General features: G+C 39.7%; 2 protein-coding genes and 1 non-coding gene across 4 annotated transcripts; 1 reads left to right on the plus strand and 2 right to left on the minus strand.

Annotated features, from left to right (window-relative positions):
• Nucleotides 1–13,161: 13,161 nt before the first annotated feature.
• On the minus strand, nucleotides 13,162–13,295 carry LOC114211467 (small nucleolar RNA SNORA52). Its single transcript, XR_003609775.1, has one exon. It is a non-coding gene; the product is annotated as a small nucleolar RNA SNORA52 (small nucleolar RNA).
• An 8,167-nt stretch (nucleotides 13,296–21,462) lies between these two features.
• Nucleotides 21,463–96,291, plus strand: RDX (radixin). Of its 2 annotated transcripts, XM_028105802.2 has the most exons (16): nucleotides 21,463–21,531; nucleotides 24,113–24,225; nucleotides 39,488–39,556; nucleotides 40,595–40,665; nucleotides 48,270–48,353; nucleotides 51,960–52,055; nucleotides 52,573–52,847; nucleotides 58,652–58,735; nucleotides 58,936–59,082; nucleotides 61,412–61,508; nucleotides 61,999–62,162; nucleotides 66,526–66,656; nucleotides 84,061–84,221; nucleotides 85,081–85,173; nucleotides 91,333–91,575; nucleotides 93,679–96,291. In XM_028105802.2, exons 4-16 carry the CDS (start codon nucleotides 40,654–40,656, stop codon nucleotides 93,841–93,843), a joined length of 1,752 nt encoding a protein of 583 aa, XP_027961603.1. In that variant the 5' UTR covers nucleotides 21,463–21,531; nucleotides 24,113–24,225; nucleotides 39,488–39,556; nucleotides 40,595–40,653; the 3' UTR covers nucleotides 93,844–96,291. The 2 variants fall into 2 exon arrangements, with proteins under 2 accessions (XP_027961603.1, XP_027961604.1); XM_028105803.2 differs by lacking the exons at nucleotides 21,463–21,531; nucleotides 24,113–24,225 and adding an exon at nucleotides 22,568–22,801.
• A 40,541-nt stretch (nucleotides 96,292–136,832) lies between these two features.
• LOC114203962 (ras-related C3 botulinum toxin substrate 1) lies at nucleotides 136,833–137,599 on the minus strand. The gene has a single exon (XM_028097217.2). The coding sequence runs from the start codon at nucleotides 137,543–137,545 to the stop codon at nucleotides 136,967–136,969; it is 579 nt and encodes a 192-aa protein (XP_027953018.1). The 5' UTR covers nucleotides 137,546–137,599; the 3' UTR covers nucleotides 136,833–136,966.
• Between the last annotated feature and the right edge of the window lie 6,580 nt (nucleotides 137,600–144,179).

The raw sequence follows: 144,179 nt of genomic DNA on the forward strand, positions 1-144,179 counted from the left end.
AGGAGCAGAATCCTTGCAGGTCAGGGAGGTAAATGCTTTTTCTGCTTAGAAAGAGAAGCAAAGCTGGGCCAACTGAATCTTGCGGGGGGGTGGTGAAGGAAAATCAGTTGAGTCTCAAGCTGGAGCTGACAATCCTGGGGCTGATCCCCGAGAACAGACACAAAAGCAAGTTCCAGAAGGAACCAAAAATCCTTCCTCAGATTCCACCAGAGATCATTTGTTCCAAAGTAACATTGGGCCAAAAACAAAATGAAACAAAAATACAAAAACCCACCAAAACAACAAAGCAACATTGGGCCAGAAATCTGAGGAGCTCAGTCCAGCTCCTACGCTATCTGGCCAGACAGCGTGGAGGCCAGGAAACAGCAGTGAAGCTCAGCAAACTCCACAAACAGAGCCAAGGCCACCAGCCTGGACCTCAGTGAGACTGGATAAAAAAACATCTGTGTAAACCTATCCCTTTCTTTGCTCTTCTATTTGCTTTCTTTTCCTTCAGCCTTTTGTTTTCATTTTTAATTCCAACCAAGTCCCAGCTGAACCAAGAGGAAAACTGACTTCCCACTAGTCAATCAAGCTAAATGGTAGAAATGCGCTGGAGGCGCATGCGGAGGCTGCCCCGGCCGTGGCCGTGGCCGTGGCCATGGCCGTAGAGCCAGGGAGCCTGTGGCCGAGAGCAAAGCGAGGAAGGGGGACGGGGAGGGGTCCTGGGCTGCAGGGCACACTCCTACCTTCTTCCTTCGTAGGGATTTCTACCTTCCCTTTGCGCTTTCCCTGGAAGTTTTTGCCTGCACCGTGGCCTTGGGCGTGAGGCCTGTGACTTCCCATTGTCCGGGCAGGAGAAACAAAGGATGGCCTCTATGGAATTGTGGAATGTTTATTATTCTAAAGAAAAGCATCTGTCTTCTCTCACAGGAAATCCTGTCGTCATATCTGAGAACGGCCCCCGAAATAAATAGTCTTCGGTGCCTTTATTTATTTTGTTCCGACTTTATTGGGACACGATTGCCATATCACATCTGTGTAAGGTTAAAGTGTACAACATGACAATTTGATACATGTATATATTGTGAAATGATCACCACAATAAGGTTCATCCCTCACGTTCAACCGCAGCTATCTGGAGGCACGGGAAGGTAGGTGACCCGTCTGTGGGCACCCATCCGGGGGCAGTGGCTAAGTTCAAAAGCAGCGCCCACAGTTGCTCAGGCTGTTAACGTGGCCTCGTACCCAGACCCTCTCACGTGATCCCAGTCCCGGTTCTGGCCCTGCGCTTTCCTTCTCCTCCTCCCCAGAGAGCCAGGTCTTGGACGCGACAGCCTTGAGCAGAACGTCAGGACTCAGCTCCAGAGATGAGCCGTGGACTCACGGACGAATATTGCTCCTGACATGTTTTAAGAGCTAGGAGGAAGCCAGAGAAAGTTCTCACGGACGGAGAGTGCCCGGATACTCTAAGGGGACACACGGCCGCTTGCACAACTCTCAAATTGCCAGAGTTGAAGGGACATTTTAGAAGTCTATTCCTAGCTTTAGAAAAAAATACATTTTCTTCCTTTGCATTAAGATTTTATGCATTGTCTTCCCTTAACCTCTTCTGCAGAATCTAAGCAAGTATAACATTAACAAAAATTTATTATTGTTTTCTGTGACTAATATGTAAATATTTACATTCCCACTTCCTGTCTTTCCCTTCGTTACTTTTCATTTCTGTGCTCACTTTTCAGAATAGCTTTCCAAAGTGAATTCAGAAACTGAATGCAAGCTTTATTTGTCTTCCCATTTTCACTGTTCTCCTTTGCTTGTAATGTAGATTTATGCATCCGAATCTAAAGGAAACACACTTCAAGTATATATGGGGATAATCTCTGAGCTGATGTTACCATTGTTTCATAAATCCACATTTAGAGATTGTAAAGATGCAGTTTTGGAGAAAATCGTTCCTATTCCTAAAAAGGGCAGAATTGGAGGGTTTTGTGATTAAAATGCAAAAAGAAATTTTGGCAAAAGAACTTTCTTGAGCCTGGTAGTACAGAAGTTAAACAGTCCAAAGACCACAGGACACAGTGCCATCTTTACCTCTAGAAGACAGGCATAGGACTCTTGCAAGAACTTATTCCTATGTGAAATCGGGTCCCCTTTTGCTTTAAGGTTCTATAATTTTGTAACACTGTCACCAACTCTGTGTGCTGGACTGTTAACGTCTTACTAAACACGACTTCCTTTAAATAATAGAAGATTCGTATTTTAGTGAAATCTAAAATGATTCATTGCCAAATTAAAGAAGGGAGGAGATGTCTCTCCTAAAGATAAATGTAGCTGATCTTAACTATTTTACTATTGTGTAGTACCATACTGCCTGAAGGAAAATTGTGACATTTTCCTCTATTTACAAATAGCGGAGGCTTACCAGTTACAGGTGAACCTTGCAGATTTTATCAAATGTATGTTTACCAAACAAATGAATTGTTGTTTTGGACAAGTAGAGAGGGCCTTTTAAGCGTCAGACTTGATAAATGGCAGAAGCCCACGTAACTGCCAAAGACCAGTCTGACAGGAATTGGCAATGATAACAAACAGAACAATGAAGGTCCACTATCTTAGAGTTCACAGAAGAATGGCTTGGCTCCTAGCCAGGTGTATAATCAGTCTATTTTAGGGTTTATCACACAAACCAATGGAGTTTTTCAAATAATAGTAAAATAGGTGTGGCTCTTTTCTTTCTTTCTTTCTTTTTTTTTAAGAGGATTTCCTGACAATCTGCCTAGAAGTTATGATCCTATCATGGTACATTATGCACTTATGATAAGAAACAATGGGCCTTTGGTATCAGCTTTTTATTCTGGGTGTTTGGGGAATTTTATTCTCAATGGTTCTTTGACTTCATTAGTCTACATCAAGGCTGAATTTACCTTACTTAGTACAAGTCCCTCAAAATATGTGCCTTGTGATGCCCCAACACAATCATCACAATAAATGAGAGAGCCACGATGCCTATATGGCAGGTTGGCCTCCACTCAAGGAGGAGTGTGGAGCCGAGCTAGCACTGCCACCCACACAACCACATATAACCTGAGGGTCACACGCATATGTCTTTGAAACCAAATATCTGTATTTATTAGCACATTGCAATAATTGCTGCCTAATTAACTTCCCTTGTTGTCACAATATATCCAAGCTAAAATTCTAATTGTTTGTTGTGGGAACAAAATAGTCCTCAATCTCAAATCACTTAAGGCTCTATTTATTATTGAAGCTGCCACAAATTTGAGAACTTGTGCCACAAAGCTGAGAATTTGTTTTTTAATATTAGTGAGAAAATTCATTTTTACTAGTTGAAGATACTATAAATCCATTGAAAAATTTACAAAAAATGGAGGCCCGGGTGGCTCAGTCAGTTAAGCGTCTGCCTTGGGCTCAGGTCACGATCCCAGAGTTCTGGGATCCAGTCCCGTATTGGGCTCCTTGCTCAGCAGGGAGTCTGCTTCTCCCTCTGCTACTCCCCCTGCTTGCTCAGTCTCTCTCTCTCACAAATAAATCAATAAAATCTTTAAAAACAAATTTCCAAAAACGTTAAGACATGACTTACTCTTATATGTATTTGGTACAAAATTTGCAGTTATATTAAAGTAGTTGCCCAAACTTTGTTTATTTAGTTGTTAGTTTGTTTATTTAAGTAGGCTCTATGCCCAATGCAGGGCTTGAACTCAGGACCCTGAGATCAAAAGCCACATGCTCCCCTGACTGAGCCAGCCAGATGCCCCTTTAATTGCTCAAACTTTAAATAATGCTCAAAATGTTTAAAAATCCAACATCCCTAACAAAACTCTCAGCAAAATACAAATAGAAAGGAACTCCCTCAATCTCATGAAGGACAGCCTACAGCTAACATCATACTTAATTGTGAAGACTGAATGCTTTTTCCCCAACACTGGGAATGAAGCAAGGATATGTGTTGACTACTTCTATTTAAGATGGTACTGGAGATCTTAGGCTGTGCAATAAAGCAGAAAAAAAAATAAAATGCACATAGATCAAAAAAGAAGAAGCAAGGCTATTTTTATTTGCAGGCAACATATGATCACCTATAGAAAATACTATGGGATCACAAGAAAAAGTGCTAAAATTAATAATTGAGTGTAACAATGTTACAGGATACAAGATTAACATATGAAAGTCAAGTATATTTCTATATGCTAGTGAAGAACAATCTCAACTTGAAATTTAAAAAATCAGTGCCTTTTATAAAGCACCAAAAATATTAAACATTTAGGGATAAATCTGACCAAACATGTTAAAACCTATACATCAAAAACTATAACACATTGCTGAGATTAGGGGGGACTTGAATTGTTGGAGACATGAAGTGTTTTCATAAAGTAGAAGAATCAGTATTGTTAAAATATCAATTCTTCTGAAATTGATCTTTAAATTCGGTGAAATCCCAATCAAAATCAGGATTCTTTTCTTCTGCAGTAATTCATAAACTGATTCTAAAGTTCATATAATAATGCAAAGTACCTGGAATAATCAAGACAAGGGATAAAGTTGATGGATGTACACCATTGGTTTCCAAATTACTATAAATCTTCAGTAATCAAAGTTGTGTGGAATTGGCATAAAATAGACATTTAGGACGAGAGTGTCCAGAAATAGGTTCAGTTGGTTTTCCACAAAAGTACCAAGGTAACTCAATGAAGAAAGGAAACTTTTTAATAAATAGTACTGGAAAAGTTGGATAACCAGACCCCTCAAAAATGAACCTCAAACCTACTTCATATCATATGCAAAAATTAACTTGAACTGTATTATAGACCTAAGTGTAAAATTAAAGTTATTATAGTTCTAGAAGAAACTAGAAGAGAAAATCTTAATGACCTTTGGTTTGTTGAAGAGCTCTTAAAAACAACACAAAGAGCACAAAGTGAAAAAGAAAGCAAATTAGTAAGTTGTACTTCGTCAAAATAAAAGCTTTTGTTCTTTAAAAGATTGCCACGAAAATGAAACAGCAAGCCACAAACTGGAAGAAAATCTTCATAAAACCTTTATCATACAAAGTACATTACCTGGAATATAAAAATGTCCCTTATAAACTAATCAGAAGATAACCCTTATTTAAAATGGGCAAAATAATTGAACGCTGTATTTTTTTTTCAAGATTTTATTTATTTATTTGACAGAGACACCGAAAGAGCACAAGCAGGGGGAGCAGCCGGAGAGGGAGAAGCAGGCTGCCCCCTGAGCAGGGAGCCCGATGCGGGACTCGACCCCAGGACCCTGGGACCATGACCTGAGCCGAAGGCAGATGCTTAACCATCTGAGCCACCCAGGCGCCCCTGAACAGACACTTTAGCAAAGAAGATATATGACCATACATGAAGGGGTCATCATGAGCCATTAAAGAAATACAAATTAAGGTTGTAATGAGATAACACTACACAACCACTAGAGTGGCAACACTTAAAAAGACTGATGGGGCCCCTGAGTGGCTCAGCTGTTAAGCATCTGCCTTCAGCTTAGGTCATGATCCCAGGGTCCAGGGATCGAGCCCCACGTTGGGCTCTCTGCTTGGTGGGGAGCCTGCTTCTCCCTCTCCCTCTGCCTGCCGCTCTGCCTACTTGCGCTCTCTCTCTCTGTCGAACAAATAAAATCTTTAAAAAAAAACAAAAAGACTGGGAGCCTGAGTGGCTCAGTTGGTTGGGCGGCTGCCTTCGGCTCAGGTCATGATCCTGGAGTCCCTGGATCGAGTCCCGCATCGGGCTCCCCGCTCAGCGGGGAGTCTGCTTCTCCCTCTGACCCTCCCCCCTCTCATGTGCTCTCTCTCTCTCTCTCATTCTCTCTGTCTCAAATAAATAGGTGAAATCTTAAAAAAAAAAAAAAAAAGACTGACAATATCAAGTGTTGGTGAGAATGGAAAGCAACTGGAATTCTCACATGCTGCTGATGGAAGTGTGAAGGGGTTCAACCACTGTGAAAACCTGTTTGGCAGTTTCTTCATTAGCTATACCTATAATTTGACCCAGCCATTCCATTCCTGGGCATTTACTCAGAAATGAAAGTACATTCTACACAAAGATTTATGTGTAAATGTTCATGGCAGCTTTATCTGTAATAGCCAAAAACTGGAAACAACTCGAATATCCATCAACAATTGAATGGATAAACAAATTGTGATATGTTCATACAGGAAATACTATTCAATCTTCAAAAGGAAACTATTCATACACGTAACGGCATGAATGAATCTCAAAGTAATTATTCTAAGGTGAAGAAAGCATGGCCAAAAAAAAAAAGTATATGCTGAATGAGTTCATTTATATAAAATTCTAGGAAATGCAAACTAATATATAGCAACAAAATCTTCAGTGGTTGCCTGAACCTCAGTTGGGGGAAGGGAAGAATAGATTATAAAAAGGCACAGAGAAACATTTTGGGATGATAGTATTAACATTCCTTATCCACATTGTGGTGATGGTTTCATGGGAGTGTAAATATGTCAAAACTCATCACATTTTATACCTTAAATATATGCAATTTATCATATGGAAATTATAGCTCAACAAAGCAAAAGAAAATGCTTTGTTGAACTCTGTTCTTTTTATTCTTCCCAGTTTGCTTATGAATTATGTAATGTTAGCATAGCTTCACCCAACATTTCAAAATTTTATGTTTACAGTATTTAAATGATAGTTGTATTGTTAAGTTAAAAATATATTTAAGGGGTCAAAATGTGGTTTAATGATATTTTATCATTAAAAGTTACTTCAGAAAATGTGGAAAATATTTTTTAACTATTATTTCTTACCACTTAGGAGTAGCAGCTGCTATTGTTGTTTTCAGACTTTTTATGCCTATATATAAACAATAATTTTTTTTAATTGGGATTAAATTGCATGTCATGTTCTGTATCCCGGTTGTAGCATTACATTACAAGCATTTTTACTTGTAATTGTCAAAAATGAAATTTTTTCTATTGCATAATAACCATAACATTGTAATGGATATGCATGCCATAATTTCTTTAACTTTCCTTGTTTGGGGACATTTAGGTTGTCCCCAGGTTTGCAGTAGTGTATATTATGCTGTGTTAAAGATCTCTATATGTGTGTGTCTTAAACCGTTTCCTTATTTTTTGGTATAAGCTCTAAGAAATGGATTCATGACCAAAGAGTAAGAATATATCGAGGAGGGCGCCTGGGTGGCTCAGTTGGTTAAGCGACTGCCTTCGGCTCAGGTCATGATCCTGGAGTCCCGGGATTGAGTCCCGCATCAGGCTCCCTGCTCGGCAGGGAGTCTGCTTCTTCCTCTGACACTCCCCCTTCTCATGTTCTCTCTCTCTCTCTCATTCTCTCTCTCTCAAATAAATAAATAAAATCTTTAAAAAAAAAAAAAAGAATATATTGAGGACTCCTGACATGGTGTCAAACTGTTTTTCAGCAACATTGTACCAACTTACATCTCCATTGGAAATATATAAAAGTATATGAGAGAGCTATCTTACGATATCCTCCAAAGTGTTGAACCTTACAAAGCTTTTACATTTTAACACCATTTCCCCCCCTCATTGTTAAGGAAACAAGGAAATTCCTTGAAGGAAATTATTATTTTGATATGACATCCTTCTTAAAAGATATGAGTCAGCTTTTCAAAAAAATAAAAACCAACGCATTACTTTTATGAGATGAGTAGTGTCATTAACATTCATTAACACTGCATTACAATTCTTGTCAATCTCACAATTTTTCTTATGCTAATATACAAATTACCTGCTATAAATAGTCTTTGATTCTGATACATGAACACATAAAAATTTTGTAAGATTTTTTTTTTTTTTAAGTAGTCTCCACACCCAGCGTGGAGCCCAGCGTGGGGCTCGAACTCACGACCCTAAGATCAAGACCTGAGCTGACATCCAGAGTCAAAAGCTCAATTGATGAGCCACCCACACTGTAAGATTTTTAAGGCACAGTGTGTGAAATGGTGAATTCTTTCTTTTTCATGTAATGTGTTTGGTTTATTTCTTTTTCACTTAGTTATAGGTCTCTAGTAGAAATCGTCACCTGGTAAGAAGTGACAATTACTTAGCTACAAATATCAAGTATAGGGGTGCCTGGGTGGCTCAGTTGTTAAGCGTCTGCCTTCGGCTCAGGTCATGATCTCAGGGTCTGGGATTGAGCCCCACGTCAGGCTCCCTGCTCTGCAGGAAGACTGCTTCTCCCTCTCCCACTCCCCCTGCTTGTGTTCCCTCTCTGGCTGTCTCTCTCTCTGTGTCAAATAAATAAAAAGAAAAAATCTTTAAAAAAAATATCAAGGGGCGCCTGGGTGACTCAGTCGTTAAGCGTCTGCCTTCGGCTCAGGTCATGATCCCGGGGTCCTGGGATCAAGCCCCACAATGGGCTCCCTGCTCAGCCTCTCCCACTCCCCCTGCTTGTGTTCCCTCTCTCACTGTGTCTCTCTCTGTCAAATAAATAAATAAAATCTTAAAAAAATATATCAAGTATAATTTTATATACTATGAATGATTAAAACATTGAAGAGTCATTCTAGGATCTACAGCCTGTTTAGATCCCTGTTGTAAATAGATTTGTATTTTTTTAAAATATTTTATTTATTTATTAGAGAGAGAGAGCACAAGCAGGGGGAGTGGCAGAGGGAGAAGGACAAGCAGGGTCCCCACTGAGCAGGGAGCCCGATGTGGGACTCGATCCCAGGACTCCAGGATCACGACTGGAGCCGAAGGCAGATGCTTCACCGACTGAACCACCAGGTGCCCTGTAAATAGATTTTTAGATAAATCTAAAAAATAGATGCCCTGTTTTTTAATTGTGCTGTATCAGGGACAAAACTAAGACACAGGTCAAGTGCTAGGGTCTTTTCATTTTCATGAATTCTACAAGATGCTGAGTCTTATGGTCTTTAATGATGCTGACCTTTACCTAAATGATTGATGTGCTCCTGCTGGTCTAGCACCAATGAACGGTCTAGCCTCAGATAGTCTGTGATGCATTAGGGCCCTTGGCCCTCAAGATAATTCAGGCAGGGCCAACATCCAGAGGTCAATGTTAGATCAGCTTTCGGTGGGGGTCTTCAAGAAGAAAAATGGTAAAGAAGCAGACAAAAACTTGTACTATTTGAAGCCAAAGAGTGGATAAATATGCTATGAATGAGCTCTACAGGAGCTTCCTCAGAGGAATGATCTAAACTGTGATTTAAAGGTAAATAATGCATATTCGTTAGATATTGCCGGATGCTATAAAAATGTGTTGAGATGATGAGAAGTGGTATGGAAAGGCTACGTGCAAGTGTCTTATGCCCGGTGCCTGGCTGTTTGCTAAATGTTACCTTGGAGTCAAAACAGGTGAAGAGTAAAACGCCACCAAAGAAAGACACCTTGGATGGGGATGTTACTGTCAGAACAGCCTGACATGACTTCCGGTGCAAAGAATGACGTGACCACTCTAAAGATGAGCAGTCTTGAGTTTTCTTTGAAATTTAAAACACACTTGAGCCTTTGTCAAGCCTCTTCGTCAGGATCTGTACTTCTCCCCCCGCAGACTTCCCAAGGAGATCGGGGGAAGTGGGAAGGATGATGCCTTCTCCATCAAAGGAAGCAGATCTCAGAGGCTCCAGCCCTGCGAGTAAATGAGAGATAAAGGAACTGGATTGTCTGGATCCAGTTTTTACCAAAATGATGGGCCAGAGAAAGAAGGAACCTTAGACAGTCTGACCTAGTTATATTTGCATTCCCAGGAAAAATGAGTAAGTGGTTTACGATCAAGCTCTTTAGGCTGCTTCTAAGTTTGAAATTTCTCTATGATGTTATTTCAACCCCTTATATGCTTTTCTTCTTTTGAAAGCTGTAAAATTCCTCAGAAACACTCAGAGTCATTTTCTGGCACAGAGAGGAAGAAGGCAGAGAGAAACAATGACACTGTTTTCAGGGCCAAAGAGAGAAGAAAGCTCAGCTGGGAATATGGGGCAATGCTAGAAGAAAGCTAGGGTCACACTTGGATCCTCTGGGAGGAAAGGATGGAATAAAGGAGCCAGCCTGGCAAGGAGACATGTCCCCAGGCCTCTGCCCTTTCAGGAGAACCTGGCCACCAAAGGCACCGCGCATTTCCGGGCAGGAATGATTGGATGGAATTCTACAGTGGAGAAGAAAAAATCATTAGGTTTTTCCATCAGATACTGACATGTTCTTTAAGATCATGAAGTTTACTTTCCCAAAAGTATCTTTTTTAAAATCCCACCCTGATTTTACAACTTTCTCATTATTCATGCCCTGCAGCAGAGCGGAGTGTAAGCCCTGGGTGATTTCCCGAGTGGAAATCCTGACCTCCCGGATTACCAGTCCTGTTCACATTTCCGTTTGTCTCCTCACACATAAAACAAAAACAAAAAGAAGAAATACTCCCTTCCAGCCACGTTTGTTGGAAGGATTCAGTGACAGTGACGCTCTTCGCAGCTCACCTGGCCTGGAGCAGGTGGTGCTGCTACCGAGTTGTGCAAGTGTCTCGGTATCAGGCACTGAGTACCCCCGGGCACACTGGCTTTGTTGGCGAGAGGCCCACCCAAACTCGGAGGGGTGCGGTGGAGACTGCGAGCTGTGTATTGCATCAGACATCTCTTAGGTGACACTTGAGATCATTCAGCCTCCTCTGTCTCAGATTTTGGCCTCTTGTTTGGGCCCCACTGCTGCTGCAGTACCAGCTCTGCACATCTTCTGACTTCATGCAGACGCCACGGGATGGCGACACCCCTCGTGCCTGTGCCATTTGCCCGCTGACTCCCTTGCTGAGGTTTCCCTGTTATGGGAAACCTCCTTAAAAGAATGGAGATGCCCTTCTCTTTCTCTCTCTTTTTTTTTCCCCTAAGATTTTTTTTGAGAGAGCATGAGCAGGAGGAGGGGCAGAGGGAGAGGGAGAAGCAGACTCCCCGCTGAGCAGGGAGCCCAGGGCAGAGCTCGATCCAAGGACCCCGAGATCATGACCTGAGCAGAAGTCAGACACCTAACCGACGAGCCACCCAGGTGCCCCTAAAAATGGATATGCTCTTGTCTTTTCTTTACCCATCTTTCCTCTGATGGGACCATGATGGCTGGAGCTGGGGCAGCCTTTTTGGCCATGAAGTGGAAGCCATATGTTGAAGATGGCAGAGCGCAAAGACAACAGGAGCTGGGGTCCCTGGTGAATGGGCAGGCACAACACCAGCTCTAGACTGCCTATCTGGATATCATTTTGAGAAAGAAAAGTTTCTATCTTTTTAAAGGACTATTATGTGGGGTTTTCTGTCACTGTCTGCTAAACTGAATCCTAACTATTCAAGTAGAAAATTGGCATTCCATATGAATGAAATGAAGGGAAAGGAAGAAAAAACAGCATCAGATGTTATTTCAGATGCATTACATGGCAGGACTGGATCCAGACATCAGTGTTTTTACCATTACATTGTATCATCTCTTCTAAATTTTGGGTTTGTAAGCCAGATGTCCAGTGACCTGGTCACCTTTGTGACATTCCAGACTAGCATAAAACAAACAAAACATTCTCCATTCAGAAAGCTGACCTGTCTGTGCTTCTCATCTACATTAACGCTTTGTGTTAATTACAGTAGTATTTACTGTGGGTCAGGCTCTGTGCTAGGCTCTCCAGTTAGAAAACCCAGGCAATCACACTCTGTGAAGGATATGTTTGAGAGGGTCAGAACACTGGCCTGGGATTCCAGGTGGGAAGCATCCTGGATTAAGACAGTAGCAGAGTCAGGGAGGAGGGGGTGGGCTGTAGGACCCTTTTTTTTTTTTAAGATTTTATTTATTTGAGAGAGAGAGAGAGAGAGCACAAGCAGAGGGAGCAGGAGAGGGAGAGGGAGAAGCAGGCTCCCCGATGAGCAGGGAACCTCATGAGGGACTTGATCCCAGGACCCTGGGATCATGACCCAGGCCAAAGGCAGACGCTCAACCGACTGAGCCACCCAGGCGCTCCTCTTTAAGAGATAATATTTGCAGGACTTGATGACTGATGGAAAGTGGGGGCTGAATGGGTTCAGAATTATTTTCAGTATTCTAGGATGGAGGTCTGGCTAGGAGATGGTTTCACAATGAGATGGAACACACACGAAGGAGAAGGGGAAGGAAGGAAGAAGGAGGTTTAGTAGAGAAGGTAGAGAAGATGATGAGTTCGGTCCTGGGCATGTTAAATTTGAGGTATCCCTGGGCACCAAGTAGAGATGCTAAGTAAGAAATGAATAGATGAGCCTGGAGCTCAGGGGAGAAGGCTTAGTTAGAGCACCTGTCAAATGATTTTGTAATTTTTTGTTTGTGACATTGTGCTTCCCAGTAGACTGAGTTTCTTGGGGGAGGAATAGTCTTGCTAATCTTATATTCCCAGAACTTAGAACTGAGCCTACAAGATAGTCAATGCTCAATGAGTGTTGGGTCAGTGACTGACAGTTAAATGAATGAATTTCAATCGGTCAAAAAGGGTACACGTTTTTGTCATCTCAAGTTGAAACCCCTGTATATGTTCCAATGGAAACATGTTTACAAACCTCGGTTGGCTGCAGAGTACCATCAGTGGAGTCCATTATGTTTTCATGAGCTTCTGCTGGCTAGCCTCAGCATCAAGCCACCCTTCAAAGTCATTGCCAGAGGAAAAAGAGAAAAACACCTTTCAAATTCCAAAGTAGTTTATAGCATTCTTTTATTTTTTTTTCCCCTGAAGAACGTACCCTAGCATCCGGGACATGCGCCTGGAAGCACCATGTCTCACAGAGAGCTGAGAGTAGGTCAGAGCGGTGGCTGGTCACCACCTCAATGCGTCAGCGCCGCCCTGGTCACCCTCTTTTCGAATCAGATCGCAATGCCCAAAGAAGGAATTCTGAGGACGGGAACAGAGGCACAGCCCAGTGCTTTGGAAAGTACTCCCAAGATTAATAATTGGACAAAATCCAGGACCCAAGTGGATTTGCAGAGGGCCTGCAGCTTTCCCCCTCCCCCCTTTCTTCACACATAGTTACCAGTAACAGCTAGGGATTTCCCCGTAACAGCCAGTTCGGATTCAGACCGTCTCTCCAACTTTTCTGTAATCATTACACAGGACATATTATCTTCTTAAGTAGAAAAGCATTCGTACATCCAATTACTACTTTTTTTTTTCTTTTCTTTTCCTGGAGTGTCTAGAAGCTCCTGTCCACAAGCCCCCTGAGGCCTTGCTTACGCCCCTGGGTGAGGCTTCTAGAGAGCTCCGATCCACGAGGGAGACCTGCTGGACCACGGGCTGCCCAGCACGGGTGAGGATGGACTTCAGTGACGAACTTATTACCTCTCAATGTTGTGTAAAAGGGACTTACAGTGAAAGTGGCTTTTGGATTGTTTTGAGTAATGGCGGTTGTACCCAGTTGGGGCTCTCCAGAGAAAACAGAACCAGCAGATAAATATTTGAGAAGATTTAGTATTGGAATTGGCTCATGTGGTTACGGAGGCCAAGAAGTCCCATGATCAGCTGTCTGCCGGCTGGAGAGCCAGGAAAGCCAGCAGTATAATTCAGTCTGAGTCTGAAGGCCTGAGACCCAGGGTGCAGTGGCCTATCTCCCAGCCTAAGGTCAGAGGCCTGAACAAAGGGGCTGCTGGCCTAAGTCCTGGAGTCTGAAGGCCTAGGAAGCAGGAGCTCGGAAGGTCAAGAATGGGAGAAGATGGACGTTCCAACTCAAAAAGAAAGAGAAGGAGCCCTTCCTTCACCGTTTTGTTCCATTTGGACCCCCGGAGATTGTTTTATACCCACCCACACTGGTGAAGGCAGATCTCTTCACTCAGTACACTGCACCAAATGTTAACCTCTCCAGAAACACCTTCACAGACATAACCCCCAAAATATTTTTTTTAACCGGTTATCTGGGTATCCTTTAAACCAATCAAACTGACACATAAAATTAACCATCACAGATGTATTTCAGGAAATAAGCGGCAAAGTCACAAAGTAAACAAGGCTGCATGAGGACTTTGTCATTTTAATACAGTAACCATGCCTAGATATTATATACCATTAGTGTTGCCAAAAACAATATTCGAAAAGTATCAGCGATTTTCTTTGCACTTAATAAATGCATTGTGCTGGGACTCAGACTTGAGTGCACCAAATTGAGAGCAGCACGTTGTAATTAACATGAAATTTGGAGTCAGGAAACCTAGATTTTAGTCTCACACTAACTTCTTGGGTCATTTCATTCATTCACTCAGCAAATATTTATTGAACACCATATAATTCTCTGGACACCTTGGTAAGTACTAAGGCACAAGAATGAAAAGAAGTTGACATTGTATCTACATTTATAGACTTGTAGTGTAATAGAGAGGACAGACATCAATTAAAAAAAATCTATGAATTAATAAAAAATACAACTGCTCTGAAGTCCCACCAGGACAAGTGACATGGAGTTGTGCCCAGTAGCAGGGTGGCCCAGGCAGGCTTGACTGTGATTGAGATCTGAAGGATGATCAGGTGTCAGCTAGATCAATGGGGCACAGGGAACTGTATATGCAAAGTCCTAGTGACCTGGAGGGGACTGGCATATTCTAGGAATTACACATGGTCAGAATGGCTTTAGCTTGGAGAATAAATGCAAACCATGACCAATAATAATAAGAGGTCAACAAATGGGTCTGGGGCGGGGAGGAGATGGGAAGGAGATGTGAGATAATCATAATTACATTTCAACAAATTAACTCTGGATTCAATATTGAGAAATAATTGTAGGCGGCGCGTGAGCTGACACAAGAAGACCAGTTAGAAGGCTATTGCTGGTCCAGAAGAGATAACCATTGTGTGATCTGGTTGGGAGTGGTAGAGATAGGAAAAATTAGACCGAGGCAAGAGGAGGTAAGAGCCATAGGATTAAGCAATAGGTTGGGTATGAAGGAGGTGAAGGAGAGCAAGTGTTAAGGATGGCTCCTGCATTTCTGGTTGAGATCGGGAATAATGGAAGCACATCAGATTTGAGCAAGACGAACTCAGCAGATCCTCATTTCTGCTTTTGCAAAGTAAGAGGCAGACTCTTGTTTGAAGTCCTATCCAAGTTTAAAATTGTATGATTGTATTCTAGAATTCAATCATTTTTTGAAAAGAAAGAGTGCCTCAGCTCAAGTGGAAATCCTTACAGGTCAATGCTTTGGTTATCGTTACATAAAAAAATGACCCAAACCTTAGTGACTCAAAACAACATTTATCATCTCATAATTTCTGTGGGTCAAGGAGTCAGGGGAAGCTGAGCTGGGTGGTTCTGGCATGGGAGGGCGGTCTAAAGGGGTGGCATTCAGGTTCTTGGCAGGGGCTGCAGTCACCTGACCCCTTGCCTGGGTCTGGAAGATTCACTGGCTTCCGCATTGGCTTACTCACACAGCTGTTAGAGGAAGGCCTCAGGTCCTCACTGGCTCTTGGCGGGAGGCCTCCGGTTCCTACCACGTGGGCATCTCCGGGGACTGCTTGAGTGTCCTGGGGACAGGGCCCCTGCCTTGCCCCAAAGCAAGTGATCCCAGAGAGAGCCAATGAGGAGGAAGCTGGTGCCTTTTAGGATCTTGTCTCAGAAGCCACATACCATCAATTCCATTTTTCTGTTTGTTAGAAGCAAGTTGCTACATCCAGCCCAAACTCATAGAGGAGGGGAACTAGGTCCCACTTCTTCAGGGAGGAGTATGAGATACTACGCGGATGTATGTTAGCACCACCACGGAAAAGATTAAGTCTTCTTCGCTAGACCCTTCACAGAGGGCTGGGCACCTTTCCTCCACAGTAAATAACGACTGTGGTATACATTCAACTAAATTAAAATACAACATAAAGTGTTATAAACTAGAAAACAGCTATCTAGAATACTCAGTGCTGGAGTTCTAAAGGGTGAATATTTATTTGTTCATTTATTTATTTATATCTCTGTCATGACAAGGACAGTCTAATAATGTACAAAGCTTATTGAGTCATAAACTAAAAATTATGAAACACTATGAAGTGGTTCTCTGTACACAAGTACTTTCTGCATAGGTCATAAGATACATAATAAATTCTAGAAATTACATGTTATGTATAGGAATTGAATATTTTACGGGTGAATCAGTCAGAGTTGGAGAATTTTAGAGCTTGAAGAAAGTGTACAGAAGGTCAGTCTAATCCAGCTCCCTATTTAATAGATGAGAAAACTGGGAGTCGATACAAATTTTTTTAAAAAATGGTTTTTTTCCTGGAGCTCTCACACAGTTAGGGGGAGGAAGCCATTTTTGATGGGGTAGCCGTTTCCCAATAATACTGGAGAGGGGAGTCCACGCTCTTTGAGATGATCTTCCAGTCCTGAAAATCCCTGGCGTCTTCGGACAAGCTCTTGGAAAGGCACAATGGGTGTCACATTCTTCTTGGTTTAACACTCTTTGCAAGTAAGTTACTGAATAGTCTATCGGATCTTACAAGGTCACTTAGCAACTTGTTTGTAGGAATTGGGAATAAAGCCAAGGTTATGGACTCTCTCCTTTAGACTCTTTCCACTCTGTTGCTTACCTCTGAAATTCTCTTGCCTTTTATCACAAACTAAACTGGCTTTTTATTATATAAGCAGAGAGGATTAAGTAATAACTTTTACCTTGTCTTTGTTGAAGATTAATATGCTCATATCTGCAAACACATTATGAATTATGTACTTATGTAATTTGATCTTTGATAGGGAGAGAATAAAGGCTGGGGCAGGCCTGCGGTTTCTTGAGTCTTCCTTTAGGTACGTTACCCATCAAACCTCTGTTGACTGTACTGAAATTTTATAGCTTATATCAGCAATTAAATTTGTATGGCCTACTAGGCATACAAAGCAGATGATAAGATAGTTTTATTTACTTTGTCTGTTTTTACCGAGGGCCATTATATTGGTGAGCACACTGTGAATATGTACTTAAATAGGCAAGATAGTGGGAGTCGGGAATGAAATATCACTGTTCTCTTTTGCATTTCTGTGTATAGGTCTTTAAAATAGTTGTGACTTTACATCTTTATAGCTTTTGAAAAACTGAATAAAATTTTTTCATGGAAAAACACTTTAGTATATAATGATGCTTTAGGTTAATTTAATATATAATCTTTAATATTCAAATCCTTGAGTTGAGCAGAACTATATTTTCCAAAGACACAGTTGGAAATAAAAGGCCTGTTTTAAGCATGTTACTGATGTTCGTTTATTCAATGAGAATTTATTGGATGTCTCATTCACCATAGTTCTTATGTCCAGTTACTGAACTTGTTCCTAGATTACTGAACTTGTTCCTAGATTACCCAGAGACACTTCAAATCAGCATCTTTATAACTTGCCCAGTTATCTTGACCTCTCCCTTTTACTTCTTTTATACTCCCTATTTATCGTAATGGTACCCATTAGAAACCTGGAATCATTTTCACTTCTCCTTTTCTCTTACTCCTCGAAGCCGACCTCCAAAAATTTTAGAAGATTCTATTTCCTCCTCTTCTTCTTCAAAACCTCCCAGGGTCAGTCCTTCATCCTCTCTGGCCTGGACTTTTACAGCAAAACTGTCTTGAGTTGTCCCTGGTGATCTTGCCTATCACTGTGTCACGGAACCACTCTCTTAAGTAATCCACGTGGCTGCCAGTTACTTTACTAACACAAGGGAATCACATTATTCCCCTTCTTACTACCTTATATGGATTCCTACTTCCTTAAAGCTGAAGGGCAAATTCTGATCTTCCCAAACAGATCCCAACTTACCTTTCTGGTTATAAACATCCTTATCTCAACATCAACCCTATCTTGCTACTCAGTCTTCAAAGTTGATTACCTTTACCCCTTTCCCCTCTTAGGGAACCCTCTACTAACCCTTCAACACCCCCCTCTGCCCCCCCCCAGGGACTTTCTCTTCTCTAGGCAAAGTTAATAGCCCTTCTTTTCTGTCTCACTTGACACTATGTGTCTATCTTTATTACAGCTCAAATTGCACAACTGTTTGTTTGCGTTTCTCATTACTGAATCCAGAGGGCAGGAGCCTAGTCTTACTCAAACTAGCGAGGGGCCTGGAGCTCAATGTTTATTCTAGATGGAAAACCTTCCATTTTCAAAGCACACTAGCAAAAAGGAGTTTTATTCAAGAAGGAATTTTATATGTGCTAGTGAGACAAATGCTTTGTAACTATCATAGGAATTCCAGAATCCAGAATTAGTCAATATGTTATCGCGGAGTACCATCGGATTGTAGCATAGAAGAGTTAGTAATAGATTGTAATAGATTGATTTTGGTCTTTTTTTTTTTAAGATTTATTTCTTTGAGAGAGAGAGAGAGAGAGAGAGAGAGAGAGAGAGGCTCTCCCGACCCTGAGATCATGATCTGAGCTGAAACCAAGAGTTGGACGCACCACCCAGGCGCCCCTGATGTTTCTTTTTTATGCATATTAGGTAGGTGCTATATAAGTTTTTTTGTAACTACTGTTAATATCATCAGATTGGTTTTCTGAAAAAATGTAGTTTCAGCAAATGTGTGAACTTTTCCCCTTGAAATCTGAAATGTTGGAATAAAATAGAGAAGAAAATTTTCAATTAAATCACTCATTACAGTAAAGATGCATATATTTGACCTAAGGAACAAAACCAAACAATGCTGTGTCTAGATGACATTTACAGTGAAGATACCTGACCCCTAACTATAAAGTTCTGCCAGCTCAGTTCATCATAATTTTTCACAGAATAGCCTCACACTTAGGAAACAGTGGCTTTGGGTTTTTGTGTAATTGATGATCCACATCGTAGTAAAACTAAACTTAACTCATTTTTTTTACACTGTAAAAGTAAGACAGAAAAAACTGAAGAATAGAATAAAGAAAAAAAAAAAGTCATAGAAGACCACCCAGCCAACCCTGGGTTTCAATCTTTCTCGGTTTTTCTAACACCTCATACTTTTTTTTTTTTTTTGAGAGAGAGAGTGTGTGTGTGGGCACGGGGTAGGGGCGGGGGGGGACAGAGGGAGAGACAGAGTCTCAAGCAGACTCCCCACTGAGCGCAGAGCCTAACAACCTAGAGATCACGACCTGAGCAGAAAACAAGAGTTGGACACCCAACTGAGTTAGCCACCCAGGCACCTCTTTGTTGTTAGTTTCTTTTAAACATACATGTGATCATACTGCATGGATAGTTTCATAACTTGTTCCCTCCCTCTAATACTACAAAAAAATATGCCATGATGTTATACACATTCCATAAACATTTAAAGTTGTTAACCCAAAATGTTACAGAGCATATATGGCTACTTTTAAAATATTTCGTTTCCATGTTTAATTTTTGCATCTTATAAATAATATTGTGATCTACAGTTTATGAATAAAGCTTTTGCTCTATTTCAGATGATTTCACTCAGAAAGAATCTCAGATATGGGATTATGGGTTACAAGAGGATGAACATTTTTATAGGTTGAATCACTGTGCCAAATTGCTTTCTAAACAGGTTGTTTCAGTTTACACTCCCACTCACAATGTCTGAGAGTACCCTTTTTATCTCACCAGCCTTGAATGTTATCTTTTACTTAAATATTTACTAATATGATAGCCAACTGAAACGTTACATTTTCTGGTCTGTTTGCTGTTGCAGAGTATAGGATAAAATCTAGGCTCTGGAGTCAAATATAACTAGGTTTGGTCATTGCTCTGGCTGTGTTACAAATTACTTAACTCCTTTGAGGCTCTTTATTCACTGATTAAAAAAAGGGGGGGCAATGTTAATATTGACCCCAAACACAGGGTTGTTGTAATTATCAAAAGAGATGCTCATGTAAAAAGCCTAGTACCCTAGTGCCCCGGCACATAGTGAATCCTTTGTGTTCATTGCAAAAGTATGTAAAAGTGTAGCAACTTTTGCTAAGTATGTACATACTTTTGCTTGCTTAGTGTACTATCCAGGAATTTACGTAATACTTTGACTATCTTATGCATGCAACTTGATGTGGAAGGCTGAACAATTACCTGGATAATCCTTGCACCCGGGGGGATAAAGTCAGGGAGTAATCTTTTAGTTAAGAAAAAGGACACACCTGGTTCCCATCCTTGAGGAATTTGCCATCTAAAGACCTTTGAGTTTAACTCTTGGGGCTTTTAATTGTTCAGAGAGGTCGCAGAGGGCAATGGAAACTCACTGAAGCTCAGAGCTTGGTGAAAGTGATCTGGGGAGACAGTTCCTGGAAAAGCTACTGTCTCAGGGAAGACAAATGCTAAGGCAGGAAGGATATGAATTATTTGTTCTCTAGAAGTTAAGTACACTCCTGAGATTTTGTTATTTGAATCTCAAGTTTGTTCATAAAAGGTAAACTACATAAAGACTGCAAATGGGGCAAGCTGGACTGATCTGGTTTTGTGCGCTACGGTTCCTAAATACTCATAGCACGTGTTGCTCTTTGAATCCCAGCAGAAGACACTGAGGAGAGAGGATGGGAGCGTGGCGTGGATGCCAGAACACGGACTGGGAAGAAGTCTGTCTAGTCCCAGCCGCCGACTAAAGAGAGCGGCCTGGAGTTAAGCTAGGACCATAACCTTCTCTAATTCTAGGATAATTTAGGTTTGCCTGCTCTGTGGGGGCCCCACTTCCAACTTTTTCTTCTTGATCAATTCCTTCCAACTGCCCCCAAAATGTCGGTGGTAATAAAAAATTATCAACTGTCTTTGCCTAAAGGACAAAAATCTGCACTTGTGATTGGGGACATAACCATCGAGGTTTTGGTGGAGCTCTCCGAAAAAGCAAAGTCTTCCTAGTTGGGTAAAAACTGCCACAATCATTTAAACGTCCTCTGTGGCAAATCTAAATTCCTCTAAGATAGGCCGGTCTCTGTCTCCTGGTCCAGGATTCTCCCGCTGAGCAGCCAAGTAACACCGCCCGATTCGGTTCTGGATCTCCTCCGGGAAGAGGAGTCCCTTCTCGGGGGCGATGGAAACGCCCTGGGCGAGTTTTCTGGCACCAGCGGGAGTTTCAAGTTTCCACTCGTGGGGGGGGGGGGCGGCGCGCGCACTGCGAGCTTCGGGCGGGGCTGCCCCGCCGCCCTAACAGCCCGCGTCCCTCCAGCCCAGTCCCGCCAGGACGGGCTTCCCGCGGGGCTCCCGGGCGGACACCGACCCTCGAGCGGACACCGACCCTCGCGCGGCCCCACCCCGCGCCGCGAGCCCCGGCCACGCCGCGGGCGGGGGGCGGCCGCGAGCGCGGGGGGCGGGGCGCGGGCGGCCCTCGCGGCGGCGGCGGCGGCGGCGGCGGCGGCGGCGGCGGCGGCGTTGGCGCTCAGGCCGCGGCGCGAGGCCGGCCGGCCGGCAGGGGGAGGCGGGGGGCGCGGGGCAGCCCCGCCTTTCCCCCGAGGAGCCGCCGGGCGGCCATATTGCGGAGCTGTCTGCGGTGGTGGCGGCGCTTCTCGTCTCCGGCGGCCCAGCGCTTCCCACCGCCGCCTCTCCCTCCCTGCTGCAGCCGCGACGCCCGGCGCCGACGCGCAGCGCCCCGGCCGCGCTTGGGGCGGGAAGGAGCCGCTCGCTCTCGGGGTAAGCCGCCGGCGCCCTCCCTTCCCCCAGCCCCTGCTCCCAGGCGTAGCCGGAGACGCTGAGGTGGCGGCGAGAAGTTGCGGGGGCCTGCGCGGCCCGGCGGCCGCGCAGCGAGGGCCTCGCGCGCCTCCCTGCTCGCGCCCCGTGGGCCGCGGCGCCACCGCTCTACCGGCCCGGCGGGCCAGGCCGTCCCGGGGGCCGGCGAGAGCGTCGGGGCGCGGCCCGCAGCAGCCGCCGCTGGTCCGCCCTCGGGGTGGGCCCCGGGCCCCCCAGCTCCGGGGGAGCGACGGCTTCCCGCCGCCTGGGCGCGGCCCGGGCGCGGCCTGGCCGGTCCCTTCAGGGTGCTCCGAAAATCCGGTCAGCGCGGGTAGAATTACAATTTGCAGTGTGTGTGTGGGGGGGATTTATTAGAACTCCCCCCCCCCGGGGGCCTCCAGTTTGAAAGTAAGGGTGTCGGATTACTGGAGAGCGTGCGTTCACCCTGCTGCCAAGAGGATGTTGCGCTACGGGGCTCGGGGCGCGGAGCCGCTCCCGGCCGGGCGGCTCGACCTGCCGCCGCTGCCGCCGCTGCGGGCCCCGAACTTTGTCCGGCCCTGCGGGCGGCCCGGCTGGGTGTCTCAGAGCCCCCCGCACAGGTGGGGGACCTTTCCGTCCCCCCTTCGCGGGCGCGCTTCCCAGCCTCATTTCCGGGCCAACTCCGAAAGAGGGGCGCTCGGTTATTTCGGTTTCAATAAAGCGCCTCACTTCCTCTGCAGGTGAGGCAGGGTCCTTTAACCGTCCCCCGTGTTGGGTTATCCCCCGGCCCCCCCAGGAGTGGTGGTGATCAGTGAGATGCGAAAAGCGAAGTCAGTTTCACCAGAGATGAATTTAAAAATAGAGTTGAGACTGTGTAGAGGACGTTTTAATCAGTCCCGAGGCACTGAGGCTGGCGTGATGCAAGTGTAAAAGTCTAGGGTGAGGAGGGTCTGTTTGAAGAAGGGGTACTTGGGCATCCACACTGCAGTCTGTTGTTTGCGGGGCGTACAGTTTTTACAACACTAAATACTCTTTTATATTTCAGACGGAGCTCTGAATGAACAATTGCCCCGTTCATTTGGCTGGGTAAATAAGTGATGGCCTAATGCATTTGCCAAAACAGCATTATTAGATTTGAGAAGAGATTAATATTCAGGATGGCGCTTTTTTTTCTAGTTTTCAGAACTCCATTGCTTTCACCAGTGTGTTTATCTTGCAGAGACTAACGTGACAAAAATGTGACAAGTGATGAAAGGTAGAACACTCCTTTTGAAGTTAATAGTAATGCTGTGAAAAGGATTGTATGACTTTGACCACTTTTTTATGTAGGATGGAATTTAATAAGCAGTTGATATATTATTATTAAAGAACTAATGGATAGGCGTTGGAGTTCTTTACAGTTTTATTTAAATGAGGCAAAATTTGATTATGGCATTTAGAAATGTTAAATTCTTGCTCTTGTGGATTATACATTGTTTTGTTCACTCCTGTATCCCTACACATGGAAAAGTGTGTAGGAGAGACTCAGAAATATTTGTAGAAAAAATATCATTAATTTTGGTGTGGGTAAAGTATGTTGAATCTGTCCTTTGTTTTAGGCATTGTCATTCCTTAACTGGAACTTAAATTGATTATTCTTTTTCCTCTGGTGGTAAGAAATGACAGACTTTTCTCTCACTGTCAGTAGTCTGAGGGAGGGGAGCAAGGGTTGTTTCTTGTTGATTGCTTTACCATTGCCAAGAGCAGAATTGGATTTTATTATTCATTTTTATCTTTGGCAGGTTGTTGAAGTCTTTATATATTTTTATTTTAATTTAAGTTCTCAATTTTTTTTTTAAGATTTTATTTATTTATTTATAGACACAGCGGGAGAGGGAACACAAGCAGGGGGAGTGGGAGAGGGAGAGAAGCAGGCTTCCCGCCGAGCAGGGACCCTGATGTAGGGCTCCATCCCAGGACCCTGAGATCATGACCTGAGCTGAAGGCAGACGTTTACTACTGAACCACCCAGGGTCCCCATTCTCAATCTTTTATGTAATTTATTTATTTTCTTTCTTTTTTTAATCTTTAAATTTTTTATTGTTATGTTAATCACCATACATTGCATCATTAGTTTTGGATGTAGTGTTCCATGATTCATTGTTTGTGCATAACACCCAGTGCTCCACGCAGAACATGCCCTCCTTAACACCCATCACCAGGCTAACCCATCCCCCCCACCTCCCCTCTAGAACCTTGTTTGTTTTTTAGAGTCCATCGTCTCTCATGGTTCGTCTCCCCCCTCCGATTTCCCCTCCTTCATTCTTCCCCTCCTGCTATCTTCCTTTTTTTTTCTTAACATATATTGCATTGTTTGTTTCAGAAGTACAGATCTGTGATTCAACAGTCTTGCACAATTCACAGCGCTCACCGTAGCACATACCCTCCCCAATGTCTATTACCCAGCCACCCCATCCCTCCCTCTTTTAATGTAATTTATGTATAGTCTAATTAGAGTCTACAGTGTGGAACGATGGTGGGAGTCTTGTTTTTTCATCCATTTTTAACTTAATGAATTTTACCTTAGGTGATTTAAAAATGGCAAATTTTAACCAATATTTCCCAAAGACCAAAGCCTAAAAAATGTGTCATATGAAGATTGTGAAGACTGAGCTGTGCCAGTGGAGCATACCTGACAGGGTAAAGCTAATATAATTTTATGCTACTTATGTGAATCTGGGAACTCAAGGAAGTCGGCCCTCCAGCGGACCAAAAGCTAATGGACACTTTGTAACTACCCTGATACTACCTTGGGGTACTGGATTCAGCAGAACTGGGTTGAGTTGCTGTTGACTCCCCTCTTACAAGGTTATTTTAAGCCTCATAGTGTTGTTACTGATAGCTAAAGATCTTGGATCTTCCCTTTTGGCCGCCAGTGAAGCTTACCTCTTCCGTGATAGAAGTGGCCAGTCTGACTCCAGAGAGTTCCTTAGCTTCTAGCCTCTTTCACAGGATCCTACCTTTCTTACTCATTTTAGTTCTTGGTATATTTCTTAATACTAATTTATATTGAACATAAATTTTAAACCATTTTTAAAGACTATGAAAGTAATACATTTTACGACAAACTTTAAAAACCTAGAAAGATGTAAAGGAAAAATAAAGTCCTCTTCACTCCCCAGAACTCCCCTCCCCCACCCTTTCTCACATGTCTTTCATAGGTAATTAATTAATATTAGCACTTCTTTCCTTCTGTACGGAAAATTCCAATACTTACACAAGGATAAACATACACCTTTTATCTCATTTATGATTTTAAAGTCTATAAAAATAAGGTTATTTTGTAACAAACATTGAAAGGGTGTTTATTACTGTTAAACATTAATGTTTCTCAGATTTTTATCAGTTGAATGCAATCACACAATGTGATTTCCTGTAATCTCAAAGTGTGTTTTATGTGTTTGTGCAGATTTTCTTAATGATTGAAGGTGAAGTTCACTTTTTATTTTCTCCCTAGAGTATGGCATATGATTGATAGTGAAAAGTGGTGTCTTTTAAAAATATGTGTCTTTGTATTGGGAACTGTTTGGAAAGGAAATATAGTCCATATGATGTACTTCTTTCCTCATTCCATTTAATACTGAACTCTAGCTTCGGCTTCCTGGAAAAGAAGGGTTTAGTCAGGTTATGAGTTGTATAGAATTATTTTCTTTGAATAACCAGTATGTATAGAAATCCTTGCAGATTTACTAGTTTAAAACACTTAGTTTTATTTAATAGGTAAATGTTACAAATTTGCATATACATGTTTTGTATCGTTTTTTTATATATCAGTTACCCTATAACAATCTAAGTTGCATCTTGAAGAGGTTATATATACAATAAGGTAATGACTTTTTTTTTTTTTTTTTTACATCAAGCTGTCTAATGTGGATGAGAATGCTCAAGACATGCTGGGTTACTTTTCTACCTAATTTATATACATTTGAAATAAACTGTTTTTGAGTTTTAGTCAAGTTGATTTGTTTGAGAAAGATACTCTCTTTGCTGTTAACCATTTAGAGGAGAGGTCAACAAATTAGTTGGCAGGCCTGATGTGGCCTGCTTTCCTGATTTTGTAAATGCAAGTTTTATTGGAACACAGAAATCCCATTTGGTTACATATTGTATATGACTGCTTTTGTGAGCTGTAATGTCAGAGGCCATATATTTTGCAAAACCTAAAGTATTCACTCTCTGGCCCTTTACAGAAAAAGTTTGCCAACCACTGATTTAGAGAAAAAAAAATCTTGTCAAAAGAATGTCTTAGGTACAGTATCAAAGAAGGAGGTAGCACATTGTTTTGTTTTTTTCCCCACGATTATAGAATTTATAAAGTTACCAATTTCAGTATCAGTAATTGGAATAGTTTTCTGAGTTGTAGGTAGTCTCTGTGAGCTTTCAGGGCCTTAAATGTTTCTTTTATTTGTGGAAAGTTGAAGTTAAATAAAACTGGCTGCAGTCAAACTGAAGTGAGCGATCTTTTTTCAAGGACTTCTGCCACATAAGATACTTTGGCCTCAATAATAGAAAATTCTCAACCTGGCTTAAATAAAGAGGAAATTTATGATCTTACATAATAAAGTCCAGAGGCTCAAGAATAGCTCAGTAATGACATCAAGGACTCCCCTTTACAATTCTCTGCCCTGCGGTCTTCCACATTGGCTGCATAGTAAGACTTTTCCTCTTGTTACACTCTGGCTGCAGCAAGACTAGCATGCCATCCATTCAGCCGTACCCAGAGAAAGGGGAAGGACTCTCCTTTCCAGAAGCCCCCCAGCAGATGTCTTCGTCTCATAGGCTGGGATTGGGATATATTCCATACCTAACTAGTCACTGGTAAGGGTAATGAAATTGCCTTATCTTAACGACTCTCCTTCCACTAGATTGTTTTCCTTATTCATATACCAAGTGTCTTGGATTCTTTCTTACCCCCACCCAAAGTTACATCCAATATTGATCTGTCGTACATAATCTAGCATGAATATGTGAGTTCTATCTTCTTGGGTACTAAATTTATTTGAATTACGAAATGAAAAGTGTTGATTCCTGCTAAAATACTTCGAAGGCAGGGGTTGACAAACAGGCCCAGGAGCCAAATGCAGCCTAGTCCCTGGTTTGTTTTTGTTTGTTTTTGTTTTTGTTTTTGTTTTGTAAAGTTTTATTTGAACACATAGCACATTTGTTTACATATTATCTATGGCTGCTTTCATGCTACAACAGCAGAGTAGTTGCAGCAGAGACCATATGGCCTTGGAAAACCTAAGAAATTTATCTGCCCCCCCCCTTTTAAAGATTTTATTTATTTATTTGAGAGAGAGAGAGAGAACACCAGTAGGGGGAGCAGCAGAGGGAGAGGGAGCAGCAGGCTCCCTGTTGAGTAAGGAGCCCTATGCCGGGTTTGATCCCAGGACTGAGATCAGGACCTGAGCTGAAGGCAGATGCTTAACCGACTGAGCCACCTAGGTGCCCCTTTACCTGGCCCTTTAGGGAAAAAGTTTGCCGACTTTAAGATAACATGCCTACATTTATACTTCTGTGCCAGATACTTTTTGTTTTTGGCAAATAAGATACTGAGAAAGTCACACTTTAATGGGAATATTGATGTGCTGTACTATAAAGTGTGTTAACTGCTTAAATGCTCTTGTGTGTAGAACAGGAGTTAATAGTGCATCAGTGTTCTAAGCAGAGTCTTCTGTGATGTGAGTTCTGAGTGTTTCCTACTTTATTTTTTAAATTTTCCTATTTCTGTACGTTAACTAATAACCTTTCAATAAGTTATAACAAAAATCCTGGCTAGTGCACGGAATGATGCGGGCACATGAATGCAACAAAGGGACCCTTGATAGAAGGGAGAATGGGAATACAGGAAATCTCAGCCATGCTTAATTGACTCTGAAACTGTTTGGCTTTTACTGAGTGCGTGGGATGGATTAAACTTTGTTAGCCATCATCAGGGCTCCTGATACTTAAGACATTTGCAGACTCTAGACTTAGAGAAACTATAAAATCTTAGTTTGGTTATTAAGTAAAGTTGGTGTATATATACCAGTCAACAACCAGCATGATAATTACAGTTACCATTAAAAGGGTCAAATTATCTGGCCTTTAAATTTAATTTGATAAGGGTCTTGAATAGAGATGAGAGAGTCCTGAACTTGGGAGACCTAGTTGGGAGGAGGATTTTTCTCCCCCACTTTCATGTTTGCTGTCTCTTGTAGTGTGTTGCTTATTAATATATTGTTTTGTCATCTTATAAATGAGAGGAAGATATTGCTCTTGACAATGATCAGCAGAAAAAGACAATTGAGTATTATATGTAAACTTAATTCACCAAAATCACCAACAAACTTCTGAGGCCCTACTGTGAGCCAGACAGCATTCCAGTTTCTAAAAGGGAGATGTGAATATCTTGAAAATTAGAAGCTTAATGATAGAACTGCCATATAGCTTTATTGACTGCATGAGAGAGTTTTGTGCAGTTTAAGAGATATTTAAAAAACTTTATTCTCTTTTGAAAGTAAGCTACTATGATGTCTAGGGTTGCAAAACCTATAAAGCATAGAATTACGTGCGGGGATTCAGGTCATTTTGGAACTTTGCTTCTTTCCTACTGCAAAGGTGACATCCATGAATCTTTTTACATTTTTAAACACTATTAGTTTTTGGTGTTTTCATAAGTGTAAAATGAAGAACTTGGACTGGATTTAGCTTTCTTAGCTTTTAGCATTTAAAATTAATCAATGTAAATGGTAATGTATTATTTGTTTTTCTACCCGCCTTGGGAACAATATAGATAAGGTGTTCCCTTTAAATTTCCAGATTTCTGGGGCGCCTGGGTGGCTCAGTCATTAAGCGCCAGCCTTCCGCTCAGGTCTTGATCCCAGGGTCCTGGGGTTGAGCCCCGCTTAGGGCTCTCCGCTCTGCGGGAGGCCTGCTTCTCCCTCTCCCACTCCCCCACTTGTGTTCCCTCTCTTGCTGTGTCTCTCTCTGTCAAATAAATAAATAAAATCTTAAAAAAAAAACAAAAATAAATTTCCAGATTTCTTTTAGAAGAGAATCTGAATTCATTGTAAAACTTTTGTTTTTAATATTGCAATTCTGCTTTATATTTACGTTTTAGAAATTTGCATGTAAAAATTGCCCAAAAATGTTGAATATTTGATTTCCTTGAAAATATCCTTGAACAAAAATCACTTTCTACATAAGCAACTACTTAATACCTTATTTGGAACTGCATATCACCCTTACAGGAAATCCATTTACAGAGATGATTATACCAGTTTTTTTTTTTTTTTTAAGATTTTGTTTATTTATTTGAGAGAGAGAGACACAACAAGAGAGGGAACACAAGCAGGGGGAGTGGGAGAGGGAGAAGCAGGCTTGCTGCGGAGCCGGGAGCCCGATGCGGGGCTCGATCCCAGGACCCTGGGACCCCGGAACCACGACCTGAGCCTAAGGCAGATGCTTAACGACTGAGCTACCCAGGCGCCCTGTGATTATACCAGTATTAATGTGTACTTACAACATCTTGAGAGGTAGTCTTTTGACCTGAAAACAGAAAAATGAGCTTTAGCTTCTTCTTGAAAAGCTCTGGTAATTGAGATGAGCTTGTCTAGAATGATGACAGAAAAAAAGCAGAATACGAAAGCCAGAAAACCACAGGGTTTACAAGGACCTCTCACTTGTTAACTAGATTGATTACTTTGGGCAGGTCACTTATGTGAATCTTAAATTCCTTATTAAAAGAATGAGGATTGTGATACCTACCTATCTTGGGCAGAGGGAAGAGAGTAGGTATTATGAAGATTAGGTTAAGTGGCTGAATAGTGAGTATTCTGCAGGTACTTTCTTCATTCACTACCCTTGTCCTTGGTTTTGGCCTTCTTTATTTGCAAAATGGAGCTAAAATTTTTTGCTCTCTTTGCTTCACTTGAATGATGTGGCATTATGTAGCTAAAGGTACGTTAATAATGCTATTAAATTCAGAATTAACACTGAGCTAAAAATACAATGTAGTTCTGTGTATAGTAGAGGTTTTATAAGCCTTTGTGTTTGTGAACTTGGAGAGGGAAAAAAGTTCCATCTTTTTTTTTTTTTTACACATTTTCTTTCATTATTAATGTGGGCGGCTGGTAGTATTAGCAGTAGCAGAGACTATTTCCAATAGAAATTGCAGATATTTTCATAGTTTACTGTTACAGAAATAACTCATCATTACTTAGAAGTTTAATCATTAGATCCACTGGTAAATATTTTTATTTAAAGATTAATTAAAAAGCACATATTACTGTGTCATAAATTTGTGATTTTAATATTTTGATAATTGCATTCCAGTATAATTGGAATTATGCAGTGTTAATGTATTTTATTTTGTGCATTTTAAAATGCTTTTCTAGGGGCTCCTGGGTGGCCCAGTCGTTAAGCATCTGCCTTTGGCTCAGATCATGATCCCAGGGTCCTGGGATCAAGCCCCACATCGGGCTCCCTGATAGGGGGGAGGCCTGCTTCTCCCTCTCCCACTCCCCCTGCTGTGTTCCCTCTCTCGCTGTGTATCTCTCTGTCAAATAAATAAATAAAATCTTAAAAAAAAATGCTTTTCTAGGAAGGGCTTCACAGGCTTCACCAGAGTGGCCCATGCAGGGGAAAAGTGATTAAGAACTTTTTTATTGTAGATAATTGTTTTGGTTTGACTGCCAGAGTTACCTTATTAATTTAGTTTATACTTCTCTTTGTTACACTGTTTCCTAATCCCCCAGTAAATTGGCAAAGGAATTCTTCTGTAACTTTTTGGTCTGTGGAGAGACCACAGTTTTCAGTGGTTTCAGAGATTGCTTCTATGTCTCAAAAGACAGAAAAAAAAAATTATAGGCATGGAGGAAAAGGATATCTTAAGAGTAAAATTAGGCAGTGTAGTATAAATTATTGAAGCTTCTGTGTAGGCCCAGTATGGACTAGACTTAACACCTGTTTTACCACCTGATAGGTGGGAAGAATCTGTTGTGCTACTGACTTACTAGAGCTCAAGGTGTTTAGCATGAGGCTGTTTTTCCATTGAGGTAGAGAAGAGGCTGTTTTAGGGTCACCCTCAGAGTTAAAGGACAAAGAAGAGAGTATTTCATATGAATGCTTTGTCTGTAAACATTGTATTTAGAGTATATAACCATACAGTTACTCTTCTGGAAATAGGAAATGTGTATGCTCGCAGATCTCTTAAAACTACTTGTTGAGTATGTATGTCACTGCCATGATTGTGCTTCATTGCTTCTGAGGGAGTCGGTATGGCAGAGAGGTAGGGTAAGACCACTTTTAAGAAACTTAGGAAGAGGGGCGCTGGGGTGGCTCAGTCGTTAAGCATCTGCCTTCGGCTCAGGTCATGATCCCAGCGTCCTGGGATTGAGCCCCGCATCGGGCTCTCATCGGGCTCCCTGCTCGGCGGGAAGCCTGCTTCTCTCTCTCCTACTCCCCCTCTTGTGTTCCCTCTCTCGCTGTGTCTCTCTCTGTCAAATAAATAACTAAAATCTTTAAAAAAAAAAAAAAACTTAAGAAGAGTAGAGAGGAGGGAGTAAATTTTTTCTCTGTAATTATGTATTATGAGGGTAGATGGGAGAAGAGTTGATTTTTATTAAGTATCTCACAGTAGTTTAGGTGATTATATATTATTATTTTTTTTTTCTTAGAGAAGAAAGAAAGGAAGACACTGAAAGACAGTGATTTCCAGATGAATCAGTTAGAGATGGAAACCCAGGACATGTATCTTGGTATCTTGCTGTCTTAGCTTTTCATGTGACATTTTATTAAATTGTCCATTCTGGTACTAACAAATGCTAGTTTTCAGGAAAAAACATACTAATGCAATCATGGAAGGACTAGAAATGTATTACTGAAGTTAAATATCATATTAATATATTAAGTATTATATAAATATTTTTCAGTAATAACTAAATTGGCTAAAACTGCATCCTAAAAAAATTTAAGGCGGGATTCTTACATATGTCATATTATCTAAGCTTGTAAACTGAGATATAACCAATTTACTGCAATACTTTTTTTTTAAAATTCTCATCTGATTTTTAAAATTAGGAACTTAACAAAAATAAGACCCTGATTAGTATTAAGTGCCCAGTTTTGTATATTAAGATATCAGTTGTAAGGATACCTGCGTTTTACATAGTTAAAACGAGTGGTTATATAATCACTTATACTAATGTAAATGTTGACACAGTTTGTCATAATACACAGAAAACCTGTAATAGTCCATGTTATCACATAGTTTCAACATTGTAATTTTAATCATTGGCTTTTATAATGAGTACTGCTGAGAATATCTTGCTACAGATTACTTTCTTTTGTATTTCTTTATTTCTTTGGGGTATAATCCAAAAGCAGAATTTCCTGTTCAGAAAGAAATTGAACTTCTGTTAATATTGACAACTTATTTTCTAGAAATGTTGAGCCAATTTATGGTGCTGCCAGCAGTATTTATATACTTGTTTAGCAGTACTATCATCAGTACTGGCATGTATAATAATAATAATTTTGCTAGTTTAATGAGTATATAATCAGTAATACCTTAAAGCCATTTTGATTTGTGTTTTTTTTAAGATTTTGTTTATTTATTTAATTGACAGAGACAGCGAGAGGGAACACAAGCAGGGGAAGTGGGAGAGGGAGAAGCAGGCTTCCCACTGAGCAGGGAGCCGAATGTGGGGCTCTATCCCAGGACCCTGGGATCATGACCTGAGCCGAAGGCAGTCCCTTAACCAACTGAGCCACCCAGGCACCCCTTGATTTGTGGTTCTAATGCAAGACTGTGTATTTGTTTTGTAAAGAGTTTGTAGAGACTTTGCCTTTTAACCATTCATTGAGTGGGGTCTGAGTGATATCTTATATATTTAATTATTTCTTTCCACAGTAACTTTTTGTTATGACTGTTGGATATTTTTCTATTCTATTACTTTTATTTTGCTATTTATTTTGTTCTACGGGTGTAGGGATTTTAAATAAAATATATTTATCTGTTTTCATCATAACATATTTTTCTTAATCATTTTTTCCTCAAAAGTTAGAATTTTTTAAAGTCTCTTTTTGAAAAAAGATTCACCTACTTAGATTTTGTTAAATATTATGGTGAAGTTCTAGGTCTGACTTCAGTTTATTTACTTAAAATAATTTTGTTCTTTCATTTTAAAGAAAGTGTTTTTCTTATTACAAAAGCTCTACATTTTCATTTTAGAAATTTACAGATTCATGTTAATTCATAGAGACTCAATATTTTGGAGTATAATCATATTCGTCTTTTCATTTATACTTTTTAAAAAAGTATAAATTTTTAAAATTTTTAAATTTTAAAATTTTTTAAAAAATGTGATCATACTGTATATATGGTTTTATAACCTGCCTTTTTTGTGGATATTTTGCCATGTCATTTAATATTTTTCTGTAACATTTTAATTGGTTGCATTGGGGTCTAGCAGAACCTACAGGTGTACCATGGTTCATTTAAATAATATCTCAGTATTATATACACTTTTTTTTTTTTAAAGATTTTATTTATTTATTTGACAGAGAGAGACAGCGAGAGCAGGAATACAAGCAGGGGGAGCAGGAGAGGGAGAAGCAGGCTTCCTGCTGAGCAGGGAGCCCGATGTGGGACTTGATCCCAGGATTCCGGGATCATGACCTGAGCTGAAGGCAGACCCTTAATGACTGAGCCAACCAGGCACCCTATACACTTTTTTTAAAAAAAATTTTATTTGGGGCACCTGGGTGGCTCACTTGTTAAGTGTCTGCCTTCGGCTCAGGTCATGATCCTGGTATCCTGGGATCCAGCCCCGCGTCGGGCTCTGTGCTCAGCGGGGAGCCTGCTTCTCCCTCTCCCTCTGCCTACCTGCCTGCCTACTTGTGATCTCTCTTTCTCTGTCAAATAAATAAATAAAATCTTTTAAAAAATAAAATAAAAAGATTTTATTTATTTGAGAGCGAGAATGAGAGAGAGAGAGCATGAGAGGGAGAAGCAGACTCCCCGCTGAGCAGCGAGCCCAATGGGGGACTCGATCCCTGGACTCCAGGATCATGACCTGAGCTGAAGGCAGCTGCTTAACCTACTGAGCCACCCAGGTGCCCCTATTATATGTACTTTTATAAATAACACTGTAACTAGAATCTTTGTAGCTCTACCATTGTACACATTTGTTATTATTTTCTTTGGGCAAATTTCCACAAGTGAAATTATTTAGCACTTTTTAAATATCAAATAGGGGAAGACAGGTGGGTATATGGTAGAGCTCTGGACTCTAGGGTAGGTGTCAAAAGACCGTTTGGCCAATGATTACCTGTGTGACTGAGAACAAATTTTCATACAGTTGACCTTGTTTCTTCAACTATAAAGTAGCCATAGTGTGACATGTCTTGTCTCCTTTGGTTTTTGTTAGTAGAGAATTAATGTAAAAGAGCATACAACTGTGGAGTCTTCTCTAAGTACAGGGCATTGTTGCTGAGTAATCACATTGTGTTCAGCTGGTAAATTAAGTGGTAGAACCTTATTCTTTTTCTCAGATAATTTATAATTAACTGAAATAAAACAAGGTGGGTGGGGCACTTGGTGTCTCAGTTGGTTAAGCATCTTCCTTCAGCCCAGGTCATGACCCCAGGGTTCTGGGATCGATTGCTGCGTCTGGCTCCTTGCTCAGCGGGGAGCCTGCTTCTCCCCCTGCCTGCCGCTCCCCTTGTTGTGCTCTCTTTTTCTCTGACAAATAAATAAATAAAATCTTTAAAAAAAAAAAACAAAACCAAAAAACAAGGTGGAGACTAACCTGATCTTGAAGAGAGAGAAACACTGGTCTGAAAACATGCATTTTTAGAAGTCCACCATATCCTTATTTATGGAGGCTTTTGTTAGCCACCCCCCCACAGTTCATATAGTTGAGTTAGGTTTGTTGGAAGTTTTAAAAGCTTAGTTCGCTTGTGTAAAAAAACCTGGTTTTATGTGTGTTGGCCTATGATACATTTATTCTTCTATATCTGCAGAGCTCTCTTACTAAACCTAAAACTTTAATATCAATTTTTTTCTTGAAACGTCCTTTTTACAGAGTACAACTTGAAATAACTAACATTGAAAACTTGGATAAATTATTTTTTAAAGGAAAAGGAAAAACTACCTTTATTTCATTCCAGTATTAGATTAATATATAACTTCAAAATTTCTGCAAACCTACATACTTGATATTAATTTACCAGCCCAGCTGGCCCTGTGTGTGTTAACTACTTTTCCTATAACTTGAGTGCTTTAACTTAGTTTATATAGTCTGACATATAATTCTCACTTTCTTTCCCTTGTTCTTCTTTATTGATGAGATTGCACAGGAAGATTAAAACAGCTGTATAGTTTAATAAGTAACATGATCAGTACCTGTGGAAGCTCTCTTGAGTGTCTTCTAACTTCTTTAGTGTGTAGCTTTGGGGTCAGATATGGTAATGCAATATAAAATCAGATATGGTGATGTGATAATGTAAAAATTGGCCTAGGACAATTAAAATTCCTTAAAAAAATATTTATTTATTTATTAAGTAATCTCTGCACCCCGTATGGGGCTTGAACTCATGACCCCGAGATCAAGAGTCATAACCTCCACTGACTGAGCCAGCCAGGTGCTTTTTTTTTTTTTTTAAGATTTTATTTATTATTTATTTGAGAGAGAGCACGAGAAGGGGGAGGGTCAGAGGGAGAAGCAGACTCCCCGCTGAGCAGGGATCCCGATGTGGGACTTGATCCCGGGACTCCAGGATCATGACCTGAGCCGAAGGCAGTTGCTTAACCAACTCAGCCACCCAGGCGCCCAGCCAGGTCCTTCTTCAAAAAAAAAAAAAAAATTTTTTTTTTTTTTAGGGGCGCCTGGGTGGCTCAGATGATTAAGCGTCTGCCTTCAGCTCAGGTCATGATCTCCGGGTCCTGGGATGGAACTCCATGTTAGGCTCCCGGCTCAGTAGGGAGACTGCTTCTCCCTCTCCCTCTGCCTCTCCCCCTACTTGTGCTCTTTCTGTCTCTCTCAAATGAATAAATAAAATCTTAAAAAAGAATAAAAAAAAATTTTTTTTAATTCCTAATACTCTGGTACGAGCAAACCTGAAATACCTCTGTAGGGATATATATACACACAATTCAGGGCTTACCCTCCTACATTGGGTAGTGGGTTAGGGACACGAGCTTTCTGTCCAAAATTACAAACTCTATAAAGAAATAAACCATAATGAACTGAAAACAAAAATTCTGCGGTGACAAAAAATAAACAGGGATCAAAGGAAGATTTAAAACAAATTATAAAATAGCATAGGATCATTAAAATGCCGAACTATTGAAGAGGTAAAACATTAGAAAGTAGAGGAATGTTGCACAGAGAGATAAAGAAATGGAAAATATGAAAGAGTAGGTATGGACTAGAGAATAAAATAGGCAGTATGTGTCCAATGAGAATTGCTGAATTAAAAGAGAGGAGAGAGACAATGGCTAATGTTTTTCCAGAATTTGAGGAAAGCATGTGTCTTCAGAATAAGGAAGCTTACCAAATTCTGAACGAGATAAATAAAAGCAAATCCGAAGAATACCCCCCGAAAAAATTCCTTAAAGCCAAGAAAAAAGGCAGATTATCTCAGAGAATTGAGTTAGATTGACAGTACATACATAGCTCATCAGCAGTGACAGATGCCAGAAAAATAATGTCCTCCAAATCCTGAGGGACTAACAATTTAGAATTCTCAATGCAATTAAATTATTACCTAATTGAAAAAGGAAATATTCACTGGAGAATTCACTAAACCTATACTCACCTAATAGCATAGCCTAAAAAAATAGAAATTAAAAAGTGACAATTTATAAGAAGAAATTAACATCCACAGTCATACTTGGGAAAATTTAATACATTTTTTTCTCAAGTTGCTTAAGTAGACTACAATGAGCAACAGTAGGGAAACTATAAACAAAACATTAAGTACTTGGTCTGGCTTGATCTAACTTACCAAATGCAAAACCTACATTATTGTCATTTATAGCCAGAACAGTTAGAAATGAAATTAAACTGACCATGTAATAAACATAAAGGAAGTCTTTTTTTTTAAAGATTTTATTTATTTGACAGAGACACAGCGAGAGAGGGAACACAAGCAGGGGGAGTGGGAGAGGGAGAAGCAGACTCCCCGCTGAGCAGGGAGCCCGATGCGGGGCTCGATCCCAGGACCCTGGGACCATGACCTGAGCCGAAGGCAGACGCTTAACGACTGAGCCACCCAGGCGCCCAACATGAAGTCTTAATGAATTCTTTGACTATGGTAGAGTAGAGTTAGAAATAAATAATAAAAAGCACTTTGCTCCCAGACCTGTAACCATTCCATTTGAAAATTTAAAAAATTTCTTTCTCCTTCTCCCTCTGTGCTCTCTCTCACTTTTGTTCTCTCTTAAATAAATAAAATCTTTTAAAAAAAATTTCTTAGTCATGATTGGAGATCAAAACTGGAAAGGGAAACTTGTAGAGCCATTGAAAAAACTACATATAAAAACCTGTGTGGGAAATCACTAAAGTGATACTTAGAAAAATGGTATTTTATTTTATTTTATTTTAATTCAATTAATTAACATAATGTATTAATAGTTTCAGAGGTAGAGATCACTGATTCATCAGTTGCATATGACACCCAGTGCTCATCACATCACGTGCCCTCCTTCATGCCCATCCCCCAGTTACCCCATCCCCCCACCCACCTCCTCTCCAGCAACCCTCAGTTTGTTTCCTAGAGTTAAGAATCTCTTATGGTTTGTCTCCCTCTCTGATTTTGTCTTATTTTTCCCTCCGTTCCCCTATGATCCTCTGTTTTGTTTCTTAAATTCCACATGAGTGAAATCATATAATTGTCTTTCTCTGATTGACTTACTTTGCTCAGTAAAATGGTTTGGTTTTAAATATAGGGCAAGCCAGGGCGCCTGGGTGGCTCAGTTGGTTAAGCGACTGCCTTCGGCTTGGGTCATGATCCAGGAGTCCTGGGATCGAGTCCCACATCGGGCTCCCTGCTCAGCGGGGAGTCTTGCTGCTCCCTCTGACCTTCCTCCCTCTCATGCTCTCTACCATTCTCTCTCTCTCTCTCTCTCTCTCTCTCTCTCTCAATAAATAGAAATCTTAAAAAATAAATAAATATAAGGCGAGGCATTTAAAAATATACTCCCCAGAAAAGGAGATTTATATTTGTGTTTTTAGGAACTCTGTTGTTGCTTTGTTCTTTTCCTTGGGCTTGAAAGCACTACTTAAAACAGGCACTTTGACCTGAAATGCGAAATTCCAAATGTGAGTTTGGAAAGCTCACAGAGTTCATTTGCTAAGTGGTTTAAGCATTAAAAAAAGGCAAATCTAGAACAGATCTGGTTTTTAAAAAAAACAATACAGTGGTTACACTGTAGATATGAAAATATACTCTTAACAGTACAAATAGGAAAAGAAATTCCCAATGTTTTATATGAATGGATTGTGTGGTTTGGGATAAAAATTTCAGTAATAGTATTATATGCTGATTCAAAAAGTGCTTGTATAATCTGTCTCATTTGTGTGAAGAGTTTAAAGAAATTCTGAGTTCTGTGAAATAAGAGATGAAGGTAAAAGTATTGTTTCAATATTTTATAGATTCTTTAAATATTTAAATATACTTATGTTATAAATACATACTTGATTACTTTATTCAAATGATAAAAGTTATTTTAAAATATTCTCGACAAAATAGGGAGATACTTTGTATATGGCGCTGCCTTGGACATACTTAGTTTATGACCTTGATGCACATACTAGAAAAGAAAAAAAATTGGGAATTACTTAAAGTTTTAATTTTAGGGATTAGAAAATGAGCCACAGAGTAAAGCCAACTAATGAAAAGTGATAAGGAAAAAGAAATTAACAAAAAAAGAACAATAAAAGAAACAGAAGATCAACGAAACTGAAAGCTGGCCTTTAGATCAATAAATTAAGCAAACTTCTGGCAAGATTAATCAAGCAAAAGGGAAGGTAAAATTTAACAGTATTAGGAATGAAAAGATTATAACTGCCAACATAGTAGATACAAAAAATCATGAGGGAATACTGTGATAACTTCTAGAAATAGGTCACCAAGACTTGTAGAAAATCAGATTTGGCTGTAAGGTAGAGATGCAAGTGTTTTGGCCGTGTTACATTTGAGATAATCTAGACATTGAGCAAGGCAAGTTAGCCAAGCAAGTTCTAGAGATACAGATTTGGGAATTTACAGATGTTAAAAGCAGGTCAGTTTTGAGGATGTTTTAAGACCTGAGATGATAAGGATGAATTTAAGACAATAGGAGTGGAATGAAAAGAGGATAGAGAATGAAAAGATCCGTCTGAAGCACATTAGGTTCCTGAAAGTAGGTGACTGTAGGGAGAGAGTGTTAACATTTCCTAGCTAAGAGTTAAGGAAATGAATTTCTTAGCTCAATTATTAGATAAAAAGTGTCTCAGGTAGAGGTTTCTTTTAAAGAGAGGTTTATTTGGCACATGATTGAGTAAAATGTAGGGAAATGATGTTTCATTTTTTTTCAATTTGGAGAATATTCAGGTTTATTGTAGCATATTAAAAAGCAGTTGACACTGAAGTTTTAAAACAATTAATTGTATATTAATTTAGTTGAAGCTAGTATAATGGATGAAATTTTCTTGGTAGACATATTATCAATGGAAGCTGATTTACAAGTAATAATTTAATATACCTCACTGAAGGTTTTCAAATTGGAATAATGTCATTTTTTTAGACAACTAATAATGATTAAGAATGTTAGATCTTTTGGTTGGTTGGTTAGAAGTTTTTAAGAACATTTACCCTAAGAGTATAGCATGATGGTTTTCTTGGATTAGGATTAACTTGTTTTGCTTTACAGGGAGAAGATAAAGTTTAACAGTGGTCTCAAGGACAACTCTAAATTTCAGTGAAGGCCACCAGCTTGCCGGTGAGTAGCATGCAGATTGCTAGTGTGTGCTCTGTGGCTGTTTAATACACCTTAGGTAAATAAACTACTCAATATATTTTCACTCAGGTTTTTCAACTTTCAAGAAGAAAAAATAAGGGGCACCTGGGTGGCTCAGTCGGTTAAGCGTCTGCCTTTGGCTCAGGTCATGATCTCAGGGTCTTGGGATCGAGTCCCGCATTGGGCTCCCTGCTCAGTGGGGAGTCTGCTTCTCCCTCTCCCTCCACGTGTTCATGCTTTCTCTCTCTCACTCAAATAAATAATAAATAAAATCTTTTTTAAAAAAAGGAAAAGATAATTTTCTAGAGTTTATATTAATCAGAATTTCCTTTTGTCTTTGTCAGTAAGAAAAAAGGTTAAAAAGTGTTCTTGAGTTCATCACTTTATAATTTGAAATATCTTCCCCTTTACTATCCCTCTCCTCTCCCAGGCTGGGTGTAGAGGTGAACCGGATGCGGACAGAGACAGCATTTGGGTCCTTAGCAGTCTTGCTTCCTTGCTATGTGTTGTCTCTGAGTAAATTAAAACTTCAGTTGGTGATCGGTATGCTTTAGATTATGTTTGAGATGTGTGCTATTTTATTTATTTATTTATTTATTAAAGATTTTATTTATTTATTTGACAGAGACACAGTGAGAGAGGGAACACAAGCAGGGGGAGTGGGAGAGGGAGAAGCAGGCTTCCCACTGAACAGGGAGCCTGTGCGGGGCTGGATCCCAGGACCCTGGGATCATGACCTGAGCCGAAGGCAGACACCCAACGACTGAGCCCCCCAGGTGCCCCGAGATGTGTGCTGTTTTAAATCACAGCTATAAATATTTTCAGAGAAGGTGAAATGATAATAAAAGACATTGAAAATTAGAATAAGAGAGTTCTGTGTTGCTTTATTTTTTTTTATTTTTAGAGAGCTCTAACTCAATTTAAAATGTTTTAATTTTTATTCTGTACAAATTATATTAAAATCAAAGCATTATAGAAAAGTAATAGATCCATTATGATTTCTTTTTTCTTTAACTGAAGGTGACATCAGAATTCATAAAAGTGAATTTTTAAGGAAGGTGATCAAAAAGAGAAGGACAATGCCGAAACCAGTAAGTGTATTTTACTTTTACCACTACTTAGTTAATAAAATATCAGTAGCATGAAATTCCTTTTGGAACAAGGCAAAATGTTATGGTAGAGTCATTGGGAAGAAAAAGGCACTGATACTGCTATGGCTTGTTTTAGATTAATGTGGTTACAACGAAGTACTCTGTGAGCCAATGAAGAAGAGGTAGAGGTAACATTACAGTGAAGATGAAAATTCATGGGTTCTGGAGCCAAACTGTCTTAGTTCATATCCTGGCTCTGCTACTTCCCCTCCGTGACTTTTGATAGGTTACTTCAGGCTCCAATTCTTAATTTCCTCCTATAAAAAATGGAGATGTAGTTAGTTACTTAAGGGACTTTGGTGAGAATGAGAAGAATTTGGTACACATCCACTGTTCAGTAAATAGTAACTTCTTGTTACAGGAAGAAGTAATGAGAGGTTGGAAGGATCCATGCATTAATTTTCTCATAATTCTAGCTTCGGTGCTAGTGATACTGATGCTGATATTATATAGTCTTTTTTTTTTTTTTTAATTTAAGGGAGTGTGTATGTTTTTATTTAGCTTTATAATTATATAGTTTTTGACAAGGTTTATTCCTTTTCTCTTGGCATAAATGTTTTTAAACTTCATCCAACAATTTTGGGGTGTTTTTTTCAATGTTTCTTTGGGCCAGTTATCTTTTTAAAAAAATCATTGGTTGGGGCGCCTGGGTGGCTCAGTCGTTAAGCGTCTGCCTTCGGCTCAGGTCATGATCCCAGGGTCCTGGGATCCAGCCCCGCATCGGGCTCCCAGCTCCGCGGGAAGCCTGCTTCTCCCTCTCCCACTCCCCTGCTTGTGTTCCCTCTCTCACTGTGTCTCTCTCTGTCAAATAAATAAATAAAATCTTTAAAAAAAAAAAAATCATTGGTTATAGCTATTGGCGTTTTCTGGCATGAATATCTCTTTGGAATTACTTTAAAGACTCAGCAGGTAGGTAACAAAGTGTGATTTTGCATTGTTGGAGGGAGAGAAGAAGAAGAAATAAAAGGCATAAACACCAGAAAGGAAGAAGTAAATTTTTCTTTCCCTTTTTTTTTTTTTTAAAGATTTTATTTATTTATTTGACAGAGAGACAGCTAGAGAGGGAACACAAGCAGGGGGAGTGAGAGAGGGAGAAGCAGGCTTCCCGCTGAGCAGGGAGCCCGATGCGGGGCTGAATCCCAGGACCCTGGGATCATGACCTGAGCCAAAGGCAGACGCTTAAGGACTGAGCCACCCAGACGCCCCAGAAGTAAATTTTTCTATTTGCAGATGGTATAATTGTTTATGTAGAAAATATTCAGGAATCTAAAAAACAACTACCAGAACTATAACTGAACTTAGCAAAATTGGACGCAAGGTTGTATTTTTAAAAATCAGTAGCCTTTCTTATATCCTAGTAGCAACAATTGAAAAATGAAGTAAGAAAATCCATTTGTAACAGCATCAAAGGCATAAAATACTTAGGAATAAATTTACTGCTTTGTCTGGGTGTCAGTCAGGGGCAAAGGGAGGAAAAAGCATAGAGAAGCATGCTCGTTATTTTATGCCGAAGCCCAGAAGTGGCCTGTGTCTCTTCTGTCCTGTTCTATGGGTGAGAACTTAGTCATAGAGCCATGTCTAATTGCAAGAGACCTTGAGAAATGATTCTGTAGCTCAGTAGCCATATACCCAGCTATAATTCTGTTAGAATTTGGTGGTCAAATAGCAAGCACTCTATACCACAATCACATGGTTAGTTTAAAGGAGATAAATTCAGAAAGAGGAGTTCTAGGATTGAACTATTCATGATTTAAAAACAAAAACGCAACACTTCTTAAGCTAGGTATAGAAGAAAGCGTAACTGCAAAAGCTCTTTTTAATGTGTTAACAATGGGAATTTTTTTTTTTTAAATCAAGAACAAGACAAAAGATGCTATCATTGTTCCTATTCAACATTGAATGGGGAAACCTGCACAGAAAAAAAAAAAAGCTGAAGGACAAGAAAGGAAGGAAACACTATTTGAAGATGTAAAGATTCTTTGTTAAATCAGCGATTGGCAAGTTACAGCCTGTAGGCCAGATTCAGCTCACCACCTGTTTCTGTACAGCTTAATGCTAATAATGACTTTTACATTTTCAGTGGATTAAAAAAACCACAATAATATTTCACCTGTGAAAATTATATGAAATTCAGATTTCAGTGACTAGTTTTATTGGAATGTGGTGTGCTTGCTGTTTATGATCTGTAGTAACTGCTTTGTTGCTGGAGTAGCATAGTGGGGTAGGTGAAACGGACGGTACAGCCTACAAAATACTTACTGTTTGGCCCTGTGTAGGAAAAATTTTCTGACCCCTGATTTATATAAAAGGATTTACAGGCTCGTTATAACAGTCAGCAAGGGAACTGATAAAATGATCAATATAGAAATCACTTGCATTTCTACAAAAGCAAAAACAGTTTTGGCAAGCTGTTTCATCAAATTCACAATCCTGTGTTTGAAACCCTTTAAGCTAGATGAGTTTCAGTATTTGGAATTTTTTGGATTTCAGAAAAAATATATAATACATTATGTTCATATGTCATTATGTCATGAAGCTTCCCTCAAGGTCTGGTGTATCACCTCAGAAACATTAGTACTTTTATAGGTCATTGTATAAATATTCATTTGAAATGGGATAAAATAATCCACCAGATAGTCTCACATTACTTCATGTTAAGGTTTTGCTAAAATTAGCTACTAAACTTGTTTTGATGCTTTTGGGGTGTCGGGATTATGGACCTGAATTTATCATAGTGACAAAGTCATAGTGATTTATGGGAAAGATATCTAAAATGATTAATATGATTTTTATTAAGATTTTATTTTATTTTTTTAAGTAATCTCTGTACCCAGCAGAGGGCTTGAACTCACAGCCTTGAGACCAAGAGTCCTTGAGACCTTGAGCCAGCCAGGCACCCTGATTAATATGATTTTTATGGAGAAAAGTATAAACGCTTTTTTGAAAATGCTAAAGAAGACAATGCGCAGCATGGATAGGAATAGTCAATATTGAAAAGATGTTATTTCTCACCTGAAGGTACTGATGAATTTAGTGTAGTTCCAATTTAAATCATAGTGGGGTATTTTGAAAGTTTACGATTTTGTGTGAAGGCAGGAACAAGAACAAAAAGCCAAGAATAGCTCACAAGTTTTGAAGATAATGAGGGGAGACATTTCCAACCATATAGCAAGACTTATTTAAAAATGTAATTAAAACAGTGTGGTTTTGACAGAATTGTTAGTCAACCAGAGCAATAGAATAGAGAGCACAAATTCAGACCCTGTACTTTATAGACGTTTGATCTGTGACATAATAGTCTTCGGGAAGTAAATTAATCAGTATACATCACTTAGTTATTTTGAATCCCTATATCATTATCCTATAGATATTAAAAAATGAAATTAGATCTCTACCTTAAATCATAAGCAAAAATCATCGAAGACAAATTATGAGAAACAGAACTTTAGTATGAAATCTTTTTTTTGTTTTTTTTTTAAAGATTTTATTTATTAGAGAGAGAATGAGAGATAGAGAGCACGAGAGGGAAGAGGGTCAGAGGGAGAAGCAGACTCCCTGCTGAGCAGGGAGCCCAATGTGGGACTCGATCCTGGGACTCCAGGATCATGGCCTGAGCCGAAGGCAGTCCCTTAACCAACTGAGCCACCCAGGCGCCCCTAGGATGAAATCTAAGAACATCTTTATGACTCCAGAGTAGAGAAGGATTTCTTAAATATGGCCAAAATAATTGATACCTGTATGTAAAACATTGATAAATTCAACGTTAAAATTAAGAATATGCTCACCATAGGGTGCCTGGGTGGCTCAGTCAGTTAAGCATCTGCCTTCAGCTCAGGTCATGATCCCGTAGTCCTGGGATCGAGTCCTGCGTCAGGCTCCCTCCTCAGTGGGGAGTCTGTTTCCCCTTCTCCCTCTACCCCTGCCCCTTCTTGTGCTCTCTCTCGCTCTCAAATAAATAAATAAATCTTAAAAAAATACATAAAGAAGGATACATCATAATGTAGAATGACAGACTACAAACTGGGAGATTTTTTTGTGATACAAATAACTGACAAAGGATCAGTATCTAGAATATATAAAGATCTCCTACATAGTAAAAAGAAAAAGAAAACCCAATAGAAAAATATGCAATAGATGTTAACAGACATTTCCCAAAGATGGGGAGACTGGTCAGTAAATGTACCATATTAGTTTTCTTTTATTCTATAACAAATTACCACAAATTTAGTAGCTTAAAGCAATACCCATTTATTATCTCACAGTGTGGTGTGTAGAAATATGGGATGATGTAACTAGGTTCTTTGCTCAGGGTTTCACCAGCCTGAAATCAAGGTTTATCCCAGCTGCATTCTCATCTGGAGCTCGGGTTCTCTTTCAAGCTTATTCCTATTGGCAGAATTCATTTTCTTGCGAAAATGATCCATCCTTCTTTACTGGAGGATGAAGTTCCCATTTTTTTACTAGCTGTTGGCCAGGGGTCACTCTTAGCTCCTAGAGGCTGGAGTTGGCTCCTTGCCCCCTGGCCCCTCCAACTCAGTAATGGAGAACCTCTTTTATGTCAAATTCCTGTCACACTTTGAATTTCGCTGACTTTTTCAGTCAGTCAGAGAAAACGCTTTGCTTTTAAAGGACTCCTGTGAATAGCTTAGCTCCACTCACATAATGCTCCAATTTTGAGGTCAACTGATTAGTAACCTTAAGTATATCTGCAAAATCCCTTTTGTCGTGTAATGTAACATAATCATGAGTGTGACACCAAGGGATGGAGATCATGGGGACTGTCTTAGAATTCTGCATTGTACACATACAAAAATGTTCTCAGCCTCTTTAGGAATCAGAGATCTGCACGGTAAGACCATATTGAGATGTCATTTTACACCCACTGTATTGTCAAATGTTTCAAAAATCGGATAATACCCACTGTTGGTGAAAATACAGCTCAGCAGGAATTCTTATGTACTGTTGATGGAGTGTAAGTGGATACGTTCATATTGGAGCACAGTTCACTTTTAAATAGTAAAGGTGAAGGCTTGTATACTTTATCACCCAGGAGTTTGTCTGTGTATATACTTCTAGATAAACTCAGATACATATGCACTAGAAGTCATACACAAGAATGTTCATAACAGTATTGTTCTTGATAGCCAAAAAATTAGAAACAGTTTAATATCCATTGACAAGAAAATGGGTAAATTATTGCCCAGCAGTAATTGTATAACAGTAAAAATAAATGAATTGCAACTACTCACAGGAAAATCAGTGGCGCTTACAAATGGTGAGAAAACAAAACTACCATGTGGTATAATTTTTGTTGAAACTTTTTATTTATTGAAATAGAATATACATACTGAGAAGAACGTATTGTGTATAGTTGAATTTTCATAAAATAAATATACTCAACCATTGCGCACATCAAGAAAGAAGACTTTCTTAGCCAGTACTGTACAACTTTAATACAGCTAAAAATCAAGAAAAGCTAAATATTTTACATAGAGATACCTACATTTGTGGTGAAACTATTCTTAGTGCTTACCTGTCGGATTGGGACAGAGAAATTCACAAGAAATACATTGGTATCTATAGCATTATTTGCCATTTCTAGTTAAGTTGAATGGTAGATTTATGGGTAACAGAAAACTTTCTCTTGACTCAAAATTTCTGGTAATAGATGTATAAGTTTTCCACATCGAGCAATTCTCTACTTCCGTGTAGACCTCAGTTGTGTATTCTGCAGTTTAATTCATTCTGACACCAGCTACCCGGAGTGGCACAGACACTACAGGTTAAGGGCTCAGTCCCTCAAGACTTTGTCCACTTCAAACACCAATCACAAGTGGTGGGTCCCCATGTTACCCACATTTCTAACTTGGCTACACATTGGAGATTACCGTGATCCCCTCTTTAGGTACTGTAATTCCTTGTAACAGCTCACAGAACTCAGGAAAACACTTTTACTTATTGTTACTGGTTAATATAAAGGATATGAATGAAAGATGAAGAGGAGGTACATAGGGCAAGGTCCAGAAAGGTCCTGAGCACAGGAGCTTCTGTCCTTGTAGAGTTTGCGGTCCATCTTTCTCTTTGCATGTGGACGCATTCACCACCTTGGAAACTCTCTGTGAACTCCTTTGTTTAGGCTTTAATGAAGTTTCCATTATGTAGGCATAAGGGATTAAATTATTGGCCATTGATGATTAACTCACTGCCCAACTTCTTTCTGGAGGTTAGGATGGCTCTAAGCACATGGTTGGTTCTTCTGGCTGCACGCCGCATCCTGAAGGTGTCAGGGGTCCATCGTGAGTCATTAGGAGTCATTAATATAAACTCAGGTATTGTTGAAAGGGGCTTATTATGAATAACAAAAGACTCAACTCACTTCTATCAGGAAATTCCAAAGGTTTTAGGGGCTCTCTGCCAGGAAACAGAATGAAGACCAAATACATATTTATTATATCACAGAAGGTTTGGTGATTTATAAGATTTATTTGATTAAAGAAGGTATTTCAGATAAAAGCTACATGTGCAGAGGCACGGTTGTTAACAATGAGTAAAAAAATGTAAAGGAGAAATAAGTCAGATTTAGAATTCGAATAGTGTGAGTTAAAGTTAAAGATCGATTTGTACCACATGATGGTGAATTCTAAGTGAAGATGCTACTGTGGAGTTAAAATTATTTTAGTTAAGGCATGTTAAGTTTTTGGTGAAATGTCCAGCTTTGTAGAAAGGTATTTATGGAAAAAAGAATTTATGAGTCTAACAAATACAAGGTCATTCGATGAATGCTTTTTATAAAGTGAATACTTTTGCAGTAGAATAAAACTGAGTATCTGAATTTTGTGTTGAAAAATACGGAATAGTTGGGGCGCCTGGGTGGCTCAGTTGGTTAAGCGACTGCCTTCAGCTCAGGTCATGATCCTGGAGTGCCGGGATCGAGTCCCGCATCGGGCTCCCTGCTCAGCAGGGAGTCTGCTTCTCCCTCTGACCCTCCTCCCCTCTCATGTGCTCTCTGTCTTTCATTCTCTCTCTCTCAAATAAATAAATAAAATCTTTAAAAAAAAAAAAGAATCAAATAAAATCTTTAAAAAAAAAAAAAGAAAAATACGGAATAGTGAATGCCATTCAAAGAATTTGGAGTTATGTTTCTCCTGAAATACCTACTCTGCTGTTTGATATCCCTGTGGCATTAGGCAAGTAATGGGGAACTCTCAGTTTCTATAGAAATGAGCATATTTCCTAGTATTGTTGCAGGGGCTAAATGAGAACATGGAAAGCTCATGGCCTAGTGCCTAGTGTATGCCAAGTACTCAATAAATGTTTTTAAAAGAGGATTTGTAAGCTCTTTCTTTTTAAAATAGATTTAAGATTTCCTGTGATTAAAATCAAACTATCACTTTATTAAAGAAAATCTTAGGTACAATTATGGAGTAGCTCTTTATTGCCTACATATTATACTTTATTTTATAAATCAGATAAAAATATTGCCTCATGTTTAATAATAAGTGTATTTTCTTTCCTAGTGATTTTCCCTTCTGTTTTTATTGCAGATCAACGTAAGAGTAACCACCATGGATGCTGAGCTGGAATTTGCCATTCAGCCCAATACTACTGGCAAACAGCTTTTTGACCAGGTATCATTTAACCACATGAAGTGTGCAACTTCTGACAACATACAACATGAAGCTATTGCAACTTCTTTGTACGTTTTTCTGTAACTTTACTGGTATTGCAACAGTGTGGCCCTTAGAATTTTTCACGGTACCTTTTCAGTTATCTTGAATAGCTGTAGAGCTATTCTTTCTCATTCCTAGATTGGAGAGAGAGGACTTTTTAATTATCAGCAGGTATTTCTTTAACATCCTCTAAGCAAAGCATTGTAATGAGGACTCAAAGGAATGAAAACATTCTGTACTTAGTGGAGTGGGTAGAGATCCCCAATGGAGGGGATGGCGGGAGCAAAGGCAGGCAATCATCGTCTGTCTGTAGGCACCTGACAGCAGTTCGGTGTCCTAGCCTTATGACAAGCTACCATGGGTGTCATGCTGAGGAATTTGGATTACCGGTCTTGTCTTTTTTTCCTCACTCCTGAGTGCACATTTGAGCCACCTGTGGAGCTTTTGAAAAAAAAAAAAAGGCAGTGCTTGCAGACCACCTTCAGAGATTCTGATTTAATTCTCTGGGGCCTACTGGAAGCATTAATATTTATTTATTTAAGCTCCCCAGGTGATGCTGTAAGTAATGTTTTAAGTGATGTTTTACTGAAAAGGGGAGGGAAGAGATTGGTGCCCTGAGGCCAAGTGATTAGGAAGGTGACTTGATGATTATAAGGGGGAGGAAGGTGATGAGGGCATGACACTCAGGGGAGGATATTTAAATGAACTTTTACATTTGGGCAGGAGAGTAGTAGTCTGTGGTCAGACCTGCTTGACCTTAGAGAACAGGAGACAGTTTCTAGCACATAGCAGTAAGTTACCTAGTAGATATTTTGGTTTTATTAGGTGTCATACTACCACATACTGATCTCTAAAATATTTAAAATTTTAAAATTCCTGGAAAGTTGTTTCTTTTTTTGACAGAGTAGTATACTTAATCTTCCTGAATAGGTAATTGATGATCTTGAAAGCCCTGATAAGGTTTTTTGTAAGATGAAAAGTTTTTTAATAGAGTGAACAAATTCTTAAAATCATAAGCAGCTGCATGCATCGTAAACACCTTGTACATATTTTACCTTGTGAACTGTGACCTACTTCTGTTGATTTCTTCTAGGCTTCCTATTTCTAAATATGTCATCTGTGTTCCTTGAATAAAAATGTGAATGGAGTTAAGCATTCATTGTGCTTACTTCATAACCAGTTGAAATGTTATTTATAGTGAGAAAAATGTTTGTGGTAGTCAAAAACTAATCAGCAAGTGGGCTTCTTTGGTATTGTATACTGAGAAATAAATTACTTGTTTTTTTGTTAAGTAGAATTGCTTTAGTTTAGATACCAGGAGAAAGGAAACCACATTTGTTATAGTGCAGAACTGTGTAGTAGTTTAAAAGTGTGGGCTCTAGAGCCACACTGCCTGCATTGGAGTCCCAGGTCTAGCTGTTTGACTTGGGACAAATTACTCTTTTTGCCTTATTTTTTTTTTTCATTTGTACAGTTAGGATGATGATAGCACTCTTCCCTTGGAAGGTTGTTGTGAGAATTAAATGAGAATTCATGTTAAGTACATAGGACAGTATTTGATGCACACACACGTTTCATAGTGTAAATGAAGTTCTAGATTAAGGAGTATTGTTATCTGTAATGTGCTAAGCAGTTAATTCTTTCAGTCACAGCTGTTTCCTGACAACTTCTCTTGAGCCCAAACCTAAGGAGGTAAAAGCAGGCTTTACCTTGGGTATAGTGAGTTCTCTCAGTTGCTCTTGACCTATGAAAATTTCCTACTCTGTCACTCTGAGCTGGAATGTTTTCTGTGGCTCTTCTGTTGGGACAACCTGTCTTTTGCCAAAGTTAAATTATTTGGGATCTTCTTTGCATTGAAGTTTTGTTTGGTATTGATCAGCTTTTGTATCAGTATGAGTCCTGATGATACATCATCCAGAAACTTCTCAATTTTTGTTCTTTTGATGGTAACTTTTCCTAGCACAGCTAAATGTTTTTTTTTAGTGTGTGTAACTTCAGTGAAATTTTTCAAGAGAAGGAAAGTAAACTTTCCAAAGGCTTTGGTATGCTATCTTGAAATCCAAATGCCTGATACATTTTTTTAGATATTTTTAAAAAATAAGCCAAGAATATTTATTATTTTAAAACTAATGTTGAGGAGGTACCTGGGTGGCTCATTCGGTTAATCATCCAACTCTTGGTTTCAGCTCAGGTCATGATCTCAGGGCGGTGCGATTGAGCCCCACATCAGGCTCCATGCTCAGTGTGGAGTCTGCTTGAGATTCTTCCCCCCCTCCCCCTCTGCTCCCCACCCTGCTCGCATGCTCTCTCATTCTCTCTCTAAAATAAATAAATAAAATCTTAAAAAAAAAAACTAGGGGAGCCTGGGTGGCTCAGTCGTTAAGTGTCTGCCTTCAGCTCAGGTCATGATCCCAGGGTCTTGGGATTGAGCCCCGCATTGGGCTCCCTGCTCGGCGGGAATCCTGCTTCTCCCTCTGCCACTCCCCCTGCTTGTGTTCCCTCTCTCACTGTCTCTCTCTCTCTGTCAAATAAATAAAATCTTTAAAAAAAAATAATGTTGAATCTTTATGTAAAGCTATTAAAATATTAAACTCTCACCTCTCCTGGCTCACTTCCCTTGTTTTAATATAGAACATCAAGGAACAAGTGATTAATTTTATCTATATAATAGGATAGCTTCATTCACAGAAGCATGTTAGAAGGTTGTTTTTTTTTTTTTTTTAAGATTTTATTTATTTGACAGAGAGAGAGACACAGCGAGAGAAGGAATACAAGCAGGGGGAGTGGGAGAGGGAGAAGCTGAGCAGCGAGCCCAACGCAGGGCTCGATCCCAGGACCCTGGGATCATGACCTGAGCTGAAGGCAGACGCTTAATGACTGAGCCACCCAGGCCCCCCTCACAGAAGCATGTTAATTGAACTGGGGCTTGAGGAATAAATTACTCAGCGGGTGGTAAAAATACAGAAGAAACATTCTAGGTAGAAGAAAAGGCATGAACAGAGCTATAGAAAGGTAAAATTTGGGCATGTTCCAAGAATGGTTTCTTGCTCAGTGAGGGAAGAACAGACTATTTGATAGTGAAGGGTAGGAGAAGTGGGTATGAAATCACCAGTTGGATTACCTAGGGTATGGCTTTTAAATGTCCTCAGAGACTCATCACCAGAATGATACTATTTGCCTTGCCTACCCACCTGTGTAGTTGTGGGGGTATACTGAAACAGGAAAGTGGGATTATGGCAGCTTTTTATTTATTTTCCCAGACTTGTTACCTGTTGGGGTCATGACAGGAGATGAGAAAGAAAAAGAGGTATAAAAAAAGTAGATCAAACAAGATTGAAATGACACTACAAAATATATATACAAAACCTGAATTTAAGATTTTAGAAATATTCCTGTAATTAATATACTAAATTTAAGAAAGATCTCTATAGCAAAGAAATATACGATCTCTATAGCAAAGAAATATACCTATAATACCTATGTAGTTTTGTTTTTCTTTTGAAACATAGTACCATTTACTTACACTGTGAATGTTGAACTGAAATTGAACTTTTTTTTATTAAGGTGGTGAAAACAGTTGGTTTGCGTGAGGTCTGGTTTTTTGGGCTGCAGTATGTGGACAGCAAAGGTTATTCTACGTGGCTTAAACTAAATAAAAAGGTAAAATATGTATAAAATTCAGCTGATAATTAAATTACTTTGAAGTTATTGTGATCATGAATTTGTACTAGAAAAGTTCATGGTCTGACTGATTTCAGTCAGGTCTCCTTTTACAGTTATCTCTGAGTTATTAAAGGTGTCATGACTTTTAATTCAGTAAGTTACCATTAACGCATCATTTTAGAAAAAAGATACGTTCACTTTTCCTGTTTGAAAACTTAACACATAATAAATATTGTTAGGTGTAACTGAGTACTTTGACTCAAAAATCTACAGGATAAGCTTCTTAAGGGAAGTTTCAACTTAGTTATTAGACAGGACCTATGAGTTAGAGGTTATATCCGTTAGCACGTGGAATCTTTTTCCTTACATATCTTTTTATAAGTTTAGACTCTTACACACTAGAGTCTTATGATTTAGAATCTTATTTGTGTTTCACATGCTACTTCTAAAAAAGAATTTGATGTGAACTTAGGATTTTTGTTGATTATGCTTGAAATTGAAATTACTGTTCCAGGTGACACAGCAAGATGTTAAAAAAGAGAATCCTTTACAGTTCAAATTCAGAGCTAAATTCTTTCCTGAAGACGTTTCTGAGGAATTAATTCAAGAAATAACCCAGAGACTTTTCTTCTTGCAAGTTAAGGAAGCCATCTTGAATGATGAGATATATTGTCCGCCAGAAACTGCAGTTCTTTTGGCTTCCTATGCTGTCCAAGCCAAGTATGGAGATTATAATAAAGAGATTCATAAAGCAGGCTACCTGGCTAATGATAGACTCCTACCCCAGCGGTAAGTGAAATACGATTTTATGTTAAATTCTTTGAAAAAGAAATTTGTAAATAGACAACTTTTTTAAGTTGCTAGAGAGAGAATATACTTTTAAAAGTCATGACCTGGTAGCTACATGGATTTATATATGCTATAATTACTTAAACTTTCTGCCTCTTCTCCTCATTCCCACAGGGTAAGCAGTAAATGGAGGTAGTGGTAATTCGGGCTCGGGGGAGGATGTGACTGCCACTGCTTGGTAAAAATTCTCACACAGGCAGATAGGTGCTTCATAAATGCTTTGAGAATAAGTGCCATGCTGTATTTACTCTATAGAATTAAAATTCAGTTTCTAACTTTTTAAAAGGTTGTTATTGTTTTGTTATCATGTTTATTTAAGTAGTCTCTACACCCAACATGGGGCTTGAATTCACGGCCCTGAGATCAAGAGTCTCATGTTCTTCCGACTGAACCAGCCAGGCACCCTCGAACAGGTGTTCTAAACTCAGTTTTCAGACTCCTAGTCTAGTGCTCTGTTCTCATATGCAATATGCTGCTGCTTCTGTAATAGTTACTTTAAAATAGCGTGGCATAGGAAGAAATCATTAGGCAGAAGACCTAGAATTTGAATGTCATTTCTACCCTTTACTACTTCTGTGACCTTCCGTGCATGACCTGAAATCTTTGAGCCTCTGTACCTGAATATGCAAAATGGGCATAATAATCCTGCTGTGCCTAACTTAGTTTATGATTATAGAATGTGAACTAAAGGGTGTATGGTTTTAACTGTAAAGCGTGGTGCAAGTGTTGGTTGGTAGTATTTATGAAATCTAAGAAGTACAGCATCAATATTACCTTAAAATATCTCACTTCATAATTAGAGTAGTGGACTAGAATGTACATGGAGATCTTTTAGAACCTGGAAAGAAGGTGTTACTGCTCTTAGTTGGAATTCCTGAATTTTAAAATTTTCTGTTTAAATGCAAAATTGTGTATTATTAACCTAAAATTTCACTGTTGCACTACTTCTGTATAGTATTTAAGCTGTTAGATGGTAGTTTCTTTTTCATAGGTCATGAAATATGAAGAAAGGAAACTACTTCATGTCTGTTAGTTTCCTTTGGTTGTAGGCATTAATGTTTATTTTTGTGTAATAAGTTGTATTGTGTTATTATGTGCTATTTTATAAGGTATCATTAAACACGGTAGCTTTAATATTTGATTATTAAATGTTACACTGTTTATTACTGTTACACTGTAATGCTTTTGCAATAATCGTTTTCTTAGAAGGTAAAATAATGCATACTGTTCACCAAAGAATCAGGAATAGGAGACACCTATTAGCCTGTATGTTTAGTTTTGATTATTATTACAACTCCAAGCTCTTGGTCTCAGTTGTTTTTTTTTTTTTTTTAAGAATCTGTTTATTTGACAGAGAGAGACACAGTGAGAGAGGGAACACAAGCAGGGGGAGTGGGAGAGGGAGAAGTAGGCTCCTGGCTGAGCAGGGAGCCCGATGTGGGGCTCGATCCCGGGACCCCGGCATCATGACCTGAGCCGAAGGCAGACGCTTAACGACTGAGCCACCCACGCTCCCCTCTTGGTCTCAGATTTTCTTTAAGTATTGAATTAAATAGTTGATAACTGGCACAGTAGAATTTCATTTCACATAAGGATTAGTTTTTATTTTTAGTTATGGTTTAATGTTTTGACTTATTTTTTATTAAAATATAATTGGCACACAATGTTACACGAGTTTCACGTGTACGGTACAGTGATTCCACAGCTCTGTACCAAAATTGAGATATAACTTAGGTTTAGTAAAAGGCACAGCAGATTAGGTTTTCAATCAGCATATAAGGTAAATATTATTTATAATCAAAATTACCCTTAAAATTTCCCAGTTGTTCATAAAAGACTAGGCATGTTTTATCTCAGGTATAACATAAATGGTTGTTCTTTTAATGTGAGATTAGATTGCTGTTTGGTTGAGCACCAGATGAAGTAATTGGCTTACATTTAACAGTTGTGTGATTTTAAAAATATTTTAAACACTGGTATCACACTTAAGCACAATTAATTTAATTTCTTTATTTTAAATGCATGTGTGCTATAACCCACTTGTTTAAAAAGGAGGAAGATAGCACATGCTCTTCAAGATTTGGTCTTTAACTTTGAAGGTCCAGATAGGTATTCTTCAAGTTGGTAGTCTTTGGAGGACTATTTCAAGCTCTCTAAGCTTACTCATAAAATCAGAATGCTAATTTTTATATCTAGAATGGAGGAAATGCCTTCACAGTGGTTTACTTATTCTATGTATGGTATAGCACACTTTTTCACCATCTTAAGTACCTGAGGGGAGAATTAGTAATCAAGTTATTTGATGATCATAAATTACACACAGTTTGATGATTTTGATGGGTGCTTTTTTTTTTTTAAAGATTTTATTTATTTGACAGAGGAGACAGTGAGAGAGGGAACACAAGCAGGCAGAGTGGGAGAGGAAGAAGCAGGCTCCTCGCTGAGCAGAGAGCCCGATGCGGGGCTCGATGCTAGGACCCTGGGATCATGACCTGAGCTGAAGGCAGACACTTAACGACTGAGCCACCCAGGTGCCCCAAAGATTTATTTATTTATTTTAGAGAGAGAGCAGGACAGATAGAGGGACAGAGGAAGAGAATGTTCAAGCAGGCCCCGCCCTCAATGCAAAGCCCAGTGCAGGGCTTGATCTCACGACCCCTGAGACCGTGACCTGAGTGGAAACCAAGAGTCGGTTGCCCAACCGACTGAGCCACCCAGGTGCCCCGTTTGATGGGTGCTTTTAATTCTTGTATAGAAAAAAAAAAAATTCTTGTGTGGAAAAGTCCAGATAAGCAATCTTTTCTCCCACAGTACATTTTAGCTCTTTGGTGATGTAGATTATCAGCTCCACAAGATAATATCGCTTACTCCTTTGAAAAGAGATAGATAGATATAAGTTTTTATGTGCCAGGTTTCTGACTTGGGCCTCTGGGTAGTTGGTAATACCTTTTTCCAAGGTAAGGGGAGAAGGGATCGTTTTGGAGAAGGAAGATTTAAGTTTTGAATCTGTTGTGTTTGAAACATCTGCAGCATAACCAAGGAAGATAGCTAGTATTCATTGGTAGATGTGGATCTGGATCTTGGAGAGCAGTCTGAACTATAGATACAGTTTTGGGAATAAGCAACAAATAGATAATTATCCCAAGGGAATGAAAGAGATGGACCTGAAAGTACATACAGAATGAGCAAAAGGCCTAGGACAGATCTTGTTGGAACTTAATTTTTAAGTATAGGGGAAGAGACTCCTGTAAAGCAAATTGAGAAAAAATGGCCAGAGAGTCAAGAATAATACCAGAGGACTGTTAATCATGGAAGCCAAGGTACAAGGAAGCCTTAAGGAGAAACTGATCAGCAGCGTCAAATAGTAACAAAGAGGTTGAGTATGAGGGAGAAGTAATGTGTCTGTTGGGTTTAACAATAAGGAGATTGGTAGTGACCTTAGTAAAAGCAGCTTCAGTATAGTGTTGGTGATTGCAGCCAGATTGTGGTGGACTCGGGGCAGTGGATGTGAGGTTTGGAAATGAAAGATAGTGAATATGGATAGCTCTTGAAAGAAGTTTGGTTGTGATTGTGAAAAAGAAAAAAAACAAACCGGGGAACAATGAGTTCATGGACATGTTCTTAAAAAGATGGGAAAGAACTGATTTAATTCCTTTATTTTCTCTGAAAATAGTTGAGTACCTTTTCAGTACTGACACTGGGCATATAATGGTGAACAACATGGATGTGGTCCTTTAACTCTCCGTAACATAAAGAAGTAGATATGATAATATATACATGTATGCAAGGGACAATAAATATGTCCCCTGTCATAAATGATGGAGTATAGATCCTGAGAAAGTGAGGGGAGAAGTCCTTTAAAGGTGTAGGTAGACAGATTTAAAGCCAAGTTGAATAGATTAGCTTTAGGCACGAAGGACTCCTTTTTCTGGACAGAAGAGAGAGAGGGTGGGAATTTTTGAATGCCTGCAAACAAGTCATGCAAATTAATAGTACAAGTACATTATGTAAAATGCAAACAAATGAGATTTGAAATGCAGGATATAAAAAGCTAGAACATATATCTTAGTGGCATCCAATTTAATTAACCCATACCTTCAGATTTAGTTAATGTTTTAGTACCAGCAGTTGGCTGCACTCATTATGCCCTTAAGGCTGATTGCATTCTTTTTGATGAGCAGCCCAGGCCAGGCAGCAAGAAAAAGTATAAAGGCTAGAAAAACGTGGAACTTAAGTGCTCTAAGGGGGAAGACAACACTCTTCTTCCAAAAAAGCTAAGAGCTTAAAAGAGGATACACCGAGAAAGGAGCAGGGCATAGTAAGAACATAATGGTCTTTCTGAGACCTCATTAAGGAATCCATTCTGTAAGGTTTTTTTTTTTTTAATTTTTTTTAAATGTTTTATTTATTTATTCATGAGAGTCAGAGAGAGAGAGAGAGAGAAGCAGAGGGAGAAGCAGGCTCACCACAGAGCAGGGAGCCCGATGCGGGACTCGATCCCAGGACCCCGGGATCATGACCTGAGCCGAAGGCAGATGCTTAACCATCTGAGCCACCCAGGCGCCCAAGGAATCCATTCTAAATATTAACTTGTGCAAGGAAAGATTATGTTCTGAGATTCTTTTATACTGCCAAGACATTCCTAGGTTTCATGTAAAATTTTTATACAGCTAAACAGTAATATATTTTTTTAAGATTTTATTTATTTGTGAGAGACAGAGATCTGGAAGGAGGGGGAGAAGCAGGCTCCCTGCTGAGCTGGGAACCCCACATGGGGCTCGATCCCAGGACCCTGGGATTGTGACCCGAGCCGAAGACAGATGCTTAACCGACTGAGCCACCCAAGTGCCCCATAAGCAATAATACTTTAATGCCACAGCTTTTGCTATTAGTAAAGTAGGATCTGAGGATTCACCAGTAAAGAAAAATATGTAATTATCATTATATGACCCAAAGAGAAGAGAAATAGTTTGTAGTTTGTAGAGCAGGTAAATTGTTTATGTTGAATTTTCTGATTTGGTGTAAAATATCAGTAGAAGAGAAAATAATGTTTGCTTACATTTGCATAAGGAACTCTCTAAAAGAGAAACTAATAAAAGATTACTTGGAGGACGTGGGGTGGTAAAAAGTATAACTTTCCACTTGTATAATTTTATATAAAGTATTTGCCTATAGAAATAAGAAAATTAAATTTACCACCAAGAAAAGTAAATACATAATGTAAAAGAAGAAATTAAGGCCCAAGAATTTTGATTTTCACTCTCTTCTCTAATTTTTCCTACTAATAATGAGAAAGTCATTTTCCTTTTTTTGGTCCAGTAGCTTATTCGTTTGAAACAATTGAATTCCCATAAACTATATAACTGTCTTAAAAACATGTATTATTTAAAATAATTTCAGGATCCTAGAAACTTTGTATTTTGAGATAATTACAGATTCACATGCAATTATAGAAATAGAGGGATGCTGTGTGACCTTCTCCCAGCCTTTCCTAACGGTAACATCTTGCATAACTAGTATCACAACCAAGATATTGATACCGTCCATCAGCCTGATTCAGATTTCATCTGTTTTATATGCAGTCATTTGTGTGTGTGTGTGTGTATGTATTCTGTGCAATTTTATCATGTATATAGGTTTTTATGACAGCCATTACAGTTAAGGTACTGAATGATTCTGTACTTTTAAATGAATATTAAGTTTGAATAATAGAAACCTTTTCATAGATTTTTTTTTTCTTACAGTGTTTTGGAGCAACACAAACTGACAAAAGAACAGTGGGAAGAAAGAATACAGAACTGGCATGAAGAACACAGAGGAATGCTGAGGTATTTGGGTGGCTATTTTCTTAGTGTTTTTCATCAAATTAAAGTATTTTTTATTTCATAACACTAGTACATCAAATTATCCCCCTAAGATCATTAGACTTACATGAATAAATATAAGGCACTAAATTTTAATCCAAAGTATTTTTGTAATTTGGCATTACTTTTACCTAAGGATATTACAGTAAGCTTTATTTTAACAGGGAGGATTCTATGATGGAATACCTGAAGATTGCCCAAGATCTAGAAATGTATGGAGTCAACTATTTTGAAATAAAAAATAAAAAGGGAACTGAATTGTGGCTAGGCGTTGATGCTTTGGGTCTGAATATTTATGAGCATGATGACAAGTGAGTAAATTTAGTTGCATAGTGAACTGGTCATTAACCAGTGATCTGTATGGCTTTAATCTTATGCTGTGTTTGTAAAAGTTCTTTTTTGGCTTGATTACTCTAACTGCTTTTTTTTTTTTCCCTCCTCAAAAGATTAGTTAACACCACATAGACTTTTAGATGTCATGTCTCCATTTTTGCAACACCTTGTAGCTTTAGCGTTCTGCTGCTTAGTGTATTTATCAGACAGGATGATTCACTTTTATTTGATCTCTTGTGAGTTATGTCTAGTAAATTAATTAAAACTTGTTCCCTTTATAGGTGAAGAATAATTTCTTAAATGTTAATGCCTGGCATATAAGGTGAAATTGAAACTAACATATATAAGAAATCAAGAGCAATGAGAATGAAATTAATAGATGTATGATTTATTATTTTTTTGTAACTTTTTAAAGACATTTATACGAATTGTTTTGAATATTTTCAGACATCAGTAAAGTAGAACATAACAGTGTAATTTTGTTTTGAAACTGATAAGGTATTAATTTTATATTAATACAGAGTATGTCAGACTCTTATAATACTTCTAGGAATGATAGCTACAGTTGCTTTATACTTTATTTGCTATACCGCATAAGCGTCCACGCCAGTAATGCCTTCTTGTAAGGCATTTCTCTTTATTCTAAAATTCTAGAATTTTAGTTTCATTGTTACAAATATCTAATAAGATACACATTTCTAACAGTACATACTAAGTCCAAAAGAGCATTTTAATTATTTTACTCTGGTACATATTTGTTATTTGCAAAGTGAGTTAAAATGCTGTATCATTCAGAAGAGAATATTTTGAAGTTTTTGAAAAGCAAAAAAGACTTTGAGACTAATTTTTGTGGACCAAATCTTTTTTTCCTTTTCTTTCTTTAAAAAATTACTGAATTAATTTCTATGAGAGTGCCCATTATAGATATGGTTACAGATAAAGATGGGGAATATGAAAGAGAGGGGGTTAGCTCAGAATGGGAGGGACTGTTACAGGAGATTGTGGGCAAAGGGGATTTTGGTCTTATCTGTACTGGTTCATTTTTCAAAAATAATTAAAATCTATTATATTTCCAAAAGATTTTTTTAAAAAATTCAAAATAGGTTACAACTTTAAAAGCTTAGGTTCTTTTACCAGCTCTGCTACTAATTGCCTTTATGATCCTGGTCAAGTTATTAACTCTCTGAAATTCATATAACTGCCAAGCTTACCTTACAAGATTGTTGTGAGAATTATATGAGGAAATTTAGAATTTTCAAAGTAACATGTAAATATAGTAGTACAGCATTGCCTTAAAAAATAGACTATGTTCCAGCAGCCAGCCTCCTTTTTAAGCAGGTAACGTTGACGTTTGAATCGCCATTAGAGGGCAGTATAACGCATGGATATTGAGTAAAGGAAGTTTTATGTAGAAAAATTGTTTGCTGTGCTGCAGTTCGTAATCTCCTTAAGAATTAAAAGGACTTTCAATAGGTAGAAATTCATACTCTCTTCTCAGAAGACAGACTAGAAAGATACCTTTTGGCCCGCATGGGTATCATAATCATTTTGCACACTTAATATTAGATAACAGTGACACATTTGATGGGTAGTCTGAGACAGTAAAATACAGGAAAAGCAGAAACAAATTACTGTTGCAGTCTGATTCCTTGAATCTTTGTGTGCAGTGTGGCAAAATGGGGGTAACTTGTATTTCTTAGAGTTGGAAATCCAGCTCTTCCATTTATCCAGACATTTGTGTATGTGAATGTCTAAATTTTTTTCTGTTGAGATATAACTCACATACCATAAAATTAACCCTTAATTTTATATATTAAGAATTAGTGTTTTTAATGTTACTCACAAATACATTTTTAAACTAAACAGAGAAAGGAAATTTTTTTATATTTAGTAACATGTCCATAATTCACATGAAAACTTATGAAGACTTCTCCCCCCACTTCTTAAACATATTTAAACTAATAGTTGTAGTAGCTTGAATTTAAGCAGAGCTCATACAACACCCCAAGAAGCTCAGTTCTACACTCTAGGTTGCTAGTGTTTTCTAGGTAATTTTAAGAAAATAAATATAGTGTTTTCAAGGCTCCTGACACATTATGAAATTTTTTGATAGTTATTCTGTTTTATGTGGCTTAATTGATCAAATTTCCCCTTAAAAGATAATAATGTCAATAGTATAAGTAAGCTAATGCATTTGAAATTCTGGCACTCTTAAGACTGGTCATTCAGCTAATTTGGCCCCAAAATGTTACACATTTTATGTTTTGTTTTTTGCTTTTAATTAAAGGAATGCTATCATTTTTTAAGGTTAACACCAAAAATTGGTTTTCCTTGGAGTGAAATCAGAAATATTTCATTTAATGACAAAAAATTTGTTATAAAGCCGATCGACAAAAAGGCACCTGTAAGTAAAATTGTTTTGTAAATGTTTTCTGTATTAACTCTTCTAAATTTCTGTCACTTTGCTGTGATACTATTTGAATAGTGGCATTGTTCATTTACTGATTTGCTCCTGAGAAACATTCCCTTTCCATAGTTTAACTTTCCTGCTGATAAAATAATGAATTATTAAAAATACAAGGTTTTGATCTTTTTATAACATGTGACTATTAGTTTTACTTTAATTGCGATTCAGCTATAAGGTGGATGATGTTTTATTGGAGGTGATTGAAAATAATCACCATTCCTAAGGAGCAGTTAAAAACACTTGTTTGTTGGTAACCTTCACAGTTATGTGCAAATATGGCACACTTACTAGGAATTAGGAAATTTTATGATTTCTAAACTGTGTAATATGACATTCGAATTCATACCGCATATTGAAATTTAGTACAGATTATGGTGAGAGAGACTATCCTTCAGGAAGATTTTAAATTCAGAAACTTTATGTTTAGGATTTTGTTTTTTATGCACCTCGTCTGAGAATCAACAAACGGATTTTGGCTTTATGTATGGGAAACCATGAACTATACATGCGAAGAAGAAAGCCTGATACTATTGAAGTGCAGCAGATGAAGGCTCAGGCGAGGGAGGAGAAACATCAGAAGCAGTTGGAAAGGTATAGAATTTAAGGTTTTGATTCTTAATTAAAAATTTAAGAATGCTGTTTCTTTAACCTACTCTGAGCTTACATTTTTACATTGTTTTAATTGTATTATAATTGAGTAATTATCCTTACACTCTTAAAATGCGTACGTATGCTTTTCAAATTGGAAATCTTTGGTATTTCTGAGAAAGTAGCTTTTCATGAATTCATAGATGTGCTTTTTTAATTTTTAAATATGCTTGCTTTTCACTAATCGACATTGGTTTGGGTACTGTAATAGTTTGGAATTTTTCAAGCTTGTTCTGCTTGTGACTTGTACTTCTTAATTTTTCAGGGTAAGAATTGCTTGAATAAAAATTTTGCTTTATTTTTATTTTTTTTAAAAGATTTTATTTGTTTGAGAGAGAGCGTGCACACGCACAAGCAGGGGAGGGAGAGGAACAAGCATAAGCGTGGAGCCTGATGTGGGTCTTGATCTCACAATCATGACCTGAGCTGAAATCAAGAGTTGGACGCTCAACTGACTGAGCCACCCAGGCACCCCGCTGAATATTTTGCTTTCAAACAGTGTCAGTGACACTGGAGAACTCAAGTGAAAAGCCACTGTACAGAGCAACACCAGCACCCCTGCCAGTGACACTGATTTGTTGTTTTTTTAAAACTGTGGTTCACTTAGACTTTTGAAAAAAGATACTATTAAATATATATTAGAGAGTTTTTGAAATGGAAAGATAGTAAATGAAAGTGATAGTGAATGAAATTACTGGGTCCAGTAGCATAATCCCCAAATTTGATTCTAGATTGATTGGGACTTAATATTTTATTTGAAAAAATTTAGAGACCAACCTAAAGTTAACTTCTATTGAGGAAATCTTTGTAGTGTAGAATAACATAGTCATCTAAGAAATAGAGTAGGCCGTAAAGAAAACAAAACTGAGGAGCTCTAAACATATATAAACTTAAATATTGCAAATGTACTAGAAATAACATGATGTGAATCTAAGAATTAAATAGATCCTCTCCTAGATAAAATTTTACTTACCACAGAGTGTTTGTGTTTAGTGATGTGGTGTTTTTGTTGTTGCTTTTTCTTAAATGTTCTATGTAATTTAGATAGCTTTCCTCAGGTGGTCTGCCGTAGAGGCTGTGCCTTAGAGAAATTTACTGCATCACCAGACATTTTTTATATAGGTTTGAGACTTTCCAGTAATTCCTGACCAATTAAAGACACTAAGTTGGATTGGCGGGGTTCCCCTGTGGCTCAGGATCACGTTGGGGTTCTATCTAGTCTTACGTGCCTTTCTAAGTAGCTCTTTACTGTGCTTTACTTTCTGTAGATTCATACTCTTTGTAGCTTTTCCATCCGTCTCTCTCAAAGACAATTTTTTTCCTTCTTTTCATGCACTCTCACCCTTACCCTCACCCTCTCTTTCTCTCTTCCTTTCCTCTCCTGGCCCATCTCTAAGATCTCCCGTCATGAGTTTAAAAAATCGTATCTCATACTCATCATTCCATAAAATGTCCCCTAACTGTTCTGCTTATCTATAGTTTTGACATATTATTTACATTCTTAAATACATTTGTCCATTTGTCCTTTATTTCTCACACATAGAGGAGAGTGCTGTATGGCTTCTAGTATATGTAGTATGATTAAGAAGTATCATTAGGTGCGGGCGCCTGGGTGGCTCAGTTGGTTGGGTGACTGCCTTCGGCTCAGGTCATGATCCTGGAGTCCCAGGATCGAGTCCCGCATCGGGCTCCCTGCTCAGCAGTGAGTCTGCTTCTCCCTCGGACCCTCCCCCCTCTCATGCTCTCTCTATCTCATTCTCTCTCTCAAATAAATAAATAAAATCTTTAAAAAAAAAAAGTATCATTTGGTGATGGTACTGTATTTGAGTTACTCTGAAGCCTAGATGAAAGTGGAAGACTTTAAGTTTCTTTGCTTTGCACAGTAACCATCCCATGGTTTCTGTCTTGGATAAATTTTACGGTGTTTCATTAGCAAACATTTATTGACTGTACACTGTAGGAATTTAGTAACTAATTCATTTGAATACCTACAGGATGTTTTGTATTAATCTAACCACATAGGGATTTGGCAGGTCTTTCAGAAATGGCATGCCAAGTCTTCATTTATTCCTGCTTTACAGGTCAGAAAGAGAAAAATGACAACTGTATATGTGGAAACAGTTTTGGTCAAGGCCATTGGCAAAGTAGCCAGCAAAGATACTTGGGGGAATGCCCAGAGGTGTGCTGCCTGTGCTGCTGGAAGCTCTTAGGCAAGAACAGTAGCTGGGAAGGGGCAGCAAGGGACCTCTTTCCCTACAGTACCTTGGTAGATGTGGTCATACTCTCTCCCCTTAACTCCCATAACTGGGTTTTCGGCAGTGAAAACGACATTATATTCCATGGGTTGTTGGTCTCTATAGTCTGTGTTCCAAGTTATTTACATCCAGGTTGAATGATAACTCATTCTGTAATTCCTGAACATGTTCTATATAACTAGAATTGTTACCAAGTTTAAAAATGGAGACAATTTAGAGTCAGATACCCACGTACCAGTTGTAGCTTAGCTATGAGATGGGTCATGGCTGGCTTGCCTGTATCACTGGGACCCAGCTTCAAGGATGCAAAGATTTTTGTGAGAAATAATGATAGTGGTATACAAACGTTCAGCAGAGTACCTGGTGTTTAATAAATAGTACCTAGTATAATAATTCTTAGTATTATTTTAATGCATAGTCTGAATAGAAGCTGAATATAAGTTAGCTTTTAATTTTCACTGAAGAAAAATATAATTGGCTTCATCTGATATTTTTTAAAAAGTAAGGTATTCTGAAATATTTTCTGCATGTTAGTCCAGAGAATTGAATTTATTAATATGCTATTTATGCTCATAGTACATGGTTTTATACCTGAAATTCAGATGGCAATTTTTGGGAGTATTTACATGTATTCAGATAAGTATCAGACATGAAATCATAATTGATTTTTTAAAACTAAAGAAAGAGAAAATTATTCCCATTAAAATAGTGGGAATATTGACTATTGATTAAATTTATGAAACAGACAATATTATCTGGTAGTGCTTCATCTAGTTCTTATTCGTTTATATTTATGGCCTTCAGCATAGAGTCTGACCCATGGTAGGCACTTGGTAGTTGTGTGATGAGAGTTCTGGCTATATTTAAAAGAAGCAGTTTCATTAGGCCCCTGGCAGGTGCAGCTGAGTGAGGGAGGTGGTCTCAGGATGATCTGTCTTAAGCAGCATTCGAAACCTACTGTCGTTCTAATGGCGTTGTCAAAGGAGATAAAACTGATTTGCCATTTGTATATTAGATTAAATTGGTACTACCTTAGGAATTAAAAATGTGTTAATTTGGGCACCTGGGTGGCTCAACCATTAAGCGTCTGCGTTTGGCTCAGGCCATGATCCCAGGGTGCTGGGATTGAGTCCCGCATCGGTCTCTCTGGTCAGCAGGAAGCCTGCTCTCCCTCTCCCACTCCCCCTGCTTGTGTTCCTGCTCTCGCTATCTCTCTCTCTGTCAAATAAATAAATAAAATCTTTAAAAATCAAAAAAAGTGTGTTAATTCACATTGGTGATTGAAAATTGTTGCCCTCCCAGTTTATCTTACTTAAACTGTCTAAAGTAAAATAACCTTGTGTGCTCCCTTTCAAGCCTTTCTTATTTCGCTCAACGGGAACTGTGCAGTTAACTGCTTTTGTGCTGGCCTGTAATTTATTGTCAGAATTCATCGAGTATGCAAGTGATAAATCTAATTTTTTCCCGCATTCAATACGCATAAAAAATATGCTTTGCACACGAGGGATGTATTTGACAGTTTTATTTTCCTAGCTGTTTTGTAAATTTGTCCCTTGAAAATCTTTCCAAAATGTCTTAAGTTTTTAATACCTTTTTTTTTAAAGGTTTTATTTATTTTGAGAGAGAGAGGGAGAGAGAGCACGACTTGGGGGAGGGGCAGAAGGAGAGGGAAAAGCAGTCTCCCCTCTGAGCAGGGAGCCCAAAGCGGGGCTCCATCCCAGGACCACGAGATCATGACCTGAGCCGAAGGCAGATGCTTAACCGGTTGATCCACCCAAGCACCCCTTTTAACTTTTGAAATAATCCTGGACTACATTTTCCATGACCTCACAAAAAGAAATGCATTGTATTTCAGTGTACGTGCATATAACAGGGCAGTCCTATATTTTTAACTGGATGGGGGGTTTTTTTTTTTTTGAAGCCCAGCTGAATACAATGAAGATTCTTAAAAGATTTATACTTAGTTTATTCTTAGTGGACTCACAGTATGTGGATTTCACGTAGATATTTCTGTGTATTCATTTGTAACAACAATTCTAATTCCTCTTCAGGGCACAACTAGAGAATGAAAAGAAGAAGAGGGAGATAGCAGAAAAGGAGAAGGAAAGGATAGAGCGGGAAAAGGAGGAGCTGATGGAGCGGCTGCGGCAAATTGAAGAGCAGACGGTGAAAGCCCAGAAAGGTAGCGGTTTCCTTTTGACAAGGCGTTCACCATTGTTCCTCTTGGTCTGATAGTTCCTCAGTGCTGCTAAGTCTCGTTTGTCTTCTAGAATAATTACACTTGTCACAGTAATACGTCATAGAATCACATCATAAACATGTTTAACTGAGGCACACGCAACACTCATGTGCTAGTTTCTCTTTCATTTGCTTAAACACAGGTGTTTTCATGTGTAGCCTTACTTGTGGTCGGAAATGCATATAAATATTAATTTATTCCTCTTACGTCAGGTTCCATAAATACACATTTTCAGTACTTGCTAGCATTTAAACAAAAGCCATTCTGTTTGATGCTTTTTGGATATTTAAGTACTTAAAGGCATCTGAATACTTTAAGGGCATTTTAAGCTGTTCTGACTATAATAAACTCTTTTGGAACTCAATCTCTAAACTTTATTTTAGTATATTAAAAAAAATACACAACACATAGAAGTGGGTTGGTTTTTGGTAACACCTTTGTAAGAACCTACTTCCCATGCAGAATGTAACCAAAATGCTGTGGTGTATAGAAAGGGTATGTTGGATTTTGAGAGTGGTTTATAGTGAATAACTCTAGGATATGCTACTTTCAAACAACAAAGAGTAGGAAGAACAGAAGAAAAAAGGAATTGAGCAAAACAAGATGTTTTTTTCCTTCCTAAAGCAGAAGTTGGTGGGGGATGTAATATGAAATACTATTTGTAAAATTAGAATTAATACCTCCTTTCCTGACAACTAGTAGAAGCAGCCATTAGTTTTATTATTCTAAGTAGAATAATAACCTTAAAGTTTATTAAATAATAACCTTATTGAAGGGTTATTTTCATTCCTTACATCTGGCTGCCATGGTGGGGAGATGCTCTTGAGCAGTGGGGAGAATAATTTGCAAATGGGTACCTAAAAGAGGAAGTCACAGAGATTGCTATAAATCTGCAAACTGGTTGATCATTCTGATTTCAAGAGGATTGGAAATAATATTTCTAAGAGAAGAAATAGAAAAAAAAAAAAACCTATGTTTTATTCTGACTCAGTAGAAGCCTCACTTTTCAAAGCTAGAAAAGACCTAGAAAACTATTTAGTTTAGTGGTCAGAGGTATTAAACAGACTTGCTCGCAGACCGTAACACAAGGGCAGAACTTATTTTCTGAATTCCAACTTCATACTGTTGCTACTACTCCAGGTGCCTTTTTCATTAATTAAAGTAGACCTTTATGAAGTGCCTACTTTGTGCTGCATTTTAGGAATACAAATAAATAGCATGCATGGGAGGGAAGTCTGTGTGGTTGGCAGAGACAAGATGCATTCATAAAAATATAAAGTGAGGTAATGTGTACTAAGTGCCATGTGAATACAATAAGCAAAACTTTTAGAGGAAGAATGCTGTAAAAAAATGGAATGTGTGTTTTTTTAAAAACGTTTAAAGAAATTTTTGAATCTGGTATGATTTTAAAGAGCTAGAGCTTTTTAATTTATTATTTACTATTTTAGAATAGCTACTTATTAAACCTTTCAATTTTGTTTATTTAGGATGTATAATAAAAATATTAATGATTTACACACAGAAAACTACTGAAGAAAGCACTAATGAATATAAGGAAGATAGAACGTAAGAAAGAATGTAGAGTGTCCCTATGAAGACAATTTCAAATCGGTCAACTCTCTTATGGCAGAGGTCATCTAATTTGTTTCTTGGGGTTTTTTTCCCCCCCCTAATAATAAAACTTTCCCAGGCTGTCCTAAAATCTGCATGATTGTCTTGTAATTTATGCTAAATTCTCACTCAAATGCAGTAACTCTGGTCATATCTAAGTCATAATATTTAGTAGATAAACCTGTAAGTTTTTGTTTGAGAAGAAACTTTTCTATACTTCATTAAAAATTTTTTTGAAGTCATTATTATTTGAAATGAGTTAAATCATTAAATAGAACTATTCTACCATTTACATTTCCATAATTCACACTTATTTTTATCATTTTTAAACCATTTCTGAAGGTATATTTGAGATATAACAGAGTCAGACTTGCACAACACTTAATATCCTGCCAAATATCAAAGTGAAATCCCACCTTGAAAAGACAAACCACAAGAAGGAGTTGAAGTATAGTGATGTCATTCATTCTGTATACTTATTAAGTACCTAGTGTGTACGAGGCACTGTTGTAGGTATTGGGGATATGGTACTGAACAGATAAGGTTCCTGCTCTCATGTAGCTTACATTTTATTGTGGAAAAACAGAGTAATAAATTAACAGATAATCAAGATTATTTTATGTTTTAAGTGCTTGGGGGAAGTAAGCGTGATAGTGTGATGAAAGCTCTTGTTGGGACTGGGGGGGGCTTGTCCATTTTATGTATACATTGTTTATAAATAGGAATTAAACAATAGGAGTCAAGCTTTAATTCTGTCATTAATTTAGAATCTGACCTTTAGCAAGTCATTTTAACCTCTCAATTTCCTTAGGTTCCTAATTTCTAGAATGGAAGTAAATAATCCCTAATTTAATTTTCCGAGATTTTTTGGAAAGTTTTAAAAAAAAATTTATTTGAAGTATAGCATACCGTTAGTAATGTGCATACCTCTTAGGTATCAGGCTTAATGAATTTTTTACCAAGTGAATTTATTCCTGTGACTACCCAGAACAAGGTCCAGAACATTACCTGCACTCAGGGAACCCTCCCTTGTATCCCTTCCCATTTTTTCACCCCAAATGTGGCTTATTCTGATGTATATTATCATAGAGTTTATTTATTTATTATTATTTTTTAAAGATTTATTTATTTTTGTGAGAGCACACACGCATGTGTGTGCACAAGCAGGGGGAGGAGCAGAGGGAGAAGCAGACTCCCTGCTGAGCAGGGAGCACGGTCCGGGGATCCGGGACATGATCCCAGGATCATGACCTGAACCGAAAGCAGCAGATGTTTAACCAACTGAGCCACCTAGGCGCCCTCCTTGTAGAGTTTAGTCTTATTTTTAATAGCTCTGTTAAGGTGTGAGTCACAATACCACACAGTTAATGATTTAAAGTGTACATTTTAATGGTTTTTAGTATATTCAGAGTTGTGCCACTGACCGCCACAATTTTAGAACAGTTAACATCACCCCAGAAAGAAATCCCATACCCATTAGGAATCACTCTCTCTATTTTCCGAGTTCTCTCTCCCCTAGTCCTAGGCACCTACTAATCCACTTTCTAGCTCTGTAGACTACATGTTCTAGTCATTTCATATGAGTGGAATCATGCAGACTGTGGTCTTTGGTAACTGTCTTTCATGGAGCATAATGTGTTTGAGGTTCATCCATGTTGTAGCTTGTATCAGGCACTCATTCATTTTTATGGCTGAATATTCCATTCTATGGACATTACTACGTTTTATTCATTAGTTGGTGAACATTTGGGTTGTTTCCACCATTTGGCTATTGTGAATATGTTGCTACAAACATTTGTGTACTGGTTATTGTGTTTTCATTTCTTTTGAGTATAAACCTGGGAGTAGATAACTGGGTCAAATAGTAATTTTATATTTAACTTTTTGACAAACTGGTGTCTAAAACGACTGTACCATTTTACATTCCCAGTGTCAGTGTATGATTTGTATGATCCATATCCTCACCAGCACTTGCTAATGTTAGTCTTTTGGATTATGGTCATCCTGGTGGTTGTGAAGTGCTACTGTGGTTTTGATTTGCATTTTCCAAATGGCTAATGATGTTGAACATCTTTCCATATGTTTATTGACCATTTATATATCTTCTTTGGAAAAATGTATTTTTACATTTTTTTCTTCCCATTTTTCAACTGTGTTGTCTTTTTGTTGTTGAGGTGTTAAAAGAGTTTTTTCTATATCTCGGTACACATGTCTTAGGACATACCAGACCTATGATTTGCAAATATTTTCTCCCATTCTGTGGGTTATGTTCACTTTGATGGTGATGTTCTTTGAAGCCCAGTGGTTTAAATTTGGATGAAGTCCAGTTTTTTTATTTTAAAGATTTATTCACTTGGGGGGAGAAAGAGTGTGAGCACAGGGGCGAAGGGGAAAAGGGGAGAGAATCTTAAGCAGACTCCACACTGAGCACAGATCCCGACGTGGGGCCTGATCTCATGACCCTAAGATCACAACCTGAGCTGAAACCAAGAGTCAGAGGCTTAACTGACTGCACCACCCAGGTGGCCCTGGAATCCATTGTATTTTTTGCTTGTGCTTTTGGTGTCGTGCCAAGAACAGTCTTGCTTGTTTTTGAACTACATGTAAATGAATTCATGTACTCTTCTGTTTGGCTTCTTTTTGTTCAAAACTTATACCTGGAGCTGTAGTTTGTTCTTTTACGTGGTTTTATAATACTTATTCTGTTGCATGTAGATACCACTAATGATAGACATTTGTGATAGTTCTGGTTCTGGCTATTATAAACTAAGGCTGCTGTGAGCATTCTTTTTTTTTTTTTTGTTAAAGATTTATTTATTTATTTGAGAGAGCACGAGAGAGTACATGAGAGGGGGGAGGTTTGGGAGAAGCAGGCTCCTCGCTGAACAGGGAGCCCGATGCGGGACTCGATCCAGGGACTCCAGGATCATGACCTGAGCCAAAGGCCGTCGCTTAACCAACTGAGCCACCCAGGCGCCCCTGCTGTGAGCATTCTTAAACATAGCACTAAGGTATTAATTTTGGGGAGGTATCTGCACCCAGGAGTGGAATTGCTGGATCACTGCTACAGTTTGGTAGATACTACCACTGTTTTTCCAAAGTTGTTGTATCAGTGCTCATTCCAGTAGTGAAAGCTGATTTGCTCTGTACCTACATCACTTTGATGACTTGTTTTATTGTCAGGGTTTCCTCTTGTGTTCTTTGTTTGTTTAGCCATTCTGGCGAGCACAGTTAGTACAGTGCATTTGCTTGATGACTGATGATTTGATTTAAGCACTTTGGCAAATGCTTATAGCATCTGTAAAGTGCCTTTTCATGCCTTTTGCCTATTTAAAAAAATTGGATTTTCTTTTTTTTCTTAATCTGTATTGTTAAAAGAAAATCTCTCCATGGTTTACCTTTTTTCTCTCTCAATATAAGTTTCTTTTAATGAAGACAAGTTCTTTAAGTTCCACTTATCACTCTTTCCCTCTTTCCCTTGTGAATGTATTATTTTTTACTACCTTCTAGATACTGCTTTACCTTTCACTTTAGGTCTGTAATCCATATGTAAATGATTTTTGTAGGAGTCCGTGTTATTTCTTCCCATATATATTTTCAGTTGACCCAGACCCATTTATTACAAGGACTATCCTTTCCCCATTGAACTACAGCCATCACCTTTGTCACAAATCCAGAAGATGGTATGTATGTAGGTCTGCTTCTGGACTATTCTGTTCCACTCACCTATTTTGTCGATTTTATTGTCAGTGCCACGCTGTTCAGTTACCAGTTTTATCTAGAATTGAAGCTGACGTGTTTCATAAGTGAGTAATAGGCATACAAGAAAGTACATGTCATATACAGTAGGAAGCATGTTTTAAAGATAAGGGTAAGCTCTTAGGCTTCTAGACATTATCTTTTATGACATTAATTGTTAATGGTCACACATTGCATACTTTTATAAATTATTCTGAAGTTGAGAAAAGGAAAATAATTACTTGAAAAAGTTATTATAGGGAGCCACAGCTCCAGAAGAGTTTATTATCTGTCAAGACTGTCCCTCGCAGTGGGAGTCAACAGTCTGGATGTTCTGTGCATATTTCACAGCACAAACTCTCTCCTGTGGTATTGCGAGGTGATGCACCTCCTGGATCATTCCTGGGTTGGTGGTTTCTCTTTCTTTTTGCCATATTACCTGTACTTTTCCTTTCCTCCCATCTTCTATTCACAATCCTCTTCTGGAAAGGAAGTTCTGGAGATGGATAGTCCAAGAGAGGAAGCTTATTAGCTCTTGGGATGTCTTCGCTGCACACTTCTGTGGGTTGAGGATGTGTTAACAGTGACCGAATGTGGTGACAAGCTCCATAACTCTGACTGATCTTTCAAGTTGGCATTTATTTCTAGCTTTTCTGTTGGGCTCCCCTTCCCCGCCCCCGGCCCCTATAAGTGTAGCCTTTTCAGAATTTCTTTCCCTCACGTTTACACATTTGCAGTTTTACTGGTTGTTTGGTGGTTATAAATATCCCCTTTTGGGGGGATGGTGCTTGAATACATGGTTCTACTCGCTCAGTGTTTGGCTAAAATAAAATTAGTAATCTGTGTCCCTGTCAAAGGCTTCCCGAATTTTATGTTTGTTTATGGGGGGCTATGGATTGTGGACCTAAATGTTGAAGGGAGAATGAAGTTCTAGAAGATAGCATAACCATAAGGAAAATATCGGTAACTTGAACTTCTGTGATTATATAGGGGACCCTTGCCCTTGACATCTCTGCAGAGGGTTTGTAAGATACCTGAAGATCTGCTTCTGCATTATTGTGTTCCTCTGGACTTTGCATCTTTCCTCATTCTCTGCTTTTTCTTCAGCTTTCCTAGATAAGCAGTATCTATCATAGTTATGTTAACACGTTTGCTAACTGCAATATCTGGATAGTCTTTGGGCCCATACAGTAGTCTTTGTTTTGGGGGGCTTTAGGGGTGTTGGAAGGGGTCATTTGGTCCCATCTTCCCGTATGCCTGGTAATTTTGGTTGCTTGCCCAACATTGAGTTTGAAACATTAGGGACACCTGGGATGATGTTACTTAACTTGAGAGATGATTTAATTTTCTTTTGACAGGCAGAATATGTGCACATCACTGGTGGAGTTGAGCAGGGTTTCAGGCTTTGTTAAGGTTGTTCTCTTTCTGGTTTTTCCCTCCCTGCTACTCCGTAGACCCTTGAGGGTATCTTCTGAAGGACTGCTTATTTACTAGTGCTCTTCTGTCTTAGAGGGCCCTGAATGCCAGCCTTTGACTCCTGGCTGCAAGAGAGTGTTGATCTTTCTGCTCACCTCTTTCCCACCCCATATGTGTATATTTTAGGAGCCGGCAAACATCTTGAGGGGAAATAGCATGCAGATTTTAGAGCTTACTTTTCAAGTTACTCCTTTTAAGGATCTTGGCCTCTCAAGCCTTGGATGCCTTGCTAGCCCCCAAATCGAAATCTGTGTCTTCTCAGCCTGGTTCAGTACTGCAGGCCTTGGGCTGCTAGATTCTGCTCCGCTTCTGTTCCACTCTGCTGGGAATACTAAATACCTCTTTTTTTTTTTTTTTTTTGTATACAAGTAAGCAAATACACAATACACACACAAAACTATATTCTTGTTTCCTCTTCTTCCTTACATAAAATGTAGTATACTGCACGTATCCTGCACCCTGCTATTTTCAGTTAATACACTCTTGAATGTCCTACGTATATACTCAAAGAGATCTTCCTTAATTTTTTTTGTATGGTGGCGTAACACTCCATTGCTTGGATGTAGGACAGATATCTTAAAATTGCATTTTTAGTGAGTAATTGGTAATCACATTCTTAATTCTATGAATTCTAAGAATTTTTTTTTAAAGACTTTATTTATTGGACAGAGTTAGTGAGAGCAGGAACACAAGCAGGGGGCAGTGGGAGAGGGAGAGGGAGAAGCAGGCTTCCTGCAGAGCAGGACTCGATCCCAGGGCCCTGGGATTATGACCTGAGCCAAAGGCAGATGCTTAACGACTGAGCCACCCAGGCGCCCCGAATTCTAAGAATGAATGACAGTGGAACTTCCTTGCTTTTTTAAATGACAGTATTCTTTACCTAGGGAAAAAATGTGATACTTAGTAAACTATTACCTTAGACTGGGAAAAGGAAGAAAACTCTATAATCCTTTTGGGATATTTAGTTCATTTATGTATTTTTTACTAATTCTTTTGCAGTTATATAGTTTCTAAGCTTTGCCCTCAGGGTAACATAAGAGATCATCTGGCTTGCAAAGTCTTAGACCGGTCAGAAATCAAATTTATGTTCAAGCCTGATTGAGAAAGAGAGGCTTTCCCAAATTTTATTAGCTTGAGCTTAACTTCCTTGTTATAAACACCATAAGCATCTACATCAATGCAGTACTGTTAATGAGAGAAGCAGCTTATTCTTGTAACCTTTAATCTACATCCTGAAAGAGGTGATCTTCTAAAAGAAGCCATATTCCTTGGTACCCTCTTACCATGTGCCAGACCTCAAAAATTGTAGGTCCTAGATCTTTATGTTAGATGTCGGGGTGTTGACCTATTTTTATTGATTTTGAGAGGGGTTCTCTGTTCCTCCTGGATTTTGTTGCCTGTTTCCTTCCCCACATTAGGGAAGTTCTCTGGTATAATTTGCTCCAGTGTACCTTCTGCCCCCCCCCCCCTTTCTTCTTCTTCTGGGATGGTCCTAGATCTTTCTGGACCAGAGAGGCAAAATACTGATATTCTTTATATTTCTTACCTCATCCTAATCCTTCCCTACAGGTGTTCTAATGGGATCCAAGGTCTTGGAGACTTGTTTCATAGAAATATTCTTTTTTTTTTATATATATAACTAGGTTTTATTGTTTTGGGGTTGTTTTTTTTTTTTTTTTTTTGATTGATTTGTCAGAGAGAGAGAGAAAGAAAGCATAGCTGGGGAAGCAGCAGGCAGAGGGAGAAGCAGGATCCGTGCTGAGAAAGGAGCCTGATGGGGGACTTGATCCCAGGACTCTGGGATCATGACCTGAGCCGAAGGCAGACGATGAACCGACTGAGCCACCCAGGTGCCCCTCATAGAAATACTCTAATACAGGGATTTGTAAACTTTTCTGTACAGGGCCAGGTAATAATACTTCAGGTGTTGCAGGCCACATGGCCGCTGGTGCAATTATCAGCTCTGCTGTTGCAGAATGAAAGCAGTCATGTACTGTACATAAACACATGAGGGTATTGAACTGAATGAGGGTACGAGTTCCAGTGAAACTTTATTTATAAAAATAAGATACTGGCTTAGTGGGCCATAGTTTTCCAGTCTCTGTTCTAACTCCTTTAACTGGGGAGGAGAGAAAGAAGTCATTTCAAAACCTTCCTTTCTGGAAGAGACTAGAATAGGTTTGAAGTTTTCATTTTCTTTTCAACATTTAAAATAATTTATACTTTTGTATAATTCTTAATAGATCACAAGAGAGCCATTGCCTTGTCTACATTCTTCAAAATGATATTTATTGCAAAAAAGTAGATAGAAAATAACGAATATTGGGGAATATTTAATTGAAAATTTAACTTTAAAACTGAAACCTTTTTCTTTCCTTCTTTCTTTTTTGTAGTGTTCATGATTCATTGTTTGTGTATAACATTCAGTGCTCCATTCAATACGAGCCTTCTTTAAGACCCATTACCAGGCTAACCCATGCCCCCACCCCCCCTCCCCTCTAGAACCCTCAGTTTGTTTCTCAGAGTCCATAGTCTGTCATGGTTTGTCTCCCCCTCCGATTTCCACCCCCCTTCATTTTTCCCTTCCTACTATCCTCTTCCTTTTTTTTTTTTTAACATATAATGTATTATTTGTTTCAGAGGTACAGGTCTATGATTCAACAGTCTTACACAGTTCACAGCACTCGCCATAGCACATACCCTCCCCAGTGTCTATCACCCAGCCACCCCATCCCTCCCACCCCCCACCACTCCAGCAACCCTCAGTTTGTTTTCTGAGATTAAGAATTCTCCATATCATTGAGATCATCTGATTCATGTCTTTCTCTGATTGACTTATTTCACTCAGCATAATACCCTCCAGTTACATCCACGTCATTGCAAGTGGCAAGATTTCATGGTTTTTTTTTTTTGATGGCTGCATAATATTCCGTGTGTGTGTGTGTGTGTGTGTGTGTGTGTGTGTGTGTGTGTGTGTGTACACGTACACACCCCCCCCACACACATCTTCTTTATCCATTCATCTGTCAGGGGACATCTTGGCTCTTTCCATAGTTTGGCTATTGTGGATATTGCTGCTATAAACATCGGGGTGCACGTACCCCTTCGGATCCCTACATTTGTATCTTTGGGGTAAATACCCAGTAGTGCAATTGCTGGTTTGTATGGTAGCTCTATTTTCAACTTTTTGAGGAACCTCCATACTGTTTTCCAGAGTGCCTGCACCACTTGCATTTCCACCAACAGGGTGGGAGGGTTCCCCTTTCTCCACATCCCCGCCAACATCTGTTGTTTCCTGACTTGTTAATTTTAGCCATTCTGACTTGTGTGAGATGGTATCTCATTGAGGTTTGGATTTGGATTTCCCTGATGCCGAGCGATGTTGAGCACTTTTTCATGGGTCTGTTGGCCATTTGGATGTTTTCTTTGGAAAAATGTCTGTTCATGTCTTCTGCCCATTTCTTGATTGGATCATTTGTTCTTTGGGTGTTGAGTTTAAGAAGTTCTTTATAGATTTTGGATACTAGCCCTTTATCTGATATGTTATTTGCAAATATCTCCCATTCTGTCGGTTGTCTTTTGGTTTTGTTGACTGTTTCTTTTGTTGTGTAAAAGCTTTTTATCTTGATGAAATCCCAACAGTTCATTTTTGCCCTTGCTTCCCTTGCCTTTGGCAATGTTTCTAGGAAGAAATTGCTGTGGCTGAGGTCAGAGAGGTTGCTGTCCAGGTTCTCCTTTAGAATTTTGATAGACTCCTGTCTCACATTGAGGTCTTTCAACCATTTTGAGTCTATTTTTGTGTGTGGTGTAAGGAAATGGTCCAATTTTCCCAGTACCATTTGTTGAAAAGACTATTTTTTCCATTGGACATTCTTTCCTGCTTTGTCCAAGATGAGTTGACCATAGAGTTGAGGGTCCATTTCTGGGTTCTCTATTCTGTTCCATTGATCTATGTGGCTGTTTTTGTGCCAGTACCGTACTGTCTTGAGGATGACAGCTTTGTAATAGAACTTGAAGTCTGGAATTGTGATGCCGCCAGCTTTGTTTTTCTTTTTCAATATTCCTCTGGCTATTCGGGGTCTCTTCTGGTTCCATACAAATTTTAGGATTATTTGTTCCATTTCTTTGAAAAAAGTGGATGGTATTTTGATGGGGATTGCATTGAATGTGTAGATTGCTCTAAGTAGAATTGACATCTTAACAATATTTGTTCTTCCAACCCATGAGCATGGAACGTTTTTCCACTTCTTTTTGTCTTCCTCAGTTTCTTTCATGAGTATTTTATAGTTTTCTGAGTACAGATTCTTTGCCTCTTTGGTTACATTTATTCCTAGGTATCTTATGGTTTTGGGTGCAATTGTAAATGGGATCGACTCCTTGATTTCTCTTTCTTCTGTGTTGTTGGTGTATACGAATGCCACTGATTTCTGTGCGTTGATTTTATATCCTGCCACTTAACTGAATTCCTGTATGAGTTCTAGCAGTTTTGGGGTGGAGTCTTTTGGGTTTTCCACATAAAGTATCATATCATCTGCAAAGAGTGAGAGTTTGACTTCTTCTTTGCCGATTTGGATGCCTTTGATTTCTTTTTGTTGTCTGATTGCTGTGGCTAGGACTTCTAATACTATGTTGAATAGCAGTGGTGAGAGTGGACATCCCTGCCGTGTTCCTGACCTTGGGGGGAAAGCTCTCAGTTTTTCCCCATTGAGAATGATATTCGCTGTGGGTTTTTCTTAGATGTCTTTTATGATATTGAGGTATGTACTCTATCCCTATACTCTGAAGAGTTTTGATCAAGAAAGGATGCTGTACTTTGTCAAATGCTTTTTCTGCATCAATTGAGAGGATCATCTGGTTCTTGTTCTTTCTTTTGTTAATGTATTGTATCACGTTGATTGATTTGCGGATGTGGAACCAACCTTGCAGCCCAGGGATAAATCCCACTTGGTCGTGATGAATAATCCTTTTAATGTACTGTTGGATCCTATTGGCTAGTATTTTGGTGAGAATTTTTGCATCCATGTTCATCAGGGATATTGGTCTGTAATTCTCCTTTTTGATGGGGTCTTTGGTTTGGGGATCAAGATAATGGTGGCCTCATAAAATGAGTTTGGAAGTTTTCCTTCTGTTTCTATTTTTTGGAACAGTTTCAGAAGAATAGGTATTAATTTTTGTGGAAATGTTTGGTAGAATTCCCCTGGGAAGCCATCTGGCCCTGGCCTTTGTTGGGAGATTTTTGCTGACTGCTTCAATTTCGTTAGTGGTTATAGGTCTGTTCAGGGTTTCTATTTCTTCCTGGTTCAGTTTTGGTAGTTTATACATCTCTAGGAATGCATCCATTTCTTCCAGATTATCTAATTTGTTGACATATAGTTGCCATAATATGTTCTTATAATTGTTTGTATTTCTTTGGTGTTGCTTGTCATCTCTCCTCTTTCATTCATGATTTTATTTATTTGGGTCCTTTCTCTTTTCTTTTTGCTAAGTCTGGCAGGGATTTATCAACCTTAATAATTCTTTCAAAGAACCAGCTCCTAGTTTCATTGATCTGTTCTGCTGTTCTTTTGGTTTCTATTTCATTGATTTCTGCTCTGATCTTTATTATTTCTCTTCTCCTTCTGTGTTTAGGCTTTATTTGTTCTTTCCTTAGCTCTTTAGGTGTAGGGTTAGGTTATATATTTGAGACCTTTCTTGTTCCTTGAGAAAGACTTGTATTGCTATATACTTTCCTCTCAGGACTGCCTTTGCTGTATCCCAAAGATTTTGAACAGTTGTGTTTTCATTTTCATTGGTTTCCATGAATTTTTTAAATTCTTTAATTTCCTGGTTGACCCATTCATTCTTTAGTAGGATGCTCTTTAGCCTCCATGTATTTGAGTTCTTTCCGACTTTCCTCTTGTGATTGAGTTCTAATTTCAAAGCATTGTGGTCTGAAAATACGCAGGGAATGATCCCAATCTCTTGGTACGGTTAAGACCTGATTTGTGATCTAGGATGTGATCTCTTCTGAAGAATGTTCCATGGGCACTAGAGAAGAGTGTGTATTCTGTTGCTTTGGGATGGAATGTTCTGAATATGTCTGTGAAGTCCATTTGGTCCAGTGTGTCATTTATAAAGTCTTTATTTTCTTGTTGATCTTTTGCTTGGATGACATGTCCATTTCAGTGAGGGGGGTGTTAAAGTCCCCTACTATTATTGTATTGTTGTCAATGTGTTTCTTTGCTTTTGTTATTAATTGGCTGCTCCCATGTTAGGGGCATAGATATTTACAATTGTTAGATCTTCTTGTTGGGTAGACCCTTTAAGTAGGATATACTGTCCTTCCTCATCTCTTTTTGTAGTCTTTGGTTTAAAATCTAATTTGTCTGATATGAGGATTGCCACCCCAGCTTTCTTTTGGTGTCCATTAGCATGGTAAATGGTTTTCCACCGCTTCACTTTGAATCTGGAGGTGTCTTTGGGTCTAAAATGAGTGTCTTGCAGACAGCATATCGATGAGTCTTGTTTTTTTATGCAGTCTGATAGCCTGTGTCTTTTGATTGGGGCATTTAGCCCATTTACATTCAGGGTAACTACTGAAAGATAAGAATTTAGTGCCATTGTATTGCCTGTAAGGCGACTGTCACTGTATATTGTCTGTGTTCCTTTCTGGTCTATGTTACTTTTAGGTTCTCTCTTTACTTAGAGGACTCCTTTCAATATTACTTGTAGGGCTGGTTTCGTGTTTGCAAATTCCTTTGGTTTTTGTTTGTCCTGAAAGCTTTTTATCTCTCCTTCTAGTTTCAATGACAGCCTAGCTGGATATAGTATTCTTGGCTGCATATTTTTCTCATTTAGTGCTCTGAAGATATCATGCCAGTTCTTTCTGGCCTGCCAGGTCTCTGTGGATAGGTCTGTTGCCAATCTAATGTTTCTACCATTGTAGGTTACAGATCTCTTGTCCCGAGTTGCTTTCAGGATTTTCTCTTTGTCTCTGAGACTTGTAAATTTTACTATTAGATATTGGAGTGTTGGCCTATTTTTATTGATTTTGAGGGGAGTTCTCTGTGACTCCTGGATTCTGATGCCTCTTTCCTTCCCCAAATTAGGGAAGTTCTCTGCTAAAATTTGCTCAAATATACCTTCTGCCCCTCTCTCTATTTCTTCTGGGATCCCAATTATTCTAATATTGTTTCGTCTTATGGTATCACTTATCTCTCGAATTCTGCCCTCGTGATCCAGTAGTTTATTTCTTTTTCTCAGCTTCTTTATTCCCCAACATTTGGTTTTCTTTATCACTAATTCTCTCTTTTGCTTCATTTGTCCTAGCAGTTAGAGCCTCCATTTTTTATTGCACCTCATTAATAGCCTTTTTGATTTTGACTTGGTTAGATTTTAGTTCTTTTATTTCTCCAGAAAGGGTTTCTCTAATATATCTTTATAATCGTCATTCTGAGCTCTACTTCTGACATCTTACTAATGTCCATACTGATTAAGTCCCTGGCAGTTGGTACTGCTTCTTGTTCTTCTTATGGGGTGAATTTTTCTGTCTTGTCATTTTGTCCAGAGGAGACTAGATGAATGAGAGAACAAAATGCTAACAGGGTAACAACCACCACAGAAAAATATACACTAAGCAAATCAGAAGAGACCTGAAACCAGAGGAAAAGAAAGGGAAAGAAAGAAAAAAGGAAAAAGATAAAAAAAAAAAAAGAATATGATCAAATGTGATCAGGCTGGTGCATAGATCAGTGCCACACACTAGCTTTTGGGCATATTTTGGTCTGTTAGAAGAAACTGCCTCCCAAAATTTTAAAGAAAGGAAAGCTTATATATGTACAAAAATAAGGGTAACTATGATGAAGGGATGGAATATATCTGTAAAGATGAAAATTATAAAACATTCTATAAAAGGAATTGATAAGTTGGTTGAAAAGAAGAAGCGAAATTTAAAAAGAATGTGATCAGGCTCGAGAGTAGAACAAAGCCATACACTAGAGTTTTAGAGTATATTTTGGTCTGTTAGAAGAAACTGTATCCCCAAGTTTTAAAGAGAGAACAACTTACATGTATACTAAAAATAAGGTTAACTACTATGAAGAGATAGAATATGACTGTAAAAATGAAAAAAAAATTTTTAAAAAGGGATTGATAAGATGGTTGAAAAAGGGAAAAAGAAAAATTCAAAAAAAAATTTAAAAAATTAACTTTGAAAGACTGAATCATGGGGAAAAAGCCATGAATTCTATGTGCAGTATTCCCCTAGCGCTGGAGTTCTCCCGTTCTCCTTGATCGGTCAACTTGGTCTTGGCTGGCTGTTCGTGCTGATCTTCTGGGGGAGGGGCCTGTTGCTGTGGTTCCCAAATGTCTTTGCCGGAGGCGGAATTGCCCCGCCCTTGCTGGTCCGGGCTAAGCAAGCTGCTCGGGTTTGCTCTCGGGAGCTTTTGTTCCCTGCAAGCTCTGGTACAGCTTTGGAGGACGAGAGTGAAAATGGTGGCCTCCCAATCTCCGCCCCGGAGGAGTCGAAAACTCGAGGCCCCGCTCCTCAGTGCGCCCCCAGAGAAAAGCAGTCACTCCCGTCTCCCTGGTCTCCGGCCGCACTCCGCGCTCACCCGGCCTGTGACCGAGCGTTTCTATCTCTGGCACCTGACCCCGTGTGGAGTCTCCAAACCCAGCAGATCCCTGCGGTGCGCTCCTGCGCCGCTCCTCCCGTGGGAGGAAGGGGCGTCTCCCCGGATCTGCTGCTTGTGGGGTCCCTGCTGGAGGAGCAGTGGCCCGACTGGGCCGCGGATCACAGTCTATGGCCACCCCGAGCTGAGAGCCCGCGCCTCGGCTCCATCTCTGCAGCCGGCTTCCCCGCTCCGATCCCTGGGAGCTCTGCCGCACTCAGGCACCCCCGGTCTTTCTGTGACCCCGAGGGTCCTGAGACCACACTGTCCCGCGAGGGTTCCACCCCCCGCTCAGCCACTGGAGCGACGTCCCTCAGCGGAGCCGACTTCTAAAAGTTCCGATTTTGTGCTCTGCTATCACTTGCCAGAAGCGGCCCACGGAGGCCCCCTCCCCCGCCATCTGGCCTCCCGAATATCGCCTCAGATTCACTTCTCCGCACGTGCTACCTTCCCGAATGTGGTCGCTTTTCCGTTTAGAGTGTTGCCCCAATTCTTTTCTTCAACTCCTCTTGAGTTCCTAGGTGTTCAGAATGTTTTGATCCCTTAATTAGCTGAATTCCTGGGACCCTGTGAAATTTAGGTCTCCTACTCCTCTGCCATCTTTCTCCTCTTTCTTTTTTATTTAAGAGCACAGAAGGAATTTTTATTATGAGAGAAGAAGCAGTGTTTTTATTTTCTTTTGTTATTTGTTTGCTTGTTAGATGAATGATACAGCCATGAGTTTTGTGTGCTTTATTTTATATATTAATTAACCAGTTGGGAAGAATGATCCTAAGAAGAGTTTGATAAGTTAGCTTGATGTGCCAGTTTTAGAAGTCAGATTCTAAAATTAATAATCCCAGTGTTTAGGTGTGGCAACATCCAGTGTTACGTACATTCCATCTTTATAGCCGGATAGGCACATACAATTTTTTCATTATTTTATCAAGAATTTAAAATTTAACCAGAGTCATTTTTCTTCCTACCCCTCTCGAAGACTCAAAAGTCTTAAGTGCAATTAACTAAATTAATTTTGACCACGACCAACAAAATTAAGAGTGGATAGAAGTGTGTATGTTAGCTTTCAAATCTGATGACATAAAGAGTTTTCGTTTTTCCTCCTCCTGGAGTATACAGAAAGGGAGAATCATTCTTTGTAGGACATTATACCCTCTTAATAGGTGACATTCTTATGTCTTCTGTCACAAAGTCTTGTTTTTAAGCAAGAGTTGTCAGAATAATATTTAAAATTAGTACTTTTGAGCTTATTTAAACATTTTTGGCTTTGTGCTGATATTTTCCTTTCTCATTCAACTCACCGGATAAGAAAACAATAACTTTATGATCAGTACACTTAAAGATTAAAATTGATGTCATTTATCTCCAAATATTTACTTTGTCTTCATGCCTGAAGAATGGATATATACCAATAACTCCAAAGTTTTAGTTCATAATTTAGTTCATAATTCATATCAGAATTCCTGTTTTGACTCAGTATTGTTTTCAATCTTAATGTCTTGGGTTTACTTATCTGATATTTAGTTTAAATAAGTGAAACGTTATGTAAGTTTTGAAGTGTATTGTTTTATAGAGTTGAAACAGGGCAAGTTCTTTAGGTCAAAACTTTGGAGATAGTATATTTTTAAAACTAAAGATGTATTTCTAGCTTCATGACGTAAGTTGAATCACAAAGAATTTTCATTTCTTCAAGTTTTTTAATGGTGTAGTACTTAAAAGTATTTATTAGGCTTTTGCCAAGTTAAAAACAAAGTATGTGTTCATTTGCAGATGTGCTGATTTTATATTAGATTCTTTGTTACCATTTTGGCTTCTCTTGATAATGAGAATAATTAGAATTAACTGTTGTTTGGGGGTGGCGTACATATATTTGACAGAACTAGAAGAACAGACTCGAAAAGCTCTGGAACTGGACCAGGAACGAAAACGAGCAAAGGAAGAAGCAGAAAGGCTTGAAAAGGAACGTCGAGCTGCTGAAGAAGCCAAGTCTGCTATCGCAAAACAAGCTGCCGACCAGATGAAGAATCAGGAACAACTGGTCAGGAACCTTAGTTCTGTCTCAGAGAAGGAGAAAAATTTAGATAAAAGCATGAAGCAAACCTTGTAAAACTATATTAGATCTTCTGGAAAGCAAACCAAAGATACAAGTAATCTAATAACAAAGTGTGGAAATAAACCTAAAAATTTTATTTCTGCCTTAAAAAAAACACCTAAAAATAATAAAATATCAGTGGAGTCTATTGCTAACAGAAGATTTCTGATTCACTTAAACTTTACAATAGTCACTAATGTGTTTTACTTAAGATAAATTGACAAGATCTTCTAATTTAAATGTAGGCCATAATTTATTGGGTGTTTGTTTAGTGGACTAGCAGATACTGAGTAGGCAGGACATTTAAAAGATCCTGGAATTAAATATTGGTTCAGACATTTACTTGATATGTGTCCTTGGGTCTTTCTGAGCCCCAGATCCTTCCCTTTGAAAAAAGGAATAAAGGCATCAGATGGGATTGTTGGGGAATCCAATTAGATTATTTGACAGCATACTTTTTAAACTATAAAGCATTATATAAAATGCAGTTTTTTTCTCTTGTAGGATTAGCAGGTACTTTATTAAAGTTAAAAAATAGCACCTGAATTCCACGTTTTACGTTCCTGCTACTGAAACAGGAAGAACTGCTTATCTATAAAATAATAAAACTGCTTTCATTTTGTCTCCTTACTAGTTCATTAGACCTACTATAAATAAGATATTTATGATCTTAAATGCTACCTTTTTTAAAAATGAAAGACTAAGAGAGTCATGTAAAACAGCCCAAACGTGTACATTAAAGTTTTGTTGACAGAATATTTCTGAAATTTTTTTTTAGTATTGGTAATTATATTCTTTATTTTAGGCAGCAGAACTTGCTGAATTCACTGCCAAGATTGCACTTCTAGAAGAAGCCAAGAAGAAAAAGGAGGAGGAAGCTACTGAGTGGCAGCACAAGGTGATCATTTGTTTCTCCACTCAGTATCATTTATTGAATATCTGTTTTTGTACCTAGCACTATGCTGAGTTTGTAGAGCTAAATAGAAGATTTGGTCACAATTTAGAGGGACGAGATACCTGTGTTTATGAGTGGGTGTGTATTGTAGTGATTACTGATCTGTTGATGCAAGCTAAGTACAGAGGAGGTGATTAATTTCTGTGGGAATGAGGCAGGTTTTGGGGAAACCCTTGTAAATTTAAGTTGGATCTTGAATAAGTAAAGTCAGTTTTGGGGTAGAAAAGATTGAGAGTGGTTAGAGACTGAAAAAGTCATCATTCCAGACAGAAGGAACTGAATGAGTATAGAAAGTTGGAAAGTACATGGCCGACTTGAAGAACGACCAGTAAGTAAGCACATCTTTAGAGCATAGGTTCAGGTCTTGAGAGATGTGGCTGGGAAGTTACAGAGGAAATTAAGTTGTGAAGGGCTTTAAATAAATTGCAAGATGATAGGGAGTGTCTGTAGACCTTGGGCTTTTAAGATTTTGAAACGGGGGCGCCTAGGTGGCTCAGTCGTAAGCGTCTGCCTTCGGCTCAGGTGATGATCCCAGGGTCCTGGGATTGCGCCCCCCATCGGGCTGGGCTCCCTGCTCAGCGGGAAGCCTGCTTCTCCCTCTCCCACTCCCCCTGCTTCTGTTTCCTCTCTTGCTGTTTCTCTGTCAAATAAATAAAATCTTTAAAAAAAAAAAAGGTTTTGAAACAGGATTATAATATGATCAGGTAGGGCTTTATAAAAATAACTTAGCAATCAATGTAGAGGATGGATTGGTCTAATGGGATTACCTGAGAATGAAGAGGACCAGGGATTATTGAGAGACATCTTGTGGTAGACTCAAAAGGGCATGGCAACCAAATAATGGGTATGAAGAAGTCAAATTAGAGGGATGCAATGAAGATGATACATACTGAGATTTTGTTTTTAATATTTTATTTATTAGCGTGAGCGAGAGAGAGCACAAGCCTGGGGAAGAGGGGCAAGCTGATTCCCTGCTGAGCAGGGAGCCGGACAAGGGGCTTGATCCCAGGACCTTGGGATCATGACTTGAGCCAAAGGCAGACACTTAACTGACTGAGCCACCTAGGCGCCCTATCCTGAGATTTCTAATATAAGTTCCTCAGTAGATGAAGCCACTACTGTCTGAAATAGTACACAAGTGAAAAATCACTTTAATTCAAACTTTAAATAAACGTTAACTCTTCAATGCAACTCTGATAATTTGACTTTCCTGCAATGAATGTGAATACAGTTTTCTTTCACTCTTACTTAAATTTTCTTTGTAGCAGTTTAAACTTCATAGGGCAATTTTGATATATTGAGAATTATGTGTATGTGTGTATATATAACTCAAAACAATACAACTCTTGTCAACCCATTACCACTTTCTTTATTAGAATTTCGAGACACATAAACTTTTAAAAATAACACCACATAGGCAAATCCTGTGAATTATAGAAATGAGGAAGTGACACAAAAGAAAAATCACATTCCTACAAGCCAGGATCACTATTTTATTAACACCTTAGTGCAGATCCTTCTAGAATCTTTTCCTGTTTGCATGTGTGTATAATACACATTTGTGTGTTCAGAATGAGGTCATACTATACATACTCTACCATTTTAGTCACTTTTCATCTCATCTATATTAGACTATATTCGTAAAATTTTTAAAATTCAGATATAATTGATGTATAACATTAATTTCAGGTGAATGACTTCATTGTTTGATACTTGTATAGTGAAATGAGTTAACACCCATCACCAAATATAATGACAAAATTTTTTTCTTGTCCATGAAGACTTTTAAGATTTACTCTCTTAGCAGCTTTCAACTTTCAAATATACTATGCAGTATTATTAAATGTAGTCTCCATGCTATTTGTACATTACATCCCCGTGACTTATTTATCTTACAGCTGGGAGTTTGTACCCTTTTTTTTTTTTTTTAAAGATTTTATTTATTTATTTGACATAGAGAACAAGCACGAGTGGGGGAAGGGTAGAGAATCTCTAGCCGACTCCCCATTGAGCACGGAGCACATCATGGGGCTTGATCCCAGGACCATGAGATCATGACTTGAGCCGAAGTCAGACACTTAACCGACTGAGCCATCCAGGTGCCCTGGGAGTTGGTACTTTTTAAGCCCTTCTCCCATTTGCCCACTCCCCACCCTCCCTGCCACCCCCCACTTCTGATAACAAGGAATTTGTTGTCTGTATCCATGAGCTCTGTTTAATTTTTTATATTTACATGTAAACATATGGTATTTGTCTATGATTTATTTCACTTTGCATAATGCCCTCAAGTTCCATCCATGTAGACACAGCAAGATTTTCTTTTTTATAGCTGAATAATATTCATGTGTATGTGTACACCACACTTTCTTGACCCATTCATTCATCAGTGGATGCTTAGGTTACTTCATATCTTGGCTATTGTAAATAAGGCTGCAGTGAACATGATGGTATATATCTTTTGAAATTATGTTTTCATTTTTGGGGGATAAATACCTAGAAGTGGAATTGCTAGATAATAATGGTAGTTCTATTTTTAATTTTTTGAAGAACCTCTGTAGTGTTTTCCATAGTGGCTGCACCAATTTACATACTCAATAATAGTGCACACAGGTTCCCTTTTCTCCATATCCTTGACAACGCTTGCTTTTTCCTATCTTTTTGATAATAGCCATTTTGAGCCATTTTGAGGTGGTAGCTCATTGTGGTTTTGATTTGCATTTCCGTGTTGATTAGTGATGTTGAGCACCTGTTTCATGTACCTGTTGGCCATCTGTATGTCTTCTATGGAAAAATAAACATTCTGATCCTCTGCCCATTTTTTAATCAGATCATTTTTTAACTGTTAAGTTATATGAGTTCCTTATATATTTGGGTGTATGATTTGTAAATATCTTCTCCCATTCAGTAGGTTGACTTTTTTTATTTTTGATGGTTGCCTTTGCTGTGCAGAAGCTTTTTAGTTTGATGTAGTCCCACTTGCTTATTTTTGCTTTTTAACTTTACTTTTGGTGTCAAATCCAAAAAATCATTGCCAAGACCAATGTCAGGTAGCTTGCTCTATATGTTTTCTTTTAGGAGTAGGATTTTAGGTCTTAGGTTCAAATCTGTGATCATTTTGGGTTCTTAATTTTGTATGGTGTAAGATAGTGGTCTGGTTTTCATTCTTTTGCGTATGGCTGTTCAGTTTTCCCAACACCCAGTCATTGAAGGGACTGTCCTTTCCCCATTGCATATTCTTGGCTGCTTCATTGTAAATTAATTGATTATATTTGTGTGATTTATTCCTGGGCAGAATGTATTCAAAATTGACCCAAAATCTTTTATAGCTAATTTGCCAGGCCAATGTCCTTTGGACTTTGCATTGCATATGTTTGCTGTAAGTCTCTTTTAAAGTAGGACAGGTCTTTTTATGATACTGAATTATTGGAAGGACCTGCAGATTGTCCCTTCTCCTTTATTTGTCTAGTTGCTTCCTCATGGTGTTATTCAGCTTGTCCTTTAACAATATTTCCTGTAAACTGGAAAGTAGACCTAAAAACTTGCAGGAGTCGGGGCGCCTGGGTGGCTCAATCCGTCAAGCGTCTGCCTTCGGCTCAGGTCATGATCCCAGAGTCCTAGGATTGAGCTCCGCATGGGGCTCCCTGCTGAGCAGGGAGCCTGCTTCTCCCTCTCCCTCTGCCTGCAGCTCCCCCTGCTTGTGCTCTCTCTCTTCCTGTCAAATAAATAAAATTTTTTAAAGAATTAAAAATAATAATAAAATAAAAACTTGAAGGATTCAAGTTAAAAAGTTTTTGGCTATGATGCCTCATAGGTGAGACCACCATATAATTTATCACCCAAATTAGAATATATACATTTTTTTGCCATTTTATTTTATTTTTTTAAATTTGATTATGTTAATCACCATACATTACATCATTAGTTTTTGATGTAGTGTTCCATGATTCATTGTTTGCATATAATGCCCAGTGCTCCATTCAATATGTGCCCTCTTTAATACCCGTCACCGGGCTAACCCATCCCCCCAACCCCCTCCCCTCTAGAACCCTCAGTTTGTTTTTCAGAGTCCATAGTCTCTCATGGTTCGTCTCCCCTTCCGATTCCCCCCCTTCATTTTTCCCTTCCTACTATCTTCTTCTTCTTCTTCTTCTTTTTTTTTTTAACATATATTGCATTGTTTGTTTCAGAGGTACAGGTCTATGATTCAACAGTCTTACACAATTCACAGCGCTCACCGTAGCACATACCCTCCCCCATGTCTATCACCCAGCCACCCCATCCCTCCCACCCCCCACACCTCCAGCAACCCTCAGTTTGTTTCCTGAGATTAAGAATTCCTCATATCAGTGAGATCATATGATACATGTCTTTCTCTGACTGACTTATTTCGCTCAGCATAATACCCTCCAGTTCCATCCACGTCATTGCAGATGGCAAGATTTCACTCCTTCTGATGGCTGCATAATATTCGTGTGTGTGTGTGTGTGTCTGTCTGTATATACACACCGCATCTTATTTATCCATTCATCTGTCAGTGGACATCTTGGCTCTTTTCAGAGTTTGGCTATTGTGGACATTGCTGCTATAAACATGGGGTGCACATACCCCTTCGGATCCCTACATTTGTATCTTTGGGGTAAATACCCAGTAGTGCAATTGCTGGGACGTATGGTAGCTCTATTTTCAACTTTTTATTTATTTATTTATTTTTTTAGATTTATTTATTTTGAGAGAGTGAGAATGAGAGAGAGAGAACATGAGAGCAGGAGGGTTAGAGGGAGAAGCAGGCTCCTCGCTGAGCAGGGAGCCCGATGCGGGACTCGATCCTGGGACTCCAGGATCATGACCTGAGCCGAAGGCAGTTGCTTAACCAACTGAGCCACCCAGGCGCCCCTCTATTTTCAACTTTTTGAGGAACCTCCATACTGTTTTCCAGAGTGGTTGCACCAGCTTGCATTCCCACCAACAGTGTAGGAGGGTTCCCCTTTCTCTGCATCCCCGCCAACATCTGTCGTTTCCTGACTTGTTAATTTTAGCCATTCTGACTTGTGTGAGGTGGTATCTCATTGAGGTTTGGATTTGGATTTCCCTGATGCCGAGTGATGTTGAGCACTTTTTCATGGGTCTGTTGGCCATTTGGATGTTTTCTTTGGAAAAATGTCTGTTCATGTCTTCTGCCCATTTCTTGATTGGATCATTTGTTCTTTGGGTGTTGAGTTTGGTTAAGTTCTAGATTTTTGGTACTAGCCACATAGAAAAATAGACTGAAAATGGTTGAAAGACCTAAATGTGAGACAGGAGTCCATCAAAATACTAAAGGAGAACACAGGCAGCAACCTCTTCGACCTCAGCCGCAGCAACTTCTTCCTAGAAACATCGCCAAAGGCAAAGGAAGCAAGGGCAAGAATGAACTGTAGGGACTTCATCAAGATAAAAAGCTTTTGCACAGCAAAAGAAAGTCAACAAAACCAAAAGACAACCGACAGAATGGGAGAAGATTTTTGCAAATGACATATCAGATGAAGGGCTAGAATATATTTTAGAGTGAGTGAAAGGTATTATTATTAATAATTATACCAGGACAACAGTGTAAAGCAGGACTTTTCTAGGCAACTGAACACAGTATAGCACCCAAGCAGTTGGTGATGTTGGATACTTCCTGTTGTATCATCTCAGAAGACACTTACTATCTGGTTAACCTACCATTAGTGATTTTAATTGATCACTGGATTAGAGTAATGATGGTCTGATTCCTCCATTGACTAGTGACATGCTCCCCCTTGTGGCTAAAATGTGATCTCTTAGATGTGGCATTCTTTGGCATTTTACTAATACATTTCTCATCAACCATTTGTATAACAGTTTTAGCAATATTTGATCATTCTTGGCAGAATTAACAATTTTATTAGGTTTTGCAAAGTGATGTATTTTAATTCTTCCACTCCTACTTGCTGGCGTTCCTTATAAAAACAGAGCTTTCATCAGTAAGGCTTGTTTTCATTACCCTGAAATATAGTTTCTTTTAGGAAGGAAGGATAACTTGATTCTTTTAATTACCAATTTTCAAAGGAAGTTGCTGATAAACTTATTTTTAATGTTCAGGCTTTTGCAGCCCAGGAAGATTTGGAAAAGACCAAAGAAGAACTAAAAACTGTGATGTCTGCCCCCCCTCCACCTCCGCCACCACCAGTCGTTCCTCCAACAGAAAATGAACACGATGAGCATGATGAGAATAATGCTGAAGCTAGCGCTGAATTATCAAATGATGGGGTGATGAACCATCGAAGTGAAGAGGAACGTGTAACAGAAACTCAAAAAAATGAGCGTGTTAAGAAGCAACTCCAGGTATTTAAAATTTGCAGTTGTGTGCACATTTATAATATGATTAGCATTTCCCCCATTTATTAAGACAAACTTATTAAGAAGGGACATTTTATTTTTTAATATTTATATATATATATTTATAGATACATTATGTTCAGTTAGCTAACATATAGTACATCATTAGTTTTTGATGTAGTGTTCAGCAATTCATCAGTTGCGTGTAACACCTAGTGCTCATCACATCACGTGCCCTCCTCAATATCCATCACCCAGTTACTCTATGCCCCTCCCTTCAGCAACCCTCAGTTTAGTTCCTGGAGTCCAGAGTCTCTCATGGTTTGTCTCTCTCTCTGATTTCTTCCCATTCACTTTTCCCGCCCTTCCCCTGTGGTCCTCTGCACTATTCCTTTTGTTCCACATATGAGTGAAACCATATGATAATTGTCTTTCTCTGCTTGACTTATTTCACTTAGCATAATCCCCTCCATTTCCATCCATGTTGATGCAAATGGTGGGTATTTATCCTTTCTGATGGCTGAGTAATACTCCGTTGTATATATGGACCACATCTTCTTTATCCATTCATCTGCTGAAGGGCATCTCAGCTCTTTTCCACTGTTTGGCTGTTGTGGACATTGCTGCTATGAACATTGGGGTGCAGGTGCCCCTTCTTTTCACTACATCTGTGTCTTTGGGGTAAATACCTAGTAGTGCAATTGCTGGGTCGTAGGGTACCTCTATTTTTAACATCTTGAGGAACCTCCATACCGTTTTCCAGAGTGGCTGCACCAGTTTGCATTCCCGCCAACAGTGTAAGAGGGTTCCCCTTTCTCTACATCCTCGCCAACATTTGTTGTTTCCTGTCTTATTAATTTTTGCCATTCTAACTGGTGTAAGGTTAGGTATCTCATTGTGGTTTTGATTTGTATTTCCTTGATGGCTAGTGGTGTTGAAAATTTTTTCATGTGTCTTTTAGTCATTTGTATGTCTTCTTTGGGGAAGTGTCTGTTCATGTCTTCTGCCCATTTATTGACTGGATTATTTGTTTTTTGGGTATTGAGTGTGAGAAGTTTTTTTTTTTTAAGATTTTATTTTTTTGACAGTGAGAGAGGGAACACAAGCAGGGGGAGCAGGAGAGGAAGAAGTAGGCTTCCCGCCGAGCAGGGAGCCTGATGTGGGGCTCGATCCCAGGACCCTGGGATCATGACCTGAGCTGAAGGCAGATGCTTAACGACTGAGCCACCCAGGTGCCCCGAGAAGTTCTTTGTAGAAGAACATTTGATTTTTTTTTTAAGCCTTTACCAGTAGCTGGCCTTGTGGTTGGTTTGTGAGCGCTTGGCCTACAGCCACATTGTTTCATTTCTTCCATTGTAGCAAATGTTTGTTAGCTTTGGGCGATTAAGCCTTAAGTGGTAAGTTAATCTTTAATTATAGCTTGACTCAACATTAAAAGGTAGGAATTATTTTAATGTTATCTTTAAAAGACAAATAAATTTAGTTTTTAACTAGTGAAGTCTACATTTAAAACGATAGACTTCCTGTATGACATTACTTAATCTGAATTATTTGTTCACATTTTATAATGGCAAAAGGTCAGTTTATTAAAAGCACATAATTAGATCAAAATAGAAAATTTTTAACTTTATTAGACCTTTTTTCAGATAAGTTCTCTAATTTTTTAATTGGTGAAATCTTCAAATATTAATAAAGTGATGGGAGAGTTTTCATAAATACATTAAGACTTCAGAGAAAGTTTCTCTCGTGGCATAGATTTTATTTTAGATCTTAAAATAGCATTCTGAAATGTCTCTATTGAACGTTTTTTTGGGTAAGTCATTTCAAGTATTGTATGAGAAAATTAAAAAAATGTAGAATAATACACAAAATCATCATGGTTGTTGAGTGTAGAAGTGAAAGGCAATGGAGTTATTCCTCCCTCACCACTACCTCTACTTTGACTACAAGTAAAACAGAGTTACACACTTTAAAGAAAAAGATGTGACAATGGGAATTTTGAATATGAAAATGTAAGATTTGTGGTGTATTTTTGTCCTTAAACTTTTTTCATAAACTTTTTAAAATCTACAAAAAAAATAATTCATTTTTTTTCTTTTTTAAATATAGGCACTAAGTTCAGAATTAGCCCAAGCCAGAGATGAAACCAAGAAAACGCAAAATGATGTTCTTCACGCTGAGAATGTTAAGGCAGGCCGTGATAAGTACAAGACTCTGCGGCAGATTCGACAAGGCAACACCAAGCAGCGGATTGATGAGTTTGAAGCCATGTGAGAGCTGTTATTTTGCATACATGTTCTTCATAAGCTGAACCACCAACAGAGAAAAGCAGGCCTTTGCAAATGTGATGGAACGCATCCCACCTTGCCAAAGCACTTACACCAGTTGACTGTGGTGGCTAAAGACGTACTTGAGGGGAGCTCTTCAGCATTAAGGCAGTGTGATGTCATGCTTGATTTTCTTTTCCTTTTGGGCCAGGGAGTGGAGGACAGCGTTCCATCGCCTCCTGTCACATTTTCAGTTTCCATTGTTTTTTTCTGTTGGAGATTAACACTAAGGATCATGTCTGACAAATGTGTATGTGTGATTTCAGCACTTTGTACAGTTCAAAGGATGATGGTGACTTAATGAGTGTTTAGAGTGCTGTGGTTTCTTTTGCCCCTTCCATATTCTGCCTGTGTGTATTTCCACATTCTGTCTCACTCATATTTCCTCGGCGTGCACTTCTCCTATCTTACTGTGCTGATAGCCATAATTCTACCATCATACAGATCACTGATGTTGTTAAAATAAGGGTAGGCGACAGGTTTGACAGTCTTTGATAATTGTGTAGAAGACGGCCATGAATCATGAAAAGGATTAGAATATTTAATAGTGTATCATGCAGCTGGTGGTTAATGTTTTTAAGTCCCAATTTATTTATATTATTGGGTATTTGATACTTGCTTACTTAATTACAGTCATCTTTGAGAGCTGAACTGATTGGTGTTTCATCTCCTGTCTTCCTTTGGTTCACAAAGGTGTAGACAGCAGGTAATAGTTAGCCTAGTAGAATTTATTGATGTAACACCTGCAGATAATAATTGTCTCTGGAAGATTAAGAAATCCGTTCTTTCATAGACTGATTTAGACAGATGTTTAATTTAAAAAAAATCATTTGTTGGTAATTTATTATAATCACTTAAAAAAAAAACTCTGGACCTTTCTGGAAGGGCAGCATATGAAAACATGAGTCCCAAAGAGGGAACAGTAATACTACCTCACTACTACACCTGTGGTGACCGGTTGTTCCGACCCAGTGGCGTGTACAAGCGCTGTGTTCTCTAATACATACCAGAACTTTCAGTCATGCAAGGAGTATTTCTGAGATTTCTTTCCCTTCAGAATATCTTAGAGTGCTAAATTTTTAACTGCCTTTTTGTTGAGCTTAATTGTGGGACTCTGATTTATATTAAAATTGTAAGCTCTTGCTGGTATACTGTCTTCCTGGAGGGGTGTTGTATGTCCGAGGAAGAGAGAGAGAGGGAGTGTGTGTGTGTGGGTGTGTGGGTGTGTGTGCGTGTGCGCATGCACGTGTGTGCATGTGAGTGTGTGAGAGATATTTGCCCTTGTAGCATATGAATGTCTCTACCTTCATTTCTTGATATAATTGTTACATAGTCATTCTAGCAGATTTGGTTTCTAAATCATTGTTTATTTTTTTCATTCTCTAACTAAAAATACTTAAATTTGGTTTGTTAATCCTGTTTTAGAAATTATAATTTTAGGTTATATTGAGTTCAGTTATGTCTTAAGAAATCTTTCCAGTTTGAAAGATGTTCTAATATTCACTTGTTCTAATACTTTTTTTATTGTAAAACATCTAGACTTGGAGATAAGGAAAGCCTTGTTTTCTCTGTGTGGTTCAGCTACTTTTCATTTGGTATTATACACTCAAATTTACATTTATCTATTAAAATTGCCATTTTGTTAAGCATTTTTCATGCACAGTAGATTCAGGTTGTGTCTGAAAATATCTCTTGTGCTTTTTTGATTTTGCTGACTATAAAAGGATTAATCTGGGCAGACATGAAAAGGAAAGGTTTCATTTAATATATTTTTTTGGACTTTGTAGGACAAAAGGTAACTGGTTAATAACCTTGAAGTGACTGTTGTATGGTGGTTGTGCACATGCTTCAAAACACTGCAGAAGAGGATATTTCTCCTTGTAGCACGTTAGAAGAATAGATGGTGAACTCTGCTTTTCATGCTTTAAAGCATAAGTGTTCACTTTTCCAAAGCATCAAAGCCATTGCCATAATAAGTGACAACTTGGACCTCCATTGGATTTTTATTAATTTTCTACATTTTGAATTGTGTGCACTACCATTGCTACATCAGTTTGATATCAGTGTTGAAAAACTACCAGTTATATTTGCTGTTTATAATCTATTTGTAGATTAGGATTAAAATGGATATAATCCATTTTTAAAGCTGTGTGAATTTTTCTAAGCAGGAGCAACTATTTGCAATATGGGTTTTCATAGTGATTAAACCAGTTATAACTCTTATTAGCAGTTGAGAGCACATGTTCATATAGCAATGTAAAATATATTAATGAGTATTTGGTAAATTCCAACAGACTTTTACCATAGCATAATTTTGTGTTGTACAGTTAAGTTACAGTTACATCTATAATTTTGGATAACATTCATTGGTTAACAATAAAGTGACAAAAGCTCATGCCTTCAAGGTCCACTGTTGTTATTTAACATGGATTTTTTGTATATTTCTGAAAATTATAATCTTTATTAGACCCATGAATCATCACATCTTAAAAATGAGAAATGGATAGGGAAAAATTTCAAAATCCTCATAGATTTATCTTACCCCAAATTATACCTCTTTTGGTATGGAAGTAATAGTGATTGTTAATTTTGTGAAAAATTAAATTGTTAACTTTCTTGATAACAGAAAATCATGTAGGATTTCCAGTCATTGCTTTAATTGTATATTGTTTATAGTTTCTTTTTCCTAAGGAAGATATAGTTTCATTGTCATTGGTTAATCTTGCTATTAAAATACTAATGTTCTTTAAAGAACTATATACTAAGTGCATTTATTTAAATACGTATTTTTATTTTAAAGTGACTTTACAGTGCAGTTACCATAAATCTAGAAGGTTATTGTCTTTTTAAAAGCTTCTTCCTGATTTTTAACATAAAGATTCTTCTTAAATAAGTCATATATCTGTTCTAAAAGGAAAAGCTGGGTGTCTGCTCAGTTTATAGTAATACTTAACTGTCACTTTGTTATTTTTTTCTCAAAGGCAGGTAGTGATTTCTTTATTCCAATCCTATCAGAAAAGAAAGGGGAATTTTATAGGATTGCTTTACATCTAATTAGAGTTTTTCTTTAAGAACTAGAATTACCACTTAAAACGTTGTCTTAAACTATATTGGAACTCTCACTCCTGGTGATCATTAGGAAAGAATTTCAATACTAGTGTTAGGATTAAAAATAAAAAATGCCCACTACTTCCTATCTCAATTTTTATTACCTTGTTGATGAGTGATGTTTGTAGAAATGAAGTTAAAAATTTTTTAGATCCCAAAGCATCCCATTCTATGTATGCATGAGATAAACAGCTGGTCTTTTTAAAATCTAAAGCTATAAACTTTTAAGCTTTAAGTTTAAGGAATGATAGCCTTTATCATTAAATTTGCTGAACTGATTTAGTAAACCAAAATGTAGATATCCTTAAGGATAAGCGAAATCTTTTGAGTAGGGAGCTATCCTGGTAGACCCCTTCCTCTTTTTAAGTTTGTTCTCAATGAATAGAACTTAACCATTTTCTTATTCTGCACTTCATTTTTGTAATTAGAAGATAATTTATTAAATGTAGTGGTTTATCATGTAAAAGGACAACATTCTAGTACATTTCAAAAGCTCAGTGGATTCTGCAGATGTTCTGATAACTTCATGAAATGTCAAGGCAATCCTCATTCTACATTGGTGGTGAGGAGACCTTGGCTCACATAGTGTTTCACATATTAAAGTTTATCACATTCTCATCCCTGACTTTTCCAATTAAAAAAATCTTAACTCCCGTTTTTTCCTAGTGGACCTATATCTTAATACATCCATCTTTCAAGATTTTAAGAACTGCCATTTTCCTTCCAGAAAGAGCCTGACTCCTTGCTTTGTTGCCTCAGTATTTTGACTTCCCTTAAATTCTGTGATACAAGAGTTACCTGATTTCAGATTACATACACTGCTTTAGTAGTTAGAGTACCCATCATTTAACCACAGAATTTTAAGGTTAAAAGTCATGACTGAGATAATTACCCAGTGGCACATCTTTTAAATTCAGGTTTATGTTTGGCTCTGGAGTTTTCCAGTTTCTAATTTAAAGACCTTCATTTAGCCACTACGTTTTTATATGCTATACCCTAGGATATGGCAGCAAGATTAGAATAATGGTGACTTTGTTTTGGCCTATCTTAAAATGTGGACGTTCAATACTAATTTATCTTACCTCTTAGATCAGTTGCATTAATCTGATAAAATACTAGATTTCTTTTAAGATGGCAGCATCACTTTGTTGATTCATGTTATTTGTATGCCCAGATTCCTCCGTGCTTATATGAAGTCAGTTGCTTTCATCCATGTATTATTTTTATTACTTGGTTCCAATTGTTCACTTTTATTTAATGATCATTTAAAAAATTAAGCTTCACTTTGATATTTATGCATGTCATTTCGTTTACTCCTAAAAGTATTTATACTGGTTTTCGTTGCTGTTGACTAAAGAGCCAATGTCTGTCTTCCTAGTGATAATACGGCATCAGAATCTCTGAGATTGATCCTTGGAAAAGTTCCTTTTGATAAAACATGAATTTATTATGTGAAATTTTTCTTTGCTATGTTACAGTGTATGCTGTGATATCCCTTTTAATTTTTCCAAGTTAAAATGTCTTATGTGTTAGACCTAGAAATGCATATATGTTTTAGACTTAGAAGGCAATACCTCCTCCCTCCCTTTCCTTTGGTTTATACTGAAAAGTCTATGTAATTCAAGTCTAGCACTGGAATCCTATATACCATCACTCCATTTATGTAATTGTTTACTTTAAAATTTTAGCCATTTTGGATAAAAGATAAAATTGTAAGTTGAAAGAAACTGCAACATAAAGAAGATGAGTAGAATAGTAGAAGAAATTAACGAATAAGGATGAGAGTAAGAATACAGAGTAGAGTTTTTCAAGTTTGCTTATTATCTGATAAATTACTTAATTTTTATTGCATAGGTCAGACTTAAACACTGTATTTAAAGATATCTTTTAAAAAGTGCCTAATTGCAAAAGTTTTTCTAACTTTACAGTAAAACTCATTTTATATCCTACTGACAAACCAGTCAAGCATAATAATTCGTAATATTTGTATTAAATGTTGAGAAGTTTCATGGAGTCAGTTTTTATTTTAATCTTCATTTTTTTGTTAAAATATATATAACATAAAATTTACCATCTTAGCTGTTTTCGAGTGTACCATTCAATGACGTTAACTACATTCATGTTGTACAGCTGTCACCACTATTCATCATGCCAAACAGAATCTGTGCCCTCAAAACACTCATTCCCATCCCTCTGTCTTCCTAGTCCCTGGTTACTATCACAGTCCTACTTTCTGTGTCTCTGAATTTGACTACTCTAGGTTACTCATAACGTTTGTCCTTTTGTGTCTGACTTCTTTCACTTAGCATAATGTTTTCAAGGCTTCTCCATGTTATATGTATCAGAATTTCACTCTTTCTAAAGACTGGATAATATCCCTGTGTGTGTTTGTGTGTGTGTGTGTATGCCACATTTTTTTTTAATCCATCAGTCAAAGGATATTTAGATGGTTCCCACATTTTGACTTGTGAACAGTGCTGCTGTGTACATTGGTACACAAATATCTGTTCTGGCCCCAGTTTTCAGTTCTTTGGGGTACATATTCAGAAGTAGAATTGTTGAATCATGATCATGATTAAGTTTTTGAGGAATTGCCATATTATCTGTGCAGCAACTGCACCATTTTACATTCCCATCAGCAAATGCACAAGGGTTCCAGTTTCTCCACATCCTCACCAACAATTGTTATTTTTTGTTTTGGAGAATGGCCATCGTAGTGGTAGCTCGTTGCAATTTTGATCATTTCCCTGTGATGCCTTTCTCTGATACTGAGCATCTTTTCATGTGCTTATTCACCAGATGTATACCTTCTTTGTGGAAGTGTTTATTTGTGTTTTGTCTACTTTTAAATTGAGTTGTTTGTTTTTGGTTCTTAAGTTCTAGGAGTTCTTTATGTATTCTGGGTATTAATCCCTTGCCAGATAAAAGAATTGCAAATATTCTCTTCCATTCTGTGGGTTGTCTTTTCATGCTATTGATAGTGTCCTTTGTTGTGCAAAAGCGTTTGATTTTAATGAAGTCAACTTATAGTTTTCTTTTGTTGCCCGTGCCTTTAATGTTCATTATTTTTTAAAGAGAAAAACATTTTTTGATGAAGGTATTACTGAAAAGAGGCAAGGCAGAGAATGATTTTGTACAGTGGTTAGAGTCTGTAAAGAGTGGGCTGTCTTGACTGGGATAGGAAATGTGATTTCACTGTGCACAGAGAACAGGATGGTGAAGCTAGGGTGGGCTGGGCCAGGCATTTAGGAAGCCCTGAGTCCTGTGCTGAGGTAGTTTAGTTTGATTTGAAGGCATCTGGTGCTTTTTGGGAATGCAGTTACTAAGGGAACAATAACTAAACTTTGCTCCGAAGGAGAATTCATGCTGCTGTGTAAGGTATACTAGAGAGTGTGGAATAAAAGGAAGGCTTAATAAGGAACTTCATATATGGTAATTAGCCTAAAGAAAGGCTATGGTCATGGTAAAGAATTATATTACTGCCTTCTGAGAATTTAAAGGAAATACCTAGATGTAATTTACTCTCATATTTGCTATGTGTAGTTAATATTTTTTCTTCTGCTTATTTTTCCAAATGATCTCTTTGGGGACAGTTAAGACCTCTGTTTGTATCCTTCTATCCGTGACCTTGTGGAGAGAGGTTCTTCCATGGCACAAAAAGAGAACCAGAAATGAAAGACATTTGAGAACAAATGGATTGGATTCTGAGTGCTAATTCCTGGTTTTACAGTCTCTTGTACTCCCAGACTTCTCCCAGGGAAAGGGAGAGTCTTAAGCAGACTCTGCGCTGAGCACAGAGCCCGACGCTGGGCTCAATCTCATAACCCCGTGATCATGACCTGAGCCAAAACCAAGAGTCAAACGCTTAACTTACTGTGCCACCCAGGCGCCCCCTGTACTCCAGTTTTATTAAGCAGTTTCAGAGTTCTGAATTAGATGGTCTGTTCCTGCATATTTCTCTGGAACCTGATTTAGACACTTAGATTATAGATGCATTGTCTTCCCCAAAGTGTAATGCCTGACCAAGGTTATTATCCATGTACTTTGAATCACTAATACTTGTTTATAGTTGAAAACTATTAATGCAGGGGCGCCTGGATGGCTCATTGGGTTAAGTGTCTGCCTTCGGCTCAGGTCAGGATCCCGGAGTCCTGGGATCAAGTCCCTCATCGGGCTCCCTGCTGAGGGGGAAATCTGCTTCTCCCTCTGCTCCTCCCCCAGCTCACACTCTCTCTCTCTCTCTCTCTCAAATAAATAAATAAAATCTTAAAGAAAACTATTAATGCAGAGTATGCTTGCCACAATCATTGCATCAATATCATTTCTGCATCCAGTTGGTCTTGGATCATGTGACTGGAAGAAACTTAAAAGATTTTTAAAAGTAAGTTTTAAGGGTTTAGAAAAAATAGTTCTTTCAGATCATTATGAAGGGGTTGTATTACTTACCAAAACAACTCAGTGAAGATTATCTCAGAATATACACATGCAACTATTCACTCACTGGCTGTGACAGCTTTGAACAACTTACTTCGGAAATTTCTGTAGGTTTTTAAAAAGTTGAGATTTTACTTTTTTTTTTCTTTTTAAGATTTTACTTGCCTGAGAGAGAGCACAAGCAGGGGGAGCGGCAGAGGCAGAGGGAGAAGCAGGCTCCCCACTGAGCAAGGAGCCCGATACGGGGCTCGATCCCAGGACTCTGGGATCATGACCTGAGCTGAAGGCAGACACTTAACTGATGAGCTACCCAGGCATCCCAAAAGTTGAGATTTTAAAAGTTAAGATTTGAGTATGCTTCATCAATGTGGCTTTTGCTAGAGGTAGGACTCGATTCATCTGCTTATGCCCAAATGATAACATTAGGATTTTTCTTTTTGTTTTTGCTTGTTTTCCCCAGATAATTCCTAATACAACTTCTCAATTTGTAGGCCATAAAAGTTTTTGAATGTAAGTAAATACAATCTTTTGGTAATCTAAGTTACAAGTGGATGGTTTTCCTCCACTAACTTTAAGATATAATGCCTTACCATTGTAGGTTAAATGTAGAATATTACAACTTCTTAATTTGTTTAAAAGTACTTTCTATCAAGACAAAATCTTTCAATGTATGCAAAAAGAAATCATTCAATGGTCTGTTTACTTTTTAAATAATACTTGTAAATGTGGTATCAAACAGTGTTTATAATAAACCATGGAATGAGAACCCAGAACCTAATCATCTGTATACTTTATAAGCTAGTTTAATGTGCTGGGCCACATTACAGTCCGGTATAAACCGATGCTTTAAGGATGTTTATAATTTGGGGAGACATAGACATATAGACATAGACTATATTAAAGGCTCTGCATCAAAATGTATAGAAAATGTATTCATTGGAAAAGTAGTTTTGCATCTTTAGGGGGGATTATTGGCATTAACTTTTTTGGGGTGTTCTCAAGCATTAGGAAGACTGGAACCGAATATATCTTCTAGTTTACTGGTCTGGTGTCTTCAGGTAAGAAAATGTTCTTTACTGTCTTTTATTTTTGAGCCATTGTGCTTTAGGCCTTAGACATGAGAAATTTAAAAGGTTTTCAGTTTAATGGTGTTACGAAAGGAATGCCGAGTGGGAGACCTCCTTAGGTATGTTTTTTTTCCATAAAGTGCTAAGACTATTACATGTATACTTACGCATTAATACTGCCATTCATTCTGCCAGGGATTTGCAGCGCAGTTACTGTTTATGTAAAGCACTGTTTGGGGGATGGCGGAAAGCCTTTGAATCTGTTGTGTAAATTGTGGTGGAGTCACGGAATTGAGACATGGACCCAAACTGAGATGTAGAAAGTCAAGTAGTAAATAGCAGAAGAAAAGGTGCAGTAAAATGTGCGGAAGTTAGTTGGGAGTTAAGTTAGAGGTTGCTTAGTAGGTGCTAATTAGCAAACAAGAAGCATGATATTGACTTGAGTGATCTGGCCGGGAAGTGTTTTCTCCATTTGTAAAATTACAGCAGCATGGGGAGCAGTGAAGGTTATAAATTCATCACTAGGCAGGGTAGTTAATACTGTAGATTTGTTAGCTTGGTTCTCTGCCACTGAGGAGTTGCATATTCCTTAATGTCCAATGTAAATGTGTCCGATTTTCTTACAATAACAGTTTATTGAATATAAGCAGCCTTATTAATAATGGTTTATATTAGAATAACCAGTGCTGACACATAATTTAATATCAATGAAAGTTTTCATAGCCCTGTTAATATCTACTGTATTTAACTTGCTATTAAGTTTAGCATTTTTTACTACAAATTTTTTTTTTTTTTTTTTTTTACCTTAAGTAAATATTAGGATATATATTACCTCAGGCAGTACAGGTAGAATTTTCTTCTGAAACCCTGGTTAATTGTGTTGAGTTTTGTAAATTTATAATGACAATAGCTTGTATCATAGCAAAGCCATCAGAAAACAGGTATTTCAGGATTTTTTGGTTACTTTTCTCTGGAGACTTTTTAAGCACTAAAATGGTCGAGTTATTGTCAGTTCCCTCCTTTTCTATTAAAAAAAAAAACACTTTCACCATGCTTAAGCAAAATTTAAGCTAGAAAAGTGGTATTAAATTACAAATATTTTTAGGAAAAGTTTTTTTTCATTGGCTGCCAGTGTTATGTTGAAGTTGCCAAATTCTAAGGGTACTTTATACTATAGGTGCTGCTTAGCTATTGTGGCTACAGACTTATTTTAAAAAGTTAAATCATTAGAATTTTTAAAAAATAAGTGATACGTGAAACGTGGCACGGGTCAGTAGATAGAGTAGGATAGCACTAAACAAACAGTAAGACTTCTTTCTGGGTCTCTGCTCCTCCAGCTCCTCCCAGAGGTCACGGTTTCCACCCGCACCTCCTGCCCGAGGCGACCTGGACGTGTACAAGCATGTGCGTCTTACGTACTTGCTGTGGCTCATGTACATCCGAGCCTTCTGCACACGTGGTTGTGCACTTCTCACTGCATGCTGTATTTTGGAAATCATCATCTATCAGTGCAAAAATACTGTAGCATTTCATTGTACAGAAGCTCCATAGCTGCTGGTGAACATTTTTGTTTTTACCAACCCTTTGCCGTTATAAAAAATACTGTTTTGTATTCATGCACAAACACTGCTTGTGTTTTATTCTAAGAAGTTGTGCTACAGCCTAGGGGATGAGGTAAGTTGACATAAGATTTTTTTGCATTTTAGGTATTCCAAAATTGTAGGAAATTATTTTTTACTTAAATGTTGTGGGTGTCCTTTTTACATTTAACAAATTTGAATAGTAATATGTGCTTGTGGAAGTACCTTTAATAGGAAAATAGACACTTCTCCTCTCCATTAATTGGATTTCTGTATATCAGGTTTACTTAAAAGGTAGGCGACCCAGCTATAATGGTCTCAACATTTCACTTTTGGGGGCTCAAGTGAGAAAGATCTGCCAATAATTAAAACTTCTCTGACTTCTTCAAATTCTGTAGTCAGAAAATGTTACTTAAAAAATCAACAGGGTAGGGTTTTCTGAATGTACATTGGTGGCTTTTTGGTTCCTAATTTCCTTTGATTGCCACCACATCCTCAGTGGTTCGAGTTTGTATTTGTCTATTTTTGTTAAAACAGCAAACGACAAGCTCAGGTCATTGTAAAACACTTAATGATAATCATAAGGTACTTTAGCAGGACACCAAAGAATAATAGCAAAGGTATTACAAAGAAATTTGATTCTGCGAGGTTTTTTTTAGTTTTAAGGAGGTAGATCAGCTTAGTGTTTTTTTAACATCTTCTAAGCTACAATGTATGTGTAGTCTTCTCTTGACTCGCTGTGCTAATGTGGTCTTTCCGAAGTTAGGAAAATGTCCTTTATTTTCAGAACTTTCTTTTTAGATACTGCTCTTGTGCCTATAAACTTTGACCTAGTTCTTAAATGATTTTCTTGGGCCACAAGTAATTGGGGGTGGGGCATATAGAACCTAGATTTCTTTCAAAAGTGCTAATAATATTTTATGTTAGATAGAAGAAACATTGATCTTCATGGTTAGTGGCCTCCCTTTCCCCCTTTTTCCATGAGATTCACACTAAACTCTATGCTGATTTCTCAGAAGGGCCCGGAAATCTGTAGTGGTCACCATTTTCCATTGCTCTTTCTGCTGCCCACCGCTTGTTCCTGCCTCCATCCTCTTCTCAGTCAATGGAGGGCAAGTCCATTCTTTCAATGAATCAGACCCAAACCTTGACCGTATACATTACTTTTCTTTTTCTCTCATACCCACACCCAACCCAACCAAAACCTGTTGGCCCAACATTCAAAGTACATAATATATCCCAGAATATGACCACTTAATGCATCCTCCACAACTGTCACCCTGTTCCATACTCCAGGGTTGCGTGGATTGTTGCTGGAGCCTTCTGATGGGTTTTCTTGATTCTTCTCTTTCTATTCTAGACTGTTAAGACAGCAGCCTTAAAAAGGTAAGTCAAACCCTACCACTTCTCAAAATCCTCGGGGCTTTCCATCTCAGACTAAAAGCCATAATCTTCTCAGTGGTGTCCAGAGCCCAGGATCTGGTCCCTTGTTGCTCTTGGACCTCACTGATTTCCCCTTCTTTCACTAAAGTGAAGTCAACTGGCTCCCTTCTTAATCTTTAAACTAGCCAGGGCTCTTATTATCTCAGCTTGGTATGCCTTTTTCCCCCAGATATTTTTTATAATTTATTTCTTTGTGATCTCCAGGATTTTGCTTAAATAACCCCTCGTGTGCCCTTCCCTTACCACTGTATTTAAAATTGACTTTTCCCAGTATTCCTTAAGACATTTCTTTCCATTATCTTTCTCTGTAGCACTTACCATCTAACATACTATATGTTTATATTTGTTTATATGCAGATCTTCCTCAATTTACGATGGGGTTACATCTGATAAACCTATTGTAAGTTGAAAATACCCTAAGTGGAGAATGCATTTTCTGCACCTAGCCTGCCAAACATCATGGCTTAGCCTAGCTGACCTCACACAGGCTCAGAACACTTACATTAGCCTGCAGTTGGGCAAAGTTGTCTAACACAAACTACTCTGTAATAGAATGTTGCCCACCTCATGTAATTGGCTGAATACTACACTGAAGGTAAGGACAGCATAGTTGGGTACAGGACGGTCGTCAGTATGATCGCGGGGGGCTGCCTAGCATCACGGGGGAGGAGGGGAATTCTGCTAGCCTACAGAATTCAAATTTTGAAGTGCGGTTTCTACTGAATGTGTTTCACTCAGTAAGTCAGGGACTGTCTGCATTATTTATCGTCGACCTTCTGCTGCTGGAATGTACACTCCACGAAGGCAGGAATTGGTGCAGTGGTAGGTGCTCTGTGCCTAGAACAACAACGGGCATGTGGTCGGTGCTCTGCAGTATCTGCTGAGTGAACAGGAGGAAGTGTGAGAGCTCAGAAGGAAGGCACCTAATCTTGCTGGAGGCTTCCAGGGAAGAGATGATCCCTAAGCCAAGTCTTTTAAGAATCGAGTTGTTCCTAATCAGGGGGACAAAGATTGGAAGACTGTCCAGATAGAAGGAACTACATATACAAATACACGAAGGCATAAAAAGAGCGATTGTGGTGGAATTGTCCGTTTATAGAAGTATGAAGTCTGAGCTTCAGAAGGTGGAGCCATGAAACCTAGAAAACCATGAGAGGAAGCAGTTGTGTGTGTTCCCCTGATGTTTCTTTTGGACAGCTTAAGTTTGGAATGCTGGTGGAATGTCCCATGAAATTTCCCAAGAGTGCAGTGTAGGGAGAGAGACTGGGTTTAGTATAGAAGAGTACAACATTTAAGAACTGCCAAAGCAAGAGGAGAGACAGGGTGCGCCCCTCCCCCCCCAGAGAGAGCTGCACAGTCCCCACGGCAGGGAGTGGGTGGCATGCGTCACCGCCAGTGTCACAGGATTTAAAGTGTACACTGGTTTTCGCAACAGGAAAGTAATTGAAAAGAACACTTTCCCTTTTTTTTTTTTTTTTCACTTAACTGCACAGTGTCTTCTGGAACGCATTCCCACAAACTTAGGCATACAGCAGGAAAATGCTCTTCCTGGCAGTGTCCTCTGTCACTTCCAGACGTCTGAAGCTGACACCGGTGTGCCCCTCCCCCACACCCCTGCTCAAGTCCCTGAGATGATGTCTAGCAAATGAGCATCTGTGTCCATGTTTACAGCTTCTGGGGATGCTCCGTGTGGCACTTGAATGATTGAACCTACTCAAATAATTTTAGTCATTAAACATTTGTTAAGTACTTGAAGAATCTTGAGGATTCATAGATAATTTCAAAGATTCATAAGTCTGGAGAAGGAAACCGGAGAGTTAAGAAACAGTGTGACAACGAGCCAAGCAGACAAGAGAACACATACGAAGATCTGGGCAGCAGCTGGCCTCTTGCGGACATCTGCAGGCCCGTAGAGGCGATGGTGATTGTCAGCAGTTCCCTTAGGAACTAGTACCAATATCTGCCCCCGAGGCTTCCATTTAAGTTTGAGGGAACATCTCAGTGGATGTCCAGTGGTGGTCTCAATGCTGTTTGCATAGGCGTTCCAGGAAAAGCCATGCCTTCGGAATCATTTCTAATGCTAGAACGAGGGGCATCAGCTGTGGGCAGAGGCTGAAGTCTGGGACTAAAACCTGCTCTAGAGCCCAGTAGGGGGCAGTGCTGAGTAGTGGCAGGACTGCCCTGGGGTGTGGGTTAGGAAAGTCCACTTCTAACTTGGGCTAGTTCTAGAGACCTCAGGATAGGTGAAAATGGATTTTGTGTGTATTCTGGAGCTGCTAAGGAACTTTTGGTGGGATGAGTCCTTGCATTTATTCATCCAAATATTTTAGTACCTAGTACCTGCCAGGCACCATGTACGTACTGGTCTTTGAGAATATAAGAGTAAGACTAGATCCTTATCCTAATGGACTTACTTTCTATAGAAATACATGAAACACAAGCAGAGTAATTAAAAGTTTGTGTATTAGGTTGAATTATGTGAAATCGCTACTCTCCAACATCTTTGACCTATAAAAGCAAATTTGTATCAATACTATGAAAGAAACAAGTGACTGAGTTGGGGAGAATATGAGGATAACTCAGGATAGGAAGGTCAGAAAAAGCCTCAGTAGGAGGTGGCATGTAAGTTACCCCCTGAAAGAAAAGAAGGCCAGCTTCTTTTATCTACATCAGGATGGTAAATGCAAACGTGGGAGGGATCAAAGGAGCACCCTGGGCCTTGGGCTGGTGCATCACCAGAAACATGCTCTACGGAGCCCAGCAGCGTCTCGGATGCAGTAGGGCCCACTGTTGCTGTACGTGCTGGTTTTCCAAAATAAGCCAGAAAGCTTTTTAAAAAAAGAACATTCAGAGAATAATGCTTGAGACATTAGGTTGAAGTACAATTTTTATGTGAAATCTAAATTTTACATGTCAGCTATTTCAAAAAATTCAGAAAAAAAATTTTTTTAAAGGTCTTATTTGAGAGAGAGAGCGAGCACCAGTTGGGGGCAGAGGGAGAAGCAGACACCTCCCTGAGCAGGGAGTCTGATGTGGGACTCAATCCCAGGACCCTGGGATCATGACCTGAGCCGAAGGCAGACGCTTCACCGACTGAGCCACCCAGGCGCCCCTAGAAAATGTTTTGTAAACCAAATAATGTATCTGCTTGCCAAAAGTTGCCCACTGGACACCAATTTACAATCTTTGTTTTAAAGCATTCCAGGTAGAGGGAACAGCATGCAAGGACAAGAGGCAAGAAAGGGCTCGACTTGTTGAAGGAACAGAAAGGAGGGCAGGATATATCCAGAGCTGAATGAGCCCAGAGGACAGTGTTGTGTAAGATGAAGTTGGAAAGGAGCCAAATCACGAAGAGCTCACAGAAGTCTTTGGGCAGAAGTGCAGGGACAAGTTTTAATTCAGTGTGCACACAACAAGCACGTACTCCGGGGCCACACAGGGTCGCATCTGCCTGGAGGAAAGGATACTTACCCTGATGCACACAAAGATGTCCTAAATGTCCCAGGTGTCCTTGAAGGTAGGTGCGTGATCCCATTTTACGGATGAGTCAGCTGCCTAAAGGCAACCACAGTGACATAGTCTGCATTTTCATTTGGTTTTCTTTGGAAGCCCACATCCTTCCAACTACAAAACACCACTTTCCCAAGTGAGATATGTTTATGTGATAGTGCCCCTTGGTAGATATTCTTGTCTGCATGTCTCAAAGAGGATGTATCCATTAATTTAAAGGCCAAAGAAGAATGCTTTAAATATGAAGTTGAATACAGAGTTACAGTGACCTGATGATCAAACCCCACGAAGTTGAAGACCAGACTTATTTCGTCAGTTGTTTGGTGTGGGCTACTAACACCAACCTGCCAAGAGTTTAGTGCTCTCATTTTCAAGATAAGGTGAATATCAAAGTTGAAATACATGATTTACTCTTGTGGGGGTGAGAAGGCATCCTTTTCTTTTTGTTGAGTGTTAAAGCCTTGGAAATCGAAGGATCTATGCTCAAGGGATCTCAGACATCCAGAGGAAAGTGAATCTGAGAAGTGAAGATGAATGTGGATAGAAATAGGCTGCTTCAGCCACGCAGCAGGCATTGAATAAAATTTTCAGGAGCTCAATGAGTAGGTCCTGAGTGATAAGAGCTAAACTCAGTCTGGAAGAAATTCAAGAAGTTGAGGATCAGAGGGAAGAAGGCTCTTGTCGGGAGAGTTGCCATCCGGGGAAGAGAGGAAAGCCCAAGAAATGCAGTCGGTGTACCGCATTCAAGACAGGCTTACCGGTGAAGTTAACCACCTGAGTGAAGGTCTGCAGGAGGAGATTACTGAATTAGCTTCCAGAATTCGGCATGATAAGAGTGTTTCATTAAAATTCACCAGTCACTTCTTTGTCACTTGTTAGGATGTTTGAAGAGAGAAAGTAGCATCATTAATAACATTTTCCAGATGCTCTATGTGGGTTATTTGATGTACTTTGTAGATAAAAATGGATCTGATTTAACTTTCCTTATGATTCTTTGAGCTCATAGATTTTTGCCTGCAGAACTAAAATGAAAATTGTATTTTTAAAAGAAATCACTCTGATCACCTGTATTTTGCTTTCAGATTGGTAGATTCTAATTACCGAATAAAAGCAGAAGTTGGCCGACTCTCTGTACAGGTCCAGATAATAAATATTCTTTGTAGGCCAAATAGTTTCATTTTTTTTTTTTTTTTTAGATTTTGTTTGTCAGAGAGAAAGAGCACAAACCAGGGGGAGCAGCCAATGGAGAGGGAGAAGCAGTGATGCGGGGCTCCATCCCAGGACCCTGAGATCATGACCTGAGCTGAAGGCAGATGCTTAACCAACTGAGCCACCCAGCCAAATATTTCTATCACAATGACACAACTCTGCTAATGTAGTATAAAAGGAGCCAAATATAGGCATATGTAAATGAGCAAGGATGCTTTCGAATAAAACTTTATGTATGGGGTGCCTGGGTGGCTTACTCTGTTGAGCTTGAAACTCTTGATTTCGTGCAGACACGACCTCAGGGTCCTGAGATTGAGCTCCCCTGGGGCTCTGTGCTCAGTGTGGAGTCTGCTTGTCTCTCCCTCCCCATCTGCTCCTTCCCCTACTCATAGGCCCTCTCTCTCCTTCTCTCTCAAATAAAAATCTTTTTAAAAAAGAACTTTGTATGGACACTGTAATCTGAATTTCATTTAATTTTTATATATTAACGAAATAATTTAAAAAAATGTATGTTACAAATCATGGTCTCTACAAAAAACAGGTGGGGGGCTGGATTTGGTCTATGAGCCATGGTTTGATGACCCCTGAAATTGAAGGATTTGAAAATCAGTCATGTTTTCCAAAGGCCAGTGGTGTGGTTTTCCTGGCTGTCAAGAATTTTATTTGATCATAGAAGGGTCTTCTTATTTTGCTGGAATGAAAAGTTTTTCGTTCTTTGTTTTATTGTTTTGTTTTGTTTCTCAGCAGTGGTTCTCACTAGCATGCATCAGAATCACCTGGAGAGTTTGTTTAAAATGCTGGTTGCTGGACCCCGCTCCCCAAGTTTGTGATTCAGTGAGTCCACGTGGGGTCCGGGAACTTGCATTTTTAGCAGGTGAGGCTGCTGCCGCTGTGCTGGGACCGCTCGTGAGAAGCACCGACTCGGCAGTGAGAGTGCCCAACACTGGGAATGAGGTGGTTGCTTTTACTCAGTGTCCTCAGAGTAACCATTGACTTTTCTACCTAGATGGTTTCTTAGAGACCTTCAAAATTCTAATGGTTTAACAAAGATAATTGGTACCAAATCTATGATTTCCTATCGTAGTATTTTTCCTCCATTGATTTCTGATTATTTTAAACACTTAAAAACTAGAGAATGTTTTACCACAGTGTTAGGGAAAGAAATGTGCCTAGGAGAAGTATAAAGGAATATACATGTTATATATTACAATATTATACAGATGACCCCTGTACAACATGGGGGCTCAGGGTGCCCACCCCCTGCTCAGCTGAAAATCCACGTGTAACTTCTGACTCCCACAAACTAAACCACGAAGAGCCTACTGTTGAGTGGAAGCCTTACCAATAACAGTCATTTAACACATATTTTATATGTTATGTATATTACATACTGTGTCCTTACAGTAAAATCAGCTAGAGAGAAGAAACTGTTAGTAAGAAAATCATAAGGAAGGAAGATACATTTACAGTACTGGACTGTAAAAAGAAAATCCGCCTGTAAGTAGACCTGCACAGTTCAAACCCCTGTTGTAAAGGGTCTGTGTATATATAAAATACTCATGTATCAGGGTTTCTTTTTGTGGGGGGAGGGGCAGAGGGAGAGGGAGAGCCTGATGCAGGGCTTGATCTCACCAGCCTGAGATCATGACCTGAGCCAAAATCAAGAGTCAAATGCTTAAGCGAGTGAGCCACCCAGGTGCTCCTCATGTATCAGCTTTAAAAATAGTACATCGCCAGTAACTTTGACATTCTGTAGCCCTCTATCACGTTAACCTTGCCTGTGAGTTTTACATTGTTTGTATCCACAAGCAATATGATGTCTGGTTTATGTGATGTCTAGTTTTGCATGAATATGAACTTTATGTAGTTTTATCACACGGACATACATCCATTTTGATGACTATAGCAGTGGTTCATTCTCACTGCTGCAAGTCTATTTACTTTATGAATGTACTACAATTTATCCATTCCCCTGATGATGGACATTTGTCTTGTTTCTAGTATTTTTTATTTTACAAACAATATAGACATAGTTTTGTACATGTATCTAGTGAATGTGAGCAATAGTATCTCTGTGGCTGAGACCTAGGCAGGGGAATTACTTACAGGGTACACCCATTTTCAACTTGACTATGTAGCCATCAAGTTATTTTCTAAAGTAAAGGTACATTCACATCTTTACTACATGTGTAATAGTACTAGAATTTTTAAACTTCTAGTTTGATAGGTTTAAAATGGTTTCATACTGTTTTTAATTTGCATGTTCTTGATTACTAATATAATTGAGAGTTTTTTCTCATATTTATGGGCCTTTCATGTCTCCTCTTCCTTGAAGTGACTTTTTTTTTTTTTTGGCTTGTTTCCTATTACCTTCTTTATCTTGGTCTAATTGCTTCACAGAAGGTTATTAATCTTTTGACACTTAAAATGTTCTACAGTTATCTCCTTCCAAGTTGTACCTCATCTTTTCACATTTTTATGATTTTTTGATGGATAAAATTTTAAATTTTATTGTAGCTTAATTTATAAATCTTTTTTCTTATGATTTTCTGGCAGTTTTTTGGTGTGTATCTTGTTTAAGAAATTGTTCCTTTCCTTGAGGTCATGAAGGTATTCTGCAGTTTTTCTAAAAGTTTTGAATTTTTAAATTTTCTTCTAAATGTTTTGTTATTTTTACACTTCAGTCTTTAGTCCAGCTAGAAGTAACTTTGGGTATGGTATGAAGTACGGATTCATTTTTTTTCTAGCTAGATGACCAGTTGTCCTAATACTTGATTTGACAGTCCACCCCTCTTCCATCAAGGATATACACATGCAGTCTCTGTTCTGTTCCAGTGGTCATACTATTCTGTCTTAATTATAGCCTTAGCTTTATAACAAGTCTTCATATCTGGTAGAGCTTTCTTTTTTCTCCACCTTGTTTTAATAATAAACTCCTGACTCTTTTTGGGCCTTCGTTCTACTCCATAAATTTTATTGTATTTTAAGTAGTCTCTACATGCCATGTGGGGCTCGAACTCACAACCCTGAGGTCAAGAATCGCATGCTCTACCGAGCCAGCCAGACACCCCTTGTACTACATAAATTTTAGAAATCATTTAAATTGGGGGGTGCCTAGGTGATGCAGTTGGTTAAGCATCCAACTTTTGGTTTCTGCTCAGGTCCTGATCTCAGGGATGTGAGATGGAGCCCCACGTGGGGCTCTGTGCTGAGCATAGAGTCTGCTTAAGACTCTCTCTGTCCCTCTCCTTCTGCCACTCTCCACTGCTCACTCTCTCAAATAAATAAATCTTTTTTTTTTTAAGATTTTTAAATTTATTTAATTGACAGAGAGACAGCATGAGAGGGATCACAAGCAGGGGGAATGGGAGAGGGAGAAGCAGGCTTCTTGCCAAGCAGGGAGCCCGATGCGGGGCTCGATCCCAGGACCCTGGGATCATGACCTGAGCTGAAGGCAGTCCCTTAACCAACTGAGCCACCCAGGCGCCCTAAAATAAATCTTAATAACAAAAAAATAAATTATATGAGGAAAAAACCTTTTGTTTGGAAGTGTGTATTAATAATATTAATTAGATTAATTTGGGAAGAATTTACATCTGTACAATATTAAATATCCTTAGTCAGGAACATGTTCTAATTCTCCATTTATTGATGTCTTCCTTTATGCCGTTCAGCAAAGTGTACATTTTTGCCCTAAGATCCTACATATCTTTTGTTGGATTTATTATTAAGTATCTTCATTTTTTGCCATCGTCTACGAGTTTGCATTTTAAAACTATTTGTGGCTGGTATATAGAAATGAAATTGATTTTTGTTTGCTGACCCTATATTCAGGAACCTTGCTTAGTTCTTGTTGTTTCTAATAATCTGTGAAGTCTTTTGGGCTTTCTACATAAATAGTCACCTGCCAATAATGTCAGTTCTCAATCTGTCTTCTCAATCCCTATAACATTTATTTCTTTGTCTTATTTTACTGAGCTAACTTGACTGAAATGTTCAGTACAATGTTGGACATAAGTGGCAACTCGTTTCTGATTTAAGAGGATTGCTTCTAACATTTCCCGGGACATGTTTGCTCTAGGTTTTTGGTTCATGCCCTTTATCAGGTTAATGAAACTTCCTTTTGCATACCTATGCCTATTATGCTAGAGTTTCTTTTTTTAATAATCCTGTCCCTCCATAGGTATCGACCCCCTCATTCCCCTCCGAGGGCTGGGGTCTTCTACCAAGTTATTTTAATCTCATGGTGCCACCTGGTGGCAAACTTTGAAATTTCTGACTTGATATCTTCCTGTTTCTTTTAGGGAACTATATGGCTATAGTTTCTTAGTTTCTTCTGTTAACAGTGACACCCGTCATTTAATTCTGTTTTCTCCCTTGTCCCTTATATTTCCCATCTCCCACTTGCTCTTCCATACTTCCTCAGTATACTCATGCAAATCATTCTTTTTTCCTTAGTTTTCTTCTTTTATGAGTGTAAATCTACCTCAATTATGGTTAATCATGGTAAAAGTAATGCTGGTGACTAAGGAAAAAAATACAGCACATATTTTTTAATGAAATCTGATACAATAAAGTTCCAGCTCTGCTAACCCTCAAAGTCCTTGAAAATATTTAAAGTTCCGTTTAAAAAAATGTTCTCAAATTTCAAGTACTACTCAATCATCTCATTAATTCTGCCCAGTTTAGCATCAAGTTCAAGTATTACAGAAAAATTGAAAAGTTTTAAAAAACTGTTAATAATGTGTTCCTTTATTGCTAGCTTTGACAAATTTGGGGTTTCTACTGTATTTTAGTGCAAAGCCTCAGTTTTTCATCATGGGTTAAACTGCCTGGACACTGCACTACTATTGATCTCCGTGGGAAACAGCCCCCCACAGATGCCCTTCGGGCACATAGCTGATCAGTAAGACAGAGATCGCCACTACCTGCATTTCCAACTGCTTGAACCACAGCATAGAAAGTACCATACGCAGCATTCTCCCCAAGTCAGAGAACTCACGCATGGATAAGCTTGGCTGGTTTAGTGGTTTCTTTGTAGAGTTCACTGCGACCTCGTTTTTGGTGTCTCTGAGGGCTATCCCTGAGAATAGCAGGTAAATCAGCTGATGAAGACAGACCAGGGACGGTAGGGCTGACACTGGTCTCTCTCATCACCGCAGGGCCACGTGGCTGTGGGGGAGGTGGTTTTTACTGTTCTTGGTCTTAGCCCATCCCAGTCTTTTGGCAGGCAGGTGTAGCCCGTTGAGAATTTGCTTAATCAAAGAGAGCAACGGGTCCTGTGGGTGGCTCATTCAGTTAAGTGACTGATTCTTGGTTTCAGGTCAGGTCATGATCTCAGGGTGTCAGAGATTGAGCCCTACACAGGGCTCGGGCTTAGCATGGAGTCTGCTTGGGACTTTCTCTCCCTCTCCTGCTCCCCCGTGCTCTCTCTCTCTCTCTCAAATAAATAAATCTTCAACAACAACAACAAAAAAGACATCAACTATTGATTTCAAAGGAGGCACCACCACAAATTTTGGGCCTGTAAATGGTTGGTGCCCAAAGGACATTTTAAGAATACCTAGATTAATCACAAGGGAACCTTAAATAAAATATAAAATCTGATCAGCGTTATTCTAATACTTACAAAACTTGGGTGTGTATGACTTTGAGATCCATCATTCTTGTGAAACCAATTCGTTTGTGTGTAATTGTAACAACTATAAGAATTCTAGGATCCATTTAAAAGGGACATGTGAAGTTATTGTTATTTCCACATTGTAATAGCGGAGATTCAAGACTGGACTGGAAAAAAAAAAAGTTAAAACTTAGGAAGAAGATCACTTTGGCCCTTTGGCTGCCCAGCAGGCCCTCCCGGATCCAGAATGACAAGGGTGCTCCTGTCATTCTGTACTATTTGACTTCCTTCTGTGTTCTTTTGCTGAGTACTTCCTAACCCCTTGATGTCTCTTTTGAAAGGTGGGGACCCAAACTGTATGCATTGTTCCAGATGCGTTCTTGCCAAAGCAGTATAAAGCAAATGTAACAGTTAGGAAGAAGGCTCCCTCCCTCGCTAGGTAAGTACAACTGGCAGCCGGGGCCAGCCTACCTTTCCATGACACCTGCCAGGATGCTGGCAGGACCCCATAAAACCCAAATTTGTGCATCCACAGCGCAGAGCCTTTAGTGGCGTGAATTCCCAAAGGAGCTCCCCCAGAACAGCCCCCACCATTCCGGCATCAAGTTCCACCCCCTCAGGTTCTTTCTCAATTGTTTAACTCTCTTGGGCTTTCTGCCAATCAAGAACATCTTCCTCCAATGTGATAATTTTGACGTCGATAAAATGAGATTTTATCTGTAAACTATGTGAACTGATGGGACATGCTACTCTAGACTGTTGTCTTTTGTGATGTGGAATGAGTATCACAGCACAAGTTCCCACATAGGACACTGTGTACTGCTGGGAGGCTTTTTCTTATCTAAAAAAATTCAGATATACATAAAAATGAAGGGAGATATATATATATTAGTGTTCTGCATCGATCTCAATTTGGAAATACTTTAAAATCGTGGATCAACATGATTACCTTGAAGCAGATCGTTTTGAAATTCTTTAATTTCTTTGGCAGAGATGGTTCTGACCCATCACATTTCTAAGTAAAACCACAGAAATGACGTTTACCTTGTAGATCTTGAATCATACATTTGAGTTCCCCCAAATTGCCGATTAATCCTCCCCAAGTTCTATAAACCTACCTCTAGCTGTATGAGACTATATTTGAGGTAGTACTTTAAGATGTGGAATAAATGTCTGTAATAACAATATTATCTTTTAGATTTTTTTTTTTAAACGTGACATAAAAAATTATCATGGCTGTTCCGCTCCGGGTGGGAATGTTTAGAAATGATTTGCTTCTTTGGCCTTGAGTTTTGGATTGCTTTGATACAAGTTTAAGGTCCTGCAAGCATCTCTGACATTCTGTGACATCACCGAAACATTGCCACTGTATCAAAGGCCACGTGAAGGGCGTGAGGCACATCCGTCATCGTTTTGAAAGTGGTGTAGATGCTATAAAATGGGAGAGCCAGTTTGTCTTAACATTCTGTACATAGCCACAAACAGCAGGCTTCCCAGCTACTTGCCTTTAAACCATTTCTTCCATTGCAGGAATTTATGTAACTCTTCCCATTTTGTTTGCTGATGGGTAAAAAAAAACAACTTAAAATTTACTTGATGTTTTGCAATGTTTTCCTCATGGGTTGTCACCTGTTAATGTTTTTGCTTTTTTAGAGTGAATCCTTTGAGCTTAACTCTGTGCTCTTGTCATCAGAAGTAGGAAAAGAAAGTTTCTGCATGACTCACCAGAAAAGTCAAGATCAAATGACAGAGATTTTTGAATTATCCAGAGATGAATTTATTAAAGGATCAAAGGAGTTGGCAATCGCCACATCCTTCAGCTTGAAATGTCACAAAGTTGGCAGCCTTGGAAGAACTTGCTGGGCCCCTCTCTGGCTGATTACGATGCTGTTGACCCTAGAGGAAGGACAGGGACTTACGAGTGGTCTCCGGCCCTTCTCCCACCGTCCTTAGGTCCCTCCAGCCGAGCAGCCTATGGGATTATGGTGATGAGGCATCAGAAGCACATCTCTAGCCATGGACAAGAGAGAGCTGACTGGTTCCTTCAGGGATAGAGGCCCTACAGCCTCGGGTTGCAGGGACCCACGTTGCCCTTCATCCCCAAAGGCCTCTGGTCGTCTGGTGTGTTCAGACTCCCAGACTTCTTGCTCTCATCCTTCAGGCCTTGTCCTTCCCCCGAGGTGCTAGGTGATTTGAGCCTCGGAGGCTGTTAGACCTGATCTGAAGACCCTCCCGCTGGACCCTGAGTGGGAAGTGGCCTGAGGTGGGGAAGGCAGAGCTGCTGTAGATAAGGGTTGCTCACGCGTGGGCGCGCCTGCCCCACAGGCTGCTCGGCTGGCTCTCTTGTGGTTCCCGTCACAACGGTTTACGGAACCGTGACATGAAAGGGGGTGCGTTTCTACCAGGGTCTTGGATCCACCTCACAATTCTGGGTCTGAGCATTACAAGATCCCCTGTTCGGTAGCCTCTGAGGTCAGGGTGGTAGCTGGGCCGTGGTCCGAGCGTAGGCTCCGCGGAAGCCCCTGTGTTTTGGTGCGGCCTGTATTTCCTGAGCTCTCTGTCCTCACTGCACAGTTCGGCGCATGCCACCATGGCTAAGTGTCACCCATGACGCGGGCGGGTATCTGGGGCAGTGCCCTTTTCAGCCCTAGTATGATCCTGTTTAAGCGTAGTCTTCTTCCTTGCCTGACCTTCCTGTTGGCTGGCTGTCTTCACGCAGGTCCCTGGTGCCTGACACATGGCAAGCTGTCGGATAAGGACATACCGAGACCTGCCTGGTGTTGCAAATCCAGAAGCCCAGCGGGAACCAGATGGACAAGCATCCCTTCCACCAGGGCCCTTGCTGGTGGTTCTCTTCACTGAGTCTCAGTTTACTGTTGGTTTTCCCTTTCTTGCTATTCTGTCTCTCTCCAAACCCCTCTTGACTGCCTTTCCTAGGGACAGACCTTAGAAAGGTGGGCCAGGACTTGGGGCTTTCAGCCCTGCTCCCTGCCGGCCCACCCAGCAGCCCTTGTACCCTGTCTTCAAGGCACCACCCCCTAAAGAGATGCCTGAAGGCATTAGCTTCTGAGAACCCATGTTTTCTGCATGACTAGCTTGTAAGGAGGGATACGGGGAGAGAATTTCCAAGAATTTTCCACTTTTTCAAAAAACGTATGTGACTTATTTTTGGCTTTGAACTGAGAGCAAACTTTGTGGCGTACTGCTCTGTTTACTTGTGCACATCTGTGGAATCCGGAGAGCTTCACACAACATTCCCTTTCCTGTCTGGGCTGTTTGTATAATTGTATATACATGTAGCAATAAATACATTCTAACATCAGCCTGGGGCATTCCTTTCTACTTGACTCTGCATCCTCACAGAAGGCCCCGGGTCAGGTTCTCATCCTCTCTGATTTCACCCAGTGTTAGTACAGAGTTGGCCGGTGTTTGGAAAAGGAGGCTTGAGGAGTGTGGTGGCAGAGCTGGGGTGTGAAGCAGCATTATTAAATCACTAAGGGGCACCATTCCTGGTGCTCTGGGGTGGCTCGAATGTCCAAGGACTGAAGCTCAGAGGATCGGGTGACAGTTTGCCTTCTGAGCTATGTTAACAGTCCCTCCAAGAATGTCTTGGGCTATAATTATATGGTAGACACCTGTGGGTGCAAAGTTACCTCTTAAACATTTTCAGAAAAAAGCACAAAATACACCACATGATATTGAATTTTGCATCTGTCCCCCATGTTTTTCAAGGGTACTGTGTCAAGTTGTTTTAGAAACAGTGTCCTCCTGGGGCGCCTGGGTGGCTCAGTCGTTAAGCATCTGCTTTGGCTCAGGTCATGATCCCAGGGTCCTGGGATCGAGCCCCGCATCGGGCTCCCTGCTCTGCGGGAAGCCTGCTTCTCCCTCTCCCACTCCCCCTGCTTGTGTTCCCTCTCTCGCTCTGTCTCTCTGTCAAATAAATAAATAAATAAATCTTTTTAAAAAAAGAAAGTGTCCTCCTAAAGGGGACACATAAGCAAATAACCTTTTTATTTGGCAGGTAAAATGCTGTTTGTCCTATCAAGGAGAATTTTTCCCCAAACTGGTCTCAATTTATTTGAAATCTTTGGTTATCAGGCATTTTTAGAACTTAAAAGAGAATCACATACATTATGGTTTCTCATCAAATTGCTGTTTCTCAGGCTCCTCCTCAATGATAAATGAAGTCCAAGTAAAACGTAAAACCTGTCAGCACCTGGGATGCAGGTGGGGGCTGGAAATGGCCGGTCCTATGCCAGCTTTTGAAAAGCTACTTTTTCTGTATTGAAACAAGGTGGACTGAGTGCCTGAGGAAATCACGTGGTCGAGCCCTTCCAACCGCTGAGCAGATAACCATCGGAAGCGGGGTGCCCAGGCTGTTCTTCACCCTTTAACAGATCCCTCAGAACCTGCGGCTCGGGGGGCCGCGGATCGAGAAGGCTCAGCGTGGGCTGCCGCCTTCCACCGCGAATTCCCGTGGGGTAACACCGCCCAGACCTTTCTGCACGCACACACACACACACACACAGTCTAGCCAGGATCCGTGAGACGGACACACACACACACACACACACACACACACACACACACACAGTCTAGCCAGGATCCGTGAGATGGACACACACACACACAGTCTAGCCAGGATCCGTGAGATGGACACACACACACACACACACACACACACACACACACACACAGTCTAGCCAGGATCCGTGAGACAGACACACACACACACACACACACACACACACACACAGTCTAGCCAGGATCCGTGAGACAGACACACACACACACACACACACACACACAGTCTAGCCAGGATCCGTGAGATGGACACACACACACACACACACACAGTCTAGCCAGGATCCGTGAGACGGACACACACACACACACACACACACACACACACACAGTCTAGCCAGGATCCGTGAGACAGACAGACACACACACACACACACACACACACACACAGTCTAGCCAGGATCCGTGAGACGGACACACACACACACACACACACACACACACACAGTCTAGCCAGGATCCGTGAGACGGACACACACACACACACACACACAGTCTAGCCAGGATCCGTGAGACGGACACACACACACACACACACACACACACACACACACACAGTCTAGCCAGGATCCGTGAGACGGACACACACACACACACACACACAGTCTAGCCAGGATCCGTGAGATGGACACACACACACACACACACACACACAGTCTAGCCAGGATCCGTGAGACGGACACACACATACACACATACACAGTCTAGCCAGGATCCGTGAGATGGACACACACACACACACACACACAGTCTAGCCAGGATCCGTGAGATGGACACACACACACACACACACACACAGTCTAGCCAGGATCCGTGAGATGGACACACACACACACACACACACACAGTCTAGCCAGGATCCGTGAGACGGACACACACACACACACACACACACACACACACAGTCTAGCCAGGATCCGTGAGATGGACACACACACACACACACACACACAGTCTAGCCAGGATCCGTGAGACGGACACACACACACACACACACACACACACAGTCTAGCCAGGATCCGTGAGACGGACACACACACACACACACACACACAGTCTAGCCAGGATCCGTGAGACGGACACACACACACACACACACACACACAGTCTAGCCAGGATCCGTGAGACGGACACACACACACACACACACACACACACACACAGTCTAGCCAGGATCCGTGAGACGGGGCGGGGAGAGGGGCAGATTATTTAAAAAGATACGTGACAAATTATCAGTTGCTCTGGTGATAGCGTGATAACAAGTGAGCCCCGTTAGGGAGCCTGCGGTGTGGCCAGGCTTGTTGACCGGGCTGTGGCGGTGGGGGAGCTCCCGCCTGTGGTCTCACACCTGGGCGCGGCCGGCTCGGCCTCTGATGGGGGCTCAGGGCCGGGCTGTGTCTCTCCAGCCTTCGGCGCCCGATTCGTCTGCAGGCAAGGGCCGTGTTTGCCCTGAATAATTTCTGAGATCCCTTCTGTTCTCTGAGTCTCTCCTCCTTCGGCCAAGGGAAGGGAGTCGCATACCTTCCATGCTACAGGGGAAGGTCATGGGGACGGTAAAAATGGGCCGTCCAGAGGCAGGAGAGAGTTAGGAAGCTGACTTACTTGCAGATGCTAACAACCACGTTCAGGGAACCCCAAGTCCAAGCACCCCCTCTCAAGCCACTTGTGAGGAGACAAGGGACCCGGCTCTCACTTTGTCGTCCCATTGGCTGGCTTTCCTCCTGGGCTCTGTTTAGCAGAGAGCAGCAGTTCACACCTGTCCTTGGGACAGACAGGTGGGAAGGAGAAGCTGCCTTCTTCTCGAACACCCCACACCCACTGTGAAGGGCCCCCCTTGGCCCTTGGGAAGTGTTGGACTCCGGTCCTGCTCAGGCAAAGCTGACAGGGGCGTAGCAACCAAAGGAGAGAAGAGCTGGTCCCTCCAGTCACCGATCATCCGCAACACAGTGTGTTAAGGAACGTGTTGGTGGGGGGCGTCTCCCTCCTTGGGCATCATGCAGCACTCAGCCCGATACTCTTGCATCTCGGCCCACCTGATCCCTCTCCAGGCAGGTGGGCTGAGTTGCTTGACCAGTGAGTTTGGAGAGGAGGGGGGTACCCCGTGCTTCTCTCCCCTCCCCCCATAGGGAGCTGGCTCTCTGCAGGAAGCCCACACCACCGGTGCCCCCCCCACCCCGTGCCCTGGTTTCAGAGGCAGGCCGGGCTCCCCCATGCCAGGGCTAAGTCTGTCCGCGTGTGGCTCGGTCCCGGGAGGCCCAGTCGCCCCCGGTACAAGCCCACGCTCTGCAGCACGGGCTTCATCCGTGATGAAGGGGACCTTATGGCCTTCAGCTGCTGATTCTCTTACTTTACGGCTCAGTGAATTACAGTGGTTCTCACTTTATCGTGCATCCCAATCATCTGGAGGATTTGGTAAAACACGGGCGCTGGGCTCCACTCCCAGAGTTTCTGATGCCTGGGCAGGCGTGGGGCCCAAGGGTTTGTATCTCTAATGAATTCCCAGGCAAGGCTGCGCTGCCCGGCTGCTGGGCTGGGGCCACGCTTGCAGACGCAGGGCGGGGGAGTGCTCGGCTCGGAGAGGAAGCTCTACTTCCTGGCCCCCCAGTCTCCAGAACCGAATGTTCTCGTGGCTGTCTGAGTCAGCGGGGCGTCCTTGGCGAGGCTGGAGCCAGCAAACCTCTGGTCAGTGTAACTCCAAAAATCAATATCCTCCTTCACCCATAGCCTTGGGGAGGAACAAATGGTTATAAATTATACTCATTTCTGTTCTAAGTAGAACATGAGATGAATCCGTGCCAGCTGTAAATCAGCCCCGAAATGCCCGCTTCAAAACACCATCGGAGAGGCCTGTGCGGTTCTTCCCTGGTAACACCTCGTAGGGCGCTGTGCGCGGATAGACATTGAACTGGGGCTTCTCAGCAATGAGGAAGCTGGTGCATTTTGAAAACTTTTCACTGAAATATGAGATACCAACATTTGCGTGTTAGGGCACAGTCTGAAGAATCTTCGAAAAAACTGAAAGCACCAGCACAGTGAACGAAAGACCAGAAAGAAAACATGTACCCCCCAAAGTCTAAATGGCTTATCCTATAGTCACTAGACAACCCCACCCCCCTTCAGGTAAGTGCTGTCTCGAATTCTAACGGGGGATAGGGCCCTGCACACACTCCGTGTCTGCGAGGGATGCATTTTCCATTGTTAGGCGCTGGGCTGTGGGAGCTACTGGTATCTAGTGGGCAGGAGCCAGATGCCAGCAAGCATCCCAGGCCCAGTGTCCACGGTGGCGTGAGTGGGAACCCCCTGCCCGCGGTGCTGTGTCCCCGGTGCACGGGGGCCGAGCCACTCCCCCTGGGTGCCCCCACATGGGGAAACGGCCACGGAGGACTGAGGGCAGGCCGGCCTGTGCCCTGGAGGGGGCCCGGTGACAGGAAAGCAATGACATGCAGACATGAGCGGTTTATGGTGTGGTGGCAGAGGAAGAAGGGGCCTGAGCTGGGTGTGGAGCCCCCGCCCCAGCGGCAAGAGCGGCTCACCGGGCACATTCTTCCCTGCGCCCGGGCAGGCCTCATGGTGCCTCTGGGGGGAGGCGTGTGCACCCAGCCCCTGGCCCCCCACACCTCACCGAGACATTCCTGGGGTGGTGCTTAGACCAAGGGGAAGGCAACCAACCTGAGTAAGTGTGAGTCCCTTCTCCTCTGGCCCTGTCCTCACAGTGGATGGCCCCAGCGGTCTGAAAGGAGCCTTCCTTGAAGCCCTACTCCACCATTTTCTCCTGTGTGACTTGGGGCGACTCGTTTAACCTCTCTAGACTTAAATTTCTACCACTATAAAGGAATGAATTGATTTTTATGACCTATATTGTTCTCCCCAAATAAAGTCTGTGGTGGCTCAGAACCTGTTTTTGGTTCCGTTGGGCTGAAATGAACTCCGCGGTGTTCGCTGTGCTCTGTTCTGGGGCAGCCTGCTCTCCCAGCCCTGAGTGGCTTGTTCCAGAAGGTGCCCTACGGGTAGAACCGAAGAGAGCTGGTATCTGCTCTGACGGGTGACTGCCTCCGGCAAGGAGGATGACCTTTACCTGAGAGAATACCATTCTCTGGCTTATTCATTCCCCAGCTGTGTAGGGCCATCACTGTGCTCGGGGGCCGGGGAGGACGCAGGTGGTAAGTCAGGGTAGACTTGGAAATTGCAAGCTGTCCTCCAGGAAAGCTGCTCCCATGGCGAGCCTCGCTGCTGTGTCTCTTCCCCAACCCCGTCTGCCTTCTCCCCGGCTCTGGCCTGGTTCTGAGGCCAGCCAGGAGGGAGAGGGGGAGCTTTGAGAGGGACAAGGCGGGGCCTTGAGTGTGTGGATGGTCATGAGACAGGTGGCTCATACTCAGTCCTCACAAGTGGACTCTGGGGTGTGTGCTGAGTCTGTGCGGTGACTCACAATGTCTGGGGGTAAAAGCTGCCTCTTTCTCCCAGTGACTCCCGTGGATGGTCGAGCTGGAGAAAGTCACTGCGCCCTACTTCTGTACCACCTGCTATGTGTGGTCACCAGGCCTGGATACCTGCCTCCTTGCTCTGTTGGGAGGTGTTGCTCGGCTCTGGACAGCACATTCCAGGTCCTTGTCCTCTCTGGGGCCATCCTTCTAATTCCTACGTCAGACACTAGGGTACGGGGCCATGGCAGACCACGGGTCCTAAGCAGACCCCGAGGCTCTCCCACCCAATCTCCTCTGTGCCTTCTGCTTCTTGCCCACAGAGGAGGAGGTAGCGGGGGGTTCCAGGGAAGAACTGGGTACCAAGTAGCTCATAGCCTTAGAGCAGAGTTAGGACCCACCGCCCTGAGACATAGAGTGTGTGCAGGTGTGCGGAGCCTGGACCCCAGCCCCTGCCTAAGCTGTGCTCCCTCAGCCAGATCTAGACACCTTTAAAGGTGATGCCTGGAATATGGCCCCAGAGGAACTTAGTCCATTCATTCATCATCTAGGTACTGAGCTTCAAGTAAATCCAGTCCCTGCTGTAATGGAGTCTATATTCCAGCATAGGGAGGTGAGCAGTAAACCAATGACTCGTGAAGTCAGAGGGTGATAATTGCTCCAGAGAATGGGGCATGTCACAGCAAATACCGGCAATGCCATTTTAGAACATTTGTTATTGAAGTAGAGTTGACATGCAATGTTCTAATCATTTCTGGTGTACAATCGACTCTACAATTCTGCATAATCGACATTATGCAGTATTCAACAGCGTAAGTTGCCATCTGTCCCTATAAAACGTGGTTGCGATATTGTTGACTGTTTTCCTAGGCAGTACTTTATATCACTGTGACTGACGTATTTTAGAACTGGAAGTATGTACCTCTTAATCCCCTTCCCTTATTTTGCTAATCCCACCATAACCCCCCAGCCTGGCAATCCTGGTTTGGTCTCGGTGTTTATAAGTCTATTTGTGTTGGTTTGTTATTCAGATCCCACATATAAGTGATTCCTCTGGCATTTGCCTATTTCTGGATGACAAATTTCACTTAACCTAGTACCCTGGAGGTGCATGCATGTTGTCAACAAAGGCAAGAGCTTAACCTTCTTTACGGCTGAGTAATGTTCCATGAGACATATACCAATGCTTTTTAATCATTTATTAATGGTCACAGGTTGCTTCCCTAATTGGCTAACATAAATAATGATGCAATAAACATAGATGTACATGATTTTGAATTAATACTTTTGTTGTGTTTGGTAAATACACAGTAGTAAAATTACTGGATGGTATGGGATTTCTGTTTTTAATTTTTGGAGGGACCTCCATACTGTTTTCCATGGTGTCTGCACCACTTGACGTTCCCACCCACCGTGCACGAGGATTCCCTTTTCTCCACATTCTGGCCAATACGTGTTAATTTCACTTTCACTTTTGATACCAGCCATTCTGACAGGGGGAAGGTGGTATCTCTTCTTGTACTTTTCAATTGCATTTCCCTGATGATGAGTGATGTTGAGTATCTTTTCATGTATCTGTTGGCCATCGGCATGTCTTCTTTAGAAAATGTCTCTTCGGGTCCTCTGCTTGATTTTCCATCAGATCATTTATTGGTTGGAATTGAACTGTATCAGTTCTTGATAGATATTTTAGATATTAGGCCCTCATAGGATGTATCACTGGCAAACATCTCTCATTCACTGAGTTGATGGTTTCCTTCGCTGTGCAAAAGCTTTTTATTTTGGTGCAGTCCCTAGCATTCATTTTTGCTTGAGGGTTTTTTAATTTTTATTTTGCCTGAGGAGGCTTGTCTAGGAAAATGTGGGGCCGAAGTCCAAGAGATCACTGCGTATGTCTTGTAGGAGTCTTATGGTCTCAGGTCTGACATTCAGGTCTTTAACCCACGGTGAGTTTATTGTTGTGTATGGTGTAAGAGTGTTGCCTGCTTTTGCGGGTGGCTGTCCAGTTTCCAACACCATTTATTGAAGAAGCTCTCTTTTCCCCGGTGTATGTTCTCACCTCCTTTGTCATAGGTTAATTGACCGTGAGTGTGTGTTTAATTCTGGGTTCTGGTTCTGTTCCATTGACGTATGCCTCTCTTTTTGTGCCATTGGCATACCGTTTTGACTATGTTAGTTTTGCAGTAAACCTTGAAATCTGGGACTGTGACATGTTCTGCTTTATTCTTCTTCTTCCAAGTTACTTTGGCTCTTTGGGGTCTCTTGTGTTTCCATAGACATTTTAGGATTACCTATTCTGTAAGGAATGCTCTTGGTGTTGTGAAAGAGATGACTCGGAATCTGTAGGTCGCTTTTGGTAGGATGGACCTTGGAACAGGATTCTTCCATTCTGCGCGCCTGGAATATCTTTCCATTTGTTTGTGTCCTCTTTAGTTTCCTTTGGGTTTGCTTCATAGGCTTCAGAGTACAGGTCTTTCACCTTCCTGGTTGAGTTGATGCCTAGGTATTTTATCCTCTTTGATGTGATGGGCCTGGAATCATTTCCTTTGTCTTTCTCCTACTTGGTGATTAGTATATAGAAACGCAAGAGATTTCTGTGTATGAATCTTGCATCTTGCCACTTTCTTGAATTCACATCTTCTAACGGTTGTTTTGGAGGCGTCCTTAGGGTTTTCAAGGTATAGTATCATGTCACCTGCAAAAAGTGACCGTTTTCTTCCTCAGCAATCTGGAATCCTTTTATTTCTTCTCCGTGTGGGATTGCTGTGGCTAGGACTTGTGATACCACCTTGGACCAAAGTGGTGAAAGTGAACATTGTCCTCTTCTCAGTTTTTCACCATTGGGTATGATGCTACCTGTGTGTTTGTCACACATGCTTTTATTATGCTGGGGTATGTTTTTTTTGTTTTTTTGAGTTTTTTTGAGTTTTCCTGATCAACTCACGTGGAGTGTTGGCATTGCTGTTTTGCATCTATTGAGATATTGACCTTATTGTTATCCTTCATTTTGTTAATGTGGTATATTTATTTTCTAATATCATCCTTGTATTTCTTGGAATAAGCGTGAATTATTTGTGTTGAATGATTATTTTAGTATATTTCTGAATGTAGTTGGCTACTATTTTATGGAGGTACTTTATGTATGTTTATCTGGATTATTTGCCTGTAGTTTCTTTTATTGTAATGACTGTGGTTTTGGTCTTGGGTCATTTTTGTTTTTAAGGATGTGTATGGAGTATTTATTTTTTGGAATAGCTTGAGAATAGAAAATAATGCTGCTTGAATTTCTCAACGCATTTGCTTTTTAACTCATGTGTCCCTGGACTTTTATTGAGTTTTTTTGATTACCTATTCACTTTCATTATTAAGATTTCTGCTCAGATTTTCCATTTATTTTTGGAAGATATTTTTATAATCCTATAATCTCTTTTTATAATCATTTGTTTGCTTTTGTTACTGGATATTTTGGCATATATAAATAGTCTTTTCTAATGGTTTCTATTTCTCTAATGTCAGGTATTACTTTTGCTCTTTCATTTCTGATTTTGTTGATATTGTTCCTACTTTTTTCTTCATGAATCTGGCTTAAAGTTTATCAGTTTATTTACCTTTTCAAATATCTAGCTTTGGTTTCATTGACTTTTTTTTTCCTTTGGTTTCTTTAGTTCTTTCCTTTATTTCAACTCTGAGCTTTATTATTTTTATTTTTCTATTAATGTGATTTATTTCTTTTTCTGGTTCATTTAGTTGTAATATTAATTTTTGGGGGGATTTTTGTTGATGTGTTCTTGCATTGCTTTAAATTTCCCTCTTAGAACCTCTTTCTGGTGTGACTGTAAAAATTTTGGACCATTGTGTTTTTATTTTCATTTGTTTTTATGTGTTTTTGATTTCTGATGAATTTTTCATTGTCCTATTGGCTTGCTTATTAGCTTGTCATTTGCCCTTGATATGTTTGGTTTTTATTTTTTTCCTTGTAATTGACTACTAGCTTCATGCTTAAGGTTTGAAAAGATGCGTTCTACGGTTTCAGGCTTCTTACATTTATTGAGGCTTGTGTTATGAACTCACATGTGATCTGTCTTGGAGAACGTTCCGTGGGTACTTGAATGTGTATTCTGTTTGGTGTTTTGATAGAATAATCTGTACATATCTGTTAATTTCATCTTTTTTTTTGGCCTCCTGTTTTCATCCTATTTTATTTATTTATTTTTATTATTATGTTACGTTAATCACCATACATTACATCATTAGTTTTTGATGTAGTGTTCCATGATTCATTATTTGCATATAACACCCAGTGCGCCATGCAGAACGTGCCCTCTTTAAACCCATCACCAGGCTAACACATCCTCCCACCCCCCTCCCCTCTAGAACCCTCAGTTTGTTTCAGAGTCCATCGTCTCTCATGGTTCATCTCCCCCTCCGATGTCCCCCCTTCATTCTTCCCCTCCTGCTATCTTCTTCCTCTTCTTTTTAACATATAAAGTATTATTTGTTTCAGAGGTACAGGTCTTTGATTCAACAGTCCTGCACAATTCACAGCGCTCACCATAGCACATACCTTCCCCAATGTCTATCACCCAGCCACCCCATCTCTCCCACCCCCGACCACTCCAGCAACCCCGTTTGTTTCCTGAGATTAAGAATTCCTCATATCAGTGAGGTCATATGATACATGTCTTTCTCTGACTGACTTATTTTGCTCAGCATAACACCCTCCAGTTCCATCCATGTCATTGCAAATGGCAAGATCTCATTCCTTTTGATGGCTGCATAATATTCCATTGTGTATATATACCACCTCTTCTTTATCCATTCATCTGTCGATGGACATCTTGGCTCTTTCTACAGATTGGCTATTGTGGATATTGTTGCTATAAACATTGGGGTGCACGTACCCCTTCGGATTCCTACATTTGTATCTTTGGGGTAAATACCCAGTAGTGCAATTGCTGGGTCGTATGGTAGCTCTATTTTCAACTGTTTGAGGAACCTCCATACTGTTTTCCAGAGTGGCTGCACCAGCTTGCATTCCCACCAACAGTGTAGGACGGTTCCCCTTTCTCCGCATCCCCGCCAACATCTGTCGTTCCCTGACTTGTTAATTTTAGCCATTCTGACTTGTGTGAGGTGGTATCTCATTGAGGTTTTGATTTGGATTTCCCTGATGCCAAGGGATGTTGAGCACTTTTTCATGTGTCCGTTGGCCATTTGGATGTCTTCTTTGGAAAAATGTCTGTTCGTGTCTTCTGCCCATTTCTTGATTGGATCATTTGTTCTTTGGGTGTTGAGTTTAAGAAGTTCTTTACAGATTTTGGATACTAGCCCTTTATCTGATATGTCATTTGCAAATATCTTCTCCCATTCTGTCGGTTGTCTTTTGGTTTTGTGGACTGTTTCTTTTGCTGTGCAAAAGCTTTTTATCTTGATGAAGTCCCAATAGTTCATTTTTGCCCTTGCTTCCCTTGCCTTTGGCAATGTTTCTAGGAAGAAGTTGCATGTGGCTGAGGTCAAAGAGGTTGCTGTCTGTGTTCTCCTTTAGGATTTTGATAGACTCCTGTCTCACATTGAGGTCTTTCAACCATTTGGGAGTCTATTTTTGTGTGTGGTGTAAGGAAATGGTCCAGTTTCATTCTTCATGTGGCTGTCCAATTTTTCCAACACCATTTGTTGAAGAAACTGTCTTTTTTCCATTGGACATTCTTTCCTGCTTTGTCCAAGATGAGTTGACCATAGAGTTGAGAGTCCATTTCTGGGCTCTCGATTCTGTTCCATTGATCTATGTGGCTGTTTTTGTGCCAGTACCATACTGTCTTGAGGATGACAGCTTTGTAATAGAGCTGGAAGTCCGGAATTGTGATGCCGCTAGCTTTGTTTTTCTTTTTCAACATTCCTCTGGCTATTCGGGGTCTCTTCTGGTTCCATACAAATTTTAGGATTATTTGTTCCATTTCTTTGAAAAAAGTGGATGGTATTTTGATGGGGATTGCTTTGAATGTGTAGATTGCTCTAGGTAGCATCGACATCTTCACAATATTCTTCCAATCCATGAGCGTGGAACGTTTTTCCATTTCTTTGTGTCTTCCTCAATTTCTTTAGTGAGTATTTTAGAGTTTTCTGAGTACAGATTCTTTGCCTCTTTGGTTAGATTTATTCCTAGGTATCTTACGGTTTGGGGTGCAAAATGTAAATGGGATCGACTCCTGAATTTCTCTTTCTTCTGTGTTGTTGGTGTATAGAAATGCCACTGATTTCTGTGCATTGATTTTATATCCTGCCACTTTACTGAATTCCTGGATGAGTTCTAGCAGTTTTGGGGTGGAGTCTTTTGGGTTTTCCACATAAAGTATCATATCATCTGCAAAGAGTGAGAGTTTGACTTCCTCTTTGCCGATTTGGATGCCTTTGATTTCTTTTTGTTGTCTGATTGCTGTGGCTAGGACTTCTAATACTATGTTGAATAGCAGTGGTGAGAGTAGACATCCCTGCCGTGTTCCTGACCTTGGGGGCAAAGCTCTCAGCTTTTCCCCATTGAGAATGATATTCACTGTGGATTTTTCAAAGATGACTTTTATGATATTGAGGTAGGTACCCTCTATCCCTATTCTCTGAAGAATTTTGATCAAGAAAGGATGCTGTATTTTGTCAGATGCTTTTTCTGCATCTATTGAGAGGATCATATGGTTCTTGTTCTTTCTTTTGTTAGTGTATCACATTGATTTGTGGATGTGGAACCAACCTTGCAGCCCAGGGATAAATCCCACTTGGTTGTGATGAATAATCCTTTATTGTACTGTTGGATCCTATTGGCTAGTATTTTGGTGAGAATTTTTGCATCCATGTTCATCAAGGATATTGGTCTGTAATTCTCCTTTTTGATGGGGTCTCTGTCTGGTTTTGGAATCAAGGTAATGGTGGCCTCATAAAATGAGTTTGGAAGTTTTCCTTCCATTTCTATTTTTTGGAACAGTTTCAGAAGGATCGGCATTAATTCTTTAAATGTTTGGTAGAATTCCCCTGGGAAGCCATCTGGCCCTGGGCTTTTTTTTGTTGGGAGATTTTTGCTGACTGCTTCAATTTCGTTAGTGGTTATAGGTCTGTTCAGGTTTTCTATTTCTTCCTGGTTCAGTTTTGGTAGTTTATACCTTTCTAGGAATGCATCCATTTCTTCCAGATTATCTAATTTGCTGGCATATAGTTGCTCATAATATGTTCTTATAATTGCTTGTATTTCTTTTTTTTTTTTAAAGATTTTATTTATTTGACACACAGAGAGAGAGAGAACAAGCAGGGGGAGCTGCAGGCAGAGGGAGAGGGAGAAGCAGGCTCCCTGCTGAGCAGGGAGCCCGATGCACGACTTGATCCCAGGACCCTGGGATCATGACCTGAGTCAAAGGCAGCTGCTTAACAGGCTGAGCCACCCAGGTGCCCAATTGCTTGTATTTCTTTGGTGTTGGTTGTGATCTCTCCTCTTTCATTCATGATTTTGTTTACTTGGGTCATTTTTCTTTTTGCTAAGTCTGGCTGGGGTTTATCAATCTTGTTAATTCTTTCAAAGAATCAGCTCCTAGTTTCGTTGATCTGTTCTACTGTTCTTTTGGTTTCTATTTCATTGATTTCTGCTCTGGTCTTTATTATTTCTCTTCCCTGGTTGGGTTTAGGCTTTATTTGTTGTTCTTTCTCCAGCTCCTTTCGGTGTAGGGTTAGGTTGTGTATTTGAGACCTTTCTTGTTTCTTGAGAAAGCCTTGTATTGCTATATACTTTCCTCTTAGGACTGCCTTTGCTGTATCCCAAAGATTTTGAACAGTTTGTTTTCATTTTCATTTTGTTTCCCTGAATTTTTTTAATTCTTCTTTAATTGTCTGGTTGATCCATTCATTTTTTTAAAAGATTTTATTTATTTGAGAGAGAGAATGAGAGAGAGAGAGCACATGAGAGGGGGGAGGGTCAGAGGGAGAAGCAGACTCCCTGCTGAGCAGGGAGTCCGATGTGGGACTCGATCCCGGGACTCCAGGATCATGACCTGAGCCGAAGGCAGTCGCTTCACCAACTGAGCCACCCAGGCGCCGTGATCCATTCATTCTTTAGTAGAATGCTCTTTAGCCTCCATGTATTTGAGTTCTTTCCAACTTTCCTCTTGTGATTGAGCTGTAGTTTCAAAGCATTGTGGTGAAAATATGCAGGGAATGATTCCAATCTTTTGGTGCCAGTTGAGACCTGATTTGTGACCTAGGATGTGATCTAATCTGGAGAATGTTCCATGGGCACTAGAGAAGAATGTGTATTCTGTTGCTTTGGGATGGAATGTTCTGAATATGTCTGTGAAATCCATTTGGTCCAGTGTGTCATTTAAAGTCTTCATTTCCTTGTTGATCTTTTGCTTAGATGATCTGTCCATTTCAGTGAGGGAGGGGTGTTAAAGTCCCCCACTGTTATTGTATTGCTGTCAATGTGTTTCTTTGCTTTTGTTAATTGCCTTATCTAATTGGCTGCTCCCATGTTAGGGGCATAGATATTTACAATTGTTAGATCTTGTTGGATAGTCCCTTTAAGTAGGATATAGTGTCCTTCCTCATCTCTTATTACAGTCTTTGGTTTAAAATCTAATTTGTCTGATCTAAGGATTGCGACCCCAGCTTTCTTTTGGTGTCCATTAGCACGGTAAATGGTTTTCCACCCCTTCACTTTCAATCTGTGGGTGCCTTTGGGTCTACAATGAGTCTCTTGCAGAAAGCATATTGATGGGTCTTTTTTTTATGTGGTCTGATAGTCTGTGTCTTTTGATCGGGGCATTTAGCCCATTTACATTCAGGGTAACTACTGAAAGATATGAATTTAGTGCCATTGTATTGCCTGTAAGGTGACTGTTACTGTATATTGTCTGTGTTCCTTTCTGGTCTCTGTTGCTTTTAGGCTCTCTTTGCTTAGAGGGCCCCTTTCAATATTTCTTATAGGGTTGGTTTCGTGTTTGCAAATTCCTTTAGTTTTTGTTTGTCCTGGAAGCTTTTTATCTCTCCTATTTTCAGTGACAGCCTAGCTGGATATAGTTATCTTGGCTGCATATTTTTCTCATTTAGTGCTCTGAATATATCATGCCAGTCCTTTCTGGCCTATCAGGTCTCTGTGGATAGGTCTGTTGCCAGTCTAGTGTTTCTACCAGTGTAGGTTACAGATCTCTTGTCCCGAGCTGCTTTCAGGAATTTTCTCTTTGTCTCTGAGACTTGTAAATTTTACTGTTAGATGTTGGGGTGTTGACCTATTTTTATTTTTGAGAGGGGTTCTCTGTGCCTCCTGGCTTTTGATGCCTGTTTCCTTCCCCACATTAGGGAAGTTCTCTGCTATAATTTGCTCCAATATACCTTCTGCCCCTCTCTCTCTTTCTTCTTCTTCTGGGATCCCAATTATTCTATTGTTTCGTCTTATGGTATCACTTATCTCTCGAATTCTGCCCTCATGATCTTGTAGTTGTTTATCTCTCTTTTTCTCAGCTTCTTTATTCTCCATCATTTGGTCTTCTATATCACTAATTCTCTCTTCTGCCTCATTTATCCCCGCAGTTAGAGCCTCCATTTTTTATTGCACCTCATTAATAGCCTTTTTGATTTCGACTTGGTTAGATTGTAGTTCTTTTATTTCTCCAGAAAGGGTTTCTCTAATATCTTCCATGCTTTTTTTCAAGCCCAGCTAGTATCTTTAAAATCATCATTCTGAACTCTAGTTCCGACATCGTACTAATGTCCGTTTTGATTAGGTCCCTGGCAGTCGGTACTGCCTCTCGTTCTTTTTGTTGAGGTGATTTTTTCCGTCTTGTCATTTTGTCCGGAGGAGAATAGATGAATGAGAGAATAAAATGCTAACAGGGTAACAACATCCCCAGAAAATATACACTAAACAAATCAGAAAAGACCTGAAACTGGGGGAAAAGAAAGGGAAAGAAAGAAAGAAAAAAGATAAAAACAAAAACAAAACAAAAGAAAAACAGAATATGATCAGATATGATCAGGCTGGTGCAGAGATCAGTGCCACACTCTAGATTTTGGGCGTATTTTGGTCTGTTAGAAGAAAGTGCCTCTCAAAATTTTAAAGAAAAACTTATATATGTACAAAAATAAGGGTTAATACGATGAAGGGATGGAATATGACTGTAAAGATGAAAATTATAAAAGATTTTATAAAAGGAATTGATAGGATAAGAAGTTGGTTGAAAGAAGAAAGAAGAGGATATAAAAAAAAGGGGGGGGCTGAGAATGTGCTCAGGCAGGAGACTAGAACAAAGCCATACACTAGAGATTTAGGGTATATTTTGGTCTGTTAGAAGAAACTGTATCTCAAAATTTTAAAGAGAGAACAGCTTATATACCAAAAATAAGGGTAACTACTATGAAGGGATAGAATATGACTCTAAAAATGAAAAATAAAAATGTTTAATAAAGGGATTGATAAGATGTTGGTTGAAAAGGGAAAAAGAAAAATTTAAAAAAAAAGACAGGTAAAAAAATTTGAAAGACTAAAGAATCATGGTAAACAAGGCATGGATTCTTTTTTTTTTATTATGTTATGTTAATCACCATACATTACATCATTCGTTTTTTTTTTTTTATGATTCAAGGATTTATTAAGTCGTACATGCAAAACATACTGCTAATTGCATTAGCAAAAGATCAATGTAAAAACACTCCACGATCCTGCAACTGTCAATTTAAAAAATGTTCTAGTGGTTGAGAGGTCCAACCTTATATTCTTGCCAGTGGGTAAGTTGTACAGAACTTCGTTAGCACAAGCACGGGCTTACAGAACCTCACAGACCCAAGGGAACATGGTCAGGCAGAGCAAGAGGAAGCGTGTGTCCAGGGAGGTGAGGCAGAGAGGAGGGCCAGCATTAGTCAGGGTACAGTATTGGTGATCTGGCAAGACAGTGATGTTAAGAAAGTTCATAGTTTAGGAATATCTAAAATATTTCAAAAACCGTAAAGCTGCAACACATGATTTTTACACCTAGTTACTAGAAAACTAAGGAAAGCGCTTATTAGCTCTGAATAAAGTAACAAGGAAGCAGAAATGCACTTTCACTAATCTACCAAAAAAAAAAAATTTCTAATGCATTATCAGAAAGATTTTATAATACAAGGAGGCATATTGCTCATTAAGAATGGGTTCTATAAGAAAAGCACTAAGTTAGCAACTATGGGAACGACCAGTTCAAAGATGAATTAAATGCCCAATTTCAGGAGGGATGGCAGGTCTAAGAAAAAGGAAAAGCTTAAACAGTGATAATACCGACCTTCGTCATTTACTGCATTGGACAGAAGTTAACCTTTAATATTTTACCCGTGACACTTTTACTCAGTTTAATTAGGACGTGTACAATGTAGTGTAAATTAACCTCTGTATTTTGTCAAAATACTGTCTTCATTCTTTGATCGCGTCACGTGCTGCACACCCCCCTGGCCCGGGCGCCCACAGCTGGAGTGGACACTTCGCCGAAGGGACACGGGAAGAAGAGGTCTGTTCAAAATCTCAGCAAAAGCGAATACATTAACTTTTCAAAAAAAATCTCACTACAAAATCAAAAAGATTGGTTCAAAGAGTTGAGCCATTACACTCATTCCACGAGGACGTACAGAACAGTGTTAGGGGAGGGCGCGGGGTTAGATGGCCTCCTGGCGCAGCTGGGGGAGGAGGCTGTGCTTCTTTCCTACCAGAAAGGAGCGTGGGAGTGTGTGCGGGGCAAACCTGAGCCGCCGGCTCTTCTGAAAGACACAGCTCATGAACGGTTTAGTGCTTAGTGTTCTCAGCACAACGCAACTTAGTTCACAAGGTATTTTGGCAACTCTTAATCTGAGCAAGAACAGGGGCTTTTGAAAAATAAGGCTTTAAGAAAGCTTGACATTTTAGGCCTAAATTTTAATATAATGTGAAAGTTTGAAATCTTACACTTAAAACAAAACCTAAAAATTACTGATTGGTTCAAAATGGTTTTATGGAAAAACTAATCTGTAACAAAAACTTGGCATCGAGTGCGAAGGCTCCACCATTTTTGAGCAAAGCGTACAAAGGTTCCGAGGGGGACGGGGCGGGGGCGGGCCCGGACATTTACAACAGTAGGCATTTTCTCTTCCTCTTCTTGACGGGAGGGGGGCAGAGAACCGCTCGGATCGCTTCATCAAACACTGTCTTGAGGCCTCGCTGCGTGAGTGCCGAGCACTCCAGGTATTTTACCGCACCGATCTCCTTAGCCATGGCTAGACCTTGTGGGTAGGTGATGGGTGTCAGCTTCTTTTCCTTCAGCTTCTCGATCGTGTCTTTGTCGTCCCTGAGATCAAGTTTAGTCCCCACCAAGATGATGGGGGTGTTGGGACAGTGGTGTCGCACTTCGGGGTACCACTTTGCTCGAACATTTTCAAATGATGCAGGACTCACAAGAGAAAAGCAAATTAAGAATACATCTGTTTGCGGATAGGATAAGGGACGTAATCGGTCATAATCTTCTTGTCCAGCTGTATCCCATAAGCCCAGATTCACCGGTTTTCCATCTACCATAACATTGGCAGAGTAGTTGTCAAAGACAGTGGGGATGTACTCTCCAGGAAATGCATTGGTTGTGTAACTGATCAGTAGGCAAGTTTTACCTACAGCTCCGTCTCCCACCACCACACACTTGATGGCCTGCATCTGGGCCGCTCGCTGGGCCGCGGCGGCGGCCGGGCGCTGACGCGAGAACCGGCGAACTCGAGGCGCGGCGGCCGGGTGGGCGCGCGGCTGCAGACGGCAGGGCGCGGGGTGCCGGGGCTGCTGTCCACGCCGCCTAGCCCTCCGCGGACGGGAAGCCGGACCCCAGAAGTGGCCACCACCCAAAGCTTAGGGAAAACTGCGGAGAAAAACCACATCATTCGTTTTTGATGTAGTGTTCCATGATTCATTGTTTGTGCATAACACCCAGTGCTCCACGCAGAATGTGCCCTCTTTAATACCCATCACCAGGCTAACCCATCCTCCCACCCCCTCCCCTCTAGAACCCTCAGTTTGTTTTTCGGAGTCCATCGTCTCTCAAGGTTTGTCTCCCCCTCCGGTTTCCCCCCCTTCATTCTTCCCCTCCTGCTATCTTCTTCTTCTTTTTTTTTTTTTAAACATATAATGTATTATTTGTTTCAGAAGTACTGATCTGCGATTCAACAGTCTTACACAATTCACAGCGCTCACCATAGCACATACCTTCCCCAATGTCTGTCACCCAGCCACCCCATCCCTCCCACCCCCCACCACTCCAGCAACCCTCAGTTTGTTTCCTGAGATTAAGAATTCCTCATATCAGTGAGGTCATATGATACATGTCTTTCTCTGATTGACTTATTTTGCTCAGCATAACACCCTCCAGTTCCATCCATGTCTTTGCAAATGGCAAGATTTCATTCCTTTTGATGGCTGCATAATATTCCATTGTGTATATATACCACATCTTCTTTATCCATTCATCTGTTGATGGACATCTTGGCTCTTTCCACAGTTTGGCTATTGTGGATATTGTTGCTATAAACTTCGGGGTGCACGTACCCCTTCGGATCCCTACATTTGTATCTTTGGGGTAAATACCCAGTAGTGCAATTGCTGGATGTGTATAAAGCCATGAATTCTATGTGCAGTATTCCCCTAGCACTGGAGTTCTGCTGTTCTCATTGATCGTTAAACTTGGTCTTGGCTGGCTGTTTGTGCTGATCTTCTGGGGGAGGGTCCTGTTGCCGTGGTTCCCAGATGTCTTTGCCGGAGGTGGAATTGCCCCACTCTTGCCAGTCCGGGCTAAGTAATCTGCTTGGGTTTGCTCTCGGGAGCTTTTTTTCCCTGCAAGCTTTCCATACAGCGTTGGAGGATGAGAGTGAAAATGGCGGCCTCCCAATCTTCACTCTGGAGGAGCCGAGAACTTGGGGGCCCCGCTCCTCAGTGCGCCCCCAGAGAAAAGCAGTCAGTCACTCCTGTGTCCCCGGTCTCTGGCTGCACTCCATGCTCACCCGGCCTGTGACCGAGCATTTCTATCTCTGGGTCATGATCCCATGTGGAGTCTCCAAACCCAGCAGATCCCTGTGGTGTGCTCCGGGGCAGCTCCTCCCGGGGGAGGAAGGGGAGTCTCCCCGGCTCTGCCGCTTGTTGGGTCCCTGCTGGAGGAGCAGTGGCCCGACTGGGCCACTGATCACAGTCTATGGCCACCCCGAGCTGAGAGCCCGCGCCTCGGCTCCGTCTCTGCAGCTGGCTTCCCCGCTCCGATCCCTGGGAGCTCTGCCACACTCAGGCACCCCTGGTCTTCCTGTGACCCCAAGGGTCCTGAGACCACACTGTCCCGCAAGGGTTCCACCCCCAGCTCAGCCACTGGAGCGACGTCCCTCAGCGGAGCCAACTTCTAAAAGGTCCGATTTTGTGCTCCGCGGCTCTAGCACTTGCCAGAAGCGGCCGAGGGAGGCCCCCTCCCCCGCCGTCTATCCTCCCGAATATCGCCTCGGATTCACTTCTCCGCACGCCCTACCTTCCAGAAAGTAGTCGCTTTTTTGTTCAGAGAGTTGCCACTATTCTTTTCTTTGATCTCCTGTTGAGTTTGTAGGTGTTCAGAATGGTTTGATCCCTTTCCAGCTGAATTCCTGGGACCAGATGAAATCCAGGTCTCCTACTCCTCCGCCATCTTGCTCCGCCCCGCCTGTTAATTTCATCTTAATGTGTCATTTAAAGATACTGTTTTCTTTTTTTAAATCTTAATATTTAATTCAGTGGCCCAAATATTCTGTCATGTCCATGTACAACCAAGACAAATGCATCAATTAAAAAAATTTCCCATATTCTCTTTGAGTCTATTTTTGAACTTTCTAACCCTACTCCATTAATCTATGTGTGGACTCTCTCAACAGTACCACACTCGTGATTATTGTAGATTTATATTATATCTTGAAGTGAGATAGTGACTATTTTTAATTATCAAACTTCCAAGGAAAGGTTAATGTGAAAAAGTAAAGTTAAAAGAAATTCCAAAACTATAGTATCTTTTCTCTTGTGAGTTAAATTTAAGAGAAATGTGGGCAGTATGGACACACATACCTTTAAACACTGTTGTGGCACTGCTTAGTAGAGATTGAAGTTTTGTATCATATGTCAATCTTGAATTTTTGGTGTTTCTTAAAATTCTAGTATAGTTAACAGCATTTTATTAGTTTCAAGTGTACAACATAGTGCTTTAGCACTTCCATACATCACGTGATGCTCATCACAAGGGCCCTCCTTCATCCCCAACACCTGTTTCACCCATTCCCCCACCCATCTCCCCTCTGGAGTTAAGAGTCTGTTTCTTGGTTTGCCTCTCTCTCTTTTTTTCTCCCTTTGCTCATTTGTTTTACTAAATTCCACAAATGAGTGAAATCATATGGTATTTGTCTTTCTCTGACTGACTTATTTAGTTTCGCATAAATACTCTCTAGCTCCATCTAAGATATCATTTTTCTGGCTGAATAATATTCCATTTGTGTGTGTGAGTGTGTGTGTGTGTGTGTGTGTGTACACTTACTACATCTTTCTTATTCATCTTTCAAGAGATACTTAGGCTACTTTCATAGTTTGGCTATTGTAAATAATGCTGCAATAGACATAGGGGTGCATGTATCTCTTTGAAAAAGTCTTTTTGTATTTTGGGGCTAAATACCCTGTAGTAGGATTACTGGGTCATAGGGTAGGTCTATTTTTAACTTTTTGAGGAATCTCCATACTGTGTTGCATAGTGGGTGCAACAGTTTGCATTCCTACCCACAGTGCAAGAGGGTTCTTTTTTCTCCACATCCTCACCAACACTTCTTGTTTCCCGTGTAACTGATTTTAGTCATTCGGACAGGTGTGAGGTGATATCTCACTGTGGTTTCGGTTTGCATTTCCCTGATGATGAGTGATGTTGAGCATCTCTTTATGTGTCTGTTGGCCATCTGGATGTCTTCTTTGGAGAAATCTCTGTTCATGTCTTCTACCCACTTTTAAATTGGATTACTTGTTTTTTGGGTGTTGAGTTGTGTGAGTTCTTTCTATATTTTGGATACTAACCCTTTATTGGATATGTCGTTAGCAAATGTCTTCTCCCATTCCGTAGGTTATCTTTTAGTTTTCTTGGTTGTTTCCTTTGTTGTGCAGAAGCTTTTTATTTTGATGTAGTCTCAATAGTTTATTTTTGCTTTTATTTCCGTTGCTTCAGGAGACATGCCTGGGGAAATGTTGCTATGGCTGATATCAGAGACATTACTGCCTGAGCTCTGTTCTAGGATTTTTATGGGTCTCAGGTCTCACATTTAGTACTTTAATCCATTTTGAGTTTATTTTTATGTATGGTGTAACAAAGTGGTCCAGTTTCATTTTTTTTGCAGGTGTCCAGTTTTTTCAACACCATTTATTGAAAAAAGTGTCTTTTTTTCCATTGGATATTCTTTCCTTCTTTGTTGAACATTAATTGACTATATAATTGAAGGTTTATTTCTGGGTTTTCTCCTCTGTTGCATTGACCTAATGGGTCTCTTTTAGTGCCAGTATCCTACTGTTTTGATTACTATGGCTTTGTAATAGAGCTCCAAGTCTGGAATTGTGATACTTCCAGCTTTGCTATTCTTTCTCAAAATTGCTTTGGCCATGTGGAGTCGCTCGTGGTTCCATATAAATTTTAGGATTGTAGGTTCTAGTTCTATGAAAAATGTTGTTGGTATTTTTTAGGGATTACATTAAATGTGTAGATTGCTTTGGTTGTATAGATATTTTAACAATATTTGTTCTTCCAATCCATGAGCATGAAATGTCTTTCCATTTGCTTGTGTCCTCTTCAGTTTCCTTCATCAGTGTTTATTGTTTTCAGAGTACAGGTCTTTCACCTCCTTGGTTAAACTTATTCCTAGATATTTTATTATTTTTGGTGTAATTGTAAATGGCATTGTTTTCTTAATTTCCATTTCTGTTGATTCATTGTTAGTGTATAGAAATGCAACAGATTTCTGTACATTGATTTTGTATCCTGTGACTTTACTTAATTCATTTATCAGTTCTAGTAGCTTTTTGGTGGAGTTTTTAGGGTTTTCTATATTAGCATAATTCATCTACAAATAGTGGCAGTTTTGCTTATTTCTTACCAATCTGGATGCCTTCTATTTCTTTTTCTTGTGTGATTTTTGTGGCTAAGACTTCCAGTATTAGGTTGAATAAAAGTGATGAGAATGGACATCCTTGTGTTGTTCCTGACCTTTGGGGAAAGCTCTGTTTTCCCCCATTGAATATAATGTTAGCTGTGGGTTTTTCCTATATGGACTTTATTATGTTGAGGTATATTCCCTCTAAACCTATTTTATTAAGGGCATTTTATCATGAATGGAAGCTGTACTTTGTCAAATTCTTGTTTGGCATCTATTAATATGATCATATGGTTTTTATCCTTTGTCTCATTGGTGTGATGTATCACATTGATTGCTTCGCAAATATTGAACTGCCCTTGCATCCCAGGAATAAATCCCACTTGATCTTGGTGAAGGATTTCTTTAAATGCATTGTTGCATTCAGCTGGCTAGTATTTTGTTGAGGATTTTTACATATATGTTCATTGGAAGTATTGGCCTGTAGTTTATTCTTTCTCTCTCATGCACGTACTCTTTCTCTCTCTCTGTGGTGTGTTTATCTGGTTTTGGTATCAAGGTGATGCAGGTCTCCTAGAATGGATTTGGAATTTTTCCTTCTATATTTCAGAATAGTTTGAGAAGAATAGGTATTAATTCTTCTTTGAATGTTTGGTAGAATTAGCCTATGAAGTTTTCTGGTCCTGGACTGTTGTTCACTGGGAGTTATTTTATTACTTATTGAATCTCCTTGGTGATAATCTGTTCAAATTCTCTATTTCTTCCTGGTTCAGTTTTGGTGGTTATATGTTTCTAGGAGTTTATCCATTTCTTCTTGTTTGTCTAATTTGTTGGCATCTAGTTTTTCATAATATTCCCTGAAAATTGTATTTCTGTGGTGTTGGTTATTTCATTTGTGAATTTGTTTGAATCCTTTTTCTCTTTTTGATGAGTCTGGCTAGTAGTTTATCAGTTTTATTAATCTTTTCCAAGAACCAGCTCCTGGTTTCATTGACCTGTTCTATTTTTTTTAGTTTCTATGTCATTTATTTCTGCTTTAGTCTTTATCATTTCCTTCCTTCTGCTAGTTTTAGGTTTTGTTCTTTTCTAGCTCTTTTAGGTGTAAGTTAGGTTGTTCGACATTTTTCCTGCTTCTTGAGGTAGGTCTGTATTGCTATAAACTTCCCTCTTAGAACTGTTTTTGCTATATCCCAAAGGTTTAGAACTGTTGTGTTTACATTTTTATTTCTTTCCATGTACTTTTTTATTTCTTCTTTGATTTCTTGGTTGACCTATTCATTATTCCTATTCATTATTTAGTAGCATGTTATTTAACCATGTATTTGTGGTCTTTCTAGATTTTTTTCTTGTGGCTGATTTCTAGTTTCATAGCATTGCAGTCAGAAAAGATGCATCGTATGACTTTGATCTTTTTGGTGAGGCTTGTTTTGTGGCCAAATATGTGATCTATTCTGGAGAATGTTCCATGTGCACTTGAAACGAATGTGTATTCCACTCTTTGAAGATGGAGTGTTCTGAATATATCTGTTAAATCCATCTGGTCCAATGTGTCATTCAAAGCCAGTGTTTCCTTATTGATTTTCTGTTTGGATGATCTGCCAATTGATGTAAGTGGAGTGTTAAAGTCCTCTACTATTACTGAATCACTATTGATTAGTTCCTTTATGTTTATTATTAACTGTTTTATGTATTTGGGTGTTCCTATGGTGCATGCATAAATGTTTACAAGTGTTATATCTTGTTGGATTATCCCCTTTATTATTACATCATGCCCATTTCTCTTGTTACAGTCTGTTTTAAGGTCTGTTTTGTCTGATATAAGTATTGCTACTCTGGGTTTCTCTTGACATCCAGTTGCATGATAGATGTTTCTCCATCCCCTCACTTTCAATCTGCAAGTGTCTATAGGTCTGAGATGAGTCTCTTGTAGGGAGCATATAGATGGGTCTTGTTTTTTTATCCACTCTGTCATTCTAGGTCTTTTGATTGGAGCATGTAGTCATTTCCATTCAAAGTAATTATTGATAGGTATTTATTGTCTTTTTGTTACTTGTTTTGGTGGTGTTTTTGTAGTTTTACTCTGATCCTTTTGCTCTTTCATGGTTTGCTAGTTTTCTTTAGTGATATACTTGGATTCCTTTCTCTTTATTCTTTGCATGTCTATTAGTAGTTTGCGATTT

This window comes from Eumetopias jubatus, unplaced genomic scaffold (genome assembly GCF_037043125.1).
Source record: "Eumetopias jubatus isolate StellerSeaLion01/CBP00866 unplaced genomic scaffold, mEumJub1_p1.0 scaffold_13, whole genome shotgun sequence".
Taxonomy (NCBI): domain Eukaryota; kingdom Metazoa; phylum Chordata; class Mammalia; order Carnivora; family Otariidae; genus Eumetopias; species Eumetopias jubatus.

What these genes read in the sequence shown, in the direction of transcription:
- RDX (XM_028105802.2), top strand. An exon ending in CGATCGACAAAAAGGCACCT is followed by an intron (nt 61,509 to 61,998) that starts GTAAGTAAAATT and finishes CTTTATGTTTAG; the next exon opens with GATTTTGTTTTTTATGCACC. An exon ending in GTGTTAAGAAGCAACTCCAG is followed by an intron (nt 91,576 to 93,678) that starts GTATTTAAAATT and finishes TTTTAAATATAG; the next exon opens with GCACTAAGTTCAGAATTAGC.
- LOC114203962 (XM_028097217.2), bottom strand. Translation starts at nt 137,545, where the DNA reads ATGCAGGCCATCAAGTGTGTGGTGGTGGGAGACGGAGCTGTAGGTAAA.